Consider the following 116,448-nt stretch of genomic DNA (forward strand, 5'->3'; position numbering starts at 1 on the left):
ATATACAACAATTTTTTGGTGTGTTTGATACGTGGTTGAAGATAGGGCTCTTTGGGTCTCCTCTTATTTTCACCCTTAAGTCGTGCTAGTTTAATAGCTTCATCATTGGAAACATCTAGCCCCGGCCTTTGTTTATTGCTCTATAGGAAAGGTGGACGAAATTACAAAATTTTGACAAAAATTGAAACCATCCCTTTTAAGCAAATGATATAGCTTTTTGAAGTGTTAATTTGTCGGTATAACTTATCTTCATTGGTTATTTTGTTTTAAAAAATTAATTAAATAAAAGTATAATTAAATTCAACATTCTTTCACGCTAATTATTGTTACACACGCTGAATTATACACTAAAACTGAAATTGTATTTTGAAAACACAATTTAAATTACAATTATGAAATGATGAGATTGGGTTTTGAAAATACGATTTCACAATTTTAATTAAAATCATGTTAATAACACAATTTTTAGTCACATGTCCCTTACACGGTGTGTAATTATCAACACTCTTCTTTTTATGAGGAAAATACTGAGCCTAATCAATTAGATTCAAAGAACGAAAGAAAAATAAGGACTAACCTACCCTAGGAGTCTAGAATTTCAACTTGAGATAGGGTTAATGAGTTTTTAAATGATCTCCATATGGATTTCAAATTGAAGTGTTTCTCTGTATTTTAATCTTTTTCTTTTCACAATAGGTAGAAAATGGCCTTCCATGCACTTTCCACTAATCAATAATATGGCACCCTCATTAAGTAATCATTCTGCCATGTCTTATTGGGGATAGGTTGGTAGCCCAACCTATAATTTTGGCTTAGGGACTTAATCAGGTTAAGCTAAGATTAACTCCAAGGGTTAATATTTGACCCAAAAAAAATCTTTACCGATTCATTTTGAGATTCACTTGAAGTGGTCATACTTTGACTTAACTACTTAATACCTAAAGACAATACAAAGAGAGTCTTCAACATCAATTATGGTTGTTCAACTTTGGTTGTGAAATACAACTTACTCATTGAAGACAAAGTGACAAACTCCTAATGCATGGCGCAAATTTAGCTTTCACATGTAATGAAGTTCACACTATGAACATAGAATATATATAAAGTTTAAGAATCTTTCATTATTCAAAAGATTGCTTCCCTTTGTCTCCAATATCAATCTCAAAGCTTTCATGAGTGTTATTGAAAACTAAACAAATAAATATTACCTAAATTGTAAGGACAATATTATATGATCCCCTCCCTTTATTTTTTCATTCATGTTGTTTTTTCAGAGTTCAGACCATGCATTTGTATCATAGATGGTATAAACAATATAAATTATAACATTCATACAATTGGTCTCCACTATATATTAGATCCAATCTCAATATTGTAAGTTTTGTTGTTTATTATATGGCATATCTCCAAATGTCTTGATTTTTTTTAATAACTTTTAGGAATATTTAAAAAGCTTAAAGTTTGAAACTAATACGTACGGCTGCTGCATTAACAGAGACAAAGAAAGGAACAAAGAAAGCTGTGTAGTGAAAATAAGACCATACTGTCTTTAATTAATCACTCCTGTTCAAGGCATGTAAGGACTGTAAGAGCAAGACAAATCCACTTATTTTTATGGTGGGTGTGTTTAAAATTGCATACTTGATATAATCAATCTTTGAAATTTGTTAAAAATCTTCTTTATAATGCTTCAAAAACATTTTTATTGCTATTTGATTGATCAAAAATGTTGACAACCAAAAAAAAATTTACTAATTTAGTATTTTCCATATATTATAGGACAGTTGAACCTTTTTGAAACAATTTTACATGTATAAGAACTAAAGTGAAATATTTAAAGTATAAATATGATTTGGAAACAAATATCAAAATTTGAAAACCAAATATGCAATTTAATTTTTTTTTTTTATTGTTATCTCCCGTCACCCTCCCCCTAATTTTTTTGTTAACAAGTGAGGAGTTACTATAGTTATCCTAAGAGGTAAGATCGTCATAATTGATTGTTCCCTATCTTTTTTTATTTAACAAAAAAATTGCAATAAACCATTCTAATATGACAAGGGTTTCATTGTTTCAAATGATAGCCTAATAGCAATAGTAATAGTATCCTTCATTGTGTATCATGTCTTTGGTTTGAACTCACCTCTTTCCATTATTTGCCTATCTCCACCCCCAAAAAAAAAAAAAAACTTATATTTAAAATCTTAATTTTACAAGTTACAACATGATTAATAAGTAGAGATATATTGTTGTGCTCTTTTATTTATTTATTTTATTTTTTTACTTCAGAATAATTCATTTCATTAGTAAAGTTTTGATGTTCTTAAAGCTCTAGTCAGTATATATACATGACCTTTTACTAGCATAATACAGACAATACCACCTAGTTTTGTTGGCTGGTGCCAGGGTAACCCCATGGCAATTGCCTTTCCCAACACCCCAAGTCTCTTTCAAATCATCAACAAACATGAGTAAAAAAGACTTGGGCAATGCATTACTATTTTATAAAAAGTAGACATTGTTCTGGATAACGTAGGATCATCAGCAACCTTTGGATTGTTATGAAAAAGTAGACATCTTATAAGATAAAACTAGTTGATTGAAGAGTTTGATCAGCATGCAGGTGAATAGTCTCAAACCTCAATGATTTTTTAATTTTTGTTTTTTGGTATACTGTGGATAGGGAAATTAATGATTTCAATGAATTGGGTCGTGAAGAGTTATTAGAAGAAACTTCAACGAAAAGAATGGCTTCCAAAATGGCACAAGATTTTCTTGCTTCAAGAGTTCTCCAAAGACTTTCAGCATGAACAACCAACTTGTCTTAGTCACAAGAAAAATCAAGAAAAAATAAAATAAAATAATTGAGGTTGATGGTTTAATTTAAAAGTTTATGCACATAATTAAAACATGCCTTTTGGGTTTTGTTTTCATTATATTTTCGACCCCATAAATTATGGCATATTGTCAAAATTTTTAAAACCGCGTAGATTAGAAAAGTATCATCATTGTTTCTTCTGTCAAATTAGTCCATGATCCCAATATTTAAGCAATCATTATGTTTTCAACAACTAAACGCAAAATCTTTATATATCCTTGAAAAGCATGCTAGAAATTTATGATCTTTCCCTTCAAACACACAGCGTATGCCAAACGATTTACGCAAAATATTCCAATTTTTTTGAAGAAAACAATAATATTATTATCAATTTTACAGTAAAAGATTATAAATTGATGTAACATATATATATATATATATATATTTGAATATTTTATTTTTTTGTGACATATGAGTTTATTAAGCTTTATATATAATAATAATAATAATAATAATAATAATAATAATAATAATTGTTATAGTATTCTAAAATCAATCTTTTACTAAATAAAATTTATGTTAATATGTCAAAAAATTTATAACTCAACTAATTGATATCTCCTAATTTTTCTTATTAAGATATTCAGAATTCAAATCATCATCATCTTATTGTAATTATAGAGTTATCACAAAAAAGATTCATTATATTTATGGTAAATGTGTTGCCATTTTTATGATTAGAGAGTTATGACAATGAAAAATGGATTTTAATCTTAATTCTCTAAGTAAATATTATATCACAGAATTACAAAGTTTTGAACCAATTATATTTAATTATTTATATTTTCTCACAAAAATATTTAATTATTTACTATAAAGTTATTTTCTAAGTATTTAGTAAAAATAGAATTGGTAGTAAATTTTTTTGGTAAAAAAAAAAACAGTTTTAGCAATTTTATGCAAATCATAATCATATAGGTTTCCCCAGTCTGGTTTGTCCATGATGGGAAGAGAGGTTCACAACCAACAACAACAACAGTGCGACCATATCACTTTGCCAAAAGCTAGAAAACAAGGAGTAGTAGTTGGGGAGTTGCAGAGAAAGACTTTTTTATCAAAATTCGAGAAATGGGGTTTTGGATCTTTGTACCTCACTCATAAATAAGAATAGTATTAAACCTAGTCAATGAAGAGAGAGGGAGAGAGAGAGAGAGTGAGTGAGAGGTGGGTCACATGGATTGCACAAATGGTTGCAGAAGAGCCAACCATCGAAGCAGGATAGAGCTTTTTCATTTGGTCATGTTTGGTGGGCATCACATGGGTCCACCATCTCCATCATATGTTAGCTGAAGCTCTCTCTCTCTCTCTTGCCCTTCCCTTTCCTCTCCTGTCTCTCTCTTTTTCCTCTCTGTTTCTCAAATGCATGCAAACGAGAAATCTGTTGCTTTCAACACAAAAAATAATAATTATTATTATATTGATGATGAATGAATGACCGTTTGTTTTCAAAGACCTTGGGAAATGTGACAGGGATTTGTTTTTCCTTTTCTCACTTTTTTTTTTTTTTTTCCGAAATGACTTTTGTGGTTGTGGAAATAATCTTTTTGATGACATGGACAAAATTTGCGTGATTTAGGATCCATGGGAGTACTGTCCTATATTTATATGGGGGGGGGCCTTGAGTTCTAGCGGAGGTGTTTGTTGGGCATAGACCGACGTATAATACATGCATGTGCAGTACCAAAAATGGCAGAGATATCAAATAGTTCAAAATTCAAGATAGGTTAAAGAAAACAAAAACAAAGAAAATGTGATATGAAAGAAAGTAGTGTATAGCAGAAGAGATTTGTATGATCTAGTTTCATAAGAGATGGGCCTGAAAGAATTTTGTTTTTTTGTTTGTTTGTTTTTATTATTAAAAAAAAAGTAAAGAGATATATTCGAACCCTAATTTTTATAAGATAATTAGGCTTGTAAAATTATTTATTATCAAATTATTTAAACTATTGAAAGATTTAGTATTAGATAGATATACACGTTTTTGGAAAGAATTTATAAGATTTACTTTAAATAGTAAAATAGACACATTTGAAAATGATAGGAGCTTTTGATATATCTTCTTTTGTTTGCATAATGAAACTCATAAAAGATAGGGAAGCATTCTAGACTTACATGATTCAATTAATTATACCTAAGTCTAAGTCAAAAGTTCACCAACATGATGGCTTTGAAGAATCAAAACTTTACATTAAATAAAGTATTGTGGCATGTTTTTTTATTTTTACTAATAACAAGTGGAAAATGGGGTTTTAATGTTAGAGAAGAACAATTAAAATTATTGAAATTAATCAACCAGAAACATCAAGGTGTACTTTTTTTTTTTTAATGAAACCATCAAGGAATACTTGGTTCTAAATGAAAAAAAGAAACTCTTCCATCTGGACAACAAAATTTTACTAGAATTCCACCATATTTAGCTAATTTGAAAGCTCTCTTTTATAAGAAGAACGTTGAATTACAATGCTCGTGACCTAAACAGATTATTAAAATTAGATAATGCCCATAAAATAATCTTAAGTCTACCTAAAAAAGGATAATGCTCACTAGGAATCATAATAAAGTTTATAATTTATTTCAAACCTCTTGAATTTGTGAAGGAAAAAAAATGACACAATGTTCACGTGACTCACTTAGACAGGTTAAGTTGATGGGAAATAAACAATCTAGAGAGGTGGAACTTGGGGCAAAAATTCATGGAGTTAATGAGTAAGAATGCCACCCCTACGTCAAAAAGAAAGATACATATCACTGCTTTCATGTTTCAACCACCTAATGTATTTAGGGAAACACGTGGGTAAACCGAAAAAGTCTAACCACAATGAAAGCCATTGATGATGTTAATCCAAGCTTCTCTCTTTATGACAATGAAATGATAAAGGGGAGCAAGTGATTCTTATGAGAAATATGGGGTTCCCCTTTGTGGCCAAGATATTATAGCAACAAATAAAGATGTTGATGTGTGGGTAAGTATGACCTTGATTGGGGTAATTTTCTTGAAGGAACATGATGCCCTTTAGAAAAATAGTAACAAGTATAGGTTAGAACAATGGACCTTTTTCATATTTCGTGTTGAAAACTCCAAAGGTATCACCTGCGACCGATGAATGGTCAATATATTAATCATCATCATTGCGGAATATAAGGGATCCCACTAAGAAACTAGCTAGATAGCCTCAAATGATAATGTGTAGGTTATATTCTTTGGCCATATTCACTATCAAGTTTGTTGAACTCTAACTTTACTAGGAGCACTTTGGAACATAGAAATATTAATTATCTTGGACCCTAAGTTTTGAGAAACCACTTGAAATTTTTAGCTCAAACGGTATTTTTTTTTCAATACTTTTAGCGGGAGGGTTTCATAATTGAATTCCCATCCCTCACTTAAAATGTGAAAAATTAAAGTTAAAAAAAAAAAAAAAAAACTATTTGGTTAATAAGAAAAAAGAGAGAAACTACGATCTATTTCTTGGTATGTGTTAATTTGTCTGCGAGGATGATTTCTTTTATCTAATATGTCAAATCATCTAAAGTGATTGAGAAATATTTCTACTTTTTATTGAATTTCATATATATATATGGATTTTGCTAATATGTGCCCTTATGGCACACAATAATTTATCAATTTTGGAAAAAAATTTTGAAAATTGAAATTTTTCCCAAAAATAGATTGGTTTAGGTGTGCCCTAAGGACACATGTTAACCGGACCCTATATATATACGCACTTTAGCTAACTATACATGTTGAATCGGTGGCCTTTAAACCAAATAAAGGGTGAGAATTGAGAAGCATATTGAGGCCATAGTACACACATCATAACTCATATTTCATAAGTCATTGTATCTTATGTGGTTCTCTCGTGTACAATCTATTTCTTAATAAGGAGTAAAAGTGTTGTAGGCATGAGTCCCAAACTCATCCCAAAATGAATATCCAACTCTCAAAGATCGGGTTTTTATCTCAATTAATAAAACTTGTTATTGTCGAATAAGTAACTTAGATTGAATTTTACCTACACTAAAAAGAAACTATTAGATTAGAGAGCAAAAATTAATCATCATAAAATGGGTGCTATATATTTTAAGTCTTATCTCATATATATAATGTTTATTTTGATAACCAAGTTACCCAATTCGTCATATATTTAATCAATATGAGAAATCAGATTCATATATACCTAATTATCAAAGCTCAATCGAAAAATATTATTATTATTATTATTATTATTTGCTAATAAGAAAAAAAAAATCCTATATAAAGCATAATTTTATTTCTGGTGCTTCATTCTAAACAAATGTCGGTCCATAAATACAAAATCATTAACCAATATCTTATATGTACAAGGCATAAATGTTTATGCAAATTTGTAATGCCCATTCAATATATATTTGGTTTTGGAAAATGATTTCCTACCAAGTTCAAATTAGTTAAATTTTAATCATGAATCATGAGCTTCAAATAACGTCCATATTAATAGTGATATTTTAAATTTCCTAGAGAGGCCATTTAAAGGTTGGTATTTATAAGGATTGCAGTTGTTGAATAAACATGTGATCAATTCATGTCTAAATTATCTTGAAACTTATTTGATGTATTAGTTTGAGGATTAAGATCCTCTAGATTTCCTAGAGTACTCTACCAAATGAATTTCCTTAAATTTTAACCATTCTTTAATAATTTAATGGTCTAGATTCTTCCATGTTAGCATTCTATTAATAATAATCTTAGGGATCATTCGGTAATGTTATTCTAGTATCATTGTTTGTATTTTTTTTTTTGAAAATATGTGTGGGTGAAAGTGTGTAAAAATACATGTAATATTGTTTAAATACTGAAAACAGTTGTTTAAACAATAGTAACAAACGAATCCTTAATTGTTTTGTTTGTAAGATTTTTTTATTATTTTAAGAAAATATATTGATAAAGTATCCTAAGAAATCTAGAGGATTTGAATCCTTAGTTTGATGGTAAAAAATAATTCTATTAAAGTTGATGTCATATATTCAAATGTTATCACATTTATTAAGAAAAAAAAAGAAAAGAAGAAGAAGAAGAAGATGATATCTAGACCATAGGAACAAAATGACATAACACAGATACGCTATACTAAAATATAAGAAAATTTTATTTGTTGCTATATGTGGTAGGATAAGTGTGTAGCCTGCACTGGCCTATACATGGAGTTTTAATTTGACTTTATATATATTAGTGTAAAGTTATGGCCAACTTTAATACTATTTTTTTATTGACATGATAGTAGTTTAAATCTATGCGTAAATCTATATGATTATGATTATTATTTCTCTCAAGTGTGATGAGACTAATCCTCTTTAATTTTGAAATTTCGCCTTACCTTGATATTCAAAAGAATAAGAGGAATTATGATTAAGAAACAATTTCAAAATCCTAATTGACAAAGGATTTTTGTTAGATATTGGATTCAAATACCCAAAAAATAGTGATAGTGATTAAGAGAATTTGAAGTCTGAAAGATATGCGTTGTTGTAAAATAAATCTTCACATACTCATTGATCGTGATTACATTAAAGAGTATTTGAAGTGTGGAAGATATGCTTTGTTGTAAAAATAAATCCTTACATAATATATATATATATATACACACTAATCTATTAGTTCCTATAAAATTGTGTAATTCTATCTTTAAAACATAAAAACACAACTATTATTAAGCAGCAATTTTCTCCTGGGTACTAAATTTTCAAAGGTAAAAAATTCTAGTAGTACAACTCAAATTTAGCTGTTACATTATGTTGGAACAAAACTGAGATGGTATACTTAATTTAACAATCTTACCAAAAATACAAAATACTATTTATTTTTCTCAAAATAGAATAAAATAGTTTAAACGAAACAGTTTTTATTTATTTTTATACTCCCCAAAAAAAAGAAAATTTTAGAAATACGAGAACCCAAAAAAAAAAATCCTATTCTTCAGCCTTTCCAAATGACCAAACTGACAAATCTCTGATTCTCCTCCTCTCTCTCTCTCTCTCATATAAATGAAAACTGACTTATTCACAGGGCTCAGAGACTCTCACACCCATATATATAAATATATAATATATGTGTGTGAATGTACACACACACACAGTCTAGGAATTGAATATCTTCTTTATTCAAAGAAAGAAAAAACGCCCTCTGAAATCTCTGACCCGATAGTTTAGTCACAAAATCTGCATGTGTACGTTGTTGCATACCGCGTCCCATACATCTCTCTCTCTTTAATGCTTAGACTATAGAGAAAAAAAAGGTAGAAAAAGTTAAAGATAGATAGAAAAGAGAGAGAGTAGTATCCTAGGCTATCTCTCTTTCCCTTTCAAGTTTTCAGTTACTTTAATTCAATCAAATTTATCTATTACTATTTAAAAATTTTAATCACACTTCTTTCTTTTCTCAATTCCCCATATATATATATAAGCACCACACCCCACACCCACACACACCCACCACCTTTGTTTTTTATTTGTTCCTCAAAACTATAGCAATATAGAGAGAAACCATTAGAGAGACACACACATACATGGAGTCCTTATGATTCAAGAACAAGTTTTGATGCAACCCCATTTGGTTATTTGTTAGAGAAAGAAGAGGGCTTGTTGCACTTGATTTGGTTTGGTCTGGTTCTGCCCTTCTAGTGTTCTTTGTTTTCTGAGAGAGGGTTGGTGTTTCTTTTGTTTGACAAAGATATGGCTATTCAAGCGCAGTTGTATTCAGAGAATCGTGGGTTTCCAATGTTTGGGTCACAGGATTTGATCATGGATAATGGTTGTGGTGTTGGTCTTGGTGGTTTCAATCACTTCAGTTTTGATCTCCAACAGAAACAACAACTACAGCAGCAACAACAACAACAGTTGCAACGTTGGCAACAGATGCAAAACCAGCAGCAAAGTAATCAACAAAACCTGTTTCTTGACAACGGTAGTTTTATTGCTTCTACTTTGAAAAACAATCCCATCACCACCACCACCTCCAACAACAATAGTTATCTACCAATGCTGCATTCTCAAAGCATAACTTCTCAGTTTGAGAAGCAGAGGCAGGAGATTGATCAATATCTCAGATTACAGGTTAGAAAAAGCGTACCATCAAGTTATTGAAAATTTAATACTCCTCTTACATTGTTATAAATTGGATATTTGGATCAATGGAGTTCTTCTTAATTGGTTTAAAAGATTTTGTACATTTTATAATTTCCCATTGGTTTGTTTTTTTTTCTTGGGGAAACAGAATGAGAGATTGAGATTAGTATTGCAAGAGCAGAGGAAGCAACAATTAGCAGTAGTGCTAAAGAGAATTGAATCAAAAACGTCATTTTTACTGAGACAGAAGGACGAGGAAATAGCACAAGCGGCTAATAGAACAATGGAGCTTGAAGATTTCTTGAAAAGGTTGGAGGCAGAGAACCAAGCGTGGCAGAGAGCGGCACAAGAAAGCGAAGCCATGGTTGTGTCCTTGAATAACACATTAGAACAAGTTAAAGAAAGAGCCCCTTTCGGCCTCTTTAACAATGATGCAGAGGACGCAGAGTCTTGCTGTGATGAAAATATGGAGAAAGACGAAGAATTATTACAGGAAGTAGTACAGGAAGAAACAGAGGAAAACAGAGGAGTGCTAGAAGTGTGTGAGCTTGAGCAGCAGAGAAAGTTGATGATGATGATGGTGTGTAAAGGCTGTAATTCTCGAAGCTCGTGCATGTTGTTCCTTCCTTGCAGGCACCTTTGTTCATGCGAAGCTTGTGAGCCTCTTCTCGATCGTTGTCCTGTCTGTACAAAGGCAAAGAAGGCTAGCATAGAGGCTTTGATTTTCTAGGCAAATTTTCTGGGAAAAGTAAAGTGGGAAAAAAAGAAGAAGGGAACATTGAAAATATGCTTTGATTTGACCTTAGGATGATGAATGAACAGAACCCATTTCGATGTTTGCACTGGTTTTAGTTTTTTAGCATTTAGAATCTTTGATTTTTAGATTTGATTTGTACCTTAAAGAACCAAAAATCAATTGAACAGAATTATTGGACAGCATCTTTGCCTTTCATGGATTCATTGCTTTTCCCTTTTTTAGATTGTTTTTTTCTCTGTTTTAATTTTTTTTTTCTTGGTTGTGGTAGATTGATTTGATTTGATTATTCATATCAGATTTTACCAATTATTTTGCCTTTGGCAGTGTTCTAAATTTACAGTGACAGGAAGGATTGAAAGCAATGTCAGACATACTAGCCTGTCTATCAGTCCATGTCCACGCTTGAGTTTTGTGTTAATCTGGTTAAATAATTTTGGGTTCTGAAAAGGATAGGAAAAGCACGCTGCCAAAGCTAGGATTAGCAGAAAAACTTCACAACTGCAAGGAAAAGGACACCCCCGTTGTTTGCATTAGAAACACCCAAATTTGCCACTTCATAATTGCAAGTCTGTTTTTTTGGCTTTGTTTTTTTCTATATCCTCTACAAGTATATATTTTAATGATTGGTAGTATTTTATAAATGAAAACTAATACTACAAAGATTAGTGAAATGAGGATCCATCCATTATACAAAGAAAGAGAGACCTAATGTGCAATATCATGTATCAAATAGTTAATTTTTCTTGGAAGATGACCAATAAAAATCTAGTTTGGATATCAAACACCATGTTTACAAGGATTGGTAGATTTTATTTATTTATTTTTTGATAGGGTGGTAGAATTTATTAGTCCTTGGGAAATGTCAAATATAAGCATTCATTGATATTGAACACTACGTTTTAAGAATAGAAAATTGGGTTGTTTATGTAGGTAATCAAATACGTAATCAATCCCATACAAAATAGTATTAGCTTGGAAAGCGTGCTTTGAATTTGCCAAGGTTTGATTATTATATACATATATACACTACATGCCGTACAATTTATAATTTATTGCAGTCTATAGAGTCTAATAAGGTTGGAGATTTATCACACGCATTATAAGCTTTATTATATGTCTATCTCATGCACCCTTTGGTTGGCACTCTTAGGTAGAAATAATAATCACTCACTCCACTCCAAAAACAACCAAATATCTTTCATAATCTCTATCATTAGGCCATGTCTGTCTATCATAATAAGTTTAATGCTTGACTTACTAGGGCAAGTCTGTTTCAATTCAAACAAATGATAATGCATTGCACACGTTAATGGGGTTGGTTTCAAACTTTCACTCATAATCACCCAATTCAACTCCATTAGGCTATCATCAATGCACATTTTGATAAATCAAACAACTACTTGATTGTATATATACACACATATTTAATATAATCATCTCAAGGTACATCATTTTTTTTTGGAAAAAATATCAAAGTTGCATTGGTGTAATTATTTTTCAATATCACACAATTAATTAGATTAACATCTTCAAAATTACAAAGTTGGATTGCCCAATTTTGGGTTTCAAAATTAGATTAACATTTTAAATATTATTTACTATCTCATCTATTAATTCATGATTTGTTTTATAAAAAAATTAAGTAGAAAAAAAAAACTTGAAATTTAAAGTTTTAAACCTATTTTGTATGATATAGTTATTGATTTTGGATACATTTTTAACTCGGCTCAAGTTCAAACTTCAAACCCCATATATTTTTTCGGTCAAACTAGAGAATTTATCAATATAAGAAACTTTTAGATTTTTTTTTTTCGCACTTTGAATTCAATACATGAATAAACGATGAAAAAGAAAGAAAGAAAGAAGAGAAGAAAGTAACAAAGAAGTCATGGGACAGTGATTAATCGGAGTAGTCTTTGGTGGATGTGGACTCATATGGTGGAAATGGGTATGGCGTTGACAGGAGATTTCTATTTTTCTTGTCCTATAAGTCGTCCTTGTTTATCGCAATTTGTTTCCACTAAACACCTACATCTTCTTTTTTTTTTTCTTTTTTTTCTCTCTTTGTTTTTCTTTTTCACACTTTGATAATTGATTATTGATTATAGTGGGGATTGATATGGGTCTTGCGTCTTGGTCCCTAGCTAGCTCTCTGTTTCAGCGTGTCTACGCGTGCGTGTTATTTCCTTGTTGTTTCTCTAACATGCAAAGTAAAATGCATGGGGCCCTTGAAGATTTTGAGGAAGAAAATAAAATGAGGGGTTTTGATTGGGGTTTGAATAATGCTACTACCATTCACTTTCACCAAAATAGTTAGGGTATACAAGTTTGATATGATGTGAACGGTAAAAAAAGTAGTTGGTACGTGTACAATTAATATGAAAAGCAAATAGATGGGGTCATTGTGAAGATTTTGAGTGTGAAAATAAAATGAGAAACCAGTACCACAACTTTTTCACAATTCTAATGTGATTTTAATGTGGTAAATTGTGAGTGGTGAAAAAAAATGTTGGGTCTATATATAAGTGACAAATAATTAATTATAACTTACTACATATGATAGTTATGGAAAAATATGTGGTCTTAGAATTATTCAACTTTCACATGCACTTTGCCACGATTGTCCTATGTGACAAGTTATGAGTTATAAAGAAAAAATTGTGAGTCCATGTGATAGTGAAAAAGAGCTAATTAGTTTGCCAAATAAAGCAATTATGATTAAGTGTGTGTTAATATATCATTATTGTTTTGAGTTTTTCTTTTTTATCTTGCTGGCGTGTTTAGTTAATGCTGGCATGTAGGTAGATTCTTCGTCCATGTCAGATTCCCAACAAATTTTCTGGGCTTTAATGGTGTGACTTTGAGGTGATATATATGACAATGAAACATAGCTTAAAAGTATTGTATAGAATCTTGAATTAGATGCATGGGTTTCAAATCAAATAGTGAAAGTATAGGATTATGTTTTGTTGTTTGTCTGCTAATATTGCTATCCAATCGTGGTACTAGTTTAGTTTCATGCTTTCTAGTCAGGCATGGCTTTTCAATTAGGTATGGCTCCAACTCTTAAACTTTTAATAGTTGTCATCAACTTCTTATCAAAATCTATATGAAATTTTATGACTTTCATCACAAGCCAATCCGATCTATATATATTTGAAAATTTAAACTTATTTAAAGATTGCCTTTATATCTTTACCATATGAGTTACGTCAAGCAAGTTAGATTAGATCAAGCTAACCTATAATTTTGAAAAAAAAAAAAATTAGGCATTAATAACCACTTTTATAGAAAATTACACAATATTTTATGAGATAAAGAAAGACTTTTTTTTTTTTTTGTTGGTTAAGGTCTAAAAAACCAAACCCTAACAAGTTTGAATTTGTGAATCCAAACCTATTTAAATAAAATCTCAAACCCTTACTACTATGGCATTGGATTAAGTCAAAAAAAAAAAGCCACCAAACCAGCCTAACCCATTGGCATCCATTTTCATGCTCCTACCATTGAAAGGCATTCCAATCAATTAATGTAATTTAGTCAAGAAAAATCTTTGACAGTCATTATTGTTATTATATAAAATTTCAAATCTTGATAGCTTGTTTGGACTAGAGAGATATGAAGGAATGAATTAGAAAGTTCCATTTTTAGGAAGTTTAAAAGGAGGGTGACATGGAATCCATTCCCTTATAAGCCCATTTTCTATCCCTCAAAAAATGGGAGGAATAGGATGAAATGTGTTTTAATAAATTCTTATTGAAGTCCTCATAATATCACTATTTTTTTTTTCTTTTTAAATGTCTATTCTATACTTCTATTAAAGAAAGGGCATAATAATAATGTTGTTAGAAAAAATTCATTTCCATTCTTTTCTTAACAAAGATTTAAACAATTTATGATATTTTATTATTTAATATTCTATTCATTCCATTTTATTCTTGTTCTTTCTGAACTTCCAAATACAGTGTAAAGCTTCATGCGTGTTTTCTGTATCTCGAAAAATATTTATTCGCGTTCAATATCAAAGAAATAGAAAATTATTCATAATTTTCGAGATGAGCGAATAACAATCATGTTACTCTTTTTATTAAAATGAAAAAAGCAAAATGCAAATTATGACGAATTAATGACCCAAGGGGGCATCATCATTCTATGAAATTTGATGTTTTGATAAACTCTTTGATCAACACCCAACTAAGAAGGCGTTAGATATGAGGAGTTAATGACTTGAGGGGGCATTATTGTATGAAATTTATTTCTCTTTTGTCAATGATGGGCCATACTTATTAGCAACCATCATGTTAATTAGCAAAGAAAATTAAACCAATACCCTAAAGCCATTACTAAGGCATCTAATCTAATATCTGTATCACCTTATATACACGTGTAAGATTGATTCCTACCCATTGCTTCTTCTTAGGGGTCGCTAGATGAAGACACCAAGAAATTTGTTCAACATTTGAATATGTGCCACATTTGACGACATGCCTATTGAGTATTGAGTCATAGCCTAATGCATTGAATTTGAAATGAGATTTTAAAGTTTTCTAAATTCTAACGGACTAAAACTCTTGCTATTATTGTGAATTTTCTTACTCTGAAAGGTAAGAATCATTCTAAATATTAAGATTGACACACGAAAATGAAAATGACCCCCCACCTGCCAAACAAAAAATAAAGAACGAAAGGAAAAGTAAAAGGCTGAAAAGGAAATACAGAAATTAACTATATAACGAACCCATAGAAAGATTCAGAGAATCCCTGGATGGTGTTGCGTGCAATCTAAACAATAATTTCTAGGTTTGACCTTAAAATAGTTCTTGATTGTAATTAGCATAAGTAGATCCATGTCCTTAAGTATTACTAATTGAGTAAAATACTATAAAGAAGAGAGAGAGAGTCCAAAGGCCAAACTACATATTCAAAGAAAAATTCCATACAAGGTTAAAGAACTCTTGCCCTCTCTGCATCCTCCATAATTACATATTCTTGGGAAAATAATCCACACAATTTTTTTATGAAAGAAAAAAAATCCATAAATTTCTTAGGAATAAAAAGCAAGGAACTAAATGTACAATACCACCGCACACCCTTGGTACGATGGTCACTCTACAAGTATAAGTACTTGTGGAGTGTGGGGGTCAAGAGCCGAGGTTCAAGTCTCCAGGAAGGAGTTTCACACACATACACACTTAAATTAAGCTAGAGTAGAAATTCTATCTTGTATTAAAAAAATACAATTCAACACTTAATTAATGTTACAACAACTTAAAATACCGAAGAATATTAATCCTCCAATCACATTTACTGTCATTTGCATTAAAAGAGCTTTATATTGAAATTTATATATATATATATATATATATATATATATATATTTGGAAAGTAATTGAACTCTTAGGTTAATTACTTCTTCTTCTTTTTTATAGGGGAAAGACAACTTGGCTTTTATTAAGAAATATTGGCTAAATCAGCCTGAAATACTGAAAGACATTGTAGTAGAACATCCTCCATCTACACAGATAAATTTGAGACATGTAAAGCATATCTACCTAGACTATGAGCAACCTTATTATTTTTTCTCTTAGTATGAGAGTAACGTAATTCGGTAAAATAATTAGAACACTGCCGTGCATCCACAATCAACCGACCACATGTTGTTAGAACCTCACTATCAATGTTTAGTCTTGCCATTAGGACTTGAGAATCCCCCTCCAAAACAACTTGAGTCAGTCCAATCTTTGAAGCAAATCGAAGGGCCCTAGAGGCAATGAGGACTCTGAATGGTGTAGATTGTCTAGTGATCCTTTCATCTATGAGAAACCTAAGCAAAATGACTTATTTCATATTTGGAATTAGAGTCGTAAACAAGCCGAGCTAAGTATTAAAAATTGTGGCTTATTCATTTTTTTTAACACTAGTCAAGCTCAAGCTAACAAGCTCATCACCAAACAAGATTTTATGTTCAAAATTAGCTCATTTTCTTGTCAAGCAAGCTCGAACTTGTTCATGAGTTACTTGATTAACTTATTTTTCTCCTATAAATTGTGAAATTATAACTAAAATGTTTTACCTTTTCTTTTTACAATTCTATGAATTTTTATTACAAATAGATCGTTTATATTATTAATAAGTTACAATCAATAATTTAATATCATATGAACCTATTGAAAAACTTATACAGTATAATTTCAAGTCTATATAAATATATTTTTAGATTAGAATACATAAAAAATATAATAAAGCCCCTATGTTCATGAACGCATTATTTAGGCCTTAAAATTGATTTGAACTATTTGGACCTCAGTACAAGTGTACAACCCTCTCACAGCAAGTTAAAAAAGAGAGTAAAACTATTGTGTACTATATGTGTGATGATTATCCCATAAGTACAAGTTATTGTGAGGTAGGAGAGAGAGACAAGGATCAGAATTCAAGTCTCTAAAAAAGAGTTTTACACACTTATACATTTAGATTAAACTAGAGTATGATTTTTATCTCAAATTTAAAAAGTAATAAAAAAGAAGTAAAAACCCTTCCATCTAATCAATGCAACAAAACCCAAAAAAAAAAATATATATAAAAAAAAAATTGTTCAGCCTATAGTCTATACTACAACAATCCACGGAGCCAACATCTCCTCTCTATCTCTTAAACATCATCAGTGGCCAAGACCTTGTAAAATAAAGACATGGCGAAACTACATTATTGGTCTATAAACTTACCTAGTAAGCATAATTGGTCTCTTAAATTTTACGTGAACGCTATTAGTTCCTCAAGTTTTCAAAATTGAGTAGTATCAATCCATATGTTAAATTCTGTTAGTGTATTACTTACGTGGCTATCATAATAGTGACCAGACATTTTTTTCAATAAAAAAATAACAAAAATTATTTTACAGTATCAAACCCATTAACATGTAGTTTCAGTCTTTCATAAACGAAAGGTGAATGGGTCATAGTCCAACAAATCTCTCTCTCTCTCTCTCTATGAAGAGAATAATTAGCCCAAAATGCATTCTTATCTTTTTGGGTTTAGGCCCAAAAACTTGTACATCTCCGACAAGTTTAATTCCTTTTACTTTTTGGGATTCTTTATTTTAATAAGGCCCAAAGAAAAAAAAAAAAAAAAAAACCCAAAATAGAAAGACACGCAGAAAAAACAATCTTCGAAGAATCAAACATACAGAGAGTTTTGAGGGTTTAGGTTTTGCTTTCAACGTTGGTAATTTTTTTCCCAGGTTGGTTTCCTTTCTCAGACTTTGTTCAAATTTTTGTGTTCTATTTAATAAAGAACTTAGCTTGTTAAATTCTACTCTAGTGGGTCCCATTTCAAAGATCTGGGTTTCTCAATCTGTAGGGTCTAGATATAGTGGACCCATTTCCTCAATTTTATGTGTTTTTTTAGGTTATTGTATGCTCTAATTGAGTAAATCCCAATTCAAAATAGGAACTTTCCCATTATGGGTTTTTGCCCATTTGTTAATATGTGGTGAATTGCATTGTGTTTTTGACAAGAAATGTGTGCAGTAAAATAGTTTATTTGGCAGTTCAATATAGGAACTTTCCCATTAAGGGGTTTGCCTATATGTTCAAAATATTTGTGAATTGCATTGTTAAAGCGTTGTGTTTTTGACAAGAAATGTGTACAGGGAAATAGTTTATGTGGCAGTTCAATATAGGAACTTACCCATTAAAGTTTTTTCCCATTTGTTTAAAATATGCGCGATTGCATTGTTAAGCATTCTGTTTTTGACAAGAAATGTGCACTGGGAAATAGTTTATATGGCAGTTCAATGTAGGAAATTTCCCAATAAGGGTTTTTGCTGTATTTGTTTAGAATATGTGTGAATTGCATTGTTAAGCATTGTTTTTTTGACAAGAAATGTGTACAGGGAAATAGTTTATTTGGCAGTTCAAAATAGGAGCTTCCCCATTTACGGGTTTGCTCTATTTGTGTAAAATATATGTGAATTGCATTGGTAAGAACTGTGTTTTTAACAAGAAATGTGTACAGGGAAATAGTTCATTTGGCAGTTCATGCATTTGTGACTTTTGTGGAGAGAAGCTTTTTCAATGGCCAAGAGAACTGGAACCAGACCTGGGAAACTGTCTGTGTACCTCTACATTCCCAATATCATTGGTGGGTATTGGATTTTTTTAAGTACTTAACTGTTGTTTTGTTCCTGAATTTGATACTTGGAAATTTGTGCTAATGTCTCTTTGGTTGCATCTAATTCCACCCCAGTAGTGATTGATATTTGTGTAATAAGCACTTAATGAAAGGTATAAATTTTGATTTATTTTTGCTACCATTAACCAAATGGACTGTAAGCTGTAGCTCTCTATACTATGTTAGACAGAAATTCTCCAACCCCGTATGACCAAATTCCATTGCTAAGTTATTGGTTATTTATTTTTAGGCTTAAATACACTATTGGTCCCTAAGGTTTAGCTCATGAGCATCCTCTATGTTTAAATGGGTCACTTTAGTCCCTTAGATGACGCGGCCAAACTAAAAATTGACACCTCATCATTAAATGGGGACTAAACATGATCACTTTAAGTTTGTCAGGGACTAAAATTGATCATTTTAAGTTTTTTAGGGTCTAAAAGTGACCACTTTAATTTTTTCAGGGACTAAAAGCAATCTCCTTAAACTTCAAGGGCTCAAATTGCCCATGAGCCAAAGTTTGGGGGACCAACAGTGTATTTTGGCCTTCTTTTTATGATATCTGTGTATTGGTTGCATGATTTTATGCTTAATTGAGTGCAGGATATCTAAGGATCATTATGAACATCACTGCCTTTGCTCTGTGCTACTCCAACAAATGGCTTTTTTCTGTTCTATATATTTTCAGGTGAGAACCAATGTAATGGGAAGTTTCTTTTGGTTTTGAGTATCATTGTCTTTAAGTTATGTGAAAGTGGGAAATATTACTTGAGTTGGTTTTCAGCTTTGTATTTGATGGTGTGGATGGTTGGTGTGCTCGCAAATTCAATCAAGGTAAAGAATTGTTTATGGTTTCCAACTATGTTTTAATGAAGTATTTAATGCTTAACACTTTATCCAATAGAGCTGATATGTATGCCCACAGTTGTGTGAATTAAATTAGTCATATATAATTTTTGCCTACACAGATTCTCATGCCCTCTCTTAGTCTTGGGTTTATATGTCGCATGTTTTACCTTTCCAGCCTTAAGCTTTTGGCCTTCACCTTTTGATATAGTGGTTTCAACCTGAACCTTATTGCGTATTTCTTGTTTCTTAAGGTTAATAGAGCATAAACTCAAAATGAAGAAGGAACCCGTATATAAAAATCACCTACTGCTTACTACTGGCCTTATTTTGAATTTGCAGTGAATTTCAGATTAAAAAAATTTCCATATATTACTAGATAATACCATTTCTTATGTTAGTGAACTTTTATTGAGTATAGTAATGCAATGATGTTTGTTACCTTTAAATGATATAAGAAGCTGAAACAAATATATGAGGTTTAGCATTTCATTCACATTCTTTTTTCTCACTGGTTCAGTTTCAACATTTGGATCTGTTTTGGACATGGTAACAGACAGGTGCTCTTTTAAGCTCTCTCTCTCTCTCTCTCTCTCTCTCTCTCTCTCGTCACACAATCATGTGTCAGTATAGATTTTTTTTAGGTCTTCTCCTTCTTTTTATGCTCTTTTCTGTCATATATATCCACTGGGAAGTTGAATTACCTGATTGTGCCTATCTTGTTGTAATTAATATGTTTTGTATCACAGGGTTAGCACGGCTTGTCTGTTAGTAATTCTTTCCCAAGTATACAGGTAAGCATTCCCTCAATTTTTTCATTAAAGAAGATTGCTTATATTTATACGCATACATATCTGAGTGTTTTTTGTGGGGGGGTCTATGTAGGCCTGGCTTGGTCTTCTTGTCACTTCTTGCATTAGATATTGGCAGCCACTGGCTGCAAATGTACAGGTGAACCATCCCTGTTTATATTCTTTCTAAGTTCATATCTACTTGATGGATTTGGTTTGTTATTTAACAATACTGCTGGATCAGTACTTTCTTGTCAGGCAAGGTTAGTCATAAAGATGTAAAAGACAGTTCTAATTGGCTTTTCAAGGCATACTATGGAAACAGGATGTTTATGGCATATTGTTGTGCGGCATGTGAGGTAACTTTAACTTTGTTCAGTTTATTTACGGGAGGAGTAATCACTCTTCTCCTGATCTGACTGTTTCAAGTCTGCAGGTTCTGTACGTAGTGTTGTTCCTTCTTGCAGAAAACCAAACTGAAAGTTTAATGGATGTAAGCCTATTTTTTTTCATTGCTGTCTAAGGTTTTAGTTAATTCTCCAGGTTCTAGATTTCAAAATTGAATAATTTTCTCTTATAGGTCTTGATGAGGTCTGTAAAGCAGAGTTTACTTATCTCTTCTATACTTGCTCTAAGTTTATTTGGATGGGCAATCAAGCAAACTGTTAATGTTATCCAGGTAATAACCAATACCTTTATACTTCTGTTGGATCTACAGAAAATAGTTATAATACCTTAATAACTTTTATAAGAATTCTTGTCCACCCAACTTATTTTGGACAATCAAGAACCTTTGTAGAAACGAAGTAGCATTGTTACCTATCAGAAAATACTAAGTAGCATCATGCATTCCCGGAAGTTGGTAAATGCTGGATGCATAGCCTCATTTATTTGAGAGAAAAACAATGGTGTGGCTGGTCCCTATTCAAACCCTATGTTTGTTATGCCTGAAATGCTCATTTTGGTTAAGTTTAATTTGATTCAACCAATTTATTTTATTTGTAATAAACCTTTATTGTTTATGGGATCTTGGTGAATACAGTTTATAAGAACATTGTTAGTTTTTTTTTAATTAAATAATAATAATAATAATAATAATAATAATTATTATTATTATTATTATTATTATTATTATTATATATTTATTTTTTCCAATCCATTTCATTATTGTAAATTCTTGCAAATGCTATACATTTATTTGGCAATGGCAGTAATGGATGCATAATATGCGGTATAAATTTTATTCATTCCATCAAGTTATGGATTATGGATATCTCAAATTGTTCTTATATTGAGGTTGCTTAAATGCGTTCCGAATTTGTATTGATGCCACTTATCTTAAGGAACTCCTGCTAGGCACAGTACTTTGTTGCATTGAATTAACTGTTAGTTCTCTAGTGAATAATATATGTGAATTGTTATTATATGACTGGCTTCAGTTGTGTTCAAGTATTAAAGTTAATAACTATTTCTGGAAATCATTATATCGTTTCAGATGAAGACAGCAGCAGATTTGTGTGTGCTTTATGACATCAACAAAACGCAGAAGCCCTAATGTCTTTAATTGTTGATAGACATCTTTGTATTCTGCTGCCAGTGTCAAATACATGTTCAAATTTTGCATCAAAAGTAAAAAATATGCCGACTATCTATCAATTGATAATCAACTGATGCTAGTTTATAACTCTTTAAGAGACAGCTTTCCCCCCCCCCAGGTACTATGGGGGCCCCTGGCTTGAAGATGGGTTTATTCATTTCATTTTGAGATTTTGTTTTTGTTTTTTATTGTTTCCCACAATGTCTATACTGGGTGAGTGTATGCCATGACTTCACATAGCTTGTATGCTATTGCCTAATTGGCAACTTGATCAGCGACGAATACTGAATTACTGATGATGATATTACTAGAATGCTGTTCAAACGCAATATATTAGTTTAACACTCATTACTTGCTTCTTTCCACTGTGTACGACGAATTAGAGACAATGGTGAGTTCATGTTGTGACTGGTCTATTCTCCAAACTGTAAACAAACACAGAAAGTATGTATATTTGTACATTTTCTGTCAATGATTCTATTGTTGATGTATAATAAATGTGATGTCAATAATGGCGCACTAATCACAATCTATCAGTTTGACAAGTTGTAGAAAAAGTAGTCAAATTTGTTGTCTATAGCATTGTTGATCTTGTATTGAGTAGAAGTATGGACTTTTGTTTCCAAATATCATAGAATACGAAGGTCTCTCAAACTCGGCATAATATTGCAAGCAGAAGAACAGTAATTATCACTTTTAAAGAACTTTGATGATGATTTAACGAATGCTTGCTTCTCTTTTTTAACCTTTTTCGTTAGTCCACAGTTAATCCCTCTTTGAAAATGGTAAAAGCAATTTCTACACTAAGCGCCCGCGGACACAGACACGGTGGGCAAGGGAACACGTGCTTGCAAGTCCTCCAACAAATACAAGCTCGTTTTTGTGCTTGTATAGATGTTCTTCCCCCACCCCCCCCCCCTTATTTTAGAGTCAGCAAGGGGAGGCCTAGCAGTTTGTGCCATTGTGGACTCTCCGTTGTTAAATATTCTTCTTCTTCAATGCACCCGGAGCATGTTCAGCTGCAAGAACCTGATCTGAAGCACCCAATATGTAATGCGAAAATATGTCATGCGACTAAAAGAACATGAGGATAATTATATTAATTGTCATATAAGAAATAATAGGAATTTTAGTCCAAACTAGTTTGAGGTGAACCTTTTCCAATAAATTATGCTAGAGACTAACATTTTGCACAATTATTGACGTTGACATGACTTATTGACTTATTGTTATCGAAATATTGAAAAATTATTAAATATTCTTGAGATACAGTAATATGGTACTTCATACTAATATACTGAAGCTACTTAATAAATAAATGAGATTAAATTTATTAAGGATGGGGTGTAAACACTCTAGTTTACACCAGTCAATAAGGATATGCCACATTAGACTTCTACTTAAACTTATTGTAATATCAATACATTCTAATACACTTAATAACATCTCAACAAACAAAAAAACAAACCCTATTTCATGTTTCCCTAAAATCTCAACCCCTCGTCAACTCTTGCGTGTCCACCAATCTGTGATGTTTTTTACTTTCACTATGATGTCTAATACATCTCAAGGAGCATATAAAGAAAGACACACCTAAATGTTTTTGTTTTTTGAGATGTTATTAGGTGTATTAGGATATATTGATTTTACAATGAGTTTAAGTAAAAATCTGATGTGGCATACCCTTATATTCTGGTGTAAGCCAAAGAGTTTACACTCTGTCCTTGTTGAATTTAATCTCTAAATAAATATGGCAAAAACTCAAAAGAGTAATTTGGAAAATTTAGCTCGTATCATGTGGCTTGCATTTATTGATGTGGAATATTAAAATACCTAATAATTACTCAACATTTCTTTTATATGAGTCTACAACTCACCACACTATTTTTATCATTATCATGTACCAATTATAACATGTCATAATTATGAAAAATATGAAAAATGCCAAACTTAACTTATCCCTATTAACCCCATAATTAAAAAAAAAAAGTAATAATAATAAGAAAATTGTTTTGTGAAGATGCCAACAGGACAAGAATAAAAAATGGGCATGCAACTGATATCTTACAATCAGTGGAGACCACACACTAAGCTCCAGATGTTGTGAAGGATTGATTGCATACAGGTTATACCAGTAATACCTCAGAAATAGTAGTGTCACAAACACAGGAGAACAAAAGATTGTGATGATTAGATGACCTCAGCCTTTTGGTTATCCTGTTATAACAAATACTTTCTTGGTGAGCTATGAAACAGTCCATTACATTAGATAGCTGGCCAGATGTGCAGCCTCTATAGGTTCATTAGGTTGTACAAGTTTCCTATATGGATAAGGGTCTGTCAGTTTTCCAATTTTCACAAGAGTTAAAAAACACATGTAGCCTATACTCTCTCTCCCTTCTGTAGTTCTTGGTGGAGCCACAGGGTTTTATGTGGCATACACGTGTTCTAATAAGTCACACAAAACATACAGTGATTTTAAATGAAGCAATCAAAAAAGACCTTTGATGAGACAACACAAGCATAAGACATTTTCATAACCATGTTGTTAAAACAATCTGAAATCTACCATAAAAGAATTACGAAAAAGTTCTCAAACTCATTAGTTTCCCTTGTATGTTAAAAGTTTCAACCTTCATACAAAGAAAAAAACTTCAAAAGCAAAAGAAGATAATATTAAGAGGCTGATTCTCAGAGGCAGAGATGCTGTGCAGACGTACTTTTCCGGAAACAAATTGAATGATCCTTTCTGAGCTCTTTTTCTAACATTAAGGAGGCAAAATGTTGAATCTCCAAAGTTGGTAGGTTTATTAGTATAGGCTATACCCGAAAAACTGGCTAATGATAATGGCAAATCCAAGAGCAATTGCTACAAGGGAAGCAGCCCATGTGAGTTTTTCAGTTATTCTTGGTATCCTATCCTTTAATGCTTGACTACATGAGCCAATAAAGACCGTATAGCTTCCCATTGCAACCACAGTACCAACCAAGAACATAACTAGAAATAGAGCTCCAGCTAAGCGGGAAGGCAAAGCAAGAGCTGGCAAGACCATCATCAATGCATCTGGTTGGAGCCCATGGATTATTCCCGTGGCAAAAGTTGCAAAACCGACTTTCTTCTTCCCAACTGCTGGGTTGTCGAGGGCTTCATAAACGTTAACATCACACTCACCATTTTCTAAGGCAACACATGGAGTAGGGACTTCTGAGGCCTCCCTAATGCCCATAGCACCAATAACAAGTAAGGTAATGCCCACAACTCTTGTGCCCCAAATTCGGAGAACTTCAATGTGGAGCTGATCCTTTAGCAGTAGAAATAGTAAGCCGAAAATAACCTGACCAGCATCATGGCCACACCCCCAAAGGGCTCCAACAGCAGCACTTTCCATGCGGGTACGACCAATAGAGAGTGGAGCTAAAGCAGCAAGGTGGTCAGGTCCTGATAGTGTGTGTAAGCAACCAGCAAAGAAGCCGGTCCAAGCACTACTTAGTAATTCAGTCTGGATCAGTCTTCGCCCAACTGCAGCAGCTGCAGGACCCCCTGCCTTAGCTGCACTTTGAAAGGTTGCAAAAGCTGCTGGCGCAAAAACTGGCTGGAGTAAGATCATAATGAGAGCAGAGAGTGCCATACACGTACCAGCAGTGATTGCCTGAACAGTTTCCCAAGTATATAAAAATTTGTAAGATTTTCAAGCAAATAGGATGATTGACCATTTGAAGTTTAAAAACATATTGAAGTGTTAGGACTTTGCACATCCCATTAAAAACGTGACTATTTTAGGTAAATACACGTTATTGCTTGTCAGTTGATCATATGATACAATGCCATTAACAATCAAAGACATTACTGTATTTGCATTAAGTATACAAGAGTGTGCACAATTGCATGTGCGCGGAATCATGAGCTTCTAGTCACACCCAGAGTTTCATCACAGCATCACAGTGACCTTAAAGTTGCATATGATAGCCTAATGGATACGACATCCTTTGTAGTGCTCCATGTTTGTGATTCGAACCCCAGCTACCCCCTCCCCCACTATCTACCTATCTAAAAAAAATGGTTATACTTGAGCAGCATTGCAAGTTTTCTACTGTGTAAAGTTCCACCATTTTAAAAGTGTTCAAATTTAAATGATTAATCCTAAACTTTCTTTCTACAAGAATTGAACAGTCCAAACACAAGAAGAGATATGCCAACTAGCACCCAGTGCAAAACCACAAAAATCATAATGCATGAATTGTCATGCAGTTAATAAACTAATGATTACAATGGAACACTGATCACACAGACAACATATTCAATATGGGTAAACTATACCCAAATCAAATATTAAATGAGAATGATAGAATTGATTCAAGTCGAGGCAACGCGTCAATTAAGGAGGTAACAATGAGAAGGACTTTGGATAGAATAGAATGATGGAAAAGAATACATGTGGCCAATGTTCACCCTATGGCCAGTGCCTAGATCAACTCAATTATTTCATGAGCTTATAGTCTTATTACTGTATCCTACCAGAGGAAGTGAGAGGGCTTTCGGTGCCAGAGCCATAGCAAGACCAACACTCTTCCAAAGTGGAAGATTCTTATATCCTCTTCGGTGAAAGAGAAGGTCCTCAAAGCCTCTCCATTCCAATGATCATGATGAAGTATCCAATAGCTCCTCTCAGGGCCCACAATCATCTATCTTTGAGAAACAATTGAATCTAGAGCCTTCAAAAGCCAATATTCAGGTATCAAATTTGGTTTATTTTGTGTCGCTTCCAATATAAACATATTAGGGGTCACCTGACTCTTAGACTTAGGACAGGTTGCCAAGGAGTGAGCAAATGCCCAAATTAGTCTATTGAGGATCCATAAATGACCAAAAGTTTTGGGACTAAGGCTTGGTTGTTGTTGTAGATTTATGATCAAACAGATTACACATTCAATCTGGGTAAGCTATACCCAAATCAAATATTTGATGACTACTTTTGCAATAGAACAGTATCTCAGCACAAGTAAGGATACACAAACATATTCCAACCTAAAACATCAAGGATCCAATGTATGCTTCCTATTAACAATTTCAATAAACCAATCTATTGGCATCAACTAATTCAGTAGTTCTGGATATTGGGTAAGCGTTAGTGGACAGCATGCAGACAGGTTACAGCCGTAGGCCTCCAATTCCATATCATAATGACGAGGCATTGTAAGGAGATCAAAAACTTATGGTATAATTCGATATCATTCTAGAGATTTCTAAAATACATTATTCGTGACAAAATACACAGATGAAACAGTATAAAGTCTGACTAATGAATGATCTTCTAAAGGAGATAATTCTAATGGCTGAACTTAATGTTTCAAAGCATCAAAATATTGGTGTATGTATTAACTCTACACTTGGCACCAAGTTCATAAACCTTGGTTTTTCTTCCTGCTATCAAATTAACACCAATTTTTCTAAAAGTTATTTATCAAGCACCAACAATACAGAGCAAAAGGATTTTCAATACTAGAGTCCAGATGTATGTTTCTAATTTAATGCTATCAGAAATCTTTCATGATAGTTAAAAGAATGAACCTGGCTCATCAAAAAGATAGCAAGTGGCGTTAGCATATTTAGGCTGAGCTGCCCAACCATGTTTCCTAATCCTACATGACTTGCTACCAAGTTTGCAATTTAGCTGAAATCCAAAAACCCACGTTGAGCAGGAAAATTTATATAATACTCTGGGAGCAATGCTCCCTCCTCTCACATGAATTATGCGTCTCAGTCTCACCATGGTTTAATTAGTGAGAGAAGGGAGCATTGCTCCTAGAGTACTGAATAATTACTCCCTTGAGTGGTTTCTGGGCTAAAAAAAATGTTCCCCTCATTTTGATAGCCAAACAGATCCTCATAATCCAATTCCCAATCTCAAAAATCATAATTAAGATAACACAGAATGTTCATTAAGGAAAATTAAGAAATTCAATCTAAATGTTGGCACTATAAAGCATTTGGGCTCTTATTAATTGCTTATAAGCCATACGAAAACAAAGGCTAATGTGAAAAAAGACCTCAAAGCTTCTTCTTTTTTCACTCAGTTTTCTCAAAAATCCAATCAAACAAAAAAGTTCCTTAAGAACTACCATGAAATCCACACAGCAAAAACAAAGAAGTAAATGCAGCATATGATCATTTGCAATCAAAAAAGACAAACCCCACAAAGGGAAATCCAAAAAAGTTTCAATTTTTACACAAAATCATAGCACAAAGACCATACCTTTCGTTTCTCAGATGAACCAACTGCGATCTGTTTAAGCAAATTGGGTTTTGGCACCGACCCATTTGGCGACCCGACCCGAGAAGAAGGTAGAGGATGCAAATTATCCAATGGAGACGACGAACAAGCAGAAAAGCGAGATGGGTTTTCGTTTTTGCAAGAGAACGAGACAACTCGCCTCGACTCGGCCCGAGTTAGCGGCGAAAAGGCGAGTCTTGCCGAGTCAACTCGGCCGAGTCGAGGGACAAATGGGGAGGGTTTTAAGGTCAGCTTGAAAGGGGTTGGAGATGAAGAGTATAGAAGCCTTTCCATGGCCTCTCTGGTCTCTCTCTCTCTCTCTCTGCCTGTGAAGAGGTTTAGAGCTAAAGACTTTGCAAACAGAAACAGAGAGAGAGAGATGTGAAAAGAGCGTGGTGGGGTTGAGGATAAAGTGGCTAAGAAAGTTTAACTGAATTTTGAAAAACAAAAAAAGAGATTATAATAGTTTTAAAGTTTTAAACTAAACCTAGCTTAATACGGAAAGAAAAAATTGTCTTACCCCAAAAAAATATATAATTAAAAAATTCCTATATTCAAAAAGTTATTAATTATATATTGAATTTGGGGTGGAAGAATGGGAAAAAAAAAAATTGTCAACTTATCATTCAAAATTGAGATCACTTATCTACCTGTGTTTTTGCCTCTATATTTAAATAAGTCATTTTATTTTATTATTCAGCATATTTTTGATACTTCACTGCACTTTTTGATACTATTTATGAGTCTTACTGTACTATTTCAGTTAACTTTTACATTTATCTATCGTATTTTCAATAAAAAGTTTTTAATTTTAGCAAAATAAGCAAATTCCAAACATATGACAGATGAACCTACAGCGACTTAGTTTGTAAACATTAATCTAAGTTTATTGTATTATATGTCTTAGTTGCTAAGAAAAAAAATAATTTAGATAAATGAATAATAGAATATATATATATATATATAAAGAAAATAAAATGATAATAAACTATAACTCCTCCCCTAAAAAAAATTAGTAAAGCTACTTAAGGGTTGAGCTTTTTTTAGGAATGGCCTAGTTATTATTTATTCCTATTCAAGCAAACAATTTCTTCTTCTTATTCTCCTTCTTATGTCTATAATATGAAAACATTTAAGTATTATAATGTAATTTTACATATTTTTAATAAATCAACCAAAAAAAAAAAACTAATTCAATGAAGTCACATTTCCCTCATGACCTAACAGCTAACCAAAATCTGCATATGGAGCCCATAACAAAACAAAAAACCATAATATTTGGTAGAATTGCTGAAAATTATCTTGCACATGTGAAAATCACTACCTAATATTTATACCTTCATCTTGATTCCTTCCCTCTATATATTCATTTTCTTTGTATTTTTCATTCCTTGTTTAACGTAGCAAATGGACTGTATACATGTTCAGCATTTTTTTTTAAGAGAATTTCAATTTATGGTATTCGTTATTAATGATAGCTTTTTGTTGTCAGATTAGGATATTAATAAGTTTTTTGTGTAGACGGGAATCGAACTCTAAATTTATTATCCAACCATTAAAAACTTTAGTAGTTAAGTCAATTGGAACCCATCATATTCAGCATTTTTTAAAATAGAATTTGTAGAATCATTACCCTGAAATTTTGATAATTAGTAGATAGACAAATGATGTTGATTTAGCATTTATTTTATACATATTTCAAAAAAATTGGATTTTAATTTTTTATATATCCTTCGTAGCTATTTCATTGGAATGGCCAATGACTTGACAATATCGTTGGCCATCATCATTTGACTAGTCCAAAGAAACTAGCGGCCTCATTGTGGCCACCACAATTAGCTCCTTAAAGCAAACAGTTTTCCCTCACGTCTACTTCTCCTATTCAACTTGTCACCAACTTAGGCCACTTAAATAATTTATCAATGGTGAATATGCTGCTTAATATTTAATGAAGGCCAATGATCTCTATATTAAAAGGTGTCATTCTCATTCAAGTAAGGATAGCAAATTCTCATTATTAAAAAAAAAAAAAAAGTTAAGGATAGCAAGTTGTTGGATTATGACTTTTATTTTTTAAATAAATTAAACAATCTAATTTTAAATTAATATATGTTTTTTTTAATAGTTGATTCTAAATTTTTTGAATTATGATTTGGATGTTATTGCTATTTGTAAAGAATCATTAGAATCACAATCCATATGTTGGGGCCTTCTCGTGAGTTTAAGCATGTCTTTGGAATTTGGTTTAGACTTTTTTATTGAAATTTGTTAAAAATATAATTGTATTTAGAAAGAAAATCTTAAAAATTGCATATAAGGTTTTTTTTTTTTTGAGAAAGAAAAGTTGCATATAAGTAAACAAGCTAATAAGCAAAATGATGAAGAAAAAAGAAATTTCCAAATGCAGTTTTAGGTAAGATTTTGGCTTTAACCTAGCTTGTGCTTCTTGTGGATTTGGTCTGAGCCCTTAACTAAACCAAATTTATGAGGTGGTTGAAAGATTAGCCACAGGTTTCATCCACTTTGGCAGAAGTAGGTGAGTCGGTGGACTTTGAATCGGCAGCAATATGATAGTTGGACTTTTCCTACTTTAGTTTTCTCAGCACAACTTAAAGTAAAGTGCTTGATGAGTTGCTTCATTAAAGTCCACATCTCATACATGAAAGCCAAAACACACAATTGCTCACGCTTGCCTCCACATTGACACATGTGGCCTCTCGATTGTGTGTGCACGGCACACTCAGTCACGCACACAAACAAAGACAAAGATAGGCCAATAATATTGGACTCCCTGATGTTAATTGTTTGTGTGAGAGGACTGAGTGATGAGTCCTTTGGGTGGCTATATATATTGGGCTAGAAATGGAACATTCCACAATATAGTTGGGGCCTAAGTAATGGCAGATGATTTCTGCATTAAGTAACCCAATGTGGGGTTTGTCTTTTGGGTCCATATCAAGTGGGTTTATTTTAGAGGAAGATGAGAAGAATAGAATGTAGTTGGTTGGACAAAACCAACACTTGGGTACAGATTTTGTCATTGGGTGTGTGTGACATAAGGATAGGCCTTGGCCCATTGGTACAGTGCTAACCACTTGATTTGCTATATATTCTTGGCAGCATTATGGGCTAGGAATCTAGCACTTCTGTGAGGCCAATGCTGGCTCTTTCAACAGATCATATAGAAATCTGTTTAAGGCCCTAGGTAGAAAAAAAGATTCAATACACTTACACACAAATCCATGCTATGTACTTGATAATGTTCTGACTAAGAAACTAATTGGTTTTTAGTATAAGATTCAGAAACATGCTCCTTATTTAATGAGAGTTTAGCTAACTTGAACTCACAATATTTCATAATTCCAGTCTCAACTTCTTTTCTTAGACAACAATAGCTTGCAAAAGTATTACCTTAATCTAGAATGTTTTATCAAACATGATACTAAGGCTGAGTTTGGATTCAGCGTTTGGAGCGTCTGCGTCTGCGTTTTCTGTTTTTTTTTTTTTTTTCTTCTTCTTCTGCTGCTGCAGCATGGGTCAGGGGGGACAAGGCTATTGTTCATGTTCCTGTGCATGAACAGTAGCCGCATTTTGCTGACTTTCAGCACATTTGTGGGTTCCGTGTACTGTTCATGGGACCCACAAACTTCACTTTACAGAATTTTTTTTTATTAAAAATGGGTCTCACGGTACTATTCACACATTTAAAAATTATTTTGATACAGTGTTTTCAATTTTCAGTTTTCAGTTTTCAGCAATAAGCTCTATCCAAACGAACCCTAAGATTTAGATTTATTTTACAAATGAAAAGTTTAACAGAAGTCTTATATAATAAACAAATTTCCTCAAATGATGTAGTATGTTTCAATAAATAAATTATTTCTAAATACATGTACTGCTTACAAAATTTTGTGTCAACCCATTGCTATTTGCTACTTCATTTTTATTTCACCTATTTATCCCGGGTTTTTTTTCTCCCCTTGGACGTATGGATTATTTTTGTCTATTTGAGAAAAAGGACAAAGGCCCTCATGTTATGTGGCATTCAGTCAATAAACAGCATCTTCATTATCTTATATATCCAATGAGAGGTCCAAATAGTCCAAGCATGGAGCACCACTTCAAGCTTACCTCTACACCTCAAAAATGAACTTTATCCCAAAAGGAACACATCCACTAATCAAACATGTACCATACAAACTTGCACCCCCTTATGATCAGCAAGTCAATGTTATAAAAAGTCAACATCTAGTTAAACAAACTAATCTTATCGGTGGACTGTTTTTCTCCAGTGTACTGCACTGCACCCTATAAATGTAGTTTTATTAGAAGCATAGTAGCTCTTGAAAAGTTCTGTTTCATTACTATACTATACTTGCTTGAACTCTGAGCACCAATTAGCTATCATGGCCAAGCCAGTTTCAATTGAGGTGTGGAACCCAAATGGAAAATACAGAGTTGTCAGCACCAAACCCATGCCTGGAACTCGCTGGATCAATCTCTTAATTGAACAAGATTGTCGGGTCGAAGTAATTTTCTTGTTCTCAGTCTTTTTTACTCTTCAAATTTGAATCTTTTTGAAGAATTCAATGTGAAGTTGATGGAAATATGTTCATGTTCATCTAGATATGCACGCAAAAGAAAACAATATTGTCTGTGGAAGATATCATTGCTTTGATTGGTGATAAGTGTGATGGAGTGATTGGACAGGTAATGTTAGTTTCGTGAATGAAAACTAGTCAGAAATGATATTCTTTTGTTTTGTGAAACTGGGGTTCTTTATTTTGTGTTTTTGTTTTTGGTGTTGTTGAATTGTGCTTGGTTATGTGTTCTAGTTGACAGAAGACTGGGGGGAGGCACTGTTTTCAGCATTGAGAAGAGCAGGAGGCACAGCTTTCAGTAACATGGCAGTTGGTTATAATAATGTTGATGTCAAAGCTGCTAACAAGTATGGTGTTGCTGTTGGAAACACCCCTGTAAGTTTTTCTTGCTTGGTTTGTGTTTGTATGATGTTTGCTTTCTTATAAGAACAGTCTACATGTGTACTTCGTGCACGTGTTTACTTTGTGCATGTGTCTACAGTAATTTACTGAATGCAACATGCTTGATTATATGGCTATGAGCAGTGTATTATGATGATAACAGATATTGAGTACCATGCTAGTGTTATGATTTATGGTTAAATGATCACCCTTGTTTATCAGGTTAAGTTTTTGGCGTGAGTTTTATTTAATTATAGTATCGAGGGCATGTGGTACTAAATTTGAACCTTGCCTTCACTTTACTGCCCAATTAAAAACTCCTCATGGTTAAATGATTAGGAAGGTCGATATTGGTTTAGTTTGTTGGAAAAAAGGAGGTCGATATTGAGATCAATTTATTGCTCATATGGTTAGGGAGTACTTACAGAGACAACAGCAGAGCTGGCAGCTTCACTTTCTTTGTCAGCGGCTAGAAGAATAGTTGAAGCTGATGAGTTCATGAGAGCAGGCTTATATGACGGATGGCTTCCTCATCTGTATGATTGCTATTATATACCACAGATTTCACTACTTTTATTGTATTTTCATAGTGATAAGCTTCCGATGATCAAGAAAAATGCATGATTTGGGCCTTGTTTCTCTGATAGGTTTGTGGGAAACTTGCTTAAAGGACAGACTGTTGGGGTGATTGGAGCTGGTCGTATTGGATCTGCTTATGCTAGAATGATGGTAATTCCTAATTATTTGATTTCTAAATTGAGTGTTTCAAAACTTTATGTAAATTCACTTGATTGAGTTGAATTTGTTGGATGCCTAATGGATAAGTTATTAAGTTCATTACTCCAGCAATTATATGGGGATTTGATATCTGGCTAGACTACCCAGTGGTGGCTCCATTAGAAATGATTGGTTTGAGTTTTGGGGTTGTAAAGTTCACCATGCAGAATTTTATTATATTATTCTCAGCTGTTCACAACGAGATACCAAGTTATTGAAGATAACTGTCTTATTGCTATCCATTCTGTAACATGACAAGTGTTATTATTTATACTTCAGTGTAGGTTGTGATGCTTTATCAATTGGAAATCATACTACTTAAAAAGTCTGTTAATATTTCAAAAATAAATAAATACTTCTTATTTTCCCAAAGTTTTCAATTTGATGTTCTTAGGTTTTTTTTTTCCCTGCTGATCTGTGCAACTTGTGAGTTGATTCTCATTGCCTGTAACCAAAATTTGTATAAGAATGTAGTAAGCTATTTTGATGGGAGTATATTGGTTCTACTGTAACAGGTTGAAGGATTCAAGATGAACCTGATTTACTATGATCTTTACCAGTCCACACGCCTAGAAAAGTTTGTTACAGGCATGTCTCAGTCAACCATTGATGTTTAGAAGCTTTGTACTCCCTTAGTCTTATGGTTATATCTTCCTGAATTGCAGCTTATGCTGAGTTCCTAAAATCCACTGGTGAAAAACCTGTGACTTGGAAAAGGGCAGCCAGCATGGATGAGGTGCTTCGAGAGGCAGATGTGGTAAGATTTCACACTGAGAATTTAATGTGCCTTTCATTATCTTAAGTTTGATTTAAGGCTTCAGTAAAATAAGATGTTATTGGCACTCCCTGTAGATAAGTCTTCACCCAGTTTTGGACAAAACCACTTTTCATCTGATCAACAAAGAAACGCTTTCAAGGATGAAAAAGGTAAGATCTAAAAAAAACATTTCATTTTTCTTTACAAGTTGTGTGATATATCAGATGTATCTACTCCCTTGCTAAATGATATGAACTCTATATTTTAGGAAGCAATACTTGTGAACTGCAGTAGGGGGCCTGTCATCGATGAAGTAGCTCTTGTGGAACATTTGAAAGAGAATCCTATGTTTCGAGTTGGTCTTGATGTCTTTGAGGTAAGCCATACCTTCTGTGTCTTGAAATTAGTTCCACTTCCAGAAGAAAAGTATATTCAAGTTAACATAGAATTCATCTAATTGACATCGTTTTTTAAGGATGAGCCCTACATGAAACCTGGGCTTGCTGACATGAAGAATGCTATTGTGGTACCACACATTGCTTCTGCTTCTAAGGTAATTAAATTTACAGACATGATGATGGAAACATATCGATACGTCCCCTGTGTCAGCCTGCTTCTTTTAAGGTTACTTAGTGACATTAGTAACAATGCTCCCTCATCATTTATGCAGTGGACTCGTGAGGGAATGGCAACACTGGCAGCTCTGAATGTACTGGTATGCACATGTAAAGTAAAAAAAAATTTTAAAAAATGATAACACTAATTAATTTCCATTTCAACTAGGCTTTGTTCTTCTGGTGTGGCTTGTGATTGACAGTGACCTGATTATATTACAGGGAAAGATTAAGGGATATCCAGTTTGGTCTGATCCAAATAGAGTAGAACCATTCCTAAACGAGAATGTCCGGCCACCAGCTGCATCTCCAAGCATTGTCAATGCTAAAGTCTTAGGTAATAGTATCTTTCTGACACTGCTAAAATCCTAGTCTGTAGCTCTCTCAAGTCTTACCTTCAAGTTTTGTTTTATTACAGGTTTGCCTGTTTCGAAGCTATAAATATGGATGCTGATCATATAAGGGCCTTCTAGTGCAAATTGTCTAATTATTTGGATGTTGGAGCATGGGTTCTTGTGAGATTGCTTCTCTGAGGAGTACTGATAACTTATATATTTGCATATGAGGTGCTGGTGATAATGTGTATCTACTTTACTATCTTATATTACTGGCTGTAATATCATGCCAATGCAATGGCTTACCCATAAAGGCTATACATCTACTTGCACTAATGGTTTGGAATTATTTGGTTAATTTTGAGCCCTTTTCACTGGATGGTGGCTTTATTTTGAAGTTTTCACTTCTTCTTTTTTTTTGGGGGGGGGTGCAATTTCAGGTTTAGTCATATATACCATACCATAGTTTCTTTGCCATTTTTTTTCACAATTGCAGACTAGCAGTAGATTAGCTCTATTGTGTTGACTATTTATTTTTGTTCCCATATAACCAAAAAAATTAACAGACCATACTCCAATTCAAGGCCTAAAGACAGTAAAGGTTGTGATCACCAATGTAACTAGTCTTGCATTGGACAAATCTTCCCTTTTCTTATCCTGGGTAATCTATATCTTCCTTGTTCTATCAATTAGATGCTACTACTTTTTTTTTTCCTATAAAGTCTAAACCAAATTTCCTACTCTTAGACGATGATAAATTACCGTTTGTCTCAAAAAACCTAACGGTTAACCATTAAAACACATATCTAAGTTCATGTTCATATTTTAATATAAAAACATAACTGTTAAGAAATGTTTTGTTTTCATAAATGCACACCATAGGATTTGGAAAAAAGAAAATTTGTGAAATTAAAATCCATTAATATTTAACGATTGCAACAACACCAATAACAACTAAGCCTAAGTCTTAATCTCGACCACAAATCCTTGATAGATTAGTTTGGGTGACCACATACACTCTTTGCTCATTCTTTACGCTCTATCTATCTTTTTTTTTTTTTACTTGGCTTCTTTAAGCTAATATGCATGTCTAACATGCGAACCATTAGGCCACAGGTCTTATCTTGGTGAGCTATGAAAAATTATTATATATAAATATAATTGGGCAAGACTTAGTTATAGTACTTAGTATTGTTTCTTAAATTATTCTCTTAAAATTTTGTCATGTAGCTTTTTTCTAATGGGATGAAAGTGTTTTTTTTTTTTGAAATCAAGTGTATTTTTAAATTAAGTATTGCATAACAGAATCATAAGAATGGAACTTAAGGATAAGTTTTGCCTAATAAAATTTATGAATTATATTTAAAAAATTAAACAACACATTATGGTTCAACCTTGGTTAAACCTTGGTCTGATTTTAAAAATTTTGAATCACTCTTTTTCTAGTTCTTTAAATAGTCCCGATTTCAAAACCATTGTAAAAAAAGACTTTTTTTTTTTTTGAGAGAATCTAGATTCAAGACTTGTGTGGACTTAATTTCATTTTATCACCCAAAAAAATATGTAAATTTTGGGTGAGATTTGGGTCTGGTGTCCAGTTGCACTGGACCCATTGAGATTATAACACGTGTCTATGTTTGAACATATGTCACTATCTTAACGGTTCAGTGCACTAAATGCACTAGACCTAAGCCTCATTGTAAACGACGCCGCCTTAGTCTCCTTATTCTCTTATAAATACCTCACCACCTTCAACTCTTTCTTCCACAACTTCCAAACTCTCTCTCTCTCTCTCTCTCTCTCTCTCTCTCTCTCTCTCTCTCTCTCTCTCTCTGTTTTGAACTGTGAAAACAACAATGTCTTCGTCTGAGAAGGTGGGGGAGAAGATGATAGCGCTGGTGAGCTCAAACGGCGAGACGTTCGAGGTGGAAGAGAAAGTGGCGATGGAGTCACAGACGTTAAAGAACATGATCGAAGACGACTGTGCAGACAGTGCAATCCCATTGCCCAACGTCGCAAGCCAATCCCTCTCACGCGTTATCGAGTACTGCAAGAAACACGTCGAGGCTGCTTCTGAGTCTAAGGTCAATACCTCTTACTCTTACGACAAGACCAACAATTCTCTCATTGCCTGGGACGACGAGTTCGTTAAGGACATTAAGGTCGACCAAAACATCCTCTTTGATCTCACTCTGGTAAGTTTTCTTTCTTTTCAAGATGGCCCTTTTGGATGCTGAGAAAAACAAGTGGGTGAATTATTTGGAACTTTGGATGTTGAGAAAAACAAGTGGGTGTCAACTAGTAAAGTCTCTTATAGTTGTATAAGAGATTTGAGATTTAATCCCTTCCTAAGCCAAAAATCGATTTAAGTGGCGTTTGGATAAGTGAGTGTTTGCGTTTGCACTTGCTGTGTTTTTTTAATTTTTTAGCGAAGCGCGCTTGTCATTGTTCATTGTCCATAAACAGTAATTTTAGGCTTATGAACAGTGTCAAGTGCGTGAACAGTAATTTTTTCCCAGCTGAGCTCGCTTGGCACTGTTCATTGTCCATGAACAGTGATTTTAGGCTTATGAACAGTGCCAAGTGCGTCAACAATAACTTTTTTATTATTATTTTTTATTGTTTTCAATTATCAACAAAATAAGCAGTATCCAAACGGACCTTAAATATTATAATATTATAAAAAATGGCTTTAAGTAATAATATAGTGAAATTATAATCTAGCGAAATTATAATCTATTGTGATGCCATAACTTTATGGTTTAACAAAAAGTATTTTGTATCAAATAATATCATATTATTCGTATCAAAATTCAATAAATAAGAGACGTGTGTGTAAAAGTAACTATCCACTAACACAAGTCTTTCATTTGCTTATGAGGTACTTTTTTTTTTGTAGAAATGTCTCCCATTTATTGAATTTTGATATCGCTAATATGGTATAATTTAATACCAAATATTTTCTCATGGTTTAAACCCTAATTCCTCCACTATTTACTTATTAATGAATTAATGAATACACCTATTTTTACACTTAATTTCACAACTTGCTGATTTACGTGATTATGTGTGTTTGACACTTTTCAGGCCACTATTGATTTTATGGACTCACAACTTTTCACTATCACACAAAGTTAGCAAGTTGTAAAATTTGATGTGTTTGCAATATTGTTGCTTACCTATTTCAAGAAAAAAAATTCGCCACTAAGTAAAAAATAAAAATTGATTGGTGGATAGTATTATTAAGGAAAAAGAAAAATAGGAACAATAAAGAAAGTAAAAATATTATTTTCATTCTAAAGTTTGGATGATTTTTCTTTTCATTCCTAAACTTTTAAATACATTTTTGGCTAAATTGCAAAATACACCCCTAAAGTTTGGGAGTCTTTGAATTTTACACTTTTAAATTCCAAAATTTGAATTTTACTCCTAACGTTTTATATTGTTGGATCATTAGCCTCTCAATTCGGGCCTATTTGGTTAAGCCATCATTCATAACTCATCACCCATAACCCAAATCTCATATCCAATAACTTAGTTTTCAGTTTTTGAAAACTCCTAAAAGTTGTTTTTAGTTTTCATGACTCTAACTCACTTTTTTCAGTAATGAGTCATGAGAATTAAGATAAAAAAAAATTGAACCAAACAAGCATCATTAAGGAGGGGCCCACAAAATTTGAGAATTGAGTAATGAAAAGTGAGAATTGAGTGATGAAAATTCCTAAACCAAACACCCTTCATTTTTCACTAACATGTTTATTAAATGCCACATCAGCCTGTCATATGTGTTAGTTGATCCAGTTGAATTATGACATGTGTATTTACTTGTTACTAGTAATCAAATAACTTAAAAGAAGTATTTAAAATTATTAAATTAATTTTCTCATTTTCAAAAATTATGATATAAACTGATTAATTGTTTTCCCAAAAAAAAAAAAAAACCTTCTTTAGACACAAACACTTAAGAAAGCAATCACACCCTACCTCAGTAGTGATCCATCCAAAGAAATTAGAACATGAAAATGAAATTTCAAATCTAAGAAAATGGAGAAAAGTTTTAACATGAAGACCATCTCATGATCTCAATGTAACACATAGATAAATAATTGATACACACGGCTTGAATCCAAGTAAAGAAGTGTTAGTTAAAATACTATAAAATCGAAGAAAAGGTGGAAATGGAAGAAAGTGAAGGATTTAGAAGAATCAGACTCCACGAAGTCAAGATGAGTACCATATGAGTGAGAATATCGCCAATCATATAGGTAGGGGTGTCAATGTTTAACCCAGCCTACGAACATGACACGAACACAACATGAGTTTTTGCGGGTTAGGGTTGGGCCTTAGTGGGTTTGGGTCATAAACGGGTTGACTCAAAAATGACGCGATAAGAAACGTGTCATAAGCGAGTCAACCCGCGTGACCCACAATTAGACATGGCAAAACGGGCGGGTCAGGTCGGGTCAATCGGGTTGGGTTAGGTTAGGTTGACTCGTATTTTTCACATGAATTTTTTTTTATAAAAAAAACAACATATATTTGCCATTTGGAAAGTCATGCAACAAATTACTTGATGTAAAATGCATTACTTTGAATTCACCACTTATATCAAGAATAAATTCAATTAAATTTATTAATACTTATTCAATAATTTTAAAATTATACAAATCTTAACATTGTTATCTAAAACAAAATTACACAAAGATAGGTAAAACAAATATACAAGTTTTATTTCTACATAATATCAACATCCCAAAATATAAAACAAAATTACAACTGACTTATTAGATAACTCATTTGATAAAGAATAAAAACAAATAAGAAATTTACAATCTCAAAAATTAATTTTATAATCTATTATTAGTTGTAGTTGGCACTCTTTTTCAATTTGAGACATACATTAAAGTTTGATTGTTTACTTAGTTATACATGATCTCTTTTATGAATATCATATCATTGTTAAACAATACACACTCTAAGAAATATCATAATTTATTTTGAAAAACCGTTTATTTTGGATATAAATTGTTAAAAAATAGGTCTAAGCATTCATAATTTATACTAATTTGATACTTTAGCTTCACTATTTTTGTACTTGTGAATGTTTCTCACATATGTCTATAATTTTAAATCTATGTTTTTAACTCTACTGTAACTAGATTATCTTAGCATGTACTTTGCTATTTGATATCTAAAAATCTTTACTCATTACAAAATATTCAACAATTCATCTTTCAATTAATTTGCATACAGTTATGTAAATGTCTCAATTGTTTCCTGAAAACTCACAACAAACAATTAAACCAATATTGTCTTTATTTTATTTTATTTTTTACCAAAAAAAAAAGTTTTAAAAAATGGTTTGGGTTGGGGGTCAGGTCAGGTCGACCCGCAAAAAAACACGGGTCGAGTCATGGGTCAACTGTTTTTGCTCCGTGAAAAAAAAATCGGGTTCGGGTCAAGTCAGGTTGAGTCAAAAAATTCTGACCCATTTTGCTATGTCTACCAGTAATAGACACATTTGACATACCGATTTATTTGTATTAACCCGAAATGATCCATTAAACACAACCCATTTAACTCGTATAACAAATAAATATTCATTTTATTTTAAATTTGTCAAATGCCTTTTATATCAAACCTATATTTTAAACTTTAAAAAAAAAGTAATTACAAAAACTTACAAGTGATATAATTGAAAATTGAAACTTTATAAACCCTAGTCATGATCAGTCTACTGTTTGCACAAACTCTTTCAATATTGATACTTTTTTTTTTTATACAAGATAAAAATTCTACTTTAGCTTAATCTAACTGTATATGTGTGTGAAGTTTCCTCCTGGAGACTTGAACCCCAGCCATTGCCCCACACACCCCACAAGCATTTATACTTGTGGAAGTTTTATGGATGTTATATTTTAATTTGCTGAACTATGTTATTTTGAATTTTGGTTGGACTGTATGCACTTATTTTGAAGTGTAAAGTACTTATTTCTTGTGGATATTATATTTTTGTTGAATTATGTTATTTTGAATGTAGGTTGAAGACTTGAAGTGTATGCATTACTTTCAGAATGTAAAGAACTTGTTTCTATATGGATGTTATATTTAATATTAAGAAGGTTGAAATGGGTTATGTCACATTCATGTCAACTCAACACGACCCATTTTATAAGCGTGTCAAATGGGTCGGGTCGTGTCAACCCGCTTCATTAATAAGTTGGGGTTAAGGTTAAAGAACCATGACATGATTATTCAATGAGTCGAGTTCGGGTTGAAACATTTAGTTGAATACTCCTACCTTAACACGACACGAACCCGACAAGCTAACCTGAATTGACACCCCTACATATAGGCGATGTAGAAGGCCGATGAGTACATCTTGATCGTGCGATTGTGTTCCCAGAGATCCAGGTGGATGTTGGCAGCAGGGCCACTGCCAATGGTGGTCACCGATCCTTTCTCTATGTCTCCTTTCTTTATATTTTATTTTTAAAGTTTATTTATTATGTTTAATGAGTTGTGGTTGTTGTTTGTTTTAGTAGTAGTATGGGTGGGTGTAATTTGATTTGGAATTTTGGGGTTTCATGTAAATGGTGATTGAATGGCTCATTGGTGGTTCTTGAATCTACATTCATGCGTTTTATTTTTATTTTGCTAATAGTATGTTGTTCACACACACACATATATATAAATGAGTTTGGTTAATGTATACCATTCATTTTGAAAAAGTTTTTATGGGAAATTAAAAAAGCTGTCAAAACAGTTGATTACTTTTTATTTTTTCTATAAAAAGTTTTCTAAAATGGTTTACTAATGTATGTGTTAAGGACACACATTAGTAAAACTCATATATATATGAGTTTTTTTGGAAAGAAAATTTTGTTTTTCTTGAGAAAATTTTGAATGCCTAGATATATTAATAAAAAAAATTACGTCTTTTATTTAGTTTTTGTAAATTTAAAATTTAGAGTTTTTCTTTTTATAAAAATTTTAAATTAGTTTTTCTAGATTTATTTTGTTAAAGTTTTGTTAATGACAGGGAATAGTTAATATTATGTGCCATAATCCAATATAATTGAGCCAACTAATGCACGTGGTACATGGCATTTAACGGACGCATCCGTGAAAAATGAATGGAGGGCTGACAATCCAAACAATATAGAATGTTAGGAGTATAATCTAAACTCAAAATTTTTATTGTGTAAAATGCAAAGACCCACAAATTTTAGAGTGCACTTTGTACTTTGGTTTACATTTTTCTAATAGTTTAGAGACAAAAACATATACGAAAAAGAATTTGTTATAATAGTTTAGGAATGAATTTTTTTAATTTTAATTGATAAGGGTAACATTTTTAATAATTTAGAACTAAAAGTTTAAAGACAAGAAAAAAAAATTCATAAAAAATTTAAATAATATTTTAACCTGAAAAAAAAAAGTAAAATTATATTGCCATTTCCCATCGAACTTGGTTTGTTAAAGGAGATATTATAGATCCAAGGAAAACCCTAGTAGTTCTGTGCAGGGATGGAGCCAGGGTTCCAATTGAGGGGGGGGTGAATTAAAAAAAAAAAGGTGAATCCAAATTAGCATTCATTTAGTATTAACAAAATAATTGTTTCTTATTATGTTGCAATACAATAATCTATGTTTATTATCTCATTATATGTCATGTAGTCTTCTAACAAAAAGACTAATTAATTTTTCTAAGTACATAAGAAGATAAGAAAAAAAATCCAAAGATTAAAAAAAAAAAAATATATATATATATATATATATATATACATATGAAGAAGGCTATTTAGTAAGCCAATGAATGCCATAATATTTAATGCATATGAACACATATTACAAACTTGGGTAAAATATAGTTAACGCTCTTTAGTTAAAGAACTAAGTTAGGTTGTCAAAAACCTTGTAGCTGAATTGGCACCTCCCCATGTACAAAATGCTTGGGGGTCTATGGGGAAAAGGGTTCAAGTTGCAAGATTAGCAGCATGTTGTAATTATTTATCAAAAAAAAATATAAATTAGGTTTAAGGATTAAATTTGTCGATTTTGAACAATTTTAAATCTAGTTGGCATTAGCCCAAAAACTATCAATCTTATAAATTGTAAGGTGACCCCATTATGTTCTCCAAAATAAATAAAAATAAAAGCAAGCAAGGCAACCCCACAGCTAGTGTAACTCAGTAAACCAACAACAATTAAAAGACAAAACACTGACTTTACTAAAAAGTCTAAAACTATTGAAGCCTATCATTACAGTAAAGTGAGAAAGTGATCAAAGAAAGTTAATTGAGTGAAAAAAGAGAGCGGAAAGAGAGAGAGATGGGACTTTGAGAGAAATTACCAATGAGCAGCAGATTGGGCCTCTGCCAGCGTGATTCAAATTGCAAGATTGAAGGTGAATCTCACCTACAAGGAATGGATGTGTGGCAGTGTGGGTGTGGCTTGTACTGCTATGCAATGGAAGTGAAGGAGACAAGAGTCTCTCTATTTGGCTGGTATGAGGTATCAGTATGAATTTAGGGATTTCTTTTTTATAAAAATATTAATAGAAATAGGATCTATCAATGTGATTTTTTTCCTTGTTTTTGAAGGGATAATAATGGGCCAGAGATCTATATTTTTGTTATTGTTGGGTTTAATTTCGTTGTCGGCTGGAATACTAGGGGGCCGAAAAGAATTTCCTTGGGCTAGATACTAAAATCTCATGTAAACATATATGGTAGGTAAAAAAAAAAAAAAAAATTCTAGGGGGGGCCATGGCCCCCCATGGTCCATGAATAGCTCCGTCCCTGGTTCTGTGCGTTAGCTCTAAGCTCAAAACACCCAGTAACGTACCACATCACGTCTCTCTCTCTCTCTCTCTCTCTCTCTCTCTCTCTCATAAAACCCAAACAACAAGGTAAAGAACTTCACTTTGCAATTTCAAACCCTAACTCTCTCTCTCTCTCTATTCATTGCCTTTTGAGAAATTTTTTGTGCAATTCAGAGAGAAAGAGAGAGAGTTAGGGTTTGAAATTGCAAAGTGAAGTTCTTTACCTTGTTGTTTGGGTTTTATGAGAAAGAGAGAGAGATGTGATGTGGTACGTTACTGGATGTTTTGAGCTTAGAGCTAATGCACAGAACTACTAAGGTTTTCCTCGGATCTATAATATCTCCTTTAACAAACCGGGTTGGATGGGAAGTACCTAAATTTTAAAAAATAAAATCAATTAATAGATACTGATCAAGAACATTTCATCATCGATTTTGACAACAAGGCAACTTTTTGACAATTATATATATGTATGTATGTATGTATGTATGTGTATATATATATATATATGTATATATACACACATGTATACGTTGTATACATACACATATGTATATACATATTTGTATGTATAAGTATATATATGTAATTTAGAGCATTTATTATAATTTGGGATTACTACATTTTCCAATCACAAAAAAACCTAGGGGTGTAATGAGTATTATGTCCTAGGTTTTTTTGTGTTTGGAAAATGTAGTAATCCCAAATTATAATAAATTCTTTAAAAACCACTAATCTCCTAAACGTAAGAATTCTTCATCAATTTTATACTCCTCTCTTCATAATTTTCTTATGAATTGAGGAATTATTAAAATTTAAATCGTTCTTTAGGCTTTTGATCAATAATAGTTTAAAAATTTTGTTAATTTGTCGTGTGTGTGTGTGTGTGCAAATTGACCAGTTTATTCCAAATTGGTTGGCAATAGACTTTGATTATGCACACTAAATATGCTCACTAAAGGCACTAGGAAGCAGAAAGAGAACACATCTCCATCGAGTGTGGCGTACTGAAAGCTACTTGCAGAGGTTTTGAATCTCAATCATACTCAATCACAAATATACGTAGGGGTGTGATGAGTGAAACTTGAATCAATACACTTTTTTGATGCATTACTAAAATTAATATGTACCTTTAACCCATGCAAACTTAATATAAATCATTACCAATTTTTACTTTGCATAGTTGTGCTGGTGCATTACTAAAATTAATATGTACCTTTAACCATGAAAACTTAATATAAATCATTACCATTTTTTTTTTTTTGGGATAAGTTGCCAATTTTTACTTTGCATAGTTGTGTTGGACAAATTTCAATATTTCATTGATAAAATCTTGTATTCCATAAAAATTCATTAATCAAAGCATTGCAAAATCCTTTCACATCTCTCGACTTAGCTATGGAAAGAATCTCCTCATATATAACATTGATATTTTTCTGGAAAAAAAAATCACTTGGAATATTAATTTAAGAAAAAAATTAATAAGGAACATATTATGTAGAAATTGTTTCTTCAGTAGAATATGAATATTTGACATTGATAGATGGAGACGGATATAAGTAGGGTCTTTGTTTTACATAGTTAATTTTTAATACATAAATGATAATTACTTCAAATCTTCCTTGAAGTGATGTAGTCAACCACTTCGACTTTTATGCAATCCAACAAAATTGTGAATAAGTAAAACTTATACGTACACATATGTGTACGTATGTGTATATGCACATATGTGTATATAGAAGATAATATATAGGTATACATATATATTTACATACATATGTGTACATATGTATATATATACACATATTTATACATACACATAGGTATACATATACATACAACTCTAAGCTCAAAACACCTAGTAACGTACCACATCACATCTCTTGCTCTCTCTTATAAAACCCAAACAACAAGGTAAAGAACTTCACTTTGCAATTTCAGACCCTAACTCTCTCTCTCTCTCTCTATTCATTGCCTTTTGAGAAAGTTTTTGTGCAATTCAGATATTAGAAGATAATATATAGGTATACATATATATTTATATACATGTGTACATATATGTATATGTATACATACATATGTACATACATATATATATAAGTGTGTGTGTGTATATATATATATATACATATGTTCTTAACATGATTCACATATGTCATAACAAAGAGAGATACAAAAATGTCAGAATGATTGACGCATATAGCAATTGTGAGCTTCGATAGGTGCAAGCCCAAGAAGTGCCATTAGGAATGCAAAAAAAGCTTCCTTGTTGTCTAAATTAATACCTACTTTTTTAGTCTTATTCTGAAATCGATGATGAACTGTTCTTGATTAGTATCTATTAATTGGTTTTATTTTTTTAAATTTAGGTACTTCCCATCTGACCCGATTTGTTAAAGGAGATATTATAGATCCGAGGAAAACCCTAGTAGTTCTGTGCATCAGCTCTAAACTCAAAGCACCCAGCAACGTACCACATCACATCTCTCTCTCTCTCTCTCTCTCTCTCTCTCTCTCTCATAAAACCCAAATAACAAGGTAAAGAACTTCACTTTGCAATTTCAAACCCTAACTCTCTCTCTTTCTGTCTCTATTCATTGCCTTTTGAGAAAGTTTTTGTGCAATTCAAATAATAGAAGATAATATATAGGCATACATATATATGTGTATATATACACATGTATACATATACATATGTGTACGTATACATACAGATATGTATACGTACACATGTGTATGTATATGTATACATATACATAGACATATGTGTACGTATATACATATTTATACGTATACATATGTGATCTTTGCTTTATTGTTCAGTTCATATTGGGTGAATCAATCCTTTTAAGTTTGCCCTGTGAGTCAAAACCTCAATGTGAACCTGCCAAAAAAACTAGGGAATGATATGCTATTCATCACCATTTAGTTTATACTAGTTTATACCCAGCACCATCCCTTTTCATCCACATAAACCAACATGGCTTCTCTGTCATAATTACCATAAATCAAGTTTTGTCAAGCTTAAATTAATGCACTCAATCTACGTATATACAGAGTAGGATAAAAAAAAGCATGCAAAGATTAAAAAAAAAAAAAAAACAACAACAACAATCCTAAGTTGGCATTAAAAAAGAAAAGCACACCATTAAAAACTTTTTGAATATCAGGAATAAAGAGAACAATCCTAAGTTGGCATTATTTTGCAGTTACAAGTAATGTCTACCTATGTTTTATCAAAAGTCTACCTGTGTGTTTTGGTTTTGCTATGTGATCTGAGCTGTTTTATACTGCAAAGACGTCTTATGTAATATGATCTAATTCCCTTGTTCTGACTATCTACCATAATACTTTTATACTATTTGTGTTTAGTGGCTAACTAACTACTAGAGAGAGAGAGGGAGGAGCTCCGAAAGGAAGGAAAGCCAGTAAGTTTTCTTTTATCAAATAATTATGAAGTATTACGTTATTTATAATAATTATAAAAAAAATCTCAAGTATTAAGCTCAGTTGATTACAAGATTTTACAAATTTTCCTGTTTTAACTTTTAATTGGATGCTGCTAATTATAGAAAATGGTGGAAAATGACATAGAAACTTCTAATGCACTCCACGACAAATAAAATGAGAATTTTTTTTATTGATAAGTAAGAAGAGTATTTATATTGTAAAAAAAAAATACTTCATGCAAAAAATAACAAAGTAGTCAAATAGTAAAAGCAAGAGGAAGAAAGAAAAAAACAAAAAAATAGAAACTTAAGTACTGGAGAGAAGAGAGCTTATAATAGTGGAAGGGAATCACTAGATGTAAGTCACCAAGCATTAGACCAGTCAAACATATAACCATAAAATGAAACAAGCAACTGTTCTCATGAACTGTCCCCATCCCTAAACATGCATCTATTACCACATCCTCAAACGTGCATCTTAAAATGAGGATTTTTTTTATAAGTAATTCAACATCATACATATAAAAACTAGCACCTATAATGCAAAAATAAATCCCTTTTTCTGTAAATAACTTCATAGAAAAGAAATATTATTCTAGAACTTCTAATAGGTCACACACTTATATAAAAAAACAATTATGGTCATTGTGGGGGGTAAAAAGATCCTGATGGGAATGTGGGCCTTTTGGGCCATGTTAAGGAAGGCCGACCTGCTCCTGGGTTTAGAATTTGTTAGTACTATGGGTCGGCCCATACGCCGAGGATCCGAGGATCCAGCCGAGGGTGAACTTACCCTCGGATGGACACCGAAGAACTCGGGATTTCATAGTAAAGATTAGGGGATGGCACGGTTAAGGCCAATGGTTAAAAGGGGTGAACCCTAGAATGCCCCAGAAGCACCGGTGTTGGAGAAATGTCAAAGATAAAGGCTGCTACCTCCACATTAAAGACCCTGCACCTACCACCCTGGCCGCATTTATGGGGAAGTGACACCTGAACAGTGGAAGGGAAACTTCTAGTTACTATTCAAAGGCACTGAGAAAAGAAATATCTAGGCTAAGGGGGAGATGGGACAACACGTGTACAAAGTATCAAAGAGAGGAGTATTTAAGGGGCAACCTAGAACAGAAAAAGAGGGGGGACTTCTTTGTAATCAAAAAGGAAAAGAAAAAGAAGGGAAAAAGATAATATAATAACAACTCTTGGCTTACATCCGAGGAGGTGGATTTACAATATTCTCCATTATTTTTTGAGTGTTTGCAATCTTTGGCTTGTCATTTAATCCTCACATACTTCTAACCTGGGTTTCAAGCCCACACTCTACAAATTCATATTATTTAAGTCTAATTGGGCCTGAGCCCGTAACTGTTCTTGGGTCCAGGTGCAATTGGGCACTTACAGTCATCAAATCTATTGGGATTGGAGATAAAACAAAAAAAAAAAAAAAAAAATCCTGTGCACATTCTTAGATCTGACTTTGAATCTCTAATGTAGCACATGTTTTCAAAGAGAAAACAACAAAAGAACAATTGGATAATGATGCAGGAAAATATACCCCTTCCCTTTTTCTATTTGAAAACCAATTGTGGATTTTCAGTTACAAAACAAATTTTAGAAGCAATTTGAGTCACTAAATTCTTAAATGTGGTGCCAAGGAATTTTTTTGATTTTTTTATGGTTTTATTTAATTTTAGAAGCCAACTGTATTTTATAATTGATCAATTGGATTTAATTTAGGTCTTATCAATGAGTTACGTTCTTCATATTTTATTATAATTTTCTAGAGTCAAGGGTATTTTTATAATTAAAAATTGAGTTGTCCCATTTTTTTGGGATAAGTAACAATTGGGCTTTCCTGAAACAATTAGAATTAAAGTTTAGTAATCTATATAAGTACACTATTGTACTCCAATGAACAAAAGTAGACAAAAATCTAGAAAAATAAAACTTAGTGCTAATTCCAAGCTTTTGCTTTCTCTTACTTGGTGTCAATTTCAAGCAAGATTTTTTCAAATGTTCTAACTATTTTTCAGTTTTATTCAGAAGTCCTAGTGGGACAATGATTGCTTTGATACTAAAATTTATGCAGGACATAAGGTTCTCAAAATATTTAGCTAGGTAAGAAGAAAAAGACAAAAATGATAGACCTAGTTATCAATGTCTAGGGTTGCTTCAAGTTAGCATCAAGTTGGGGGAACGGGGGTACAAAATCTAGGAGCAAGTGCCTAGGGTTACTTGTAGTTAGCACCAAGCAGGGCGGAAAAGGTTGCTTGGAGTTGACAAAATCAATCTAAATTTAGCCCCACCATCAGTAGTAATTATGATAAATCAAGTCCAACAAAATCAACCAACATCAACTGAACATCTAGTGTCCACACCACCTATTCTTTGAGGAAAAGGACATATACACTTTTTAATTTAAAGGGGGGAGAGGGTGTTTTGGAATAGCTTGTACCCCAAAAATTTATCTGATGATTTTTTGAAAATTTCAACCATGCCACGACCAGAAATTGCCTACTGAAGGACACCAATTTATTAATTACCAAATCAACTTCCAAATTTTCCAAGCATCCTAAGTCAAAAAAAGGAGATCTTGAAAGTTTTAGAAAAAGGTATAAAAATAGATTTAAAGGGAGAGTCTAGCTAATAGCAGCCAGTTGTAGAAAATTCAATGATTCTGAGAGGCTGAGATAGCTTTTAGCTTAAGTAGCAAATTCACATTGCTGAATCAGAAACTACAAACTTCACATCCCATAAAAAAATTTAGCTTTGCAGGATCAGGTAGCTTTGATGAATCTCTTTCATTGAAACTTTATAAATGAAAATTGAATATTGTTGGAGCATTTTAATGTTAAATAATTAAAATGAATAAATTTTATAACATAAAATTTAAAGATATGAGAGTGAATGTGAAAGATGAGGAGTTAGTGAAAATGTTTAATCCCACATTGAAAAGGAGAGAGACTATTTTGTTATTTTTAATTGTGGTGATTAATAGGCTAACATGAATTGTCTCAAATATTGGGCCAGATACGTGCGCAAGGGGGAGGTGAAGGGTGGAGGTGTCAAATTTGGAAATGAATCAGCGCCTTGGATCCTCACAATTAATCTTGTAACACCCACTATATCAGAATAATTGACCTAATTAATCATATTAATTTGAGTAGTAATTTCACCGGTTACAAAGTTTAGCCAACCAAGGGCTTAAATCTCCTTAAAGAGAGCGAGTACCGCGCCTCAGTCCAAATAGTGTTGTGTAATCTTTTTCTTTAAATTAATAAAAAATTCAGAAGTATTATTCAGTTTCTCTTCGTGTTATTTCCATTATCATTATGTTTGCACCAACAAATATTCAGATGGTAGCGAAACTTTCACTTTAAAGTCAATAGAGGAAGGCAAAGTGTTATCAATCATGCAAGACATCCTAGTTCATCCAAAATAAGTGATTATGCTGATTTTCTAATATAACTGTTGTAGATTTTATGGTTAAGTATAGTGATCCATTTGCTTGTTAATTTTAAACAAGGTAGGTTAATAAGAAATAGAGAGAAAGATATGTTCTTGGTCTCCTAGCTCTAATCAATGGGTCCGTGGATTATTATAGAAAACTTCTTTTGCATTTTTTTTAAAAAAAAAAACCACAAATTGACTCTAATAAGTATCCCCTTTGTTTTGTTCTATTTTTTATTTCTTCAAATTGCACAAATAACCATTTATCCTCGCTAGCATTTGTGTAATATTGCACCCTGCACTTGGAACAAAAGAAAATTTGTTCTGCTTGTGTAAATTCAAGGGTATGGAACACTAAGATTCTCCACAAAAAGGGGAACAAGAAGTTACTCGTAGCATCACCCATGCAAATTTGAGTTTTTTTCTATCTTTAAATTCTGAGAGAGGTTGTCCTAGACTCTTAGTTCATAGGACATTACACTTTAACCAAAACCATTTGCAATGCAAAATGTTATCAATCATGCAAGACATCATACTTCATCCAAAAACCGGTGATCATGTTGAGAAAGAAAGTAGAGCTTACAAGTAAAGAATCTGTCCAGGCTTGACCGTACACTGAAAGGGCTTTGGGCCATTGAAATACAAGGGGAATTTGGACACCTCAGCCTCCATATTCTCTGGCGAAAGATAAGGATTTACACTGCACCAAGGCACGTATCTCGCGGGCTTTTCCAGCTCCAATGTAAAATCTCCAGATTCCTGGGAATAGGAATAACGAGCAGCAAGGTAGTTGCGGATGTACATACGATTATAATCCACTAGCAACTATTGCAATGCTAATTCTTGTTTGGAAAAAGATAGCATGGGTTTTTTTTAGTGTTTGATTGGAAATAAAAAAAAAAAAAAAAAATTTCTTGAGAAAATTTTGAATGCCTAGAAAATTATTGTTTTAAAAAAAAAAATTATGTAATTTTTTAGTTTTTGTAATTTTAAAATTTTAGAGTATTTTTTTTATAAAAATTTTAAATTAGTTTTTCTAGATTTTTTTTTTAAAGTTTAGTTAATGTCATGGAATAGTTAATAACACATGTCACAATCCAATTGGGCCAACTATGGTATTGTGGCATTTAATGGATGCATTAGCCAAAAATGAATGGAGAGGCTGACAATACAAACAATATAGAATGTTAGGGGTATAATCCAAATTAAAAAAATTTAGGGTGTAAAATGCAAACACTCTCAAATTTTAAAGTGTGTTTTGCACTTTGGTCTACTTTATTTCAATAGTTTAGAGACAAAAACAGATACAAAAAAGAATTTGTTACAATAGTTTAGAAATTAAAAAAAAAAAAATTGAATTGAAAATTGATAAGGGTAACATTTTTAATAATTTAGAGAGAAAAAATTCAAAGAAAAGAAAGCAAATTCACAAAAAATTTAGGGACAAAAATAATATTTCAACCTAATGAAAAAAGAAAAAGTGGTAAAATTAAAATTCTCATTTCCCGTCCGACCCGGTTTGTTAAAGGAGATATTATAGATCCGAGGAAAACCCTAGTAGTTCTGTGCGTCAGCTCTAAGCTCATAGCACCCAGTTACATACTACATCACCTCTCTCTCTCTCTCTCTCTCTCTCTCTGATGCAGCATAGGCATGTAGAAGCAGAATCTATAACATACAATTACTACAACTCTTCCACAAAACCTAAGTTCTACAAGAACACTAGGTTAGTAGGCCAAATAATAAAGAAAACCTCTCTAACAAACTTTATTAAAAAACACACATAACATAAATAACCTTTCTATAAAGAGTATTTATAGGAATAGAATTTCTCCTAGTCTTTTTAGGAAAAGAAATAATAAACTTATTTCTACTTGAGAAATGAAAAACAATATAACTAGGAAAAGAAAAACAATTAAAATCTCAATTCAACTAGGAAAAGGATTTTAATTCAAAGTACTGGAGTAAATAAATCCTAATTCAAATAGGAAAAGGAAAACAAGAAAAACTCTTTGTTCTCCATAATGTGATTTGCATCATCCTCCCTAGGTTGGAAGAAACTCATCCTCGAGTTTGAAGTCTGGATTGGAATTCTCTCCTCGATATGGAACAAGATGTTTAACTTTAAAGACATTAGATGTACGCATATGACTTGGAAGTTTCAACCGATAGGCATTAGGATTAATTTTCTCAAGAATCTCCAAGGGACCAATCTTTCTAGCAGCTAGTTTGTTGTATTCTCCCACAGGAAAGCGATCTTTGGTCAAAATTTCCCAAACAAAATCACCAATCTCAAATTCTACTACTCGACATTTCTTGTCAGCGGCTTGTTTGTACTTAGCAAAAGTCTCCTGTAAATGCTTAGGAGTAGCTGTATGAATTTCTTGAATTTGTGTGATTAGATCCTCAACTTTCACATTGACACGCTTCAAGTCAGGGATAGGAGCCAAATCAAGTGGTGCGCGTAGGTTGCAGCCATAAGTAATAACAAAGGGACTGAAGCCAGTGCTACGATTAACAAAACGGTTGTAAGCAAATTCTACCTAGTACAAGCGTTGATCCCATGATTTAAGATGATCACTCACCAAGCTTTGAAGTAAATTGCCCAAGAAACGGTTTACCACTTCTGTTTGACCATCGGTTTGAGGATGATAGGCACTACTAAAATTAAGTGTGGTGTTGGCCAAACGCCATAAGCAACACCAAAAGTGATTAAGAAAACGCACATCACGGTCTGAAACAATTGATTGTGGCAAGCCATGGAGGCGATAGACCTTTCTAAAGTAAAGTTGAGCGACCTTAACTGCATTTGAGGTCTTCTTACAATCAATAAAGTGGGTCATTTTGGAAAACCAGTCCACAACAACAAAAATTGAATCGTTACCTCATTGTGTACGCGGTAATCCCAAGATAAAATTCATATTGACATGAATCCATGGCTGGTATGGTATGGGAAGAGGCATATATAGGCCAGCATTGGTTGTAGTGCCCTTGGAAACTTGACAAATACGACACCTCTCAACAAACTTGATAATCTCCTTTCACATGGTTGGCCAAAAATAAGAGTCTATCACAAGCTTCATGGTTTTATCACGTCCCATATGGCCTTCATTATGTAGCTCTTGAATAACCCTTAAGCATACGCTACTATCAAGAATGCATAGTTGATTCCCTTTAAAAAGGAAAACATTGTGTATAAGGAAGTCGAATCACTTTCTTGTCGCCACATCATTCATTATAGGGCCAAAGTATGGGTCACTAGAAAGCAACTCACGAAATAAATCAAACCCCAACACTTTGGTTTGCATTGTGATGAGCAAAGAGGCTCGTTGACTAAGAGCATCTGCCACTCTATTCAATGCTCCAGATTTATGCTTGATGCCAAAAAAAAATTGTTGAATATAAGCAGCCCAAACTGCATGCCGAGATGAAAGCTTATCTTGGCTATTGATATGCTTCAAATCATCATGATCAGAATAGAGGACAAACTCATGATAGGCCAAATAAGAACTCTAATGCTTCAAAGTGCAAAGTATTGCATAAAATTCCAAATCATAAGTGCTGTAATTCAATTTTGACCCACTCAACTTCTCACTAAAGCAGGCCACTAGTTTGCCATTTTGACTAAGAACAGCTCCAATTCCAACCTTGGATGCATCACAATGTCACTCAAATGGTTGAGAGAAATCACGAAGAGCTAGAATAGGTGTTGTAGTAAGCTTTTCCTTGATTTGATGAAACGCCTTTATGGCTTTAGTTGTCCATAAAAACTTACTAGCCTTTATGCAATTTGTAATCGGTGTCATGATGGTGCTAAAGTCAAGGATAAACTGCCGGTAGAATGACACCAACCCATGGAAATTGCGGACCTCATGGACTGTGGTTGGTATTGGCCATTGTTTAACAGCACTAACCTTAGATTCATCAACTGATAATCCATGCTTAGCTACCACATAACCAAGAAATAAAACACTATCTATCATAAAAGAACATTTGGTTATGGTAGTATAAAATTTCTTCCTACTTAGAACTATGAGTACCTCTCGAAGATGTTGGAGATGTAAATCAATATTGGCATTATATATCAGGATATCATCAAAATAAACTACAACAAACTTGCTGATGAAGGGGCGAAAAATCTAGTTCATAACACTCATGAAGGTGCTAGGAGCATTAGAAAGTCTGAATGGCATTACTAGCCATTCATATAACCCCTCACGTGTTTTGAATGTTGTCTTCCACTCATCACCAGTACGTACTCGAATTTGATGGTACCCACTTTTTAGATCCAGCTTAGAAAACATTGTAGCATCACTCAATTGATCAAGCAAGTCATCCAACCAAGGAATAGGGAATCTATACCAGACCGTAATTTTGTTGATGACACGACTGTCTACGCACATTTGCCATGATCCATCCTTTTTGGGTGTGAGCAAGGCTAGCACGGCACAGGGACTAAGACTCTCTCTAATGTGCCCTTTTAACAACAAACCCTATACTTGTCTTCTAAGTTCTTCATGCTTTTTTGGGCTCATGAGGTAGTGTGGGTGATTAGGTAGATTAGAACCTGGTACAAGATCAATTTGGTGCTGTATATCTTGGAGTGGCGGTAACCCCTCAGGTAGATCATTAGGAAATACATTTGCAAATTCATCTAATCAAGATTTCATAGCCTTTGGTACTACACTACCCTTTGAGCTCTCCTTTCCCAACAACACAAACACCAACCCCAAATCAAATATCTCTTCAATAAATGCCCTTTTAGCTAAGAGATTCTTACCCCTTCTTGAAGTTGGCTTAGGTTTAATCTCCTTACAAGGCAACAACACAATTTTTGTGCTACCAAACATGAAACTGTATGTATTCTTCCTACCATCATGTTGAACCTCTCTATCATATTGCCATGGTCTACCAAGGAGAAGATGACATGCATCCATAACTACCACATCACACCATGCATTATCCTTATATTTCAACCTAATAGAAAAAGAAACCAAGCAACGTTTAGATACAGTTACCTCATTGCCCTTTTTGAGCCAAGATAGTTTGCAAGGGTTAGGGTGCTTCTCTGTTGCTAATCCCAATTTTTGAACAATCTCTTCTGATACCACATTCTCACAGCTTCTAGAATCAATAACAAGTCTACATACCTTGCCCCTCATAGTACATGTAGTTTATAAGATATTGCTTCGGAGCCAATCCTCACCTTCAGGTTTTCGAGGTGTGAAACATGCCCTTCTTGTAACTAACAAAAGGCCATCATCCCCTTGCACATACTTCTCTTCCTCTTCAGCACCATAAACAGCGTCCTATTCAAAGGTATTTAAATGATCATCAGTACATTCTTCACTCTCAATAAATAAACCCTTACCATATCGGCTACCCTTCTTGCAATCAGCCATTCTATGCCTTGCCTCACCACACTTGAAACATCGAGGGCTAGAACTACTAGTTGCAGTGCGTTTGAGTTGTGGATTAGCTTGATTATCTTGGTCTTTTCCTTGTGTAGATTGTGTAGTTGCGCCATAAGGAGGAGCTACTGGTGGTAGTCGGTTGCCACTATTATTTAAAACCATATTAGTCCTTTTATTCATCGTCTTCTCTAAATGCAAAGCTCTTTGATGGGCTACGGATACAAAAATTGGGTCAAATAAATTCAAAGTATCTTGAAATTGTTGCCTCATGCCCCCAATATACATGAAACTAATTGATCTTCCGAATCTGCAAGGTCAACTCTAGCTACAAGTTGATAAAACTCTCGAGTATACTCATCTATAGATTGTGTACCTTGCCTAAGATTGTGTAGTTGTTGATATAATGTATGCATATAATTATGGGGAAAGAATGCAGCACACATATGTTTCAAATTTTTTTCCCAAGTATTGATTTTAGATTTACCTTAGCAAATACGGCCTTGCTTTAATTGTTGTCACCATACAGCAACACGTCCTTTGAATTTGGTCGCCACCAAAGAAACTTTTTGTCTTGCGGCACTTCCTTAAACTCCAAAATTTCTTCAACCGCAACAACCCAATCTAGGAATTCTTCTGGTTGTAAACAACCTTTGAACTCTGGAATATCCAATTTGAACCTAGATTCCCATCTGTTTGAATTGTATGAAACCAAAGGTTTCTCCCTCCTCCTTCTATGTCCAGCAAACAGATTTTCCATCTCATCCCCAACATTATAGTCTACCTCATCTTCCTCCACAAAACGTAGAATTGAACTACGGTTTTAAGGTTGGTTAACAACGACTAAGGCAACAAGCTGCTATGTCAGCCTCCAAACTGCTCTTCCATCCGCTGAAAGTGTGCCTCTAGTTGCGTATTGTGTGCAATCTCATTGCGTTCATACTTACCATCTACAGCAGCGTCCCTTCCCCCACGTGATCCTCGTGCCATGGTAGGAACCTAACTGTGCTCTGATACCAACTGATGCAGCGTAGGCGTGTAAAAGCAAAATTTATAACACACAATTACTACAACTCTTCCACGAAACCTAATTTCTACAAGAATACTAGGCTAGTAGGAAAAATAATAGAGAAAACCTCTCTAACAAACTTTATTAAAAAACACACATAACATAAATAACCTTTTTATAAAAGTATTTATGTGACGTTTGGTATGGGGTAATGTTTTAGGATTCTTAAGAATTTTTAAAGATTCTCATGTTTGGTTGCAAATCACGCTAAAGAATCAGATGCTAGGAGAATCTAGATTCCCTCCTTAAACCCCTTTCAGTAAGAATGTGGATTTCCTCTAAAACAGGTAGGAATCTAAATTCCCAAACTTAAAAGAAATTATATTTTTTATAAATTGACAATTTTAACAATTTTTTATTATCGTTTAAGCAATTAAGATAAAATATAAAACAAATTATTATGGATTAAAATCTTTTAAAATTATTATTAAGAATAAAAGTATTTGAGAATTTAAATAGTTATTTTTGTATTATACCTGTCATTTTGAAATGTTAGACTATAATTTTAATGATTTTTTCATAATTAATAGTTTATATTTGGTTTTTCATTATTTATTTAGAGGCGATTTTTTTTAAGGATTTGGTAGTTCATATTCAAATCTAAAGGATAGAATGGAAAAAATAAATAATTCATTTAAAATTTCTGAGAATAAACCAAATATTATCTTCTCACATCCTTAAAAATCTTAAGATTCTCTGGTACCAAATGCCACATTATAGGAATAAAATTTCTTAATACCAAGAATAATGTGAATTTCCTGGTACCAAACGCCTCGTTATAGGAATAGAATTTCTTTTATTCCTTTTAGGAAAGAAAATAGGTTTAATTCAAAGTACCAGCGTAAAACCCACTCAATCAATACCCACAAACCCTATTTCTCCTAATCCCCTTCTCCTTTCCCGTTTCACCCACAACCACCACAACCCAGCAGGCGGCAGCAGCAGCACCACCCACAGCAACCGCAAACTCTCTGGATCGAGGAAGAGCCTTTCTCTTCCTCACAGTGTATCTGAGTTCCTTCCTTCCTCGCCTATCTGAGGTATCTCTCCATTCTTTTGCTTGATGATTTTTGTTTCCCTTATTACATTTTGTTATATGGATTGGTAGTAATGGTTTGCTGCTCGGTTTTGAACACACAACTCAGTTTCTGAGATTATAAGGAAGACAAACACACATTCAAAATTGAATCTTTATTATTGGTCTGAGAGTTTGGGTCTTTGACAGAGATATAATAATTGATTAATTGAGAAACAGAGAGAGAGAGAGAGAGAGAAATGCCCAGGAAAAATTGATACGGATATGGACTCTTTTAAGTCTCATCTATATCTCTGCGCTTTTCTTGTAATTCACGGGTTTAATGGAGTGTGCTTTGGCAAATCAGAGAATTGTGGGTCAACTTTCATCCAAAACATTGTATCTTGCCACAAGCTGTTCGGTTTTACTTCCAAAATATAATGTAAAAGTCAGTCTTTTACAAAGCCATAGTACTTTCCTTCTTACTGTTTTTCTTTTCTGTGTCTTATTTTTGTGCTTAAGGGAGGTTTTAATTTATGAAATAAGCTATAGGTGGGATTAATAACCAATTAGTTGTGGTGAAATTGTCCTTCTGGCTTAGTCATCCATGCCCACTGACCAATTGGAAATAACTTGGAATGTAAATGTTCAAAGCCCTGTTGTTTTGCAACTTATCTTTTGGAATCCAGGTAGGACAGACTTAGCAGAGGTGCAGACATTGTAATTGTTTGTTCAATTATAAATAACAGTGAATTGCTTTGCTGTGGCGTGGATGATTTTTTTTTTTTATTCCTGTGGTTTTTAATTGGAGCTCTGTCCTTTGGTTCAATTCTGACAGACGCTATAGAAAAACCGCCAATACTATCACATGCTGTATTTTAAAACTACAACCATAGTGTCATGTTTTTTCACCAGTTTTTTTTTTTAGCACATTCATTTCTTATTATGCTTTGTGTTTTTGTTTCTTCAATTAGAAATAAAAATGAATTGCTTTGCTGGGAAATTCCAGATAGTTGTTTGCAAACCATTTTTAAGGTTGCTTTGAATGTTGTGTAATGAAGAAAATACAGATCAATCTTACTTTATTTAGTTATTGTGTTTTTTGGTTTGTGAGTTATGCATAAGTAAGCAGAAATAATGTGTGAACCAAATACTCTCTGTTCTTGGTCTGCAAAAGTTCATGTCTTCCTCACTCATTTTAAAGGCTTTAATCATTTAATATAATGCTGTGAAACAAATGTCTTTGTTCTTTAAATTTAATGTAGTTGTGAATTTAATGTCTTTGATATCATTTTCATTGTCCTCACATATGTACGGTTCTGTTTTTTGGTTCAATTTCAAAGAAAGTAAAAACTAATTGTATTTTTTTACCAATTTTTTAGTTGAACCTTTATTTTGAACTAAATTATTTATTTTCCTTCACTTTTAACTCAATTTTATTTAACTATCCCGTGCATTGCACGGGTTAGTGACTAATTCAAATAGGAAAAGGAAAACAAGAAAAACTCTTTGTTCTTCATAATGTGATTTGCATCATTCTCTCTCATAAAACTCAAACAACAAGGTAAAGAACTTCACTTTGCAATTTCAAAACCCTGACTCTCTCTCTATTCATTGCCTTTTGTGAAATTTTTTGTGTGTAATTCAGAGAATAGAAGATAAGAGAAGAAGAAAAGAGAAGCAGAAATGTCGGAACGATTGACGCGTATAGCGATTGTGAGCTCCGATAGGTGCAAGCCCAAGAAGTGCCGCCAGGAATGCAAAAAAAGCTGCCCTGTTGTCAAAACTGGTACATACTTTTTCGTTCTTATTCTGAATCGATGATGAATTGTTCTTGATCAGTATCTATTAATTGATTTTTTCTTTTGATCTAATATATATTTTTTTAATTCATTATGAAATCAAGAAGAGCATGAATTTTGGGTTAAGATTGATTATATTTGCAATGGATTCTAGTATGAATTTTTGATGAACCATCGATGTGATGCAACAAGCAGTATTAGGCTTTCTGGGTTTTTTTTTTGTTTTTTTGTTTGCTTTCAAGTTTCAGGCAAATGGGTTTGTAAGAATTACTTAAATATTGGTACCAAAGATCAATTTTGGGTCTATTTTTTAATAAAGGTATTGGGGGTATATTTCTTCATTTGGGGTATACCTACTTTAAAATTATTTTTAGTTTTAAAAATATACTAAATTACTGATTTATAGTCTGATAACAATAATATTGGATTGAAGTAAAATTTATCATGCATGTTAAGCATAGAAAGAATAGTTATTCTGATGGTAGACTTGGGAAAGTACCATTGTAATTGAAAGTTTTTGAGTGGTATAACTTCTCAAGAGTTATACCAGTATATAACTTGAAACAAGCCCTTTTGCTAGATAAGATGGAAGTTATTATAGGAAAATAGGAGGGAAGATGTTTTAGGATGGCTATCTCTCTATTTTTTTTTTTTTGATAGGTAAGAAAAAAATTATTAAAGGACTACTTTAGGAAAAAAAACGTAAAGCAGCCAAAGATTACCAAAAACAAAAGCAAAAACTATGTACAAGAAAATATTGGCTATCTCTCTAATTTTTCTTTGTGGCACATAATATAGGATTTTATTGAAACAAGATGTTCATAAAATGATAAATGAGAATGGTGAGCTTGGCGAGCTCATAGCTTTATTTGTGACAACTTTTTTTGATTGGTCATGTGCGCGGGGATATGCTTCTATGGAATCCATTCCATTTTTTTTAGATTCCCTTTCTTCTTGTATATAGTTTTCTCTTTTTAATTATTGCTTGTACTTATTTTCTTTGCCTACTTTATTTCTTTGATGGAGTAGTAATTTTTATACAACTTTTCTTACCTATCAAACAAAAAAAAGGATTTTCTTTATTATCCATTATTGCTCTTAAATTGATACATGCTTAAAAATATATGAAAAGTAAATGCTGAAAAATATATAAAAATATTTTTAACAAGTAATTAATACACGTATTCCTGTTGTATCAAATCCTAGTTTTTTAGAAATTTCTGTATCGCAGTATCCCGTATTGTACCATACCCGTACCCAAAAGGTACCCCTGCCTCTTAGGAAATACCAACTCATAACCAGTCATGAAATACAAAAATGAAAGTAAATAAAATAAAATCCTAAAAAGGTCACAGTATCCATCAATGTTACAGATGATCGATCCATCAGGTAAAAACAAAATCAATCAGTATCAATTTGATCAAATAGATAGTAGGCCTTTCATATCTGGTGCTGCATCACATCAAAGGATGTGGGTCCATTAGGCACTAGCTTATTTGAGTTTTTTTACTTATTAAAAAAAAAAACTGGCTTAATTGATATTTTTTTATCTTTCTGAAAGTCGGTTAAAGCTAAAAAAAACTATGCAAAAAAGCTGATGGCATGCAATCTAGTAAATAGATGGTGATGAAAAGTAACCTTATTTAGGATAGAGTGGTAAAACTGATGCATGTTACTAGCTGTAATAGTTCACAGTGGTTCATTGAGTAACCTATCTAATCTTTTGAATAAAATGACTTGAGTTCATTGAGTAACCTTAAGTAGTTGGGATTAAAGCTCAGCTGAGTTTAGTAGATAAAAGGGTCAAGAATTGTGAGTGCTTATAATAGTTAAGTACTTATAATAGTACTTATAATTGTTGAGTAACCTTACATTCGACGGGAATTTGATGTATGTTGTATGTGTTGATGTGAGAATAGCTAGCAGGAGCATTATCTTTGGTGTGCTTGCATTTTGCTCGTTATACTCTGACTGAAGACTGCATTTGCTTCTTTACTTTCTAGCTAAGCTTCTTTATGGGTTGTTTTTCCTTCAACATGGAGTTTGGTTTATGATGATGAACTCTAATTCAAATGGCACTTTCTCCTCCCTTAATAGTGAGATGGAAGTTAAAAGTCTTGGGTTTAAGACCTACGTGGTTTGTGTAAATCACCAATCCAAAAATGGAATTTGGATTATATATTCACGTTTTTTGGTGATAGATACAGTTTCTTACCATTTCTGCGCTATATATGCAGGAAAACTCTGTATTGAGGTTGCTCCTGCATCGAAGATTGCTTTCATCTCTGAGGAATTGTGTATTGGATGTGGTATCTGTGTCAAGGTTAGTTAATTACTGCTGTAATAATTTTTCTTCTTTCTCTTGGTTGGTTGTATTCAATGGGATGTATTGATCTAACTAAGTATTCTGCTGATACAGAAATGCCCGTTTGAAGCTATTCAGATCATCAACTTGCCAAAAGATCTGGACAAAGATACAACCCATCGCTACGGCCCTAACACTTTTAAATTGCACAGGTTAGTTTTCTATTTCTTTTCCAGAAAAAAAACGTGTATATCTTTTTCTTTAGTTTGACAGAGCAGGAAACTACATAACAGGTTACCAGTCCCGAGACCTGGGCAAGTTCTTGGCCTGGTTGGAACTAATGGCATTGGGAAGTCCACTGCCCTCAAAGTTTTGGCTGGAAAACTGAAACCAAACCTCGGTCGCTTCAATGTAATATTCTCAGGCATCATTTCCTTAATGGCTTCTTGATGCATTTCCATTGCTTATCTTTTTGACTTTTATTATTTTTGTTATTTTTTAGAATCCTCCAGATTGGCAGGAAATCTTGACATACTTCCGAGGATCTGAGCTGCAGAATTATTTTACACGTATTCTTGAAGATAATTTGAAGGTGCGCCTTTTTGATTTAGAATGTTCTTTTACACATATGACATACCTTGTTGAACTTGAAAAATAAATTGAATTTCTATCTACTTGTCTCACTAATTCATTATTGATGTTGATATTCATGAGTAAATAACTAATGAAGCTTTGAAATATGTTAGTTGTTTACAAGGGTAAGGTGTATCTTTGCTACTCCCTTATTTTCTTATTATCTTTGTTGTTTTAGTAGTGTACTTGGATTGGTCCTTACTTATGTGTTAGGTACCATTTAATCTTTCATGGGCTCCAAAAAAATTCTGTAAATTGTGTATATTGTCAAGTCCTTATAAGGCAATTGTTTAACATATACATTAGAAAGGCTAAACATTAAATGAGTACAAATTCGTAGGGTTTGATTAGTGTGGTTGCCTACCAAAAAAAGGAGTGGTAACTACTGTTAATTGAAATTATTCTCAAATCTTGACTTAAGCTTATAGATGATAGCTTTGATGGGTATCACGCAAAGTTTACACAAATTCAATTAACTTTTTTTTAATATCCATATAAAGTTTCTTTCATATAACAATGCATTAAACTTTGCACCATTGTTGGTAAAAGTGTGAAGCGCCAGAGGCCCTATGCTACTTTCCCCTAAAGTGAGGCGCATGTTAGGATCATGTTAGAAACTTGAACCAACTTGTCAATCAGAAGTAAAATTGACTTATGTAAAGGAAGTGCCGATTGCCACTCAGAGGAGCCAAATCGGTACTTCCATGCATTTTTAGAGTGCTGATTGGCACTCCTAGATCAACGTGGATCCGAATTTGCATGGGGTTCCCTCTCATTCTCATGTAGGTGATTCAACCTTGAGTTGGCAACCAAGAGCTCATATTAGGGTTACTTCAAGTATTGGATGTCAACTGTCAGAGTTAGTTAGAGTTAGCTAGCCTAGCAGATGCATGAATTGATTAAGCACGTGCATGTTTGTTAGGAGCCTCATTTAATAAGTTAAATGTGAAATTGCCCATCTTTAACATGTGCCGCAAAGGCTAACCTATAGGAGTGGGCTATGTGTGGCCAATACAATTAGAGCTTAGGTGTAAAAATATAGACATGTAATCCCTTATTTGATATCAATTAGGAGAATGAACTTGTTGCTTAGACTATTGTAGTCTTGCTTGGAGGTAGAGATCCTCTTGAAGTAATCTCATCTTGGAGAAGGTGACTCTCTCAAAGTCACAACCATTCCCATTCAACCTCTTATCACCTGAGTTCAAACCCTTATGAATTAATATCCACAACCCAAATCAAGTTCAAGCTAGACTAATCCAACTCACACAATGAGCTCTAGCTCAGCTGGCACCTCCTCCCCTTACAAGTTCTAGGCGGAGGGTGGGGTTGTGGCTGTGGGTTCATGGCTGATCAGGTGCACGTGTAGCTTACCAATTAAAAAGAAAATGCAACTCTTATCTGCAAACCGGAGACATGGCATCCTGTATCAATCCATACCTGAAACACAAAATCCACAATCCCACACCCAGAACCCATCAAACAAACTCCAAGGCTGCTGATACCCAAATGATCCACACCCACTGTTGAAACCCAAAACAATGCCTGATGGCACCATTTGTTCTAGATTTGTACTTGTTTGAGATAGTTGATTTCATTCTTGAATTTGTTTGGGCTTTATAATGGTTGAGGATTTTATGGATTTAATTGTGGCTTGATTATTTCTCTCTCCTTGTTGATGTAGTCCTAGAAGCCTATTAAAAGGAGGCTTTAGAAATAGTTTGAGGCAATGCATTTTGAATGAAAAATTTCTGATTCGATATTGCTCTACAGCTTGATGGTGATTCCTAGCATCCCTAGATGGTGAAGCCTAGGGTTTGGCCCGTTTCCCTATTTGCCCCATTGATTTTTTTTCCTACCCTCAGTTCTGCAGGAATGCAGTGTGGTTTGTCTAATTTAATGCTTGCATTAACTTGGTTAATTTGTATCTGACCACTTGGTGTACCAAGCCCATGGCTTCATGAAACTGCAAAAGACCTTTTTTATTTATTTATATTTTTTTTTCATGGATGGAGATATTAATTATAAGAACATTTGATGGGTATGATTCATGAGCATCAGAAGTTGTCTTTATTAGTTTAATTCTGAATTTAATATGCTGTACGTACTTGGATCCCATGATTTTGATCATTCTGTGGGTTGTCTTTTGGTTGGATATTAGATACCTTTGTTTAACTTTTGTCTCTCTACTAAGAATGTATATTCTTTTTTATTAGGCCATTATAAAGCCCCAGTATGTTGATCACATTCCAAAAGCTGTTCAAGGTAATGTAGGACAGGTGCTGGACCAAAAGGATGAGAGAGACATGAAGTCAGAACTCTGCGCTGATCTTCAGCTGAACCAGGTTATAGACCGTAATGTAGGGGATTTGTCAGGAGGAGAGCTTCAGAGATTTGCTATTGCTGTTGTTGCTGTACAGAATGCAGAAATATATATGTTTGATGAACCTTCAAGTTACCTTGATGTAAAACAGAGGCTTAAAGCTGCTCAAGTTGTCCGTTCTTTGCTCAGGCCTAATAGGTTTTTGTTTCTCCAGCCATTTTCTTACTCTTAATCTTCAAATGATTTTATTGTTTGTATTAAGGACTTTTAAGAATGGTAATCACACTGTTTAAACTTCTGATTTCAGCTATGTAATTGTTGTGGAGCATGATCTTAGCGTCCTGGATTACTTGTCGGACTTCATTTGCTGTTTATATGGGAAACCAGGAGCATATGGAGTTGTAACCCTTCCCTTCTCAGTCAGAGAAGGAATCAATATCTTCTTGGCTGGATTTGTTCCAACTGAAAATTTACGTTTTCGGGATGAATCCCTTACCTTTAAGGTTATCTGTCAGCTTTGCTAATTTGTTGCCTTTTGACTTTGTTTAGCTGTACTCTTTTATTTACTTGTTGCCTTCTCTAGGTTGCTGAGACTCCACAAGAAAGTGCAGAGGAAATTGAGACATATGCACGTTACAAATACCCAACCATGACCAAAACTCAAGGAAATTTCAGGCTTCGTGTTGTTGAGGGTGAATTTACTGATTCTCAGATTATTGTGATGCTGGGTGAGAATGGGACTGGCAAAACAACATTTATCCGTATGCTGGTATTTTTTTCTTTTCATCACTTTTGTGTTCTTTGTCATGTTTAGCTGTTTAAGTTATTTTGGGATATCCTGCTTTTTAAGAGGATGAGTTATCCTGTTGGCTAAATCTGCAGGCAGGTTTACTGAAGCCTGATTCTGTAGAAGGTTCTGATGTGGAGATTCCTGAGTTTAATGTTTCTTACAAGCCCCAAAAGATCAGTCCGAAATTTCCATCCACTGTGCGGCACTTGCTACATTCAAAAATACGTGATTCATACATGCATGCTCAATTTGTGTCGGATGTTATGAAGCCTCTTCTTATTGAACAATTAATGGATCAAGAAGTTGTGAATCTTTCTGGTGGAGAGTTGCAAAGAGTTGCATTATGCCTATGCCTTGGGAAGGTAATAAGTTTTTTATTTTTTTATTTTTATTTTTAAATTTTAAAAATGAAAATGTATACTTTCTATTAGTTGTGCTAGAATGTAAATAATTGAGTAGTTTTTGTCAATTGGTTACTTTATCCCCTCAGTATATTAATCATGCATTGTTGATTTTTGAAGAATGAATGTAGATTTATCATTTGTTGGTATTAATTATTATTATTGTTAATAATAATAATTTTTATTCTTAGCAGCTCTTGAGCTTTTTGTATTTTCTTCATGTCAAGAGTGTTCATCATCATGAACACGATGTTCGTTTTTTCAATAAAATTTTTATTACCTATCAAAAAAAAAAAATTGCTATTATTAGTTACATGAGCAACACAAGATTGAATTCCTTTTATGATCCCTTCTATTTGTCCAACATGCTGGGATTATGTTACCTTTGTACCACATTATACTCTACCAATCCAATCAGAACTTGCCATGTATTCTTTTTTACATATAAAATAACTGAAATTTTAAAATAGAAAAAAAAATGGACACATGGCATATCGCAATTGGTGGAAGTGGAACACAAAAAGTGGCACAAAGGATTTGTATTAGTTATTTAGCTATTTAGTTTAGTCTAGGTTAAATAGGCTGGATGTTGCAAATGACTCTGTGTCCATGAGTTTCAACAATTTGCTTGATCTCCTGGTGTACAGATGTGTGTGTGTATATATATATATATATATCTGTCTCTGTGTCTCCCTGTGTGTGTGTGTGTGTGTGAATTGTAAAAACAACTTCATTAGTCCACCGAGAGTCCGAGAGTTGGGATTGAGGCTAATCAGTTGGTATTGGCTTTAACTGAGGTCAAAACAGCCTATGCAGTTGAGGTCCTGGGTGATGTGGAGAGTTCTTCCCCCTTGATGTCTATTAATCCTCTGGGGTGGTTGTGACTGCTGAATTGAATAGTAATACTGAGGTGAGGAGGTTGGATAACACTTTGACGGTGTCTAATTGGGTGAAACAGAGACTCCCCAGTTTCAGTAAGTTGATGGGGCTTCCTTTGGATCGACATGAGAAGAGGTGTATTATGCTCCTACAAAGACTTGAGATGGAGATTGAGGCCAAGCTGGTGCACAGGAAAGATGCTGCCCACCGAAAAGTTGTCTCCAAGGATAAAGGGAAGAGGGAGTTGAGAAATTTGATTTCCTTGGTTAATTATGATGGGCGATAGTTTTATTTTCTTTGACTGCTTGACTGAGGTTGCAGTAGGGAGTTTACAGTTTTAATGAAGTTAAGAATGGTGTCATGGAATGTTCGAGGTTTGCATGACTTGTAGAAACGTTTTGTAGTTAGAAATTTATTATGGGATTGGAATTGTGATGTTGTTTGCCTTCAAGGGACTAAGCTTGCAGGCATGGATAGTCAGTTGATTTGCAGTTTGTGGAGTTGCCCTATGTAGATTGGGTGGCCTTGGATGCGGATCAGTTAGCTGGTGGGGTTTTGATGATGTGGGATAGGAGGGTTTTAGAAAAGTTGGAGGTAGTGGTGGGTCAATTTTCCGTATCAGTTCGGTGGCAGGGCCTGGGGGACGGTTTTATTTGGGCTTGTTTTGGGGTTTATGGCCCGAATGATAATAACTTGAGGGGGCAGATGTGGGATGAGCTGATTGGTATTTAGCAACTTTGGGAAGTTCCATGGTGCTACATAGGGGATTTCAACATTGTTAGGTTCCCAAGTGAACAGTTGGGGGGTTCACGTCTTACCTCGGCAATGGAGAATTTTTCTGAGTTCATTGAGGAGCTTAGCTTGATAGATTTGCCTTTGGAAGGAGGGAGTTATACATGGTCGAGTGGTTCGGATCAGCCCTTGATGTCTAGGATAGATAGGGCTCTGGTTTCTCTCGATTGGGAGGATCACTATCCGGATGTGACCCAACAGATTTTACCTCGTCCTATTTCAGACCACTTCCCCATATTAGTGGAGGCAGGACGGATTGTAAGCGGGAAAAGTCCTTTTAGGTTCGAAAACATGTGGCTAAAGTCAGATGGGTTCAAAGATAGGGTTCATTCTTGGTGGAATCGATATTCCTTCTCAGGTACCCCCAGTTTTGTACTTGCCAAGAAGCTGAAGGCATTGAAGACAGATATTATTCAGTGGAACCGGAGTGAGTTTGGAAATGTAGAGCGTTGGAAAAAAGAATTGTTGGAGGCTTTGAAATTATTGGATGTTAAGGAAGGGGAGTATGGTCTTTCTGAAGTGGAGTCAGGTGAGAGGGCTGGGTTGAGATCTCAAATACAGAACCTTCTCTCTTTGGAAGAGATTCTGTGGAGACAGAAATCGAGGATGCTTTGCATTAAGGAAGGAGATAACAATACCAAATTTTTCCACAAGATGGCCAATTCTTAGAGAAGGTATAACCATATTAGTATGTTGGAAGTGAATGGGGTTATCTATGAGGACGAATCTGAGATGGCTGACCAAGCTGTACAGTTTTATAAAAAATTGTACAAGGAGACAGAGGAGTGGAGGCCTTTTGTGGAAGGATTGGAGTTTGATTAGATAGAGGGGTTGGAGAGGGACTGGCTTGAACGGAGGTTTGAAAAGGAGGAGGTCTCTTGAGTTGTCAAAGAGATGGAAGGAGATAAAGCTCCAGGTCCTGATGGTTTCTCTTTGGCTTTTTATCACCATTGTTGTTGAGTTGTGGAAAGAGATGTCTTAGCCGTGTTTGAAGAGTTTTATCAACACAATAAGTTTGAAAAATCTCTTAATGCAACTTTCATAGCCTTAATCCCTAAGAAGAATGGTGCTTCCAATATTGGAGATTTTAGACCTATTAGTTTGGTGGGGAGTGTCTACAAGATTTTGGCCAAGGTGTTGGCAAACAGCATGAAAGAGGTTTTGGATCAGTTGATATCTGAGTCTCAGAACAGTTTTGTGAGTGGTAGACAAATTTTTGATTCAGTTCTCATTACTAATGAGCGTGTTGATAGTAGGGTGAAGAGTAAGTTTCCAGGGGTTATCTGCAAATTAGATATTGAGAAAGCTTATGATCATGTGAACTGGGAGGCTCTTCTTGATTTGTTGAAGAGAATGAGATTTGGGGTGAGGTGGTGTAGGTGGATCCGCACATGCATATCTACAGCCCAATTCTCGGTATTGTTTAATGGGTCTCCAGCTGATTTTTTTGGGAGTTCAAGGGGATTGAGACAAGAGGACCCGCTTTCGCCCATGTTGTTTTTGGTTATGATGGAGGTTCTCAGTAAGATGTTGAAAAGAGCTGAAGGGGCTGGTTTGTTTCGAGGCTTTAGGGCCCACGGTAGACGGGGGGGGGGGAGGGGTATGTGCATTGCATCTTTTGTTTGCGGATGATATGATTCTGTTTTGCGATGCTGATGAGGAGCAGATTCTTCATATTCGGATGCTTCTTCTTTGTTTCCAGGCAGTGACAGGTTTAAAGGTTAATGTACTGAAAAGTGAGATGGTTCCTATTGGGGAGGTTCCTAATGTCCACGTCCTAGCAGAGCTTTTGGGATGCCGGATTGGATCTTTGCCTATGACCTATCTTGGTATGCCTTTGGGGGCATCCTTCAAGTCCCCTACTGTTTGGAATCCTATTTTGGAGAATTTTGAGCGTAAGTTGGCCGGTTGGAAGATGTATTTGTCAAAAGGTGGAAGACTAACGTTGTTTAAAAGTACTTTATCTAGTCTCCCCACTTATTATTTGTCTCTTTTTACCATCCCTACGCATGTGGCCAATAAAATTGAGAGGTTGCAAAGGGATTTCTTGTGGGGGGACTCCAAGTTTCATTTGGTGGGATGGGACAAGGTGTGTGCACTTTTGAAAAATGGTGGGTTAGGGGTAAGGAAATTAACTACTTTTAATAAATCTTTACTAGGGAAGTGGTTATGGCGGTTTGGGATTGAGGAGACAAGGCTTTGGAGAAGGGTCATAGCCCTCAAGTTTGGGGAAGATTGGGGGGGGATGGAAGTCCAAGCTAGGTAGAGGGGCGCATGGGTGTGACTTGTGGAGAAGTATCCACATGGGATGGAGGATTTTAGCAAGAATACTCGCTTTGAGGTAGGGGTGGGGGATAGAGTGAAGCTTTGGACTAATCATTGGTGTGGGGAGTCTCCACTTCAGCTGTCTTTTCCGAGCGTGTATGGAATTGCATCCAATAAAGAGGCATTGGTGGCTTCTTCTCTTGAACGGTTGGGGATTGAGGAGCGGAGAAGCTGGAATGTTCATTTTATTTGGAGACCAAATGATTGGGAAATGGGTGGGGTGGATGATTTTCTCCGTTCCTTGGGTTCTAATCTTCCTCCCACTGAGAATGTAGATCGTATGCGATGGAAGTTGACAAAGAATGGGGACTTTGATATTTGTTCATTTTACAATAAGTTGAGAAGCCTCGCGCTGTTTGGAAGGTTAAGGCTCCTTGGCGTGTTTCCTTCTTTGTGTGGATTGCTGTATGGGATAAGATCCTTACCGGGGATAATTTGAGGGGTAGAGGGTTGGATTTTGTCGATTGGTGTATCATGTGCCGCAGTAATGGGGAGACGGCGGATAATTTGTTACTACATTGTGGAAAGGCTTCTTGACTGTGGAGTTTGGTATTTAGATCATTTGGGTTTTCTTGGGTCTTGCCTAGATCAGTTGCAGATACTCTATTCAATTGGTGGAATTGGCCTGGAAAACATTTGTCTAGCATTTGGAATTTAGCTCCTTTATGCTTGATGTGGTGTCTCTGGAGGGAGCGCAATAGGAGGACGTTTGAGGACATGGAAAGCTCAGATGACTAGCTATTGGCCTCTTTTAGTGGCACTCTGTTTGATTGGTCTAGGGCTTGGGGACTCATCTCTAGTGATTCTCTTCCTATGTTCCTTAGTTCTTTCTTGTGTACTTAGTTTTTTTTTTTTTCCTTTCCTTTTCTTTTCTCTTTCTTTTCCCTTTGTATTTATCTCTCTGTCTTATGTTTTTCTGCATAAGGTAGTGTTTTTGAATATATATCTTTTTTACCTATCAAAAAAAAAAAAACAATTTCATTAGTGAAAAGAACGTGCAATACCCCATGGTACACCAGATGTTTGTATCTTTTCTTGTTTGTTTGATTTATATATTATATTTTTATCTATATTAATTTGTTCTTCCTATCCTTAAGTTTGCTAGTAGTAGATATCTCTGTATTTAGGGTAGTGTATAAAGCTCAGTGTGTAGTCCAGAGAGTGCAGTTTTGGGTTGATTATTGGTGTGGTGATATTTTCCTTTCTTTTAAATAGTGAGCTCTAGGTCAAATGGCACCTCCTCCCTTATAGAAGCAATTGGTGGGTGATGTTGTGGGTTCAAGACCCATTAGATACATGTGTAACTAATAAAAAAGTAAAAAAAATAATTTATCCCTATTTCTGATTGGTTTGATTTTATTATCATTATTTATTTATAAGTAGTAAAATTTATTGATATAAAAAAAGGGACACCCTAGTACACAAGAAGTGTACAGGGGTCAATAAATCAAGTTTAAAAATTACATAAATCATGTAAATCAAGAAAAGAAGAAAATGATTGGTTTCACAAAGTTGACAACCAATGCAATAAGGTTCTAAAGAACAATAACTTGAGGTTTGACATGGATCTCTCATTATCTTCAAAGAACTTGCTATTTCTTTCCTTCCAAAGACAACACATTTAACAATGGGGAATAGTTAACCATATATGTCCATTTTGATGACAACCAAACCGACCTTGCTAGCAAGCTAAGAGCCCAACAATAGACTTTGGCATAACCCAACTCACTCCCTATAAACCCAAAACCATAGACCACAGATTCATAGCAACTGGACAATGAGGGAAGAGATGGTCAACTGATTCACCATTACACTTGAAAATGATTGGTTTGCTTTTTATTTATTTTTTATAAGATTTTATTTTATTTAAAAAAAAATTATTTAAATTTTAAGAATCACATGGGTATTACATTCTTTCACTGAAATGATGAATGGTTTGCTCTTTGCTTTTTGCTCTGCCTTGAACATAATACTGAGGAAATATTGTGGAAATCTTTTGGGACTATGAGTTAACTTCTATAAGCTTTTAAGTAGCTGCTTTCCGTTGCTATAAATAATGTAGGTGCTTTCTGAAGGTAAAAGGCTTTGGAGTTGAGTATGTTGAGGCAATAAAACCTAAAACTTATGCCCGAAAGTCTTAATTGCTTCTGTTTGTCTCATATGCTTGTCCTGAGGTTGAGATGATTGATTATCCTGTTCTTAGTCAATTACTTGAATGCAATAGATGTGTCCATCCCTTTGTTTGATTGGTCTTGGGTTTGGGGGTTTATGCATCGTACTCCTATTTTTGATTTCCTACTTTGTTAGAATTTCTACTTGATTTGCTTGTAATTGCTTTGACTGCTGTGTTCGCTATTGTGAACATTTGGTACTTTTCTTTTTCAATAATGTTTTTGATTACTTGTCAGAAAATTAGATTTTTTTTTTTGATAAGTAAGAATGATATATAAACGAAGGTTACTCTATGCCTGAAAAACACAGAGCAACCCAGAAAAACAAGAAAAAGAAAACAAAGAGAAACAAGAGAGAAAACCAAACAACAGAGAAATTACAAAAAGAGAAGGGAACAAAGAAAAGAAGGGAGGGAATCACTAGACGTGAGTCCCCACGCCCGAGACCAATCAAATAGAGTTCCACAAAAAGAAGCAAGCAACTGATCCCTAGAGCTATCCAAATCCTCAAAAGTCCTCCGGTTCCGCTCCTTCCAAATACACCAAAGGATGCACAACGGGACTAAATTCCAGATCTGAGACGAATGCTTCCCCAACCAATTCCACCATCCAAAAAGCAAGTCTGGAACCGAGCTAGGCATAACCCAAGCCAAGCCAAAAGTTATAAAAACAAAGCTCCATAACCGATAGGCCACCTCACAATGAAGAAGAAGGTGATCTACCGTCTCTCCACCATGACGGCACATAATGCACCAATCCACAAAAACCAATCTCCTCAATCTCAGATTGTCTCCCGTTAGGATCTTATTCCAAGCTACGCACCAAACAAAAAAAGAAACTCTCCTAGGGGCCTTAACTCTCCAAATAGCTTTCCAAGGAAAGATAGTTGAAGGAGAATTTCTTAATTTGTAATAGTACGACCGGATGTCAAAAGCCCCATTACGCTTCAATTTCCAGTTCATCCGGTCACCAACATCCATAGGAGGGGTGATAGCACCCAACATACGAAGAAACCGCAGCCCTTCATCCATCTCCCAATCATTAAAAAATCTACTAAACCGAACATTCCAAGATCTTCTATCCTCCGCCCCCTGCCTATGCAAAGAAGCTTCAACAGAAGCCTCCTTAGCAATGGCAATGCCATACAGCCTAGGAAAAGCCAACTGAAAAGGTTGATCCCCATACCACCCATCCTGCCAAAACCTCACCCTATTCCCCAACCCAACCACAAATTGACAATTTTTACTGAAATCCTCCCAACCCATACGGATGCTTCTCCACAAACCACACCCATGAGCTCCCCTACCCAGCTTTGAGGTCCATCCCCCCCACTCTTCCCCATACTTTGAAGCTACTACCCGCCTCCATAAACGACCCTCTTCCTTACCAAACCGCCACAACCATTTCCCCAATAGAGCCTTATTAAAGGTAGTGAGTTTCCTTATCCTTAAGCCACCATTGGTTATAGGCGCACAAACTTTGTCCCATCCTACCAAGTGAATCTTGCTATCTCCCCACAGGAAATCCCTTTGCATCTTTTCAATTTTATTAGCCACATGAGTAGGAATAGAGAACAACGATAAAAAGTAAGTCGGAAGACTAGAAAGCGTACTCTTGAGTAATATCAAACGACCCCCTTAGACAAGTACAACTTCTTCCATCCAGATAATTTTCGGTTAATACTTTCCAAAATTGTGTTCCAAATTGAAGGGGATTTGTGAGGAGCCCCCAGCGGCATGCCAAGATACAACATAGGTAAAGATCCAACTCTGCAGCCCAATATATCCGCCAGAGCATGCACATCACCAACCTCCCCTATAGGAACCATTTCGCTCTTATGCACATTGACCTTCAAACCTGTTACCGCCTGAAAACTAAGGAGCAACAACCGAATATGAAGAATTTGCTCCACATTTGCATCACAAAAAAGTATAGTATCATCTGCAAATAATAGATGTGAAACACGTTCCCCACCATCCCTCCTACCCTCAAAATTAAAACCACGGAATTAGCCAGCTCCCTCCATTCTTCTCAACATCCTACTAAGCACCTCCATCAAGATCAAAAATAGCATAGGAGATAGCGGATCCCCCTGTCTTAAACCCCTTGAGCTACCAAAGAAATCAGCTGGGGACCCATTAATCAAAACAGAGAACTGAATTGTGGATATACAAGAACGGATCCACTTACACCACTTCACTCCAAAACCCATCCTGTTCAGCAAATACAACAAAGCCTCCCAATTCACATGATCGTAGGCTTTCTCCATATCGAGCTTACAAATGACTCCAGGGACCCTACTTTTCCCACGACTATCCACACACTCATTCGCAATGAGAATCGAGTCAAGGATTTGTCTTCCACCCACAAAGCTATTTTGATTCTCAGAAATCAATTGATCTAAAACCACTCTCAAGCGATTAGCCAAGACCTTAGCCAGGATTTTATACACACTCCCCACCAAACTAATAGGACGAAAGTCTCTGATGTTGGAAGCACCATTCCTTTTAGGAATTAAAGCAATGAAGGTCGCATTAAGGGATTTTTCAAACTTACAATGATGGAAAAATTCTTCAAAGACCGCTAAGACATCTTTCTCCACTACCTTCCAGCAATGATGATAGAACGCCATAGTGAACCCATCCGGACCTGGAGCTTTGTCCCCTTCCAGATCCCTAACAACTTGAAGAATCTCCTCTCTCTCAAACTTCCTTTCAAGCCAAACCCTTTCCCTGTTCTCAATGCGATCAAACTCCAAACCCTCCACAAAAGGCCTCCACTCCTCAGTCTCCTTGTACAAATTTTTATAAAATTGTACAGCTTGAAAAGTTACCTCGGAGGCCTCTTCAAAGACCACCCCATCCACCTCCAAAGTCCTTAGATGATTAGAACGTCTATGGGAGTTAGCCATTTTGTGAAAAAACTTGGTGTTATTATCCCCCTCCTTGATACATAACATCCTAGATTTTTGTCTCCAAGAAATTTCTTCTAATGAAAGAAGATGCTCCACGGGATCTCAAACCAGCCCTATGAACAATCTCCCCGTGAGAGAGACCTACATCCCCCTCCTTGGCGTCTAGGGTTATCAACTCCTCCAGGAATTGCTTCTTTTGACGCGCTACATTACCAAACTCTCGACGATTCCATTGCACAATGTCCTCTTTCAGAGCCTTTAATTTTTTCGCCAGCACAAAACTAGGAGTACCTACGAAGGAATGTCGATTCCACCAGGTTTGAACTCTATCCACAAATCCCTCCGACTTCAACCACATATTTTCAAATGGAAAGGACTCTTCCCCCTTGCCATTCCCCCTGCCTCCAAGAGAATTGACCGTGGTCCGAGACGACGGGAGTAAGATCCTTTGAGTAACATCTGGGAAATGATCCTCCCAATCGGAAGTGACCAAAACTCTATCAATCCTAGACATCATTGGTTGATCAGAACCATTGGACCAAGTAAAGCTACCTCCTTCCAAAGGCAAGTCAACCAAGTTGAGATCCTCAACAAATTCAGAAAATTTTTCCATAGCCGTGGACAAACGAGTCTCTCCCCTACGCTCGCTAGGGAAGCGAACTATATTAAAGTCCCCAAAGCAGCACCACGGAATCCTCCAACACTGCTGAACTCCCACTAGCTCATCCCACATGAGGCCCCTCTCAACATTCTCATTTGGGCCATAAACGCCTGAGCAAGCCCAAATAAACCCATCCCCCACCCCTTTCCACTTTACCGACACTGAGAATAAACCAACCATAACCTCCACCTTATCCAAAACCCTTTTGTCCCACATAAGCAAAATACCACCAGCCGTCCGATCAGCCTCCAAGACAGCCCAGTCCACATATGGGCAGCCCCACAAACTACAAACCAGCTGTCTATTCATACTAGCAATCTTTGTCTCTTGTAAACAGACAACATCACACTTCCAATCCCGCAACAAGTTCTTCACCACAAGACGTTTCCGAGGATCATTTAAACCTCTAACATTCCACGAAATCATTTTTATCTTCATAAAAACTAAGGTATCCCCAACTACAAACATCATCACGAGACCACCCTCTATCTTCTGTCATAATTCACCGAAGAAAATAAGTTTTGCAGCTCCCTGCAACCCTTATTTTTGGACTTAGCCACCTTATTGCTGCCCATTACTTTCTTGTGTAACACATTGGCTGCCTCCATCTCTGATTCAAGCCTCTGTAATAGAGCAATGCACAATTTCTCATGTCGAGTCATAGATAACCCAACCAATTTACTAAAGCCAGGAATTCTGTGTTTCACCCACCCAGAGATATCTATGTTAGGTTCAATACTAAAAACCTCATCAACCTCCTCCAACTCTGCCAAGGTTGTTGAACCACTCGGATCAAAGATTTGCAGAGGAAAGGCAGCTGCTTCCTCCACAATCATAACCTCCCCAGGAAGGCAAATTTCCTTGCTAAAAAAAGGATTAACCTCCTGACCCACTACCCCCAAACCCCTTGGTCCAGCTCGCACCAACTCTAGAAAGAGGTCAGGGAGAAAAGGTCCTAACGACCTTGGCACAAAAGTGAGAGCCACTGACCTCTTACCTTCAGAAAACGACCCCCTCAGATGCGAAATGGAACCGAGAAAGTCATTCCGGCCCCAGCTCAGCCTGAAAACCATCGCCGGAGGGGACTCCAGCCTGAAAACCATCGCCGGAGGGGACTCCAGCCTGAAAACCATCGCCGGAGGGGACTCGGCACACTCCGCCGCCCCTACCGGTGGCGCGACGCCGATGAGGCGAACCCACCAGATCCCCGGTGCTCCGCGTCGCCAGAAACGATAGAGCAGAGCTCGTCGGAGACTCTTGAGACACCGACAAGCACAGGCCACCCTTATCGGCCTGAGCCCGTACCTTTGGAGACCACTCACGACCTCCGGCCACCTGCGACGGCGTCACAAAACACGTCGGCCTCACCCCTAGACATTCCCCAGGCTTCTCATGCGTATCGGCTGAAGGTAAGGGCTCAACCCACTTATCGGAGCACTCCCCAGGCTCAAAGGACAATGGGCTTGTGAGTTGTGGGCCTAAACAAATCTCACTAACTGTCCTTTGGGCTACCCTCTTGTTTGGGCCCAAACCCAGACCCAACTTACCTTGAGGCAGCTCCTTACCAGCCCGTGAGACCCATCTGTGTTTCTGATCTCTCCCTTTCTTCCTATCCCAGGAAACCCGCCTCCTTCCCATCACATCAACCTCCACGATAAGACCTCTCCCTGCCCAGCATGGTCTCATTACATCACTCCTATTCCTATTGTCATAGGCTTTTGAATTCAAACTGGTACTGGGGGAGTGTATCCTACTTTCTGCCACTGACTTCTCATTAATGCACTTCTCCCTCCTATCACCTCCTCCCACCACCATCTTATCAGACTTACCTACCGGAAAAACTCCCACCTTAGCACCTGTGAAACTCCGGTTGCCCTCCATCTTCTCCCCTCCTAAATGCATCTTCATCCCCTTGGCAATGGAACCTACGTGTTTTGGCTGCCTTCTATTCTCTACCCTTCCATGAATGCCTTGCACAGCTTCAGCAAAAGTTCTAGGGTGTTGAGTCTCCAAATATTGCCTATGCACCTGAGGAATAAGAGTTGGGAGACCTGTTCCACCCACTGCATATTGGGAGGGGTACAACACCTTTCTTAGTTCAAGTCCAAAAGCCTTCCAACCATATCTCTCTTTGCCTTCAGGGATAATGATTGACCTCCTACACCCGCCAACTTTTAGTTCAGTCAGAAGCAAGAACTGACCAAAGGAGTTGGTGCTACGCTGGAGAGTATAAGCAGTGTCACCATCCCTGAATGTAAAGAACTGTTGAGAGCTAGCCCTAACAACAGTGTGTTCAATATTCTTCATCAGCCATAATGCTGCATTCTTACCCATGAAGACTGATCTCATAGAATGTTTACCCCTCTCATAAATCTGTAACAAGAAATAACGCCCCCCTTCCTCAACAACTAATTGAAAAAACTTGGATTCGATGACGAAATTGTGAAAGCCCCCCATAAATCTACCTGAAACTTGTCTGTAAAATTAGTTTTGTCTGTAAAATTAGTTTTGAAACTTGTTAATCACGTACTAAACTAGATTTGATTGGATCCCATCCATCTCCAGTGGGTGCATTCTTCAATTTGATTTAGAAGTTGTTGATAGACTTAAGTTCACTGCCTTCTCTAGGGTTTTTTTCCCTACCAGTTTTTTTAGAATTTCTTCTGGACCAGGCTTGATTCCTTCCTGCTGTGATGGATGCTAGGTGCCTGGTGCCCCCATGTGTAATTCCTTAATTTTGCCATTATTTGTTGTATTTTGGGGGATAAAGATACTTGGATAATACTTTTGTTGGGAAAAGCCAAAATAATGACAATGGCACCTTCTCTGCTTGTATTAGCAAGGTGGAGGGTGATGTTGTAGGCTCAAGACCCAGTAGTTGGGAAAAGCCAAAATGTTGATGGTTATCGTGTTTGTATTGATTTCTTTTAGTGTATCTGTAACTAGTTTGAACTTAAAATTTTTGTTTTGTGAGGTTGGTTTAAATTTTTCAGCCTACATTTTTTTTTAATTCCCTAGTTTAAGTCTGTATTTGTTTGTACATTGCTCTGTTCCTCTGTTTTGCGGTCTAGTCTCACGCTAAAAGAAAGAATTATCAACTATTGTACAATATGTATACAGTTGTGTGTTTTTCTGTTCTTGGTCTATTGTTGATTAGACATTATTATTTTTTGTTTGATTTCTTTTGCTTGTATGATAAAAGCATATATAGATTTTTTAGCTTGCTGTGCACAGATAATTCTGGGTAAATTCTATTGCATGTGTTCAGCTGTCAATATTATAAAGGCTTGTATTATCATTCATCAAATAATCATTGGTGTGGTATGAATTCCCTGTGGTAGTTATTTGTTGGGATTGTTACAGAAGTTTCTGTAAGTGCAACTAGACAAAGTGAAATATTCTTGGACATGGAGAATTCCAATGTTGCTTTATGCTGACTCATCTTTTTGTTTCTTTGCACTCTTCTGATTATTTGAAGGTGCTCTAATGTATCACTTTACTTAATGCAGCCTGCAGACATTTATCTGATAGATGAACCAAGTGCATATCTTGATTCTGAGCAACGTATAGTTGCTTCAAAAGTCATTAAGAGGTTTATCCTTCATGCAAAGAAAACTGCTTTCGTGGTTGAACATGATTTTATAATGGCAACTTATCTGGCAGATAGAGTTATCGTGTATGAGGGGAGGCCATCGCTTGATTGTATTGCAAATTCTCCACAATCATTGTTGACTGGGATGAATCTCTTCTTATCTGTGAGTGTCACAACTGTTTTCCTTGTTTACCTCTCTCTCTCTCTCTCTCTCTCTCTCTTCCTTCCACTGATGCATTGTTTTGCATTGCTTGCAGCATTTGGATATCACATTTAGAAGGGACCCAACTAATTTCCGCCCTAGAATCAACAAACTGGAATCAACCAAGGACAGGGAGCAGAAATCTGCTGGGTCCTATTATTACCTGGATGACTGACAATATTAAATAGGTTGGTTTTTTCATATATCAAACTTATACAAGTTATTATGCACACTGTTGGCACCTAAACATTCACTGGGAATTTTGTTGGTTTGCAGTTGCTTCGATTTCAAAGTTTTAGTGCATTGGTCTGAGCAGTGGGTTCTCAATGAGCTATTTAGATATGTGGGAATCTGCTTGAGCAATGGGATCTCAATATGTTGACAAACGACAAGATGTCCTTCGCCTGTTGAAGGCAAAATGTTGTACTTCTGGCTTAAAATGAGTTTTCAGGCCATGTTATTTATCGATGCCAGTTTACTATATTTTCTCCTATAAGTGTATTTACTATATTTTCTCCTATAAGTGTATTCACCAATTTTGGTATGACATTAGGTCAGTGAATCTGTGTGCCTATTTTTCTTTTATCGCATCAACGGTGTATTTAACTAGTTGAGGAACAGCGAAAATGATGTCAATTGATTTATTGCTTTACATGTTGACTTTTGTAATTTCTGGGGTAATATTTAAAACAATTCCACCATAGTTTTTTTCTTGGAAAAATTTACTGGAATTGCTAAATATTGACTTATATAATGTAATTAGAAAGATTTTTTGTTACTAAAAATTGGTTGGGGGTGAGTAGCTGGATGTAGAGGGCATGATCTCAGGTAAAAACGTGAGCTTAGAGCTGGTGGCTTTTCAGCACTAGCCTTCCTCATCTATGATCTCTTGATTTTGATTAGGAAAGAAGACTCAACTAGAAGTTATAGTTGAAGGTTAAATGATCTATTCATTTAAGTGCAAAACAAAAGGTGTCATAGTTAATGCTAAAGGCCTTAATGCACTAGCATCAGCACTTCTAAAAAAATTTAGCATTCGGCACATCAAAAAGACACTTTATTTACTTTAACAAATCATTTTACAATATTCTCTATTATCACGTCTCTTATTTTTTTTTAATAATTACTTTCAGTATCACTCTCTCTCTTCATCATTGTGTCTTCATATTTCACACCATAAACCTACAACCCACCACTACCATAAAACCCAAAATCGTGGCCTAGCACCACCAGAAATCCACCATTACCACCAAAATCTCAACCCACTGTTACCCAACCAACACTATAAGCCTTCACAAAACCCAAATCAAATCAAATCAAAACCCATTGCAAAAAAAAAAAAAAAAAAAACCAACTCCAATCTAAGAGCGGCAGAGCAAGGTGGTTATGGTCGTGGAGAAATCACAAATCTGAAGAAAACTAACTGCAGTCCACATCCAAAACCATCCAATCACTGCAACCCACGACCACCTTCAACGCAACCCATAACCACCCAATTACAACAACCACAGCTGTAGTTGATGACCCACGAAAGAACCAGAAAATGGACCACCGCCTAAACAACTGAAGCCACGACTGCAACTGCCGTCGATGACCCACAATACCAGACCACCACCAAAGAGGCACGAGAAAGAGAGTGAGAGGTCTGAGTGGGGTTGAGAGAAGAGAAAGGCGAGAGGTAGAGGACAAATAGAAGAGAGAGAAAGAGTCAGTAAAGAAGAGAGATAGATAAAAAATTAGTAAAATTTTTACAACATTAGTCCACACTATCTCATATTTGGAACTACATTGTAACTGCGTGCTAAAACTTTTGACATTTGAGATATCTGATCTCAGCTTGACCTTTGGTGGGAGAACGTGAGTGATGTTTTTTTGCATATCTGATGTGAATTACATGCTAAATAAGCATTAAAATTCCATATTTATTCTTATAACGTGCTTCAAAAATCCTTGATCTACTATGTTGCTCTTACGCTGTCTAATTTTGATAGACTTGATATTGGAAGCACATGAGCAGCTCAGGGTTGTCTAGTAGACTTTGCTAGAAGAACTGCCTTCTGACACATCCTCAATTCCCATTGCATTAAATTGAAAATAATTTAATTCAGTAGCTCAAGCTTCTTTGACAAATAGAATGACCAAGCTTAAACATATAATCGTAAGCTTTAAATACTCAACCTGACCGAGCTCTTTTACAATCCTAACATTACTATATTAAATTTTGGGAAACATGAACTCATACAAATAAATGAAATTTTGATAAAGCCTGTAAATCCAAACCTATACCTTTGGAAGGCAACATTTGAAAATAATTAGGGCAGCCACCTTCCATCATTTTAAGTAGTACATTTGGTTTAGAAACATAAGAAAGGTTAAATTGCATATATTTCATCATCGTTATACTTTAAAATGTTTCACTTTAATCCATCTACTTTCAAAAATTTTCCTAAAAGGTTCATATGCTATTCAACAACACCCCTCAAAAAAAAAAAAAAGATAAAGAAAGAAAGGGAGCCATATCAATTTTGTTCTTCATTTCTCCAAAAATTTTCTGTGATAGGAAATGCGTCAGGATTGATATGGATAGGCCAAAATTCTAGGACATTAAGGTGCCCATCCACGTATTCAATATATTCATTCTTCAAGCAACTTTCTTACCAGTTACAATCCCAATGTCCTCTTTCTGGGATCTCTGTTTCTTTCCAGCCCTAAAGAATCCCACACATGAACAATTGAGCACCCAGGCTATCAAATCAAAACTCATTCTTCTTTAGTACTGCCCCCAGCTAAATTTTCTACAGATCCATTAGCACTAAATTAATCCTTAAAGCCATATTTAATTGAATCACAATCTGATTCCGAATCTGTGTACTTAGATGCTGTTTCTGGCAATGTTGGATCATGAATTGATCGGTATTGAATTGATTTCAAGAAGTTGAAATAGGCATACTTGATATCAAACTGCATATCATACCCTGCAAACATATCTTTATCTTAGTATCTACAAACATATTAAAGCTAAACCTGCAAGGGGGAGAAAAAAGCTTGATCCTCACAATAATTTATGCGATAGTCCGCCCTCCAGCATCTAGACTCTGCCTAACGTGATGAAACGACATACTTGGCCTGCATCAACCCCATCTCATCAGCCTTGAAATTACCACAAATCTATTAAATTAGGAGAAAGTGCCATATCAAAGAATAGGATTCCATGTTAAGAATTCAACTTACAGCCACAAAAATCCAAAGTTCTTTCTTCTAATGACTAGTTACCACCCTCTTTTCTTTTGTAATATTGGTTACGTTCAAATGCTCAAATAACTACAAAATTAATGCTTCTCCTTAGGATCCTAAGCAGACGGAGGCATCATTGAATTCAGGTATACTGTAGAGATTTCCATTGACACTAACTCATCTATTCTTAACATAGATATGCAATGATCGATATACAAGGGAAGAAAAAAATGATAAAATAAAAAATTCAGGTAGAAGTTTTAGTATACCACAACTTGCCCTTAACAATAATTTACACTTCAATAAATTTGATGGAAGCATATTCCATCAAACTAGAATTGTTAGATTTTTTAAATTTTTTTTAGGACACGCTTCTTGTATAGTTGCAAGGTAGTAAGCTAGTCCACACATATCCTATACCAAGCACATCCATACTAAAGATCTGTCTAACAACATCCCATGCAGTATCAATGCTGAGTCATGTCCAACATGGGTACTTCACCCATACCTTGTGTGCATGTGAGAACCATTGTGAAGCCTTTGCGATGCTGTCCACTTGGTTTGTTTCAACCAGCTTTTAATTCTGTTTGCTGCATTGTAAGGGTTAGAATGGGTCAACCAATTCATTTTAAGTTGATAGCTCAATCTAGTATTTCCTAAAAGCTAGTGATTTGGTCTGCTATTTATCACATAATCAACTATCCTAGTTCCTGCCTCTAAAACCACTCAAATCCCTATTAGAACATCCCTGTTGCAGGCCTATCCAACAATACCTTACACCCACATTGAGGCAGTGCTGGGTCCAACATAAAATTTCGCCCATAATGAAATGTACATGTGACAGAACTGTTAACATACCATTGCTACTATGATCTTTGCTGCATTGTTTGGTTCATATTGTATGAATCAGTCCTTTTAAGTTTTCTCTGTGAGTCAAAACCTCAATTTGAACCTGCCGAACAACTAGGGAATGATCTGCTATTCATCACCATTTAATTTATACTAGTTTATACCCAGCACCATCCTCTTTTCATCCACATAAACCAACATGGCTTCTTTGTCAAAATTACCATAAATCAGGTTTTGTCAAACTTAAATTAATGCACTCAATCTATGTCTATATAGAGCAGGATTTAAAAAAAAGCATGCAAAGATTTTTTTTATAAAAAAAAAAAACAACATTTAGCCAGCTCCACCCTCCCCCCCTCTAGAAAAAAGAAAAGAAAAGCACACCATTAAAAACTTTTTGAATGTCAGGAATCGAGAGAACAATCCTAGGTTGGCATTATTTTGCCGTTACAAGTAGTGTCTACCTGTGTTTTATCAAAAGTCTACCTGTGCGTTTTGGTTTCACTATGTGATCTGAGCTATTTTATACTGCAAAGACATCTTATGTGAATTGCTCTAATTACTTTGTTCTGACTATCTACCATAATAGTTTTATGCTAATTGTGTTTAGTGGTTGACTAACTATAAAAGAGAGAGGGAGGAGCTCAAAAAGGAAGGAAAGCCAGTAAGTTTTCTTTTATCAAATAATTCTAAAGTATTACGCTATTTATAATAACTAGTAAGTTTCCCGTGCGATGCACGGATACTGTTGTAATGTTTTATATAAATTTGTTTTTGGAAAATATTAGACATATATTATCGCATATTTATTATAAAACTTTGTTAGTAATGAGTTCATCATAAAAAGTAACAATTATAAATTGCTCACATATATCTATTATAATTATTTTATTCAAGTAATGAACAATAATTAAAACAACTTAGAGTAATATTGTATAATAAAAGTTGATAAAAGCATATTAATTCATTTTATATTATTGATTTTTATTATATGATGTAATAAAAAGCTTCATTACAATTTTTTTCTTCAATCTTTGTTATTAAGGTATGGTGATGCTTGTTATCATCATCAGTTTCTCTATCTTCAACGTTTGAAGTTTAATCCGTCCATATTTGTTCAATTTTTGAGTTTTCATTATTTTTTTTCCTTTTGTTGCATCATTTGCTATCAAGAGATTCTTAATTGGATCTTTTAAAGTTTGGACTTTGTCGCTAAGATTTTTCATAGTATTTGCATTTATATTAAATTTCAATGGTGTTACAGTTTTTTGTAAATATTTTTATTTTTTATTTTTGTTAATTTTGGAATAGTGCAGCAAAAAGAATTAATATAGCATATTAAATTGTGTATTTTTTTTTTCCTTCCATACCTTTTTATCATTTGAAAGTGCATAAAAAATCTTAGCAACTATGTAATTTTCAAAACCATCATTTAGATTAAATTCATTCAAATGAAGTAGATAAATCCATTTTTTCCCTAATTTTTTTTTTCAAATCATGTGGAATTTGTTCTCCAATATCAATATTTTTACAATAATTTAAATAAGTTGTACCTCAGTTTATTTTTCAGCAAAATATCTTGTAGATTCAATTAGGATTTTCTCGGCATCTCAATCAAATATTACAAAATTTGTTTTGATGGTTGCATTAAAAACTTCAATTTGAATCATGTATCTGAAGTAGTTTGTAATTGTATATATATAGTAGTTATAGTGAGATAAATATATTATAAATATTTGGAGAGTATGTAGTTAATGTGAGTGCCTCTAACTTTGGGATAGAAAGATTTTTTTTTTTTTTTTTCACATTTTGCATACCAAAATGATTTTTCTTGTGGTTTGATATTCCTTTCACAAAGTACGCATAAAATATAATACCAACTGTGGGGGGTAAAAATGTTTAAATAAACGTTTGGGCTCTGGACTTGGTTAGTTGGTACAAGTCTGTCTAATTAGGGGTTCTAGGTCCACAGGTCAGTTTGCACTATAATGGTTCGAGGAGTTGTCCGAGGAGGAGTATCTCCTCGGACAGGTCCAGTGAATGCCATGGGATTTGCTAAACAGTTTAGAGATAGAATTCTAAAAGATCTGTTGGGTAAAGGTGTAGTCCAAGCACCCGTTAGAGGAAGGAACGAGTGAGAAATATCTGAGGAAAAAGCTGCTACCACCGCATTAAAGGCCCTGCATCTACCTTCCTGGCCGCATTAATAAAGAAATGACCTCTGAACAATAGCATTCAGCTTTCCAGCTATTGTTTGAAGACTTTAAGAAGGTGGTGGATGGGACAAGTATCTGAAAAAAAATCTGTGTTACATGTGGACGGATCAGGGAAGAAGAAGAATGATATAAGAAGATGAAAGATATAAGAAGACGAGAGAGGAGAGAAAAAATGGGCTCTTTTTTTTTGGAAGCTAAGAAATTGTAATCTTTTACTAAGAAAAAGAAAGACTATACAATTTGTCCTTGGATGATTAGAGGAGGGTTTTTTGTTACATTCATCTATTACTTGCATAGACTGCGGCATTCTAGCCTGTTGATCAACTTTCCAACATCTCAAACCTAGGTTTCAAACCCATACTCTACAAATTTCATTGTATAAGGCTCTTTAGGCCTGAGCCCATCACTTGTTTTTGAGTTTGGGTACAAATTGTGCACTTACACCAACTTATTGTTGTATCAATATTACTTATTATTGCAATACCCAAGTAGTTCACATCTTGCAATGAACTTTGAAATTAATATGTATTATTTTTTTAATGTAAATAACATGATGTATGATTATTTTTTTACGTAAATGATGAGTATAAATTGAAATGATTAACAAACTTGTTTCATAGGATCTTATTCAATGTATTTTATCTTTACTATTGTCTTCATAATATTTAAAGATAAATCCTCCTATGAAAATCTTTTTGCATATATTTTTGGTATTTCTTGTATAGGATCATGTTTTTTACCATTCCTATCATTGAATTTAAAAAAAAAAAAATTAAGTTAATGGCATTTTGTGAGATAGTATATGATATTTATTAGACTTTTTTGTTATTATAAATTTTAGAAATATGTATTTGTTAATTATTTCAGCAACCTTAGGGATTTTAAGATTTATATATATTTTTGTTGCACTGGTCAATGACAGAGAATTAGTCTGCATAAATTGCATAGAACATTATTAATAGACAAAAGCATATTGAATTGAAAGTGGGGAAAAATGAAGACATGATTTCATGAGGATGAGATTTTCTAAAAGTATCACTTATACGTGAAGGAGGAAGAAGAGAGTTTGTAAGAGGGTAACAGTTTTTGCTTTGATTTACACGTGGAAATGGCCAAACTTGGGTCATAATATGTAAGGTAAGAACGGACTTGAGTTTTTCATAAGGTTTGGTCTACTTTTAAAAGGTAGTTTATTTTATAGTGAATTAATTTTGGTCTAATGGGTCTAATTGTCAAGAACAGCTCATATTTTATATAATAGTAAAAAGAAGTTACTATGATCAATTGGGTAACAGTAAAATTTTTTTAATAAAAAGAGGTAAAAAATGCTAAATTTATATAATAATAAAATAAGTTACTATGATCTATTGGGTGATGATTAAAAAAACTTAATGAAAAAAGGTAAAAAAGGTTAAATGCAATATTAGAGTGCCACGTAGTAGGACAGTAAAAAAAAAAGTTACTATGATCTATTGGGTAATAGTAAAAAAAACTTAATAAAAAGAGATAAAAAATGTTAAATTTATATAATAGTACAAATAAGTTACTATGATTTATTGGGTAACGGTGAAAAAACCTTAATGAAGAAAAGTAAAAAATGTTAAATGCAATATTAGAGTACCACGTGGCAGGACCTCATGCACTCTCACATGAGGTTGGGTAACAGTAAAAAAAACCTTAATAAAAAGAGGTAAAAAAATGCTAAATTTATATAATAGTAAAAATAAGTTACTATGATCTATTGGGTAATGGTTAAAAAAATTTAATGAAAAAAAGGTTAAATGCAATATTAGAGTGCCACGTAGCAGGACAGTAAAAAAGAGTTACTATGATCTATTGGGTAACAGTAAAAAAAACTTAATAAAAAGAGGTAAAAAATGCTAAATTTATATAATAGTAAAAATAAGTTACTATAATCTATTGGGTAACAGTTAAAAAAACTTAATGAAAAAATGTAAAAAAGGTTAAATGCAATATTAGAGTACCACGTGGCAGGACCTCATACACTCTCACATGAGGTCTCTGCTTTTATATATATATATATATATTGATTATAAAAAAAAATCTCAAGTATTAAGCTTAGTTGATTACAAGATTTTATGAACTTTCCTGTTTTAGCTCTTAATTGGATGCTGATAATTATAGAAAACGATGGAAAATGATGTACAAACTTTTAATACACTCCACGACAAATAAAATGAGATTTTTTTAGAAAAAATTGATAAGTAAGAAGAGTAATTAAAAAAATTACGAAGTAGTCAAATAGTAAAAGCAAAATGACGGAAGAAAGAAAGAAAAAACAGAAAATTAAGTACAGGAGAGAAGAGAGCTTATAAGTAATGGAAGGGAATCACTAGATGTGAGTTTCCAGGCCTTAGACTAGTCAAACATATAACCACAAAATGAAGCAAGCAACTGGTCTCATGAACTATCCACATCCCCAAACAGGTGTCTATTACCACATCCTCAAACATGCGTCTTAAAATGAGAATTTTTTTTATAAGTAATTCAACATCATGAATATAAAAACTAGCACTTATAATGCAAAAATAAATCCCTTTTTCTGTAAATAACGTCATAGAAAAGAAATATATATTATTCTAGAACTTCTAAAAGGTAACACACTTATAAAAATAAAAAAACAATTATGGTCATCAAATCTGTTGAAATTGGTGATAAAAAAAATCCGGTGCAAATTCTTAGATCTGACTCTGATTCTCTAATGCAACACATTTTCAAAGAGAAAACAACAAGAGAACAATTGGATAATGATGCAGGAAAATATACCCCTTCCCTTTTTCTATTTGAAAACCAATTGTGGATTTTCAATCACAAAACAAAGTTCAGAAGCAATTTGAGTCACTAAATTATTAAATGTGGCGCCAAGGAAATTTTATTTTATTATGGTTTTATTTAATTTTAGAAGCCAACTGTATTTTATAATTGATCAATTGGATTTAATTTAGGTCTTATTAATGAGTTATGCTCTTCGTATTTTATTATAATTTTCTAGAGACAAGGGTATTTTTATAATTAAAAATTGGGATGTCCCTTTTTTTTTTTTTTTTTTTTGGATAAGAAACAATTGGGCTTTCCTGAATCAATTAGAATTAAAGTTTAGTAATCTATATAAGTACACTATTGTACTCCAATGAACAAAAGTAGAAAAAAATCTAGAAAATTAAAACTTGGTGCTGATTCCTAGCTTTTGCTTTCTCTTAATTGGTGTCAATTTCAAGCGATTGGTTCAAATGTTCTAACTGTTTTTCAGTTTTATTCAAGAGTCCTAGCGGGACAATGATTGCTTTGATACTAAAGTTTATGCAGGACATAAGGTTCTCAAAAAATTTAGCGGGGTAAGAAGAAATAGACAAAAAGGATACACCTAGGAATCAACGTCTAGGGTTACTTCAAGGAATATTAAGTTAGGGGAAAGGGGATACAAAATCTCGGAGCAAGTGCCTAGGGTTGCTTGGAGTTAGCACCAAGCAGGGGGGAAAAGGTTGTTTGGAGTAGACAAAAGCAATCTAAATTTAGCCCCACCATCAATTGTAATTATGATAAATCAGGTCCAAGAAAATCAACCAACATCAATTGAACATCTAGTGTCCACACCACCTAGTCTTTGAGGAAAAAGGATTGGGAATGGCCTATATAAATAATTTTATATATTTTTCTGAGATAGTTAGAGAGATTGAGTTTGATAAATTCATCACGTTCTTTATAGCTAGAAGTTTGTGATTATCGAGGCTTTATTTGTTCCTTTTATTCTTCAATTCATCATTTTTCATACTAAAAGCCTACAAAGTTCTCCAATTTTGTGAAACCAAGTATTTGTAAGTCCTTAAACATCAAACCCCATAAAAGAAAACTTTGGAAAATTGTAGTACTCTTTCAAATCCCTACTCCCCTTAAGGGGAGTATTGAGGTCTAGATTATCAAGAAATCTAATCTAGGGTTGAATATTCTTAAACATCCTTGTCCTTTTAAACAGGCAAAAGGTTTCAGGGGTTGGGCGGGGATGGGGGGGGGGGTGTTTGGTGAGATTAGAAGCAATCTAGATGGTTGATACATGGCAGATAAATAAGGGGTGGGGGGCATAAAATGAAAAAAAGAAAAGAATGAGAAGATGTCATATGGGTGAGATATGAAGATCAAATATGCATCAGGTATTACTTAACAAGTGAAAAATTGAAGGCTATTTGAAGAGAGGGAAAAAAAAATAAGCAGCACAAAACAAAATGAAATCAGTACTAACAGGAACTTTCGGGCAAAAAAAAAAAAAAAAAAATCTCGACTATAGAGACATGACTATAAAAAGATAAAGAGAAAGGACAACCCCTTCCATCTTTAAAGCCGTCTTATTCACAAATTGATGCCTGCACTTCACACTAACATATACACTTTTTTTTTTTGAAGGGAAGAAGAGGGAGAAAATGGGCCATTAGCCATAATTGCTCAAGAATATAGTTAGTAGGTACTGTTTGGAAAGTTAATATAATACTAACATCTCGAGTCTAAGAAGGGCGATTTTGGGGGCCAAAATCGAGTCTCAAAGACTCGATTTCCATGGTCTATCACGTTTGACGTGACATTTTATCCACGTGGTGTCCATCTGGAAATCTAGTCTTAGAGACTCGATTTACAAACCAATAAAATTTCAAGTCTCTCTCAAAAAAAAAAAATTAAGAAATCTCAGAAACTGGGTTGCGCGGCCTGGGTCGCGACCTGGGTCGTGCGCCTAGGTCGCGCGGCCTGGGTCCCGTGCCTGGGTCGTGACCTGGGTTGCGCGCTTGGGTCGTGACCTAGGTCGCGTGCCTGGGTCGCACTGCTGGGTCGGCGGCGATGGGCTGTGGTGGCTAAGCTTATGCAGGAAGCAGATGAACAAATGCATAGAGGCAAAAAGAAGGAGAAGGAAAATAAGAAAATTGAGTGTCAGATACTCGATTTCCAGGTGGAGTCTATGTGGAAAAAATGCCACATCAGACTTGATCCGACCATAAAAATCGAGTCTTTGAGACTCGATTTATAGGCCCAAAATCGAGTCTCTTAGACTCGAGATGTTAGTAAAAAATATAGTTTATAAACAGTACCTACTAATTATAATGTTTAAAAATTAATGTTAAATTCCCATTTTCGCCGAAGAAGAGGGTGGTTTGCAGTTTGGAACAGCATATACACCAAAAATTTATCTGATGATCTTTCGAAAATGCAACCATGCCACAACCAGAAATTGCCCACTGGAGGACACCAACTATATACTTACCTAATCAGCTTTCGAATTTTCCAAGCATCCCAAGACAAAAAAGGAGATCTTGAAAGTTTCAGAAAAAGGTATATAAACAGATTTAATGGGAAGTCTAGCTAATAGCAGCCAATTGTCGAAAATTTAATGATTCTGAGAGGCCGAGACAGCTTTTAGCTTAAGAAGCAAATTCACATTGCTGAATCAGAAACTACAAACTTCACATCCCATAAAAGAATTTAGCTTTGCAGGATCAGGTAGCTTTGATGAATCTCTTTCATTGAAACTTTATAAATGAAAATTGAATATTCAGAATAGTAGCAAAACTTACACTTTAAAGTCAATAGAGGAAGGCAAAGTGTTATCAATCATGCAAGACATCCTAGTTCATTCAAAATAAGTGATTATGCTGATTTTCTAATATAACTGTTGTAGATTTTATACTTAAGTATAATGACCCATTTGCTTGTTAATTTTAAACAAGGTAGGTTAATAAAAAGGTAGGTTATAGATATGTTCTTTGTCTCCTGGCTCTATTCAATGGGTCTGTGGATTATTATAGACAACTTCTTCTGCATTTTTTTTTTTTCTAAAAAATCACAAATTGACTCTAATAAGCATTACCTTTGTTTTGTTCTATTTTTTATTTCTTCAAATTTCACAGATAACTATTTTATCTCTTGGTATTTGTTGTTATGAGATGTAAAGCTTCGCGGACATGGAGCTGTTTGACGTGTGGCGAAGCGAAGCAGAGGTTGTTGTTGGATTGGTTGTTGTTGTTAGGGAATGGGACCAGTGCATCGGCGTTGCCGTGTGGGGTTAGGTGAATGGAGACGTTTGGAGAAGCGGAGAGTGATTGGGTGAGGTAGGTGTCTTGAGACCAAGAGGAGAGGGCGGGCCAGTGGAGAGTGGCGGAGGAGATTAGGCAGGGCTTGTTTTGAGAGACGTGTAGTCTCTTAGGAATTGGAGTGGGGTTGGAGGGGAGTTTAGGTGGTCTATTTCTGTGCTGTTTCCTAGACTCAGCTCCCTCACTTCCTCCCACAATGCCTCCAACTCTTTCTTCATTTTGTCTGCCCTTCTGCCTTCTGCCTTCTGCTGCCCCCTTTCAACTTTATTGTGATTTTGGGCTTGTCTGGATTAACTATTTTGGTACGTGTTGAAACAACAGTTTTCAGTTTTATTGAAAATATATGTGGGTGAAAAAGTATGTAAAAATACATGTAATATTGTTTAAAAATTGAAAATATGTGTTTAAACACATGTACCAAACATGCCCTAGAGCTTACATTCGTTTTGAAAATGCCATTTTAAAAAGAGAAGTGTTATGGTCTAGGAGGAAATTTGACATTTAACATGATTTTTGAAACGTTTAAGTTAGTAAACACATTTTTTTAAACTATTTTGTAAAGTATCTCGAGTTTGTGAGACTTGAGTTGGGTGACAAATCAAGTTTTGAGACTCACGTAGATCTGAAGAAGAAGATGATTGGACCAAAAAAGAAGAAGATCTAGAACATGGACTTGAAGAAGAAGTTAGAAGATCTAGAGAATGCAAGAACAATTACAACTTGAGTCTCTAGAGTTTCACACATTAAACTTGACTACTAACTAAGATGTTTAAAAATAATGCTAAATGCCAAAAAAATCTCTACGATTTGCATCATTTTTACAACAAATCATATGTGGTAAGTTATTGTTGGTTATATTTTGAACTTACCACTAAACTTATCTTTTTGTTTGCCAAACAACAATAAAATGTTTGAAAATATATTTAAAATTAATTTAAAAACTACAATATTGTTTAAAGTACAGACAAAGAGTTCAAATAAACTAGACATCCATAAAAATAGTTCAAATAAACAACATTCAACATCAAAAAGAACAACCAAATTAAAAAAATGATTTTCTTTTCCAGAGTGCATACTTGACATGTTTGTGTTCGTGTCAAGGTTGTGTCCATATCGGATGCGTGTTTGACACCAATACGTTAGCAATTTTGCCATGTCCTTACTTCCCATATTCCAAAACAAATCAAAGTGAGGTTTTGAAAGACAATTCTACCCAATGTTTCCAAAATAAAAAAAGACCCCCATATCTTCCTATTGCTTCTAGACAGAGATTACCCTATAATTTTAGTTAATTTTTTAGTTTCTCCATCTTTGGCATAGTGACTTTTGTTTCAAAGATAAACCCATTGTACACATCTAAAAAATGCACAAAGTGACTGCATATATGAACTCCACATAAGAGCACCACAACAGTGGTGCTAAAAAGCTATTTTTAGCACCACTATATATAAAAAGAGTGCTGCTATGTGGTGGTATAGGTAAATTTTTTACCTACATTGCTATAGTGCATAGCTATATATGGTTGTGCACTATAGCTGAAAGCTAAAAAAAAAAAAAAAATTACTTTTTCATTCTCCCTCCGTTTAAAATATTATTTGTTTGTTTAAAATATTATCCATTTAAAATTACTCTTGACTCTCTCAAACTCTCACCTTTGAACTCTTAAACTCTCTCAACTCTCACCTCTCTGTCTTACCGCCACTAGCCCACCGGAACCTCAACATCACCGGCCCACAGAAACTCAACGTCACTGGCCCACCTACTGACCCACTCCGTCAAAGTCCCAAGCCCCAAGTCCGAAGCTGACCCACGCCTTTGACCCCTTGCCACAGACCCATTTCGCTCACGTTGTTGACCCATTTTTGGGCTGCTTGGTTGCTTTTTTTTTTGTTTTTTTTTTAGTCCTGCTGTGGACTAGTGGTGGTGGTGATGGTTGTGGGTGTGGTTGTGGCTGATGGTGGAGGTAGTTGTGGTTGGTTACTGCAGTTTGTGGTGAATGTTTTTATTATTATTCTAATGAGTTATTTGTATTATTTTAATCAAATAGCTAAAATTATAGATCTATTGATGTTGGGTGCAAAGAGGTAAAATAGATAAAGTGACTCTTGTAGATGCCAAATAGCTAAATTTTTAGCTCCACTTTTGTAGATGCTCTAACTCAAATCTAGTTAGCAAAATAGAAATTCAAATCGTATAGCCCATAGTTATAATATAAAAAGAGGAGGTGAATTTGGTCTTTTACTTAGGGTTGCAATTGTTGTTTCATAGTTAGTAGTTGCAGTTTTAGCAATTTTTTCTAGGGTGGTCACTAAAGAACCTTAAATGAAGAGATAACTTGAATATATTAAGTTCACAAAAAAAAAGGCCAATAAAGTATTGCAATATTCTTCTATTAATAAAGAGAAAAAAAAAAAAAGACTGATAAGAAATAAAATGGGAATTGAGAATTCAAAATGACATTTCACTAAATAATTTCATAAGAAAAATATTTTGCTATATAGTTTTAAAATAAGTGATATTTACCCATTTTACCCCATTATACTCGTTGAAAGGGGAAAAAAATAACATTTCTTGAAACTATTATCAAACACTTTGCAGATAAATAGTGATGTGATAGTGCCATTGCAGAACACGTCATAGAACAAACACTAGTGTCAACGATATGCTGAAAAATAAAGAGAGAATCAAAGACCATGGAGAGAAGGTAAATAAACATACCTTGCTTCCATTGGGTTCTGAATGGTCATTCAATGTCTATTTTGAAGGGATTAACCTAGATTGATCTATCATTTGTGGGTTAAAGAGACATAGTTTAAAGAATGCAAGAGAGATGCAAAAAAGAAAAATGGGTTTTCCTCTTGATGATTTCTCCAAGTTGAATGGCGTTAGTGGTTTAACTTTAACGTTAGGATAGTCATAGATAGGAGGGGTTTTTGTGTTTTGAAAGACTAATTTAGGTTTGAATTAGTGGATTAATGAGTAACATTTTAACCATTAATTTTAAATGAAAGGTGGGGATTTACTTTGTAAAGTATTCTAAGAACTCTAAAGGATCTAAATCCTCAACAATATACACTTTATAGTCTCACACCACCTTCCATCATGGATTCTCAAAATTAATAGCCAAAAAAAAAAAAAAAACAGAGGCTAAAATCAGAACTAAGTCTGATACATACTAAATTATCAAGCTAGAAAATATATTAAGAATGCTTCAGATTTTTGCGAGGTTTGGCATCTGAATAAAATATACATGTCAAAACAATTAACAGAGTTGACAATAAGGCTGAAATAAAAGTGACAACGGATACAATTCTAGCATGAGTCTTTATCCCTGAAGGTATTTTCCACACAATCTCATCACTTTCCAGTTCAGAACTAATACTGGTTGAAGTAAATAAACAGCTCTGATTATGCGACGTCCCCTCTATGCTACAGCACACAAACAAATCAGGTGGACCAAATTTGACTCTTGAATAACCACTTTTATCTAGAGGCTGCAAAAGAAAAAAGAAATTTCAAGATGTATTGCAAGCTTTCCCTTGTAGCCAGTCAGTTACTGAAAGAAGAGCAGAGAACAGACTATAATTCCAATTAATACTAGTCAGAATAAAAGAAATTTATATAGTCCATGTTAAATTTTGTCCAAGGATTCTTCTGACAGCAAGTAAAAGTAACTACTTTGCAAGTACAGCCTCCTTAGTAGTACGCATGCATAATGATATATATATATATATATATGTGTGTGTGTGTGTGTGTGTGTGTATGTATCAAAAGGAAAAATCATGTTATCCAACCATGTGTAGAAATTTTGGCCAGATGTTTAATAGGAGAACTAAGAAACACTTTCAGATACTAAATTATGAAAGAAGGGATAAGAAATAGTCCTGTTTCTTTAAACACAATTCTTAATACCCTTATCACTTACCGGATAACGTGCGTGTAGAGGAAGTTCTATGTTGATGTCAAGTTCATTCTTGTGACCAACATCCATGTGAATCTCAACAACAGATCGGTTCGAAAGAAATGAAGGAAATTCCAAATTTGTATCTCCAAAAACAGATACGTCATTAAACGCTGCAATAAATGGTTTAAACTAATTAGCTTGAGAAAGAACAGTGCAAAATGCTTGGATCTAAGAATTTTGATAACATTTTATTTATTAATTTTCATTAGAAAAAATGAATACAGTATTTTTACCACCATGCTGCAGAAGATGTTGTAGCTCAAATGGGTCAGCAAAAACACCTGAGGGCAGTCTTTCGATAATTATGACCTCACATGAGTGAGTTGATAGATCAGTTATGGATTCTGGATCCATGCTAAATCTGATGGATGAGGACAGATGACGATGAGAACCTTCACCAATCAGATTGTGCTGTAGAACTGATAATCTTGGCACAAGGTTCAAATTATTTGGCAGCTTCCCACACATGCCCAACGGAAGTACTTGTGCTATGAAACCTTCGAAATCTGAATCAAGCAAGCTCCCATACTTTTCATAATAAGATTCCACTATAAAGTTCTTGAAACTGCAAAAAGAGCTGACATTTGAGTTGTTGGAATCAAAATCTGGATTACCCCTTTGTGCCTGAAAAAAGTATACATGTGAGAAAAAGAAATACTAAAATCAGTTGTATCAGAAAGGAGGATGAAAATTGGCAAAGATTTTTCCCTGGAACATTGTGATACGGTGCTCGTTACAATATCATTAAAAATTTTTTTTGATGGAACAGTATCATTAATTGGGTACTAATGATAATTCATAAATTCAAGAACTGCAGAATTGCATAAAAACTCTATTTTCTTTTCCTTATTTCTTTATTGGTAAGTCACACATACACTCAATTGGTCTTGAACCCAGGACCTCACCCTCCATCAGATTATTATGGGCAAAGTACGTGCCATTTTAACTTGTTAGGCACAATTATGATTGATAGTTCTTTGGGATCTAAAGTAGTTTGGGTTTTAAGTGCATAATTGCATTCTTCTTTCCTTTTAATGCTTCAAAAATGGTCCACCTGCACCAATGTGTTACTGTATTTTCAAATTCCATAGTAGGTAATCTCTTCATGTTAATATCAGACTGGATTGCTTTACATTTCTTCCTCAATACAGTCATAATGAAGCAATTGGAAAGCTATAATGGCTTAAAGATGTTCCCAAGCATTACAGTTTAGATGCTTGGACTGCCAACATTGGTTTCTTTTAGCATTTTGAATGAATCAACAGGCTCACACATTGATCACTTACTAATATCATTGAACAAAGGAATTCACACAACTGATGTGTTCATTGAAGACTAAATGACCCATCAACAGAACTGAAAATGAAAAAGAGACCTAAATTGCAAGGGGCTTGCTGTTGCAATTAAAACCCAATCTCTTTCAAGATGGATAAAGGTTTCTAAGCATGGATAGTGATTAAAGGCACAACAAGTGCTTCTTCAGGGGAAAAAAATACACAATATCCCAGGGAGAAAATATTCTGTTTCCAAGGTGATGATGACAAACCAAACATACAAATTATGCAAAGGATAGGGAACTTGCCTAGGTAGATTTGAGAAGTGAAAGAAGCACTGTGAAAAGAATAGACTGGTATCCACAACGTGAATCCTTTTTACTTTCTACTGTATCTAAGGCCATATTTGTTGCAACAGTCATGTTCTTCCACAGAGTCTCTACCTATGTTGTTTTTATTCTCCACTTAGTGACTTGAATTAAATGACTCTTCACACCAGTGCATTTATAGTTCTTTGTCACACAACACACACACCAAGGGAAAAAAAAGCAAATGGTTTTGAATATAAACTCTTAAAAATTCAGCTAACAAAAAGTAAGGTCAACTCACCTCACTTGAGATCGAAGAACTATGCATGCAGGAGCCAGTGCCAAAAAAGAATAGGAAAGAAATTCCAACTAACAGATAAATGCATAACTGAACATGCTGCCAAGTTTCCATGGAGTAACTGAAACAGAATAAAAATTGGAACTATAAATACACTAATCAATAAAAAATAAAAATAAAAAAAGAAGAAAAAAACTATAAATTCACTCCTCCTCCTCCATTGAGCCCAAACACAACCAAAGTCAAGACTTTACTAAACTTAATACTACAAAGAAGCAAATCCCAAAATAACAAAAAGAAATTTCCTTGTCTGCATTAAGGATTTGTAAAATCCTATATCAGTGAAGTGCTCCTAGTCCTAATCCTACAAACACAAATCCTCAGTCCCCACTTTTTTTCTGTTTCATTTTACAATCAAGCAATCAAAACCCAGAGCAATTGGAGGAGCATAAAGTGGGCATATCAGAGGGTTTTTATTCCTACTACTAAATTCTCATCTGAATCTAATAATTAACAACCTCTCTTTAAGAGTCAGATATGGAGAATACTGCAGCAGCCCTTATAAAATTTCCACAAAGTAATCAATACCCTTTAATTTTTTTTAATAAAATCATCCAATCCTTCAAGAACAACAACAAAAATTCTGTTTCACACCTAGAAAAATTCAAATGTATGTAATTATATCTCTCTTCTGCACAGAGTAAAAACACAAACAGAGGCACAAGGTATAAGTAAAAACTCACCTAAATCAGCTTCTGATTCTGAATTCTTCTTCTTCAGCTAACCATGGACGATGGACCTCTCTCTCTTCTGCACAGAGTGAGAGAGAGGGGGAAAGAGAAGGCCTATTATGGGCCTGGAAGTAGCGAAGAGGCCCATTTAGTCAATACATTTGTTGGGCTTGTATGTCAGAACCAAGCCCACAATTTATAGACCAGCTCTCTCGGTCACACTTCGACTTGACCCATTTGCTTGTATCTGCAAAATTGATATGGCCAAAATTGGCAATTACGTTCCGATTATGTTCTTTGGTGTTTTTTCATGTTGATCAGACCATATAAATCGTGCTTTAGAGTCCCGAGTTTGGAAGAGGGAATCGAGTTTTTAAAACTCGAGATGTTAGTCTGATATAAACTTTCAAAACTTTGCCAACTAAGGTGGCGTTTGGATTCAGTTGCATTTGCGGTTCTTTTTTTTTTTTTTTTTTTTTTTTTTTTTTTTCAGCTGAGTGCGTTTGACACTGTTCATTATCTATGCACAGTGATTTTAGTCTTATGAATAGTGCCAATCGTGTGAACAATAACTTTTTTCAACTGAGCGCTTGGTATTGTTCATTGTTCATGAACAGTGATTTTAGACTTATGAACCATGTCAAGCGCGTGAACAGTAACTTTTTTATTATTATTTTTTTTATTGCTTTTAGTTTTCAGCAAAATAAGCGGTCTCTAAACGGACCATTGATTTACAAGTCTTAAATTAAATCATTTCAACTCAAGGTGTTAGTTAAAAATATAGTTTTGAAACGTTGGCAATTAACTATATAGGTTGGCAATTGGAGTTAAATGCCAATTTTGGCCAATTGATATAAATGGTCCATTTGGATATAGTTGAAAACTGAAAACACTGTAGCAAAATAATTTTTAAATGTGTGACTAGTACTGTGAGACCCATTTTTAATGAAAAAGTTGCTGAAAAGTGATGTTTGTGGATCTCGTGAATAGTGCACGGTGTGGTGGGCCTTTTGTGCGATATTGGGCTGGACTGCTTCCTGCCGTGCTAGGCCCAAAGTGTTCTGGGTTAGGAAGTTGAGACCAGTCCAATTGCAACCGACCTTGGTCTGGCTTGTGCGCAAACTATGCCTGGTTTAGCCTAGGCTTTAATCACATGCCTCTGGCAGGTAGAGCTGTTATGACAATTACGGCAGTCAGATATAATAAAGATAATAACAGAGATTTATTCACCACTTAGACAAAATAAATAGTGGGTTATTACAAGTAACATATATTTTACAAGATAGCAACGCAAATAAATACGGAACAGACGTCAATAAGTTTATTGAATCATAAAGAAATATCAGTCTGCCGTGCAGAGTTATGTTACAGGGTCTAAGTCAAGAAGGAAAATCATTTCCTCAATGCGAATAATCTCTCTAGTAAAAAAATTAACTGCTTTGAGAGAACGGGCCCTAAATGACTTGTGCCCAGAGGAACATCTTGCTTTTAGCAGAGAGCGTGATTTGAGAGGAAGAGGGAGAAATCATCCTATTTGGTACATGCTTGCTGTGCTATTCTCTCTTTTTTGTTTTTTCTTTTCTCTCCGATTCTTTCTTTCTTTTTCCTTTCATTTTTTTTTCTTATCTCTTCGTGTTTTACTTAGTCGTGGTGGTTCTCCCCCTTAGATTTCTATTGCCGTCCTCCTCCCCCTGTGCACAATAGGAGTTCCTTATATAATGCTTGTAGCAGCTGGCTTTTACCATTTTAGCCCTTAACCGTCTCTGTCTAGTGTAAGTGTTCATGTTGACCATTACTGATTGGTCAGTCACCCAGCTAACGCCACTTACCTATGCTGGTCACGCCACTTCACATCACCAGACAAAGAAGACTATTTTTTTTGTTTGCTTGCAGTGGCATTCTTACCTACCACAGTGTGAGTGCTCTCTTTCTCTCCGTCCATCATGACATGCACCTAGTGGTTCCAACTCAGTTTTGCTTCTTTTGGGTGGTATGTCATCTCAGCAGGACACTGTCTCTAAATAGCCTAAACAGGAAACACAAAAATAGGTTTTCCCCCCTCCCCACTGCCAGACCATGCCCTCTTATCTCTAACTCATGACCCACCACTTCCTGTATTGGCTGGGTACAGACTGGTGGTGTTTGGACCTTGCGTGTGCCTTACTTCCATGCTCGTCTAAAATTTGTCTGCTGCTCATGCGTTTGTCGCAGTTTGAAGGTCCGTCTGCCCCTTTTGCCATTTGTCATTTACTTCTTACGGCATAAGTTGCTTTCCTGATTTCTCATTCTTTATGGCTTGCTGGGCTTTGCTCGATTGTGGGCTTCCCCTCCTTCGTGGCATTCTCAGTGTTTTATTCTTAGCCTTGCTATTACTTCCTGCCACATCATTCTGCCATGCTTGCTGTGATGTTATTTGACCTAGAACTGCTAGGCCTCTTTGGGCTTGCTGTTTATCTCTTTTCTAATGGCCCAATAAACTCATTACGCCTTTTACTACATTACTTGCCGGCTCTCGCATCCCGTTTATTTCCTTTTGGCTCTTTCTAATTTTGTGCTTCCCATGGGCTTTCACTAACTCCTTAGGCTTCCTTGGCCCAAGTATTTTATACTTTATCTTTGGGGCTTATGGATTCTCCATTACCTCTTACTTTCTTTACTTACATTGCTTTGAGTCTACTGTGGCAGCTGTGGCCCATTCTCACTTTTCTGCATCCATGCTAGCTCATGAGTTTGCTACTTCTCTCTTTCCGGACCTTTTTAGGCTCATTTGTTTCTTCAAGGTCTATTTGTTTACTTTATGGACCCATGATCCATTTTTCCTACCGCTTGGGCTTAATGACTTTTCTATCCAACTTTCTTCTGCTCACGTTGTTGAGCTTCTTCCTCTTGTTGGGCTTCCAAAAAATGAGCATTTACACACTGTTCACGCAGAAAAATCAACAATCATGGCTAAAAAAAAGAAGAGAAAAACGCAACGCAGGAAACGCTAGAAATGCTGAATCCAAATCACACCTTAGTGTTTTAGTCTAATAATAAAAAACTATCATTAGAAGCGGATACCATAAATTGAAACTCTTTCAATATATATATATATATATATATATATATATATATATATATATTGGTATTTTAATAAAGTTTCGTTGTTGTTTTTGTTTTAATTGATGATGAAAAAAAAAAAAAACATTGACTGAGAGGTTGAAGTTTTGTAATTTGTTTATCTCATTGCTTTAGTTTAATTTGTATTATAGTTATTTCTTGGGAATTGAAGGAATTTTTAGTTTCATCATGGTCAAATAACGGTGTTTTTCTCTTGATGATTGATCAATTGTTTAAGAAGCTTGGAGCTAATGAACTTATTACAGTCATTGTTAGTTGCTATGAAATCATGCATATATACATGGCTGGTTTTATTTATTAATAGGGTATGTTGCTATAGAAATATAACTTAGAAATTCTTGTTGTGTGCATTACCTTAAAAATGTAGGGCATGTTTTATTGACAGTATCATTTACTTTCACTCTTTATCTTACTGCTATCATCATTATCTTCTCTAATTTTCTATTTATTGATTCATTGTCTTACTTGGTGGATGTTACTCCAATTTCAGGCGGCCAACTTTCTAAACATTAATTGGATTTAACTTGCAAGACTGTGGCAGACATGATGAAGGGAAAGAGTGTACCAGAGATTCGCGAGATGTTTCACATCATAAATGATTATGCTCCGGAAGAAGAAGAGCAAGTTCGGAAGGAGAACCTATGGGCATTTGAGTGATGATACTATTTTTTTTTTTTTGAGAATCTGAGTGATGATACTTGATACAATGATAGTTCAGCTTTTGTCAGAAATCTTGTGTTGTTATGCTTTTAATAAACCCTAAACACATAGCTTTATTAATTTGTTTGTCAAAACGTGTTAAGATTTCTTGTCATTATTTTATATATTGGCTTCGGTGTTTGCTATTTGCATGTTGTTTTTGCTTGCCTATGAGTACATAGCTTTAAATGGTACTTGGCAGACAGTGTACATCTGACAATTAAGTTATGGTGCTAATTAACATATGGTAAAATGCTAAATGCTATGTTTTAGCATTTTTAACACCTCAAATGATAAAAATTCACCTACATCAAATATGTTAAATTAAAAAAATTTAACATTAAGCTACAATAGAATCTCATTTTTGAGATCCTACTCTAGCAAGATGCTAGAATTTTTTAATATTTTTTCTTTTTCTCTCACCCACTCTCTCGTGTGCCGTGCGGCCCGTGCCTTTCTTCTCTCCAAGCTTTCCTCTCTCTCTCTCTCTCTCCTTCTCAGACTCAAGCTTTCCTCAAACTCAAGCTTCTTCTCAGACCTCTCCTTCACCTTCCCTCTCTCTTCCAAATCTCTGTGAGCTATTTATTTCAATTCTTGCTTGTTTGAAAATTTCGTTCTCTACCTTTTTCTCTCTCTGGCCAATGGTTGTGGTCTAGCGATGGTTGTGCTCTGGCAATGGTCGTGGGTTGTGGTTTGATGGTCCAATGGTTGTGGTCCGACGGGGTGATTTGATTTTGTGGGTCTAGGTTTGTGGGTCTGAGTTCATGAGTCGGGGTTCGTGGATCATCGATGTGATTGGCGTGGATCGTCGACTTGATCGGCGTGGGTCTCATTGGCGTGTCTCTAATCGTTGTGGTGGTCGTTGGAATTGTGGTGGTTGGTGGCTGGCGGTGGGTAGGATTGCTAGGTTGAGACAGTGAGACAAAGAGGGCGAGAAGGAGAGAGAGACAGTGAGACCAAGAGGGAGAGAGGATGAAAAAAATAAAAACAAAAAAGGAATAAAAAATATAATAAAGAAATTATATTTAAATGAAGTTGTAAAAAAAATAGAAGTCTTGATGTTGAGTGTTTTATAAAGTGAGATGTTAGATGTTATAAAGTGACTTTTTGAGATTCTAAATGCTAAAATTTTTAGAATGCTTGATGTGAATGCTCTAAGAGCTCATAATCTTAGGGCATGTTTGGTAGACTGTAATAGACGCTGTAATGTAATAGTTATTCCTATGGTTTAATTATTTTTTAGTTTGGTTATGTTTTTATTATAAGGAATAGTCATTTCATGTGAATAGCTATTCTTTAAAATGAGGAATAACTATTCCTCTTTAAAATGTTGTATTGGCTATTCCTTAGTAAGTGTAATAATTTCAAAACTTAATATATTTCCAAATAAACAAACTTTCCATATACATCTAACAATTATAAAAATAAAAAATCATAAAAAATAACACAATTCTTTCTTAAATTTAAAAATAACAATTTTTAAGGGGATATAATTGTATGAGTAAGATATTTCCTAAAATAAATGTCAAGTTTCATTCTAATATTATAACTTACAACCAAACTAATGAATATGTTTAGTTATTACATTACAACACAATTTATTATTAGTAATAAAGATTACAATTCTTGCTGTAATCCATATTCAGTATACCAAATGTACCCTTAATGTTGTCAACATATTATTTGGCTAGGCAATTTTTTTTTTTAGAAGAATTTGGCTAGGCAATAAAGATTTCATATTTGTCATCTCTATATATTAAAAGGATTTAGAAAGTTAGTTATGGTTTTAAAAAATGTCAAAAATACCCCTAATTTAATTAGATAATCCTTATTCTTAAAAAATAAAAATGGGGATAAAATTGCAATTCAACAAAATTAAAAAAAAAAAAACTTTTCTAAAAATTAGCACACTTTCTACTCCTAAAAAGTAGCAAACATTAAACCAGCCATTCACTTAAGGCCGGTTGAATGGTAGAGCAAGAAATGTGGTCGCCTAGGGCTCCAAATAAAAAAAAAAAGCCCCCAAATTTTAACCAATAAGATTATTTATAATCAATAAATAAAATAATATTTTTTTACCAGATGAAAAAAAAGGAGAAAAATGCAACGTCCATAATATTTTTCACAATACTTTTATAACTAATGCTAAGTAGCAGGTTGTTACAGCCTGTTATTGATTACAAAAAAATAACTATAGTGATATTCTCAAATAGAAAACAAAAAGCAACTTAAAACCTAAGATTTGTTGTAAAAAGTATTGTGAATGTTGCACTTCTAAAAAAGAAAAGAAAAGAATAATAATAATAAGAGTTTAGTTAGCAAACTTTTACTAGTTCTCATCTAAGTTTACCACTAACACCACTTTTTTACTTATCACTATCAATCTGTCACATCAACAAGTTTGAAAAATTTTGTCAAATTTTTTCTGTTTATAAAATATCTAAAAAAAAGAAAAAATTCTACGTAATTCATGTTAATTAGTAGTAATTTTACATCTAAAATAAGATAATCAAATTTCGCCTTAGGCCCCCAAATGCATCAAGCTACCCCTGCGTTCACTCCATTTCAAATCTTAAATTTTAGTTTCTTATAAATTCTTTTCTGTGTAACCTCATTAACAATAGATAAATTCAAATTGAAAAATTACATTAAACTCAAAATAAAAAAAGAGCCGCATTGCGTGCTAAGGCTAGTATTTTTTAAGGTATAAACTAATTATATGATACTTAATTCCTGGTTTTAGAAACAATTTAGAGTGATAACAAGGTATAATTTAACAATAAATTTAGTGTGATACCAAACCTAAATTTAGGTTTGGTATCTTTTCGCCAAAAAAAAAAAAAATTGGTATCTGCTATTTGCATGGTGTTTTTGCTTGCCTACGCCAACGAGCTCATAATTTTGATGACTTCTCCTGTTACATGTTTATTAAGCTGTTGTGATTATTATTACTAATTTTTTTGGGTGAGACATAATTTATTAGTGTGATAATGTGAATGTTCCTTTTTTGCCTATGCCACATACCATAAGTTAGTGCAACAATGTTGATGGTTAAAATGCTTTGGAAGTTGAAGGGTGGAAATTTTATATTTGATTCTTTTTCAGCTGTTAATTGTAAAATTCTTATTTCATCCACTCTTGTCCACTACATGAATAAACTCAACTTTTTTTTTTTAATGATTGAAGAATATTTGCATTTTCGTTTGATCAAAATGATATTTGGATTTTTAATTAGGTGTGATGCATGCCTATATATCATTCACTATATCATAGAATTTTTAAAATTTTAAGCACACTCTTAGTATGTTCAAATCACACTCTTATTATGTTCAAATCACACTCTTATTGATTCTCAAAAAAAAAAAATCACTCTTTTTGCCTTTAGATTTAATCTATAAAATAAAATACTAAAGATTACAAATTTTTGTCAAAAAAATTATTGATACAAATTTTTTGACACAAATTTTTGCTAAAAAAATTATTGATATATTGGAGAAAACTAACAACAAATGTGCCACACATCATGCATAACTGGGAGCTACTAAAATTTGATCTTTTATGCAAATCTATTGTGACAAGAAACTCACATGTGTATTTGCTTATAGCTTGTTAGGGGTGAATGCGATGTTGGGAGCTACTAGAATTTAATCCTTTATGCAAATCTATTGCGACAAGAAACTCATGTGTGTTATAGCTTGTTAGGGGTGAATGTGATGTAGAATTAGGAATTTTTCTAATGTTTAGCCGTGGTGGGTTTAAGGTTAGGAAAGAAGAAGAATTAGAAAGAAATTAGGGCTGTTTAGGGGTGAATGTGATGTTAGGGATTTGTCTAACGTTTAGTTGTGGTGGGTAGGGTTAGGAAAGAAGAAGAATTAGAAAGAATATAGACTAACCCTACAAGAAATTTGGATATTTTCAATGGATGAAACCATATAAAAAAAGTACTAAAAACCGTTGAAAATACTATTTTCGACTTTTAAAGTAACCGTCGAGAATTGCCATTAAAAATTATGTCAAAATTTTTTTTTCTATGGCTTATGCAACCGTCGAAAAAAGTGCTACACTTTTATCAACGGTTAATAAATGTTGAAATATTATGAAAAGCCGTTGAAACATAAACACATAAAGATGCTTATTATTTTTTTCTACATGTACTCAACCATTGATAAAGGGTATCTTGAGATAAATTTCAACGTTGAAATAAGTATTTTTTTTTTAAATAAATAAATTTGGTAATTGTGCAATTCCTAATTAAATTTACAACAACCTAATTCAAAATATAATGTAAACACAATTGTGCAATTCCTAATTAAATTTACAACAACCAATCAACTACTCTTTTAACACAGTAAAAAAACTGTACAAATACAATGGATAATTAGAGCTGAAAATATATTTTTTTATCAGTAATTTGAACTGAAAATAGAGAAGTCAACCTTTCGAAACCCATGCCCGTATCAACATGCTTAGCAGGCAGGGGTTTTAAAGAACCATCACTTTCCCAATTAAACTGCCAAAAAAATCAAAATCAAATAAGAGTAAATAATAAATCAAATTCATTCTTAGGCCACATATAAAAAGAAGAATAATAATATACATAAATACGGTAAGGAGTCTTTTGAAGAAGTACACAAATTATATCAGGAATGCTAAATGGAAATCCACAGGACATGGTGGCAAAAGTTATACCTGAATAAAGACAAGGTTCCAAATCTCAAGGCACGTAGGATCATCATTGTTAACCAATGATGCAGCATCTCGATTACCAATTCTATCATAATGTATTTCAGTGCAAGGTCCACAAGGACCTGTATCACACATCTCCCAGAAATTGTCCTGTACAAAGAAACAAAAACAATGAACCAATTAGATTTTTTTTATAAATAATTTGAATATGGCACACAATTTAAATGAAATTACAATTCATACCATGATGGTCTTACTTCATTGACTTAATAAATAATCTCAAACCATGATGGTCTTACTTCAAGGCTCTCCAATTTCTTGTTCCAGTGAAATAAAAATATCACTTAGCTGTAATGCATTCAAATTCAACAGAGCAAGTAGACAAAAAGAATTACAAGTTTTGGATAAAAAAATATTTACGGTTCAAATTATTTATTGTATTTGGTATTTACAGTAAAAGGTGGATAACAAGATTACACATCAAAATTACTTCTACGTTCTCTAGAAGCAAACAGCTACTATAGGTTCCACAAGCACCCTTATTGCAAAGATTTCTGTAAAAAGAGTATAGTGTTACCTAGAATGAAAGCACCGTGTAGATCTGCGCTGAGAAGACACTGTGAGCCAACTGATTTTTCCTGTAAGATCAAACAAAATTATAAACCTGTATACTGAATGATAATAAGCACATAAAAGAAAAATAAAAAATGCAAAAAAAAATTATAATAATAATGAAGGATAAGAAACTGCATGATTGCAAGATCAGTATAGAAGGACAATATTCCTACCCGACAGTTTTAAGCAATTGCATCATGTAGCCTTTCCACATTTCATGCAAAGGCCTAAAAACATCAAACCTGTTATCCAAACACATCCAATAATAATTAGAACATACTGTCTGAGTGAGCAGTTTTGGCTCAACATTAGATAGAGATAGATGATCAACTTGATACAGCCTTCCCCAGATACCCAGTCCAGCTTAGTATGCTTTCCAAAAAATGAGGCTATGTCCTTTTGAGAAGGTTAGCCTAAATACTTAGTTGTTCATGAAATAAAGTAGCCACCAGATATACAGTGAGAATAATAATATCTAGATTGCAAGTATAGAAGAAGAAGAAAAGGACCACTAGGTCACAGCCATGAACAAAGAAGAGAAGCATTAAATTAACTTAGAAGAAGAAGGAGAAAAATCATTAAGTCACAACCATGAACAAATCAGAGAAGTATTAAACTCACTTATGAAGCTCTTGGGGCAAATCAAATGATCCACATTTTTTATGCTGTTTCATGGACATGTGTTTTTCAGAACGCTTCGAATGCATCCGCAAAGCCCTGATATGAGAACCAGTAGATACTCCACGTCCTTGTACATAATTATCAAGAAGGACGAAATGGTCAATATGTATTTTTCTGGACTTCTGCATGTACTTCCGAGCCATATCACCATTCTGAAGAAGCTCGTGCAAAAACTTATCGACCATGTCTCCTTTTCTACTAGAAAGCTGCATGATGCCAGGCAGACGTGAGCCAAGGAGCTGAGAGTATATCATTAATCATCTCTTAATTCTGTAAAGTCAACTCACTAATTGAAGCAGCTCCAATGATCAAAGGCTCATGGTTCAGAAAGAAAAGATGTACCTTAATATTGGATGCCAGCAGATTCTCATGTACAGCATGAGAGAGCTGCAAATATGTTGGAGCATTTTCTTCAGGATCTGCATAAAACAAAAACAAAAACCAAAAAACAAAAAATTTGACTTCCATCTAATCAATTAGAATATATATAAGCACAAGGATATAAGTACACATTAAATTCCTTTTTTAAAATAAATTTTACTTAAAAAACTAAAACAAGTATATGCATGCCTAAAGCAATACCTTGTGAGTTGTGACACACAGTACATATAGAACCACGTTACATTCCTTTTTTTAATACAGTTCATAAAACTAAAACTATATGCAATTTTGCATGCCTAGAGCAGTGCCTTGTTAAGCAGGGTGACTCCAGAAAGAACAAATGCATTCCTTTATAACAGAACTACAAAGTTTGGTTCTAGAACAACTAACTAGACAAAAACCAAAAAAGTATATGGTATTAAAAAAAAATGGGAGCCAATCTGGACACCCGAGTAGCCAAACTGTTTATAACGGTTGTCTGTTGGACATTGGACATACAAAAATGAAGAATTTGAGACTGTTCTGAGACAGCCGTAGAAGATGATATTTATTTCTTAATGAAATTTTTTTTCCCCTAATAAAAGGGAGATCCTCAAAACCAAAGTTAGGCATACAAGAATTTTTGTTTTTAATTAAAAAAATACCTTTCTTGTGTTGAGCATCAAATGAGGGAGTGACTGCTGCATCAGTTTTATCTGCTAAAGAAGTTGTCCTATGAGGTTCTTTTCCATCTCCTTCTTTTATACTCTTTTTGTTCTTTTGTTGTAGCAGATCAGCCTCAACAAAGGCAAACCTTCGCTTTAATGCCTCCAAAGCATGTTTTCTTGGATCTTGAATAGCTGTTTCAGTAGCCATGGAAACTAGAATAGTTCACAGCCTTCCTCCTCACGATATGAAGAACAAGGAACCACCTAAAAGGATGTGGAAAATGAGCTTGTTCAGAAACTTAAAATTAAAAAGATTTGGAAATTAAAAAATTTCAAGATTTGAACAATTTAGTTATCGGTCTCTCTCTCTCGTAAGAAAGCTACCATCTCAACCTATAGACACAATCACACATCTCAATAACAATCTTCTATCATCAATGACTCTGAATTCTCATATAATACTTAAAGGAAGGCCTCCATTTTAGTTGGAGGTGTAATACGGCTATAAATTTTACGAAAGCTTAGACTTAAACAAGATAAAAAGGTATATAGTTTGAGCATAAACATACACATCCTTATCCCACGTTCACATCCATGTCTCTTATTCAACCATATGAAGTTCTTATCCAATCCCCAAAAAAGTATAGACAAACTAATCTCCAATCGAACCCGAAAAGAGTCCACAGAATAACAAAGGGGAAATGGGAGTTCTCAAACATGTAAAATGGAAAAATGCCTAAATGTAGGGACTAAAAGTGTATTTACGCCTTTTTGTTTTCAACATTTTATAACTGTAGATAAAATATTTAATTTATTTTTTTCCATGTTTATCTGACTATTGATATAACTTTTTCCTATTTATTTATTTTTTTAACACCTATTTCAACAGTTATACCAACTGTGGAAATAAATATGTGAATTTCTTTACTTTACTCAACAGTTATGTATAACTGCAGAAGTTTAAGGGTTTTTATTAATATTTTTTAGTGATCGTAGATAAATATATGTTGAAAAAACTCAAGTTTCTTGTAGTGTATGTGAACAGGAATCCAGCATGCCTATTGCTCAAAACACTCAATTTTATTAATGAACTTATTGTACTCCTTGAATACATTGAGCACCATATATATACTCATTCTACTCGTACTATTAGTAGGTAAAATTACTAAAATGCCCTTGACTCAAGAATAACCAAATAAAATATCATGTACTCTTATTCTTGGGCTTTTCCTTAGCCTTAGACTTCTAAAAAAAATATCATTTATTTAACCATGTCATGATTCCGCTATCAATTCTTCCCCTCTAAAAATAACTCGATTCAGGAGTGGCTCAACTTTTAACATCAATTTTTGCACTGCATCCTCAGATATTGCATTAATACAATGCCTAGTGTCAATTAACAATAAACATATTTGTTTCTTGCAATTAACTCGAGTTTGAAAAACCTTTCCCCTATTATTTGTATAAATTTTATATTTGGTTCTTTTTTAGCTATTAATTGTCAAATTCTTATTTGATCTACTCTTACCCACTATATGATTTTCGGATTTTAATTCTTTGAGGGCAAAATTGAGTGGTAGAATGGATTCACTATATGCTCTGATTAATTTGTTCAGGCTAAAATTTACAGGTATATATGGAAGAAAAGTCGATGGGGGAAATTAAATTTTATTTTTTTTTGAAATAGGAAAATTAAAAATATTAGTTGGATTCTAATAAAAACTTTCAAGACTAGATCTGAAAAAATAGGTAGCTCTTTGTAATTATAACACGACTAGACCGTCTACTCTTGTTATAATTACATAGAGCTACCTATTAAAGTTTGGGGAAAAATTATTTGAATAAATATATACTTACCGGCTCCCCTCTTCAAATTTTAAAGTTTCGACTCCTTAAAAAATTTTATATAAAAAAGTTAGAAATATAGAAATTTATAATAATTGGTTCCTAAAATTTTTGAACTAATTCAAAAAAATCCCAAATTCAACTGGTAAAGTCCTTGATAGTTGTATAAGAAATTTGAGAGTGGCTTGCTCACTCCCAAGTGCAGGAATCGTAGCAATATAATTCTCGGAGTACTGAGGTTGAACCACAAGGAGCGGAGTAAGTTCAAAGACATTAATGTAATTAAAAAAAAAAACTTTTGGTGAAGATGATGAATAATTTTTGTCTGGTAATTGTAAACAAGAATAACAATGATAACTGATTTAATTCAATAATGTAAATACTAGGGCATCGGGGTGTTTCCCTACATCGATATGAAATTTTTTGTGATCTAAGAAATTATATATTTTATAATTGATTGTTCTTATACAATTAAATACTTATGATTCGGTTGAATTAAGACAATTCGAGAACGCATGATAACCTAGATTAATAATGCGGTTAGAAAAGTTTTCAGAAAAAACTCATTCACTTTAAAACCTGATTTCTATTTGAAACTATTAGAAATTCATTTAAACAATAAGAAAAACATGATTGAACTTATTGAAAGCATAAAAGAACTAATACATCAAAAGAAATCTAATTGAACAATCAAATATGTTGTTGATAAAATCCTAGAAAAAATCACATTAAATATTCATACCGTATAGAAGAAACATAACCCTTAATCCTAGCAAAGAGTTTAGGCTGCCATTAAAGAAAGGAAAATACAAGTTTTTCTCTACCAAATTCATTCTACACAGCCTCCCTTCAAAACCCTAATGTCCAAGTGTCCCAAGAAAATAAAACTTTTACTATTTTAATTTTCATCTAGGTTTACAGCAGTAACTTGTGAGTTAATTTCGGCCTTCAAAAATTGAGAATTTTGAAAAACTAAAAACTGGAAAGTTGTATATTTTAAAGTCACAGTTCCAACCCATCCAGCCTTGTATCAATTGGATTTTTGAGGAGAGAGATACACCTAAAATATTGATCAGTGCTTATCAGATTTTTCCTTTTCAGATTCTGCCTCTTTGATTTCTTTCATTATTTGAAGCTTTCAATCATGGTAGACGATCCAAGCACTCCAGCTGCACCTCCTTAGACATTTAAGCATGATCCTTTGGCTCCTCTTCAATTCTAGTTTGGCCTCCATTTTTTTTACAGACTCTTGTAAACTCATATTTTTCACATGATTTCTTGAAAGTAGAAAATTATACACAATGAATGACATCTTATTCAAGAAATTATATAAAGATAAATAATAAGGACTAATGCAAATCATGGCTTAATTATATAAATTAAGCATAGAAATAAGGAGATAATGCCCACATAAATATATAACAAGTATATATTTTACGGCGTTATCACACCCCCAACTTAATCTTGCTAGTTCTTAGCAATCCACAAAGCACCCATGTCTACTGAAAGTGAAAAATTAAAAATAAAATACAAGCCACTTTCATAAGCTACACAACTTCACTTCCCATGTGTAGCAAGTTTTTGAACCCCTATGGCTGTGTTTGTTTTGGCTGAAAAGCATTTCAGGAAATTGTTTTATACCATGTTGTGTGTTTGGTAGGCACAGAAAATTTGGTCAACTGAAATTATTTTACAGTTTGATCGTAAAATAGCCATTGTCTTATGGAAAATCAAATCCGTTCTTATTTTACCTTCAAATTGGATTTTCCTAACTGAAAACAGAGAGCGAGCACGAAGAGAGAGAGAGAGAGAGAGAGAGAGAGAGAGAGAGAGAACAACCACGAAGAGAGAGTAGAGAGAGTGAGATCGAGCTCGGGCCGGCGAGATCGAGCCGTAGGATCGCTGGCGGGATCGTATGTCACCGATCTACAACCCACCACCCACCCTCATCGTCACTACTGCCTCTAGATCGAACCACCGATCTCGTCACCCAAAGCCCCAAGCTCGAACCGCCGTTACCGATCTGACCACCATTACCGATCTCTGTGGCTTTTGATGGCTTTTGATCTCTGATTTTGATAGCTTTTGGTGGCTTTTGATCTCTAATTTTGATAGCTTTTGGTGGCTTTTGATCTCTGATATTTTTTTTGTTGTTGCAGTGGTGTGGGTGGTGGTGTTTTGGTGGTTTTTGTGTAGTGTGGTGCTGGTGTGTGGGTGCTGGTGAATTTTTTGATATAAAATTTGTTTGGAAGCTGAGAAAATGGCTAAGAAAATGTGAAAAATTAATAGAAAATTTGCATTTTCAGAATGTTATCAAACACTTGAAATTATTTTTTAATATAATTTTAAAATTGCAACCAAACACTAGAAATTATTTTCCTTTCTCGAAAATATTTTCACCTGAAATTATTTTACACCCGGAAAATATTTTACATTCAACCAAACACAGCCTATGTCACCCTAGTGGATGAGTTTACTCTTGTGAGGGTTTGTAGTGAATCTACCCACAAAAGTCAAAGGTTTCTTGAAAATTCCTGCAACAAATGTTAGTCTGCTTTATTATTATATCATAAAAATGAACATTCAATTTTGAGTTGGGATACTATTCATCATATTAAAGAGTTTTCACTAGCTTCACTTTTGGAATGTGTGTGTGTGCAAAGCCCATCCAATCAAACCGGCTTTTCCAAACATGCATAGACTAAGAAGAATATAAATTAGAGCCTCTACTCTAAAACCTCTCTTAAGTCATCAACACTCTGAAAGAACACATAGAAGTAATGACTTTTTTCTCTCTCTTCAAATCACATGTGGACAAAAAGGAAAGAAGAAGTTTTAAGAATATAACATGTGTATACAAAAATAGTCGCTAAAACAACGGAAAAAGATATCTTGGAATGAATGTTGAATTCTTGGAAACATGAGGTTAATACCATTCCCATCCATAGCTTTTATCCCAAACATATACCAGCCATGCACCTTTAGGATCAAGTTGGAGCTCAGTGGTAGTATAATCTTATGGCTAGGCAAAATTAAAACTTCTCCCTTTGAAATATGAGATATATGAATTAAATATAGTAAATTCAAGCCAAACCCAACTCATAGCAATAACAACCAACTTGAATCAAAATAACCTTTACTTAGCCATATAACCCTTCTGAAATACATGAAAGATGTATAAGACACCAATGATTTATTGATAGATTATGTATGTCTCCTCTTCTTCTTTTTTCCTTTCTTCTTCTTTTTGATTTTTTTTTTTGTTGAAGAAAAGAGAGACAATAGTAGTATCTAAACGCATCAATTGCTCAAAACTTGAACCCCCAAGAGAATACCCATAAATAAAAATGTTTTGTGGTATTGTAGAAGTATTTCTCATGGCTCAAATGATGGTGACAATTGTTAATATAAAGGTAGGTTGAATATTTATTTAGTTGGTATCCATATAGTGCTAACAAATAAGTATCCATATAGTACTAACAAAGTATCAATCAAGATCAATACACAAAATTATTATTTTTTAATACATTAAGATGCAATCATTTATCAACAAAGACAAAAAAATATATAAAATAATATTGTTTTTTAAGAGCATCAACTATTGCAGAATATATATATATTCACAAACCAAAACTTACTTTTGCTACTTTAACATAGCATTTGAAATGTCTCGTATAGTAGTGTTTTTTATATTTGATATTCTATATACTAAATAGATATCATTTAGAACACCTAATACTAGTACTTTAATACAAGGTTGACTTAGATTTTTTATTTTTTATTTTAAAATTTTGTTTTTGTTAAGTTTTTGAATTGGGTAGTTGCTAATTGGGTTAGATTAATTAAAAGAGAGGGAGTCTAAGATTTTAGAACAGTGAGGCACAATTCTAGAAAAAAAAAATATATATATAATCATTA

General features: G+C 34.1%; 6 protein-coding genes and 2 pseudogenes across 8 annotated transcripts; 5 read left to right on the top strand and 3 right to left on the bottom strand.

Moving 5' to 3' along the window:
• Positions 1-9,334: 9,334 nt before the first annotated feature.
• Positions 9,335-10,918, top strand: LOC142642607 (putative BOI-related E3 ubiquitin-protein ligase 3). Its single transcript, XM_075817001.1, has 2 exons — positions 9,335-9,967; positions 10,128-10,918. Exons 1-2 carry the CDS (start codon positions 9,587-9,589, stop codon positions 10,707-10,709), a joined length of 963 nt encoding a protein of 320 aa, XP_075673116.1. The 5' UTR covers positions 9,335-9,586; the 3' UTR covers positions 10,710-10,918.
• Positions 10,919-17,833: 6,915 nt separating this feature from the next.
• Positions 17,834-22,490, top strand: LOC142642084 (putative CDP-diacylglycerol--inositol 3-phosphatidyltransferase 2). The gene is made up of 11 exons (XM_075816440.1): positions 17,834-17,976; positions 18,753-18,878; positions 19,512-19,596; positions 19,693-19,742; positions 20,275-20,314; positions 20,504-20,548; positions 20,640-20,705; positions 20,790-20,904; positions 20,982-21,038; positions 21,126-21,224; positions 22,041-22,490. The coding sequence occupies exons 2-11, from the start codon at positions 18,812-18,814 to the stop codon at positions 22,098-22,100; spliced, it is 684 nt and encodes a 227-aa protein (XP_075672555.1). The 5' UTR covers positions 17,834-17,976; positions 18,753-18,811; the 3' UTR covers positions 22,101-22,490.
• A 2,160-nt stretch (positions 22,491-24,650) lies between these two features.
• On the bottom strand, positions 24,651-28,841 carry LOC142643316 (chloroplast protein FOR GROWTH AND FERTILITY 2-like). The gene is made up of 2 exons (XM_075817885.1): positions 28,397-28,841; positions 24,651-25,792 (listed from the first exon to the last, which is right to left on the bottom strand). The coding sequence occupies exons 1-2, from the start codon at positions 28,706-28,708 to the stop codon at positions 24,953-24,955; spliced, it is 1,152 nt and encodes a 383-aa protein (XP_075674000.1). The 5' UTR covers positions 28,709-28,841; the 3' UTR covers positions 24,651-24,952.
• A 3,744-nt stretch (positions 28,842-32,585) lies between these two features.
• On the top strand, positions 32,586-36,276 carry LOC142643532 (glycerate dehydrogenase). The gene is made up of 13 exons (XM_075818199.1): positions 32,586-32,943; positions 33,041-33,124; positions 33,250-33,390; positions 33,811-33,932; positions 34,044-34,125; positions 34,689-34,761; positions 34,839-34,930; positions 35,026-35,100; positions 35,199-35,306; positions 35,406-35,483; positions 35,601-35,645; positions 35,767-35,881; positions 35,963-36,276. The coding sequence occupies exons 1-13, from the start codon at positions 32,821-32,823 to the stop codon at positions 35,983-35,985; spliced, it is 1,161 nt and encodes a 386-aa protein (XP_075674314.1). The 5' UTR covers positions 32,586-32,820; the 3' UTR covers positions 35,986-36,276.
• A 1,459-nt stretch (positions 36,277-37,735) lies between these two features.
• LOC142643534 (SKP1-like protein 1A) lies at positions 37,736-103,633 on the top strand (annotated as a pseudogene).
• On the top strand, positions 58,921-81,386 carry LOC142643530 (ABC transporter E family member 2-like). 3 transcript variants are annotated; one of them, XM_075818198.1, is made up of 14 exons: positions 59,027-59,125; positions 60,570-60,664; positions 60,749-60,889; positions 63,140-63,225; positions 63,322-63,419; positions 63,501-63,618; positions 63,710-63,799; positions 66,057-66,361; positions 66,471-66,666; positions 66,747-66,932; positions 67,046-67,315; positions 80,606-80,851; positions 80,946-81,078; positions 81,167-81,386. In XM_075818198.1, the coding sequence occupies exons 3-13, from the start codon at positions 60,787-60,789 to the stop codon at positions 81,063-81,065; spliced, it is 1,818 nt and encodes a 605-aa protein (XP_075674313.1). In that variant the 5' UTR covers positions 59,027-59,125; positions 60,570-60,664; positions 60,749-60,786; the 3' UTR covers positions 81,066-81,078; positions 81,167-81,386. The 3 variants fall into 3 exon arrangements, with proteins under 3 accessions (XP_075674312.1, XP_075674313.1, XP_075674311.1); XM_075818197.1 differs by lacking the exon at positions 60,570-60,664 and having other exon boundaries at positions 58,921-59,125; XM_075818196.1 differs by lacking the exons at positions 59,027-59,125; positions 60,570-60,664; positions 60,749-60,889 and having other exon boundaries at positions 62,938-63,225.
• Positions 96,455-100,001, bottom strand: LOC142643533 (uncharacterized). Its single transcript, XM_075818200.1, has 5 exons — positions 99,869-100,001; positions 99,129-99,246; positions 97,479-97,869; positions 97,207-97,355; positions 96,455-96,775 (listed from the first exon to the last, which is right to left on the bottom strand). Exons 2-5 carry the CDS (start codon positions 99,237-99,239, stop codon positions 96,482-96,484), a joined length of 945 nt encoding a protein of 314 aa, XP_075674315.1. The 5' UTR covers positions 99,240-99,246; positions 99,869-100,001; the 3' UTR covers positions 96,455-96,481.
• Positions 103,634-108,053: 4,420 nt separating the features above from the next.
• LOC142644484 (ribonuclease MRP protein subunit POP4-like) lies at positions 108,054-110,932 on the bottom strand (annotated as a pseudogene).
• Positions 110,933-116,448: the final 5,516 nt, after the last annotated feature.

Source organism: Castanea sativa, chromosome 7, assembly GCF_040712315.1.
Source record: "Castanea sativa cultivar Marrone di Chiusa Pesio chromosome 7, ASM4071231v1".
NCBI classification, from domain to species: domain Eukaryota; kingdom Viridiplantae; phylum Streptophyta; class Magnoliopsida; order Fagales; family Fagaceae; genus Castanea; species Castanea sativa.

Coding starts and splice junctions, on each gene's coding strand:
- LOC142642607 (XM_075817001.1), top strand. CDS start 9,587: ATGGCTATTCAAGCGCAGTTGTATTCAGAGAATCGTGGGTTTCCAATG. Junction 9,968..10,127: donor ATCAATATCTCAGATTACAG/GTTAGAAAAAGC, acceptor TTGGGGAAACAG/AATGAGAGATTGAGATTAGT.
- LOC142642084 (XM_075816440.1), top strand. CDS start 18,812: ATGGCCAAGAGAACTGGAACCAGACCTGGGAAACTGTCTGTGTACCTC. Junction 20,549..20,639: donor ATTCTTTCCCAAGTATACAG/GTAAGCATTCCC, acceptor GGGTCTATGTAG/GCCTGGCTTGGTCTTCTTGT. Junction 21,039..21,125: donor AAACTGAAAGTTTAATGGAT/GTAAGCCTATTT, acceptor TTTCTCTTATAG/GTCTTGATGAGGTCTGTAAA.
- LOC142643316 (XM_075817885.1), bottom strand. CDS start 28,708: ATGGAAAGGCTTCTATACTCTTCATCTCCAACCCCTTTCAAGCTGACC. Junction 25,793..28,396: donor GTTCATCTGAGAAACGAAAG/GTATGGTCTTTG, acceptor GAAACTGTTCAG/GCAATCACTGCTGGTACGTG.
- LOC142643532 (XM_075818199.1), top strand. CDS start 32,821: ATGGCCAAGCCAGTTTCAATTGAGGTGTGGAACCCAAATGGAAAATAC. Junction 34,931..35,025: donor TGCTTCGAGAGGCAGATGTG/GTAAGATTTCAC, acceptor CACTCCCTGTAG/ATAAGTCTTCACCCAGTTTT. Junction 35,882..35,962: donor TGTCAATGCTAAAGTCTTAG/GTAATAGTATCT, acceptor GTTTTATTACAG/GTTTGCCTGTTTCGAAGCTA.
- LOC142643530 (XM_075818196.1), top strand. CDS start 62,953: ATGATGATGAACTCTAATTCAAATGGCACTTTCTCCTCCCTTAATAGT. Junction 63,420..63,500: donor AACACTTTTAAATTGCACAG/GTTAGTTTTCTA, acceptor ACTACATAACAG/GTTACCAGTCCCGAGACCTG. Junction 67,316..80,605: donor TATGCCTATGCCTTGGGAAG/GTAATAAGTTTT, acceptor TACTTAATGCAG/CCTGCAGACATTTATCTGAT.
- LOC142643533 (XM_075818200.1), bottom strand. CDS start 99,239: ATGGAAACTTGGCAGCATGTTCAGTTATGCATTTATCTGTTAGTTGGA. Junction 97,356..97,478: donor ACATCTTCTGCAGCATGGTG/GTAAAAATACTG, acceptor CATTTATTGCAG/CGTTTAATGACGTATCTGTT. Junction 96,776..97,206: donor CTCTACACGCACGTTATCCG/GTAAGTGATAAG, acceptor TTTCTTTTGCAG/CCTCTAGATAAAAGTGGTTA.